This window comes from Macaca nemestrina, unplaced genomic scaffold, assembly GCF_043159975.1.
Source record: "Macaca nemestrina isolate mMacNem1 unplaced genomic scaffold, mMacNem.hap1 Scaffold_61, whole genome shotgun sequence".
Lineage (NCBI taxonomy): Eukaryota > Metazoa > Chordata > Mammalia > Primates > Cercopithecidae > Macaca > Macaca nemestrina.
The window spans coordinates 131,843-276,021 of record NW_027257776.1 but is presented as its reverse complement, the minus strand read 5'-3'; the positions used below and the strand labels follow the sequence as shown (position 1 = coordinate 276,021).

The following is a 144,179-nucleotide window of genomic DNA, read 5'->3' as shown; positions in this document are numbered from 1 at the left end:
TCGCAAAGACTGGGTTTTGCGAAACCAGTGTTTTATGTGTATATTAATTGCACTCACAATAAGCTTTGTCTTCTAAATATTTCATGTTTCAGATTAGCCCTGGAATCATGCCCTGGAGTAGTTTTGCTATTCCGCTTTTATTTTTGGCTAAGGTAAAGTTGAGAACATTGTGATATTAGATGTAGTGAGTCCTTTTAGTTTCTTCTATGTCTGTTTTCCTTTAAGCCAGAACCAGCAGACTGATACCAGTTTGTGAGCACCTGGCATCTCCCAGGCCTTTCCTGGGTCTTCCCTCCGCTGTCTTGTGGACAGGGCAGTCATTGGTGGAAGATGAACTTGAGAATCTGTGTGTGGAATTAAGTAAATGTCATAGCTCTCTTCTGTGACAAACTGAATGACATTAAGCCCAGTAAATTGTAACAGCAGACTTTGCACATACAAAGCATTGAACACCAGGAAGGTAACCAGGCTGCGATGCTTCTGGTCCTGCACAAGACCTCCGGTATCACAGCGCATTTAACATACTGGCAGCATTGAGTGTTTGAAAATGTTGTGTATGTACCATGTCCGTGATTTTCGAGGGCCTGGATAAACACCTCTGGTTATCGCAATCTTTATCAATGGGAGCTTAAGGTTAGTACTGGGGCAGACTGTGTTTTAAAGAATTAAGGTGTCTCGAGTATGTTTCAGTTTTCCCATGAAGAAGAAACATGTCAGCTGTTCTTTCCTAGACTGTGGCTATCACAGTGCCCCACCACGGTCGGTCACATGTTTACTTCCCCTCCATTTAACCGGGCTGGGCTTGGGCCAGAGTACTTCGGTTGTCAAATGTCATATGAGGCTGAGGAACTGTCTTCTGCTTCATCATTAGCTTATGGAAACACTGTTTTCCAAAGCATACTCTCCTTTATCATTTGTGTTTATATAAAATAATGGAATGGTTATTTTAACTGTGCAGTTTCCTATGTTTGGTTATTTAATTGCAGAAAGATAATGGTTTTATTTTGCTAAAATCTGTGCTAGGAATTGTGCAAAATCTTTGTGAAATGCCCAGTTTACTAGCTTAAGTTATAGATCTTTGTATAGAAAAGAAAAAGCCTATTGCTACAAGGAGCATTGTCTTTATCGATGCAAAAAGCTTGAAACTTATTGGCCGTGTAGTAGGTAAAAATGCATCAGAATGTGACGAAAATTGAGAAAAGCATTGAAGTTTTAAAATCTGCTCTGCAGTTTTCTTCAACTCCCTTGCAAGATACTTAATTTGAATAAAAGACAGAATAAAGTGTTCCCACTGAGGAAAGTGGCAGGAGGACTGTTTAGAATGTGTTCTGAATCTGAGCAGTCCTGCCACACTCGTCTGTGATGTGGTGGTGTCCATGGTGTCACTTTTACAGAACTTTAAGAATGCCTCTGTGAATAAAATACATTTTATTCTTAGTATTTCTGTTTTGAGTTTTGAGGTGTGTAAAACATGTTAATGGTTTCTTTCCCTTAAAGAATTTGCTTGTTCTTTTTTTTTTTTTTTTTTAAATGCCTACAAGACTCTGAAGCACATTAATCGCTTAAAAAGGAAAGAAAAAAAAAAGGGCCAGGCGTGATGGCTCACGCCTGTAATCCCAGGGCTTTGGGAGGCCGAGGCGGGTGGATTGCTTGAGCCTCGGAACTCGAGACCCAGGGAACCAGCCTGGGCAACCTGGTGAAATCCCATCTCTACGGAAAACACACAAATTAGCTGGGCATGATGGCTGCACACCTGTAGTCCCGGCTACTCCAGAGGCTGAAGAGAATCGCTTGAGCCTGGGAGGCGGACCTTGCAGTCAGTGGAGATCACGCCCCTGCTGTCAAGCCTTGACAGAGTTGGGACCCTGTCTGAAAAACAGCAACGTTCATAACGTATGGGTGAACTGCCCAGCTGCTCTGTCTAGAGTAGAATAAATCTAATTATGTTTTTGCCTTTTATTAGCATTGAAATTTTCTTAATTATCCCTTTGTTTTCATTACATTGTAGCAATATATTGCCGCTTAGAGTCTGGAACAAGTAGGCTTCTCTGGATCAGGTTCTTACTGGATGGCTAAAACTTAGAATGATTTTTCCCTTCCTTGGATGTGACTTATAGAACTTTGCCTTTTGAGGTGATGTGCTGCATTTGATAGCGGACACAGGAATGCCCGAAGAATTCACTTACAGGGCTAAAATATACGTGCTTTGTAGTGTTTCCCTCCTAGAATGAAAACGGTACCTCTCATTTGTGGGTCGATGATGCTATTTGCTGAAAACTTTTAAAATTTTATTTATTTTATTTTATTTTTTTCAGACGGAGTCTTGCTCTGTCGCCGAGGCTGGAGTGCAGTGGTGTGATCTTAGCTCTCTGCAAACTCCGCCTCCTGGCTTCACGCCATTCTCCTGCCTCAGCCTCCCGAGTACGTGGGACTACAGGTGCCCGCCAGCACGCCTGGCTAATCTTTTGTATTTTTGGTAGAGACGGGGGTTTCATCGTGTTAGCCAGGATGGTCTCGATCGCCTGACCTTGTGATCTGCCTGCCTCCTTCTTCCAAAGTTCTGGGATTACAAGCATAAACCGCCGCCCCCGGCCAAATACATGTTTGTTTACTGCCTCAGTCCTACGTTGGGTAGCCCTGTTCTTCGTCGAATATTCAGGGAGCGGGGGCATCTTGAGTCTTGAAAGGTGTGCTCTGCGAGATGGGAATCTTCCGGCTGCTTATTTAGGGAATCCTGCCGGCTGTCATTTACTGGAGAGCGCAGTTTCCTGGCTGCCCTGGTCTTTGAGGGGAGGGAGACTGAGGGGTCATTTTCCCACCTGGACCAATGTGTTTATTAAACCTGGTTTGTGTATCATTTGGATCTTTTTATGAAGGAAAAGCTACATCTGTGACTTTCAGATGAGTGGAAGTCATGTTAAAAAAAATATATATATATATATAAATATATATATATATATAAATATATATATATATATATATATATTGGCTACTATGGAGAAGTTTTGTTCTTGTGACCTGTGAATACAGTCACAGGAGAGCAGAATGCTCACGGTGTGGGTGCTTACAGTGTACATGCAGAGTCACATTCTTCACTAGTATTACGTTAAAAAGTGACAAATAAGAGAAAAATATTTTGCTCATTACAACGTCGGTAAGAAGCTGGCAGCACTCTTGTTTTTGGAGGGGTGTGAAGGGAATATTGAGAAAGTGTCATCAACATTAGACTCGCCCACTCTGCAAATCCTGTGCCAGCTGGAGTGAGGATCCCGTGATGGAAAGATGCACCCCTGTTCCCGGAAGGAGTTGAATCTTTGTAGCGCTCAGGACGCATGGTTCATCTCTATATAAAGGCAGAGTGTGAAACGCCGTGGAGGCTGAGAGAAGCGATGTGGTTAGCAAGTATGAGTGAGACGTTTGGGGCTTGTTAGCACCTGGCGTGTGTGCAGCAAGCTTTGCTATCTGCACATGTGTGATCCTTAGAACACTGGCGTCTGGAGCCATGGGGGCTGTCGAGGGCCCCAGCTCCCGGCGGGCTGAGGAGTTCCCTGTTACCACCAGGATAACCGTGATTTTTGAAGGCTGTCACTCAATCCCAAGTCCTGGAAGGGGGCTCCTTTCAGAGAGGAAAACACCCCTAGAGCCTCAGGCAGAATTCAGTGATTTTTCTTATAATGTTGCTTAGATTTCGCAAACATGAAACCAAGAACATATTTCAGAATGCTTATGGTTCTTTTGTAACCATGGAAACAAAGTAAGTTGCAGTCGATGGACAGTTTGCGGAAGCTGAACTGCCTACATCGTGAGCACGGCGCTCTCCCTACCGCCCTGGGCCTTGCTCCGGTTTTCTGGGGAGGCTTTGCAGGGCCTCTTGGCTGGGATACCTCTCTCATGTCCAATGTTGCTACCCCTGGTCACAGCCATACTGCTGGGCACCTGCGACGTGAGGTCACTGAGTGGACACGGAGCCGCGGGGCAGCAGTTGGTCAGGAGGTGGCATCCACATGGTCCGAAACAGGTTTCTGTTCATTAAGAATGATCATTGCAATAAAAACAGAGTGAAAGAAAACTCTACTGACCTGAGAATGCGTCCGCTGAGTTGCATAGGGAAGTGCAGTGAGGAAGGTGAGGGCTGAAAGGAAATGAGGGAGGGAGAGGAAAGGAGAGAAGGGAAGCGAAAGGGGGAGGGCGGATGGGAGTGAAGAGGGAGATGGAGGAGGAAGAAGAGAGAGGGCGGTGGGCAGGAGCCTGGGAAATGTGTCCCAGAGCCGGTTCCTGACCGTCGTGGGTGCGTCAGAGCTGATCTTCCAGGAGAGGTGGCCTGGGAGGGCTGACCCTTAGGAAGTGAGGGCCAGGGGGAGCTGATTTTTTGGCCCTCAGCGGGGCTGTTGTTGACCTGAGATACAGTCGATAGTTTTCCTGAAGAGATCGTCTGCACAGCCACCGTTTGCTGCCAGGTTGGAGACAGAAGTGCTCCTCCCCATGGATTCTTTCTAGTTTGTGGATTTTTCCCAGTTTACCTGAGCAGCCTGTCAGTGGAAATGTCGGGGATTACTAACATGTCTCCATTCTACAGAGCAGTCGACCAGCTTCCAATCCTGTAGTTGTTGGGGGCACCATTCCGGTCCTGTCAGTGCCGGCCCAGCGTGGAAGCCGCAGCCCGAGGCGCTGGGAAACCTGCGGGGCTCTCACTGCCAGGGTTCTGATGGGAATCGAGCGCTGGAAGAAAGATGTCCTTAGGGCAGAGCCTGGCGAGGAGGGGGTGCTGCTGTTGCAGCAGTACATGGAATTTCAAATGACAAATGAAACAAGCTTTTAATTATGACCAGAGCCCTATGCTCTGCGTTTCTTCAAATGGAAATGTTGTGCTGAAATGAAATTGCTGTTAATCGGTTGCCTCATGCAAGACGCAAGACGGAGGGCTGGGAGCAAAGTAGAACGTGGACTTATCTACAAAGCTTCCTCCTCTCAGACTATCATCAGCTGGATGGTGCTACACAGGAATATGTGAGAATTCGTGTGAGAAAGGTGATGGGTGCAGACCTGTGTGACCGGCAGGTGTGGGGGAGGTTTGAGAGAAGCTTTTGGCTGAAGTGATGTCAGATGCAGGAGCTGAAGTGTGATGTCTGTCTGGATGGAAGAGCACACACGCCTCTGGGCTGCGGGAAACAGATAAAGGAGGAGGTGGACAGACGTGAGTCGTGTCTTAGGAATGGTAGCAATTCAGGCAGACCCAGGATCAGGCTCCCACGGGGGAGGAGTGGATATCAGGACCCAGGGAGCGTGGGGCGGGGGTCATGCCCAGGCCTCTGCGGGTCTTGCTCTTGTGTCAGCAGGGCCCTGTGCTTGCCCTCCTTAAAACTTTCCTGATCCATAAAACGGGCACGACAAAATCCACCTTGTGACACTGAAGCTTAAATGAGATGATGTACATGGTGTCTTCCTTCCCTTCCTGACACATCCTAGACTCACAGCTATGGTAGCAGCGACAGACTGGATGGAATGCTGGAGCCCCCTTGCGCCTGGTGAAGCCACATGGATTTGTGCAGTGCTGGCGACTGTCTCTGAAAGCCTTTGGTCATGGCAGTGGCAGCCTGGAGTGGCTCCTGGCATACTTGAGTCTGTGGAGTGCAAGGTTGACTGGAGCTCCGGGGCCATTGATACTGTCCAGGGGTGAGCTGATGAGGCCCTAAAACATGGGGGGAAGGCCGAGAGGACTTGGCTGCCAGAAGCATTGTAGATTTCTGGCTTCGAGAACTTGCTGACTTATGGACATAGGAAGGTAAACCCAGATGGCTCCAAAATTGTAAGTCCAGAAGAAAGGTGGGAGGGTACAATTGCTGACTAGGTCATGGTTGCCCTGTCCCTTTGTTTCTGGCCATCGTTTCTCCTCCCTCCCCCTGCCTTTGTGGGCTGGAGGGCCTGAGCCTGCACAGCGGTCTATTTCATGATGACAATGGCCGATTATTACCCTGCAGTAAGAAGTCTCTCCATTTTATTTGGCAGCAGTAGTTAAATAAATTTAAGGAGTGATGGTGTAGTAGTATTTGTTTTGTTTGTGCTTTTTTTTTTTTTTTTTTTTTTTTTTTTAGTGTCATTTAACTGAATGTTATTTCCAATTTCACTGATCACTTTGAGAGGCCAAAACATGCTTTGATTTGTTATTTTGTGTTTGAGCTAGTTTATTGCCTCACAGGAATGCCAAGTATTCTGTTGTCACACATCATTAAGTATCTCAAATTGTGTTACTATAATACTTAGCTGAATTACCTCCCTTATTTTGGCTTTTAAAAATCTAAAATCTGTGTGAAACACAGGATGGTGCATCTCCATTGAGGGTTGTTGAGAAGTGTGACTTTTGCTGGCATGCTTGAGAATCAGTGACATTATTTTATAGAAACACTTTGTAACTGACAGCAAAGCTAGAAGCTCCTGTAAAGGGCAGAGTAGGCAACGTGTGATGCTTTGAGGGCCATAGAAGTCTCTGCATATATTTCTTTTGTGAAAACTTCAAAGTGTAAAAATCACTTCTGGTTCCCTGGCCAAGGCTCGGTCGGGGATCGTGGTTTGCAGACCCTTGACAGCAGCTTAGCTGAAAGCTGGTCTCCCATGCGGTGAGCAGGAGCCTACCTCATTGCTTCAGCCAGAAAGATGCTGCCCTCATGCTGAAATTTACTTCAAACAAACTTGAAAGCTCTGGCACCGCTGCTCATTTCCATACTGTTGCAGGCTATCTAAAATACGGAGGATGCCGTGGCGTTTTGATTTTGTTACTCCTCTTGAAGGGCTCTGAGATGGCTCATCGCGAGTTAGACATTTGCAGAAATGATCAAGCAGAGCTGCAGTCATCTTGCAGATCAAGTGACGTTTTTTCTGAAAGCTTGTTACAGGCTTAAATTTCTGATCCCGTTCCATCCACTGATCTTGTATGATTGGTTTTGTTTTGCACCCATTTGGGTCTGTGAAGCGTCTCCCCACCGTGGTAGAACTTTAGCTCTGATTTCATGCATGATTCGATATCCTTACTCCTCTTCTGTGAGGAGAAAGCGCTGTAGCTCCTGCGTGGTTTCCGGCCCCTCCCTGCACGCGGATGGATTGGGAGGTATTTGTGGTGTGTGAACTTGCTACCCCCAAAGGCTCCTTGTTGACTCCCCTGGACCAGACTCTTCCCTACTCCCATGGACTGCACTCCTCCCTCCTGGTTCATTCCCCGGACCACATTCCTCCCTCCTCCTCCCTGGCTCACTCCCCTGGACCACACACGTCCCTCCTGGTTCACTCCTTGGACCACACTCCTCCCTCCTGGTTCACTCCCTGGATCACACTCCTCCCTCCTGGTTCACTCCCTGGGTCGAACTCCTGCCTCCTGTTTCACTCGCTGGGCCGAACTCCACCCTCCTCCCTCCTGGTTCACTCTCCTGTGTCCCCACGCCTCTCTCCTGGTTCACTGCCCTGGGCCCCCACGCCTCCCTGTTGGTTCACTGTCCTGGGCCCCCATGCCTCCCTTCTTCTTCACTCCCCTGAGCCCCCACTCCTCCCTACTCCCCTGGGCCACTTTCCTCCCTCCTGGTTCACTCCCCTGGGTCCCCACTCCTCCCTCTTGGGGTCGTGTTAGTTTCTGCTGTGCTTGTGCCAGCACGATAAGGCTGAGTGGCAGCTCCAGGGCTATGGCTGCGCGCGCAGCTGTGGTGTTAGTGCAGAGAACTGTGGGGATGCAGCTGCCCTTGCTGTGATGCTTCGAGTGTCACAGTCGGTATGGGAAACTGGGTGGGATGTGGATGTCCCAGGAAGGGACAGGAGCCTCCCCTCAGCCTCTGTCAAACAGTTCTCAGCCAGGCATGGTGGCTCATGCCTGTAATCCCAGCCCTTTGGGAGGCCGGGGTGGGTGGATCACCTGAGGTCAGGAGTTGGAGACCAGCTTGACCAATGTGGTAATTTTTGACACGTTAAGGATTAAGGAAAATGACTCTCACTCGTTTGCCTTGCTTTTTAATTGATGATTGGTGTAGCCCAGTAGTCTGAACTTGTTAAGCAACCATTCTTACTGAAAGACTAATGTTTAAAAGTCTCTTCCTCTGGACACGTCTTTGGCTGCTGTAATCAAATGCAATGTAATCAAATGCAATGTAATCAGCACTGGTTAATGGCTTTCCTTGTTTGGCTAACAAATGCTCCTCAGAAACTTTGGTTTCTTGTTATTTTCATTTATAATTATGTTTTAAGCCTTCTAATTTTTCTAGCTTTCCTGCGAGTTGGGAATAACTGTGATGGGTGCTTAGTTTGGGATGTTGACGTATACTCTATGCCCAGCTACTATGCCATTGTGTGAACACTGATTTCTCACTTTCTCATGAAGACTGATTTCACCTAGTTTGGTAAATTCTATTAATTTTAAGGAAGGGAGTGGAATGCAACTGCTGTTAGGAGGCTTTTTTAAGGATCGGGGAAATGTTGCCATGATTATTACCGTTACAGAAGGAACATAAAAATACGTGCTGCCTTCAGTCATGATGAATATGTAAGTCCGCGTCTGGGACTGCAGAAAACGGCAGCCCCAAATCTTAAAATCGTGTGGATGTACCAAGCCCATCTGCAGGGCACTGTGGAGCAGCCTGCATTAGCCGAAGTTGGCCCACAAGCCCTGAGGGATGGTGTCTGAGTTATGATAAGGCTCTGACTTGGGATTTAACAGATCTCCTAATACTGTGATATTCTAAACAAAGACACGATAATGCCCAGGGAGCCCAGTGGGCACCTGTAGGCAGTGCAGGTGAGAAAAGGTTCCAAAGAAGCTTCCTGCAGCTCAGCTAGGAGGATTCTGTAAGGCAGTAGACACATCAATGTTCACATAGGAGTGTTGAGCTATATTCATTCCTTTTAAGCAGCCAGGCTTGTGTGTGTTTTTAGGGGCACTCACATAGCGCCCCTTCCACCCTCACTGCCGGTTGTGCCTGTTTGATGTTGCGGATTTCTGTGTTAAGTGTGTCCACTCTCCAAATGTATCTCTGTCTCTAGAATATTTTAGAGTAGATCATTTATTGTTTAAACGCTTGCTTTTAGTGAGGAAGAAATCTTTAAAACGGGCCATACAGACCCTGCTATAAATGTTGAACAATGGAATGTGTAATGTTTAACACGTCGTGTTTAAAGTAGAAGACAGTTTAATTTAGAAATCCTGTTGGAATGCCAACTTAAATTACCACCATCCGTATGCATATGGAAAAGAATGAGAGAGAATGTGTACAGAATTGGAATTTTGTCTATTTTGTCGAGATTCTGTAATGTATCAGGTACAAGCCTCACTTCATGATTTAAATGCATGAAGCTGAAATTACAAAACTTGACAAAAACATGCCTTTGAATAGTGAGCCTTTATCCTCCTTGAAATAGTGATTTATTCACTAAAATGTCCACCTGCAACTTTGTCAAACACATTTGTTGCATTAGTTCTCAAGTGAGCTCAGTTTTCCAGACAGGGAGATTATTATTGCTTAGTGTTTGTCCTGATGATGTTGGTGAACAGGGAAAATCCTATGATGTGGATCCTCTGTGTGTGTTACACAGCAGACGCGGCCTGCCCAACCCTCTGCCTGTAACTGGGAAGCTTGACTGTCGGGATCATTGTAGAGAACCTTGAGGAAAGCAAAACAAAAAGCCTCTGGAGTAGCCAAAGATGTAGCTGATTTCATGCAGTAAAACTTACACATTTTTCTTTAAAATGCATCCTTCGGAACCTCAGTTTGCTGATTATTTTAGAATTACTGTAGTCTGCTGACAGCAGTCGTGGGAACAGGTGCATGGCCCGGCTGGTGCAGGGGGTCTCAGAGCGGAGTCACACTGCTGACACCGAAGGAGGGGCTGGAGCCATCACGCTCGTGACTCGTGCAGATGGCCTTGGCTGACCTCCAGAAGAGAAAACGTCAGTATCCAAGGAGGAAAAAGTCTATTAATTTCATGAGTGTTTGCCTTCGCAGTGGCTACAACCCTGAGTTTGTGGCACCTGCTGTCTCTGGAATGAGGAGTCTTCCCTTCCTGGCAGACAAGCTCTAGATGGGCACAGGAGCTGTGGTTGCTGGATTGAAGAGGTTTCCTTCTTGGGGAGGTGGCCTTCGAGCCTGACATGAAGGAAGCTGTGACTGGCGGGAAAGGGCCTTGGAGACAGTGTATTTACCAGGAGGGTCAGTGACTGAGAACCATCCTGTTCCGAGTGTTGCCATTCTGGTTCTAGAGTAAACTTGGGGAGAAACAACAGCCAAAAGCCTCGAGGAATATTCTGTGATGTTGATCACGTTTGGTAGATTTGTTGCTGAGACTCTGAAATGAGAAGCCCGGGAGGTGCAGGTCTATCAGGCCGTGGGACGTGGGAGAGCTGCTGCTTCAGGGGTTGGAGTCCCCGTGCCAGAGGCTCAGTCCTGCAGAGACTTTTGCACAGTGGGCAACTGCTGCCTCTGGTTGATTGTGAGTCCCCCAGATGAATACCCATGAAAGGTACCATGTCAGTAAAGAGTCAAACTCTGTGAAGCATTTGGAGATTTATTCTGAGCCAAATGAGTTACCATGGCCCTTGATATTACCCTCAGGAGATCCTACGAACGTATTCCCGAGGTGGTCAGAGCCCAGCCTGGTTTTATAGCTTTTAGGGAGACATGAGACAATCGATCAAATAAATGTAAGATGTACATGGGTTTGGTCTGGAAAGGTGGGACAACTGGAAGCAGGGGTGTCCAGGTCATAGGTAGATTTGAAAATTTCCTGATTGACAGTTGGTTAAGAGAGTTGTCAGATAAGGGGTTGTGGAGACCAAGGCTGTGTCATGTGGAGGAAATCCTCCAGGTAGCTTCGGAGAGAATAGATTGTAAATGTTTCCCATCAGACTAAACGTCTAAGTTCTGTCTAATTCCAGAAGGGAGGTAGGGTGATGAGGCAAGTCCGACCCCCCAGCGATCATGGCCTGGACTAGTTTTTCAGATTAGCTTTGGAATGCCCTTGTCAAAAGCCGGTGCTGTTCAGATGGCCAAAGTGGCTTCGAATTCTAATGTTTTTACAACCAGAAGGTGATTGTGTTTTTTTCTGTGGATGACAGCCAGTGTGGTAATTAATATTTTGTTAGCAGATTAAGTTGGAAGTCAATGTGTTTTCATGTATGTTAATTATTAAATCATCAACAAACAGAGAAGGGCTTACTTTGAAACCAGCCTGAGACTCAAGAGACTCATCAAAGAAAACGATGGACTTGGGAGAACTGATTCACGTGTTTACTGCGCCAAGTTTCAGGCATTATGAGAAGTCTGTGCTGATACATTGTGACTTGAGAACTTAAATCTTGATGGACTCTTAAGAGTGAGGCTTTTTTCTTTTTCTTTTTCTTTTAAACGGTCAGCGTTTCTGTCTCCTGTGTTTTGTCTTCCAGCTGTGGAGCACTTTAGGTTTGTGTTCACGTGGCGTTGTTCCCTGAACCACCAGGTTTGTGGCTCCGCGGTCCTGCCCGCCTTGATCGCGTCTTCCCCGCCCCGTGGGTTTTATCCTGAGGACGGTTCTCCGCTGTGTGGAGTGGAGGATCAGTGGACAATGGCTTTACCGACTCATTTTCTATGTAGCTCCCAGTTTCTCAAAATCATAATTGTCTTGGATTCCCTGTGAACTGGGAGTCAGGCCTTGGGCACAGTGCTGGGTGGCCTTGGGTGCAGTACTGGGGAAGGAGGGAGAGATGAGAATAGGAAGGATGGGTTTGTCAGGGGAAGGACCCCTTTGCCGCATTCCTGTGTCTGTTTTAGGTTAAAGATGAATGGCCGGGTGGTGGATGTCTCCCCTGCTGTGGCTGGACCTCGCTGTGCTGAACCCTGAGCAGGGGCCCCAGCAGCTGCCTCCTGCCAGGCCGGGGCCACAGGGCTGGGCTGCTGCCTCTAGGGTGGGTTGCGAGGGCTCGTGCCAAGTTGCAAGGGTCTGCACCGCTCCTGTGTGACCTGAGGGGCATGGGGGAAGCTGGTCTGTGCTCCTTACCTGGGAGAAGTTGAGCTCACCTGGGCCAGAGCCTCTGGGGAGGTATTAAGGCAGAGGCCTGGAATTCCTGCTTTCCCCAGACAGCAAGAAAGCTCAGTGTTGCACCTGCTCTGAGATGCCCTCAGCAGCCATATATAGTTGACTTGAACATGAGGGAAGGTGCCAATTAACCCGGCTCTGTGGAGAGCTTTGAGGAGTCCAGGCCCTGGGCCCCGGGCTTTTTAATATGTTCCTTCCTGAACAAAAAAGAACAAAAGGTCCCTGTGGCTGATGCTGACTGCATGGGGTAGGACATGCCGAGCTTGCGTGGGGCTTGCCCCTGAGTTTTCCTGGTGCTCCTCCCAGCTCCCACGGACACCAGCCTCTCCAGGCCGAGGCTTGTCCTGTTTAGACCCTTGTTGGTGGGGTCTGTGGTCCTGGATCGAGGGCCCAAGCACTTCTTTCATGATTATAAATGATTCACCAGAGACGCACGGCTGCCCCCAAACATCTCACGAGCATGAGATACAGCCAGTGTCGCCGCCGCAAGCTCATAATTCTAGTGGAAAGAGGAAATTTTACTTTTAATGTGCTCGTGTGACTCAGATGCAAATATTTAATTCCCGTTCAACTTTCAAGACCTTGAGAACCTCTGAGATTCCTTGAAAGCTGTTCCTTTGCCCCACGACTAACTCTCCTGTGGAAGGAGGCTGGGGTGGTCCGCGGCGTCTGGGGTCCTGCTGCGTTCTCCAGGATTCCTTAGGTTTCATCATTAGTCCCAGCTCTTCAGCAGGTGGAGCTGATTGACTCTGACATTTCCATTATATTGTTCTTGTGTTGCCTCAGTTAACTTAGAATAATCAGTATTTACCAGAAATAATTGATGGCGAGATGGGAATTATTGGTGATTCCCTGACATAGGCAGCCTGTATAGATAAGCGTGTTACACGGTGTCTGATTTCTGAGATGTTGGTCCAAACCTTCTCAGCAACACACTTTGAAGGGTAGATTCCTGTGCAGGAGAAGCTGCTTTTCCCCGAGACGCGGTGGCGGCCCCTGCACTGGCATGGCAGGGTGGGCGTGTGACTGGGCAGGGCTGGACCTGCTCCTGTCCGCCCCTGTGCGGGGCGCGTACCTCCGCACCACATGTGTGTCGAGGGTGCCTGCCTTTGTTCCCCCAGCTCGAACTCATAGAATTGTATACCTTCCTGACACATTCCTGCATAGAGATGATTAGATCTGGGGGCTGAATCTCAATCTCACATGCATGTAGGTAAATTATTCACGTAAATGACTTGGGTCCTCCACGTTCAGGGTCAGGAGGCGCGGGGTGGGTTTGGAGACAACTGCCTGGCCTCAGGAAGTTTCTCTCAGAGCCTGTTTCTTTCTCTAGCAAAGTAAATGATGCCTTCCTCACGGGGCTTGACACACGCTCAGTACTCAGATGCTGTCTGGTCTTTATTATAGTTAGTATTTGGGGAACAGCATGGCTGGTAAGAAAATGCGTTATCTTTACAATTTATAGAATGTCACACAAGGCAAGCGTGAAACCGGGACTCTACCCTAATCTGAAGGTGCTGGTGCTTAGTCTTCTGAAGCATTTTGTTGTAATTCTGGCGTGTGTCAGCCAAGTCATATGATGGCACCGCATGCGTGATGCCAGCTCAGTTACCTTGGAACGGGGAGCCTGAGGCTGCCAGGGAGCAACCCTCCTACCTCCAGCCTTCGGCGGTTTCTCTCTCTCCTTCCCTCTGTCCCTCCCTATCCCCCACTCCTCCTTTCCACTCCTGCTCCCCTCCCTACCCCCCTCACTTACTCTACAACAGAGGTCCAGACTTTGACAAATCCCAGCTGGGCCTATTTATCACTGGGCTGGGAAACCAGAGGGAAAGGGGCCCAGTTACTACAAAAATAGAGAATTGAAATAGAATGTGAACTACTTTTGCGTATTTTTTATTTTAATCTGAATATGAAAGGCAAGTGTCAGCATAAAAAGGGTGCTAACTGCGCCACACAGCTCCAAGTCTGCCTTGTCGGGGCTCCGTGGGTTCCCACGCCCTGGCCTTCTCTATGAGTGTCTGGACACGCCGTGGCTGCGAAAGGAGCATTCAGTTATGGTCCTTTGAATGTTGCAGAGTCATGTTTAATAAAAAAATCTTCACGTTTACCCACAGCCAAGTCTTGATTTAATAACAGGTACTGCAGGTCTCTGGGTGGGCCTGAGCCTCTGTTTTAGAAGCAGCCGCACCATCCGAGGGGCAGGTCCGTGTGGGCTGGCAGGCGGCCTGGTCCTTGGAGCACAGGGTGGACCTGACCCAGTCCTGGCAGTGGGGGGCCTTGCAGTTCTAGAATGTAGTGATGCAACCTGTGGCATAAATAAAAAGCCTCATGTGCCCCCATGAGAAGCTGGGGCTTCCCCTCAGTACTGTGGTGTGCTGTGTTTGTGATCGTGCAGATGTAAAAGGGTGAGGGAGATGTCTAAAAACTAGGCTCCCAAAGACAGCCCTTCATGTCGGGTGCTTTCATGTGTGTATGTACACCTGTTTGACGAGTGTACACCTTCACGCGTGCACCTGTTTCACGCATGCACACCTGTTTGTGCATGTGCCTGTTTCACACTTGTGCCTGTTTCGCGTGTGTGTGTGCCTGGGCATTCCCCTTGTATTGCGTCATACGTTGTATTTTACAGATTGTTTTTTTTCAGTTTGTATCGTGAGCTTGTAACGACGTCGTGAAGAAAAGAGGGGATCCTGGCAGCCTTTGGCTCTGAGAAACGTGATGTCACGGGAACAGATGAGACAGCCCGGGTGAGGCCGGCAGAGGCCATCGTGGCCTGGGAGTCCGTGCACATCCACTGTCTGTCGCTGTGTGACAAGTGACCACAAAACTAGGGGCTTAAGGCAAAGTACACGTACGACTGTACACCTTCTTCAGGTTGCAAATTCAGGGCAGCCTTGCTGAGCGGCTCTGGCCCAGTCCCCCGGGTCACCGTGAAGATGCTGTCCAGGGCTGCAGCCATCTGTAGGCTCAGCTGGGCTGGAGGTTCTGCTCCAGGATGCTGTGCTGACGTGTCTGCGGGCAGAGGCCTGGTCCTCCACACCTGGTCCCTCCCTGGGGCTGCCAAGTGCATTCCTGCCCAGGGCCGCTCCTTTCCCCAGAGACGTAGCAGTGCTGGTCTTATGCCCAGCGTCAAGGTGGCCGGGTCAGGAGCAAAGACTTGTTTCCCCTACTCGGCGGCTACTCCTGCAGGGCTGGGAGACAGTGGAGGTCGCGCAGGAAGGTGTTCGCTGAAGACCGTGCTCTGTGACTTGACGGGTGTTCCTCCCAGGAGGGTGAAATGGAGACTGGACGCTGGGAGCGGCATCCTGCGTGACCCCACGTGTAGTGGGCTCACAGCAGAGCTAAGTCCTTCCTTTACAGATACTTTTCAGAGTTTGCCCGTCTTTAGATTCTCTGATTAACATGTCTGAGGAGGGTCCCAGGAGTCTGCCACCTGCCAGGCCAAGGAGGTTCCCTACATGTAGCTGGTACCCTGACACCCTGAGAAATGTGACTCGAGAGGATCATCTGAGTTTCCTAAATGAGTCACCTGCCTTCTCTTCCCTTTGCTTTTATGCCTCCCCCAGGGTGGGTCAGTCCTGTCAGCCGCAGCGATACCTGCATGCTGGGGTTCCAAGGAGATTGGGGGTGTGTCGGGTCCCCCAGGGAGATTCGGTGACTGAGGATGCTGTCATAGCAGCCAACATGTCCCTATCGTTTTCACTTTTAATGAAGTTCAGTTACTAGGTTTTCTGAGGCACAATGATGTCCTTGTGAAAAATTGGTGATCAGGGAAGCAAGCAAGTGTGGGAAAATGATCCTGCCCTTAAATCTAAAAAATGATGAAACAGCAAAGAGCCCTGAAGAGCCCATGAACCTCCTCATGGGGCAGTGAGGAGACACCTCAGTAATGGCTTAAAAAAAAATGAGATCATACTGAAGAAAAAGTACACTAAATTTTGGGTCTCCTATGGGTAAAGAGATTGTGGTTTACATTTTGGAGGCATGCATTTATATACTTATTTATTTTTCTTTGCTGGATTTAGAATTAGTTGAAATAATTGTGTTTTTTAAATTTAAAAAAATGGGGTATACGAAGTCTAATCTCTTTGTGACATTTCTGTACTGTGAGACTCCACATACAAAAGTGAAGCCCAGACTGTCTGTCTCTAATGAGCCAGAGAGAGGTGGTCATCTCCTGCAGGCCGGTCTGGTCTCCAGGCATCTGGCCATCCTCCCAGTCTTGGGCACACCTGCATCACTGGTGCTTCCTGCCAGACTGTGACTCTGCCCAGGTTTCAGGAGCACCCGGAACTGTTTTCCTAGGGCCTCCTGCTTTTTCCTGGCTCCTGGAAGCACAGGCTTTTGATGAAGGACTCTCCCCACTGCTAGGTAAATTGGTGATTGCCCCACAGTCTGTGTTTCTTGCATGGGGCGCAGAGCGTCTGGGCGTGGTGTCGTGGCCCTGGAGCCAGCTCTAGGACTGCCCGGCGGCCTTGCCTCCGCCCCTCATCTGGGAACAGGGCGGTGGGGAGGAGAAGGAAAGCAGGGTCTTGCCCCTTCTGCGTCTCGAGAACACGGGAACACATCGTCCCATTGCCTCGCACCATTCACAGCCCAGGCTTGTGTGAAGTATTATTTTATAACCTCCCCTGACAATGATGTATTTTATATAAGCAGCACATAAAGTGGTAATTTAATACCCTATCGAGGAGGATTAAACAATAAGGAGCAGATATCGCTGTAGAAAAGTTACTTTATCCGGGAAACATTTATCTACTGCAGGTGGATGTGAACCATGGCTTCCTCCTCGGTGGCTCCTGACGAGCCTATGAGATTCTGTCCTGTTCGCCACTGTTAGTTATAAGCTACACCTTTCCTTCTATGATGTTAGTTACAAGCTCTACCTTTCCTTCTATGATGTTAGTTATAAGCTCTACCTTTCCTTCTATGATGTTTATTTCTTGCCTGTTCACCACTGTTACAGTTAAAAGCTATACTTTTCCTTCTGCGATGTGTATTTCTTCCCTATTCACCACTGTTAGTTACAAGCTATACCTTTTCTTCTGTGCTGTATATTTCTTGAAGGCATGGACTAAATCCTAATTCCACAGTATTTGATGAACACGCTCAAGAGATACTTGTTTGAATGAATGGATTAATGGAAAATAGAAGTGGTGACTTCACTTTTAATTCATTATGTCAAACTTTGTTTACATGGAAAATTTTATGGTCCTTTGGATAAACAGGGCCTCTGTGCAGGGTTGTTAGAGATTGTGAGAGTGCCTCAAATGGCTCTGTGGCTCTAGGCCCACAAAGGTCTTTCAGGGACTTGGTGGCGGCACCTGTGTTGAAAACTGAGTTCTGCAAATCCATTCGAGTGACCTGCCAGCACACACAATCCTACTTCCCAATTGATTTCTGCACAGAGGCTTCTCCTGAATGCCCCAGGTGAACGTGGGTTTAGCCAGCACTGCTGGGCTTCCACAGCAAGCCAGGGTGCTGCAGGGATGAGAGAGAAGAGGGGCAGGACCAGGATCTTCTTGGGACCCAGTCCCCGTGTGGGGACGCTGCCTGGCCTGGCTCTTCTGTGGGAGGTCAGGGAAATGATGGCATGGAGGGACTGTTGGCACGAGCTGCTTGCTCAAACATAGATCCCAGTTCTGTGTGAGAGGCAAAATAGAAATTTATGTGGATATCATCAGTAACATAGCAAATATGGGCTTCTTCCCTAGGGTGGCTGTGACCCTCTTGCTCATCTGCTGAGCAAAGGCCAGGCCCGGCCTTCTGGGCCTCCACAGTGAGCTTTTCCCAAGCTCTGTCCACTCCGTGGAGATGGCCAGAGCCAGGGCAGACAATGGGGTGTTTGCCACTTTTTGTTTTTCTTTTTCGAGACGGAGTCTTGCTCTGTTGCCCAGGCTGGAGTACAGTGGTGTGATCTCGGCTCAGTGCAAGCTCCGCCTCCCAGGTCACGCCATTCTCCTGCCTCACCCTCTCGAGTAGCTGGGACCACAGGTGTCTGCCACCACACCAGGCTAGGTTTTTGCGTTTTTAGTAGAGACGAGGCTTCACCGTTTTAGCCAGGATGGTCTCGATCTCCTGACCTTGTGATCCACCCGCCTCGGCCTGCCAAAGTGCTGGGATTACAGGCATGAGCCACCACACCCGGCCAGGTATTTGTCGGTTTTTGAAAGCTACATTTAAAGAATGAAATAGACTGAACAGAATTACTTCCTTTTGAATGTTTAATACTTAATCTACCAGAACACTTAAATACAGTTAATGTATTCAAATAATAAGAAAGAACTTTCCCTCCATTTCCAAAGCAAAAGTATAAACAATCTTTTACTTGGCAGGGATTTCACTATGTTTCTTAAAAGCCGGCAAGCACTTTTCCTGAAATAGACCCGTCTCTTCCTCTGCATAGATCCTATGAACATTTTAGCTACATTTCTGCTATATCTTGATGTGTGATAGATTATAGAAAATTCCTTGCTACTGGAACTTCACGATGCTTTCCTTTTAAACATCAAATAGAAAGTATGGATAGTAAATCTCAGATTAGTTGCCATTCTTGGTCTTGGTAGAGCTGCCACCAACAGCCTCTGTCAATTACAACAGAGTGTGTCTCCCCAGCAACTAGGTTTAGATTGCAGACCAAGCCAGGATCACCCAGGATTCAATGCAACGTCTTCCAAAGCTGTAGCCACTGCTCCTGGAAAAGATTTGAGAAGCCCTCCCTTTGATGCCTGTGCATGGCTGTTCTCAGATCACAGCAGCTGCAGCAGCATCTCGGAGGATGCCGGCAGGGGTGTCCTGGGTACTGACTCCACGGCAGGGGCCTGCAGTATCTGAATGAAATGGCCGTGACACTGTGCACCCTAGAGGAATCCACAGCCACGTTTCAAAGGTGCAGTGGCCCGAGGTGAACCCCAGAGCACTGAGGAGCCTGGAGTTGACCTGTCACAACTCCATTGAGAGAACTGACTGAATTCCGAACCTGTGCGGGCAAAAGATGGCTATTTGCGCTTGGCTCCTTCCCAGGACAGGGCAAGGGAGGTTGTCTGTACAGCTAGTGGGAGCTTGACTCTGTTCACACTCGGGGCTGAGTCACGCTCCTTTCTGTGAGCCCAGGGAAGATAGACATGCCTAGCTTTCCTGGAAGAGGGCCCTGATGAGTCGAAGCTGAGCTTCAAGATGTTCGGTGTTGTGGTGTGCGTGGCGGGTTCCGAGTCGGTGTGTGCTGAGTGGGGACCCGGCTGCTGCTGTCGCTATTGGGCTCAGCAGACGCTGCGGGGGAAGTGGCTCCTGTGGTACTTGGTTTTCTCCTCACAGAGGTGGGTTTCCCTGCGGTGAAGGTGTTGGTGCTGTGACAGGCAGCCTGGCAGGAGGAAAGGTGCTCGTGGGGTTGTGCCCCGAGGTCCCCTTCCACTTGAGGAGTAGGAAGTGGGTTTGGGACCCTGCTTCCCGCTGCGCTCCCTTGCTAGGTTCTTGGCCTCGGGGACCGGGAGAAGCTGAGTAGAGGCCTGAAACCTGGACCCCTTCCACAGCCTCCGCGGCACTTGTGGTGGTATGCGGGACATGGCCCTTGGAACTCCAAGCCCTACCCTGGCATGCCCGCCCACTGGGGCGTCTCGGGCACCTGCTGTGTGCTAGGCTCCGTGGTGGGGTGGGCGGTAGCAAGGGCTGTGGGGTAGAGTGGACACGGTACGCGGATGATGAGAAGCGTCAGGGAGGCAGTGAGAGCACAGCTGAGACCTGCAAGGAGGGGACTGGCTGTGGGTGTTGGGGCTCAGGGAGCTGCCTCTACCCAGAGCCACAGTGGCCAGTGAGGGCAGAGCAGGGGACCGAGGCCCAGGGAAGCCGTGTGTATGGTTCGCATCAGGTGTGCGGGTCTGCCGGGCTGTGCGGCCCTTCTCAGTCCTGGCTGGGCCTGGGGTCCCAGAGGGAATGGAGGGTCTTTGCATCTCCCTCCTCTTGCTTCCCTGCTGCTTCCTGGTCAAGGGATGCTTCTTTATTGCAACTCTGGCAGTTATTGTGCATACTAAGAGGAGTTTCACAAAATCATAGGGGGAGAGGCGGACTAGGGATTCATTTTTTTTCTCCCCCTGATTTTATACGGAGGCTTCTACTATCCCTTAGTGTGGAGGCAGAGTGCAGATGCTCTACAGTTCTCTGTCCAGGAAGAGAAGAGCTGCTGGGAAGCCACAGAGCTGATCATTGCAATAGCTCTGACATTTTAAAGTGGGAAAATGCTGATGTCTATAATAATCAGAGTAAAACTTCAGTAGCTTCAACATAAAGATTCTGAGATGATCTTAGAGCCATTTCGTCCCTAGATCCTTCTACAGTGTGGAGTGTGACATCTCTACCAGCCGCTGGTCAGTGGCCGCCTGGGGGTAACTGAATGCTTGAAGTGTAAATGAGAACTTCTAATTTTATTTAATTTTAGTCAAATTTAAATAGCTATATGGGCCGGGCACCGTGGCTCATGCGTGTGTTCCCAGCAGTTTGGGAGGTCGAGGCGGGTGGATCATGTGAATTCAGGTGTTCAAGACCAGCCTGACCAACAAGGTGAAATCCCATCTGTACTTAAAAATATAAAAAATGAGTTGGGCGTGGTGACAGGCGCCTGTAATCCCAGCTACTCGGGAGGCCGAGGCAGAAGAATCACTTGAACTCGAGAGGCAGAGGTTGCAGCAAGCCGAGATCGAGCCACTGCACTCCAGCCTGGGTGACAGAGGGAGACTCTGTCTTAAGAAAAAAAAAAGATTTTAAAAAACCCTACATGCCCCTAGTTGCCTCTGTAGGAGACGGCATGGTTCCAGAAGGTAGACTTTGTGTTGAGGACTCTGCAGCGTCAGGCTGGAGACAGTCTCCCTTCCTAGCAGCGTGGGCCGCTGGGTCCTCTACCAGAAGGGATGGTGGCGTCTCTGGGAGGTATTTGTGGACTCAGATCTGTGTGGATTAGTGACTTGTGTTACTCACAGATACTTAATTTTATGGGTAAATGAATACCTGGACTGGCTGCAACTTCAGGGCGAGATTCGGGAGTAGGGAGTGAAAAGTGACGACGGAACCCTGGGCTTGTCCTGCCATCCCCAGGAACCGGTCGGGGTGCCTTCTCGTCTGAAGTCCCAGCACGTGGTCAGGGTACCCCTCCCCTCTGAACCCCCCCGGAAGTGATCGGGGCACCAATCCCCTCTGAAGCCCCAGCACCTGGTCGGGGCACCCCTCCCTTCTGAATCCCCCAGCACATGGTCGGGGAGCCCCTCCCTTCTGAATCCCCCAGTACCTGGTCGGGGCGCCCCTCCCTTCTAAAGCCCCCAGATCTTCCTGGACTGCGGTGCTGCTTCTCCAAATTCTGCCCTTGGCTGTTTTCTAGGAATCACCTGTACCCGAACAGGCTGCGTGTGTCACTTCTTGTCGGATCTGGGTCGACGGTGAAGCTCATTTATCTTGTCTTCCTCCTCACGTGCCATATCTCACCTGTTGTCTGTCTGAGTTTGTGTGAGTGCGTGTTGTGCGTTCTCAGGCTGTGCTTGGTGCTTAGGTGACAAGAACGTCTTAGAGCAAGGGACTGCCTGCTCCAAAGGACGCTGTGAATGAATGGAGACACGGTTTACTTGTGGGGTTTAAATTTCCTTGGTGTTGGAGACAATTAGGGGGAAACAAGGTCTAAAAAAGCCCCTGGGGATGAGGAAGGCAATAATGAAAGAAATTACTCTATACACACTTAGCAGTTGGTTTAATTTGTAGGTGAATTTTGCATTTTGAGAACTACTAAAGCTATTGTTTGTAGGGATTCCTTGATGAGCTTCTTGTTTTCTGTCAAGTAGAAAGTAAAGTGGATCGGTTTTGCCTTTAATTCTGACTGACTAGAATCTACTTCCTTTTTCCCCCCCATTCACGTTAGGGTGGGGATTGGACTAGAAGAGCTGTAGGATCTCTTTATTTCTGATCTTAAATGAATTTTTTCTTTAATTAGTTTTTTTGTTTGTTTTGTTTTGTTTTGTTTTGTTTTCGGTGAGCTATTACTTTTTCCTTCAATGCACTGTTCTTTGGTTTGGAAAACGGGCTCTATTTGTACCGTGCTTTAAATGTACACAATGGTTCTAAATTGCTACTTTTCGTTAAAGTTAGATACAACATCTTAATTGAAATGTCATCCATAATTGAGGCACAGTCTGAGGCCTGGAGACCCCTCTTGTCACTTCCTTCCAGCCGTGTCTCCTTCTCTGGCCACGTTGCCCCTGGCCACATCTCCTCCCCCCACCACGCCGTGTCATCCCCCCACCACGTCACCTCTGGTCACATCAACTCCCTCCCGGCCACATCACCTCTGGCCTCACTGCCTGCCTCCCTCTCTCCCTGGTAGCCTCTGTGACTCCTGCTGTCTACCCTCCCGTGGGTCTGTTCAAGGCTCCTTCCCCGTTTTCCACTCCTGAGTGGGTCTCAGGGCCTGGATGTTTCACAGGATGCAAGTTTCTTCCCTTCCAGCCGCGGGTCTCTGAGCGACAAGTCCAGAGAGGGCACTAAGCTCTCCTTACCCACCTCGAGGTCCCGAGCCCTGACCGCCGACCACCAGGGCTTTTCTGCAGGGTGTGGGGCAGACTCATGCGTGAATTGGACAAAAAAGGTGCTTCTAGGAATCCTTGTTTTAAGTGCACTGGAGCAGAGATGGGGAGAGGGGACCACCGGGTTTGCTCAGAATTGGGCCCTGCTCACAGCCAATGAGGCAACATAAGCACCTCCTAAATGAAGCATTCCACACACTGATTTTACACATGACGGTTGTGATGGCTGGAAAAGGCTTCACACAACGAGTGAGTTTGAGCTGCATTTGAAGGAAGAACAGGTCCCTGTAGGTGGAAATGAAAGATAAGGGTGACCCAAGCCATCAGCAGCAGCGGGGGTGGGGTGGTACAGACTCCCCATGGATGGTGGGCATGGCTGAAATGCAGGAGAGGGCAGGGGTGCGAAGGAACAGCAGGGCGGCAGTAAAATTCCCCTGCAGAGAGGGGACGTGACTGAGATATTACCACATGTATACAACTGAGAGATGATCTGAGGAGGATTTCTGGGAGCCTATGGGAAGAGCACGTGGTCATCATCAGTTCCCGGGATCTCTTTTTATGAAGTGAAAACAGTCATGCCTCTGCCTATCTTGTGAGCTGTTAAGATCAAATCAGATAATCTTCAGCAAGCCTTGTAAATGCTAAAGGTTATGACAGACTGTTCCAGCCCGCTTGTCTCCACCCTCCTTTCCTATTCGGTAACGTGAACCCTGCTGGGTACCTCACTATCTGCCTGGCTTCCTCCTCCATAACGTGAGCCTTGAGTACTTGCTGGGTACCTCGCTGTGCACCTTCCTTCCTCAGTAACGTGAGCCCTGAGTATTTGCTGGATACCTCGCTGCCTGCCATACAGCTGGCTGTAGAATTGTCAAACGCACTTGACTGGCACATAAACAGAAGTGCTCGCGAGGCCTTGGAAGGGCTTTCTGACATGTGGGTGCCTTCTGTTCCCTGTTAGGCTGGAGCTGCAGGAGCCCTCCTAGACCAGACAGAGGACCAAGGCTGGGGCCTCGGGGTGGGGGCTGGGGGATCTCCCTGGGTGTATTGTGTGGGTGAGAGCAAACTTCAGTCCCGCTGTGGCATTGGGATTCAGGGTTCCTTCTGGAATGTTCTGAGTGAGAAACAGGAAGTGTGCACAGGTGCGTCTTCTGCGGATTTTATGGTTATCTCTTGGGAGAGCACTGGTGCCTCTGAACTATGAACCTGCAGAACCACTTCTTCCACTAACGGCCGCCTTTATATAAAGAATGACTTACAAAAGATGCCACTTCAGATGGAGGTATTTGCAGGTGTGGCCTGAAAAATGAACAAAATGACTTTCATCTCAAGGAAAGTACCTTACATTATTCCCAATGATAGACATTTGAGCTTTCCAGCGAATATTAAAATATAAAAATCTTGTGTCTACCACTTTCTCATGTGATTAATGATATTGATGCGGTTTGGTTTGGTTTGGTTTGGTTTGGTTTTTTACATATAACGAAATGTGGAAGCTGCTCATAACTCTGAATTAGTGTTATCTAACCAATGTGTGATTACAAAATCGTGTGCTGGTAAAAGCCATTCAAGTGCAAGACGGACCAGTTGACTTAGAAGGAATTGGGGCAGAAAGGTCCAACGAGCAGAGCACAGACTGTGTTGCAGACAGCCTGTACGGAAGTGCCACTTGTTACATTTGGCAGCAGAGAATAACTAAAGTGATCTGAAAACACAGTGAAAATACCGCTTCCTAATTGTATATCAGTATGGGGTTGGACTTTCTTCATAAACTTCAGTCACGGTTCTACAGCCCACTGAACGCAGATGCAGGCATGAGAACCCTGCTGTCTGAGGTGCAGAGATGTTAGGTGTTTTCACAGCACCACAAACTCTTGCCACGCTGCTGCTTATTTTGGAAAATGGTTTCTTCTTTAAGACTGTGTTAAGATGTAATGACTTTATCCTTGTAAAATAAACTAAATTGTTACTTTTTTTTTTTTTTTTTTGAGACGGAGTCTTGCTCTGCCACGCAGGCCGGAGTGCGGTGGTGTGACCTCAGCTCACTTCAACCTCTGCCTCCTGAGTTCAAACGATTCTCCTGCCTCAGCCTCCCTAGTAGCTGGTACTACAGGTGTTCGGCACCATGCCAGGCTAATTTTTGTATTTTTAGTAGAGACGGGGTTTCACCATGTTGGCCAGGCCGGTCTCGAACTCCTGACCTCAAGTGATCCACCTGCCTCTGCCTCCCAAAGTGCTGGGATTACAGGCATGAGCAGCCACCACTCCCGGCTTGATGAGAAAGCTTTTTTGTGCTCTTTAATAAAGTGCAAAGGGTTCCTGAGACCCAAAAGTTTGAAAACCACTGGCTTAAACTGACAAAATTGTCCACGATTCTTCAGTGTATCTTCTAATCTGTTGATGGAGAAAGGACGGTAAGGGATGCTTTACTTTTTGCCTTTCACAACTCAGTGGTGCCGGGACAACTTGGGTATCCACATGGAAAAGGATGGACTGGACCCTTCCTCACCGTACAAGCAAAGCTCAACATGAATCCAACGTAAGGAGCTGACTGAGACCCATTCTGTCAGTCTGCTGGGTACCATAACGGACACCACAGACCGTGCGACTTAGACAATAGCATCTTATTTCCTTTTTCCTGGAGACTGGAAGCCTGGGATCAAGGTGGGGGCAAGGTTGGATTCTCTGGGGCCTCACCCCATGCTGTGTAGATGGCGTCTTCTCTGCGTCTTCACAGGTTTCTCTTATGTGCATGGAGCACTAAGGACTGTGTCTAAATTATCTTAAAAGAACACCAGTCATACTGGATCAGGCCCTACTCTTAAGATCTTATGGGACCTAAATTACCAAGCTAAGGCCCTGTATCTAAATACAGTGACATTTTAAGTTTCTGGGGTTGTGACTTTAACATGGAATCTTGGGGGGCGGGGAATGGGACAGTTCAGCCCATGACACCTTCAGGGGAGAATCCTCGAGAAACTGTTAGGTTGGATTAGGCAATGTTTCCTTGGCTGAGGCGTCTAAAGCTATAACAAGCAACTGAAGGGAAAAAGACGGTATCAAAATTAAAAATGTTCATTTCAGAGGATACTATTAAAGTAAAAAGACAACCCACAGAACAGGATACATTATCACGATAAGGACCTGATATCAAGAATATATTTTAAAGCTCTTAATAAAAATCCAATTTAAAAATGGAAAAAGGATTTGAATAGACATTCTCCAGAGAAAGACATATAAATGCCTTAAAAAGCACGTGAGATGTTTAGCAGAATTCGTCATCTTAGAAATGGAAATCAAAACCACTGAGATACCACTTCACAACCACTGGATGGGTAAAATCCCAGTATTGGACAGTGACTTGGTGGTGAATTTGGGAAAACTGAAATCTTGATATATTGCTAGTGGGAAGGGAAGTAAAATGGTACCGTTGATTTGGAAAAGTCTGGCAGTTCCTCAGAAAAGTTATGCATGAAATCACCATACGACCCAGGAATTTCACTCCTAGGCATATGCCCAAGAAAATTGAAAACATTTTTACAAACAAAAAAAAAAATCTTATGCAAGAATCTTCAGAGCAGCATTATTTGTAGTAGTAGAAACAGTCCAGGTGTCTGTCAACAGGTCACTCACTGTGAGATTCCACTCACCTTGGACGTGAAAGATGTCAGCACCGAAGGTCACGCCAAAGGTCATGCACTGTACGATTCTTCTCACAACAGATGTCCAGAATGGGCAAATCCAGAGAAACGGAAGTCGGCTGGCGATTGCCAGGTGCTGGCGGAAGGAAGGAGCAGGTGCTGACTCTTAATGGGTTCAAGGTTTCTTTGGCCCATGGTGAAAAAGTCCCAGAATTACATACTAGTGGTTGATGTGCAGCTTTGAGAATGTGCTAAAAAGACTGAATTGTATCCTTTAATATTGGGGCTTTTATGGTTTGTAAATTCCTTTCAATTTAAAAAGGAACTCAAGAACTTCTTTGGTGTTGATATTTAGATGGTGAAAGAGACAGTATCCAAAACAAGTTACTATGTAACTCACGTCGACAGAGTTAAACTTCATATTCTGAGGATCTTAAAGGAAGTGTGTGAGCCTAGGAGACACAACGATCCTACACTAGATGTTACACCCCATCTTACTGATTTCTATCTCTCATAACCATATTCAGGGAAAACCGACATGTAAACGTGAGCTACATGCTATGCAGAGGCACACTCCTCTTACCCGGATGATCTTTAGTGGCACAGTAAGAGATGAGGTCATAGCAACGTTAGTTTAGTTAAATTTCTATGGCAACAGAAATTTGGCACATCTGATGAGTTAGATCTCTCTGCACAGCTCCTAATGGGGTTGCCCATTTCTGTCTGGTGTCTGTGTATATTCTTGCTGTGGAAATAAGTGATAGCACCTGCACAAACACTTGCCCGGAAACGTGCACGAAGCTGGTGAAGGCAGAGGACAGGCAACAGGGAAGCATGGCTCAGCCCTGGCAAAGAAGACCGTTATTCCGAACACAGAAGATTCAGGAACACAGTCGTTGGGAAGACTGGTGATGTCCGTGGATCTCACTGCTGTTGTGTTGTATCTGTGCAGCGAGTTACCGGAGCTGTCAGAACCGCACGTGTTGGTATTGGTATCATCACTCAATGCTTCTGACTTTTCCTGGTGCTGAGGATGACTGCATGTGGCGGAAGCAAAGTACTGACCTAGCACAGATCATCAGATCCCAGTTCTTTTTTATGAAGGGGGGCAGGATTAGAACCATCCCCCCACACTCCCCAATCCTATAAGAACTGGGATCTGATGATCTGTGCTGTTGAGAGAGGCAGGGTTAGAACGCCCCACTCCCCAATCCCATTGTTGAAAATAATAGTTGGCTTGGGAGGGTTTTTTCTCCTAAGGTTGAAGCTGTGCATTTCTGGAGCCTGGGCTGTCAGCCATGGTGACTGGGGAATGCTGGGGCTGCGGTCGTCCGGCCGCTGGTGGGTCCTGCCTCTTTGACACCGTTCATTTCTGAAGCTTGCTTTCCCCGGTGTTGGAAGTAGCAGCACTGGAAGAATGGCCGCCTTCCTACAGTGAAGCTCTGGCAGAAGAGGAGAAGACACGGAGCGTCTGTTCAAGGACGTGACGTTCTGGGCACCGCACCATGCGTTCTGCTTCTCAGCGGTGCCTCTTGGTTGATGTTACCATCACCTGGCATTTCCCAGGAGGTAACTCGCAGATGTCACACTGATGGAAAGCCGCAGCAGCGCGGTTCGAGTCCAGGGCCAGCTGGAGCACATCAGCAAGGTCAGGCTGGATACATGTGCTTGCTGACAGGAAAATGACAGGAAATATGTCATTTCAGGGAAATGACAGGAAATGTGCTTGCTGACAGGAAAATGACAGGAAGACGACAGGAAAGAGGCCCATGAGGAGAGGAACCAGTGGATTCAAGGCGGGGAACTGAAGGAGCGAGTCATCACAGGGTGGGAGGCTCAGGAGCCAGCAGGCAAGTGGGATGTGGCCTCAGGGTGCTGCTGGGTTGGTGAGGGGCCTTCTGTGACTTTTCTAAGAGTGCAGTCAATTGTAGGGGTGGGTGCCGGCTCCCGGCTCCCGCACATAAGAGCCAAGCGTCTTGCAGGAGACCAACGTGTGCACTGGGAGTTCCTAGTTGCGTGTCCCAGCATGCGGCCCAGAGGCCCCTGACAAAGCTCAGTGCACCAGGGACACAGTGGACTTTTGGTTCCTGACCCAACGAGGAAGTGAGGGAGTGAGTGAGGGCCGAGACACAGATGCAAGGATGCACAGGATGGGGTGCAGTCAGGTGGAGAGTCATGCTGTGGGGTCCGGGAGAGATGGGTTCGAGAATAAATGGGACCGGGTTGCAGTCAAGTGGAGAGTCATGCTGCTGGGGTCTGGGAAATGTGTTGTGTTTGCTTCTATGTGAACAGCGGGACCTGAGCATGTCTGTGCTTTGACGTTTAATCTGTACACTATCCTTGGCAGGGTGTGTATCTCTGTGGCAGAGGACACCCCGGCCACAGTGGATGTCAGTGGCGGTGGCTGGACTCACGGTCCGTGAATGTTGCATGATCGAACGCGTTTGGTACATTCTCAGCTCCTGCCCAGGTGCCTCCCGAGTATCCGGTGCTGTGGCTCCCCACACCCTTCCCATCTGTGTGTAGCATGACCACCATCTTCCTACCATGTGTTTGTGCTACCACGGCTGCCATGTCTAACGGGCGCTTTGCTTTCCAGCTACTTTCCTATAACCAAACCCTTGAACGACTTTGCCTGCGTTTCAGAGATGATTAGGGTATTAGTCTTTCAAGATTGCTCTGAGGATTTCCAAAAGCAAATGCAACTTACAGGGTGCAAGATATTGGAAATGACAGTAATTATAGATGAGTTTTCTCAGTGTGTTGATTGCGGTAAAATTACATAGCACTCTATTTTTAAGTGTATGGTTTGGAGGCATTAAGTGTGTTCACACTGTGGTGCCACGATCACCGCCATCCATCTCCAGAACTTCCTGGTCTCCCCACGCTTGAAACTCGGTCTACCCAACACCAGCTCTCCTCCCGCCCCAGCTCTGGGAAGCACTACAGGTTGCTTACAAAATAGGCTTTTTCAGTAAGAGAAGGGGAAGGAAAAGAGCTCTAAAGACTGTCTTGAGATTTGAGGAAGTGTTTTAGGTTTTGTTGTCTGGTTCCCGGTGTAAAGGAACTATTGAAGACGTGGGAAGGCGAAGGTCTGTGATCTCAGGAAGTGCTGGGCTGGGCAGCTTTCCCGCTGTGACGGGGGCACTTGCCCTCAAACCCGCCTGAGATAATCGCGTGAGGATGGTGCTGCATTGTGACAGCTCTGAACTTGGTCTCCTTGAACGTTGCCAAGTACATAAGCTTTGGCGGTTACCGTCTAATGTCTGCGGGAGACCTAGAATTTGAACATTGTTGACTTTAGAACACTCTCATTTTTATAACACTCTACCTGTTCTCAACAATAGGAAATATGCTGTGTCCTTTTTTTTTAACGCCTTAATATTCTGTGTTGCGGTGGCAGTAGTTGCAGCGGACGCTACTTCTGGTTCATGGTCATCGCCAAACACAAGCTTCTGGAAACCGTGTGAAAAATGAAGGGGAAAGTGCTTTTCTGCAAAGGGCTTTTTTGAACATCCTGTTTTTTTCTGGAATATCTGTTGTGGTGTAAAACGTTTTCATATTTAGGGGTTTGTAACGTGTTTTATACTGGTTAGCTTTGAAACCCCATGTTTTTGCATGTCATGGGGCTGCTTTATCCTATTCTGTGATATAGCTGGTTTGCAAAACTATTGGTTATTTCACTTTAAAAACCAAAGCAGCTTACAGATTGAGTGTGATTCCTGTAAGAATTTAATTGTAAAATTGATTTGTGTTCAATAAGCTTACTGGAATGGCTAGATCCGTGGACAAAAAGATAAGAACATGTCAAGTCTCTGGGCCAGGAAGGACTTCCAAATAATACAAGTGATACACGGTAATTTCTTAACAAACAATTAGATTTAGTATATAACTGGTTTAAAACCTCTATATTTTCTATTATAGCCATTCCACAGTGCCCATGGGGGTGGGCTGCAGGACTGCCTATGGAATCCAAGGTCTGTGGGCACTCAGGTCCCTGCAATAAAATGGCATCGTGTTTGCATATGACATATGCACATCCTCCTGCAGACAGTCATGTCAGGGTTGCTCGTAACAGCTATACCATGCACATGCCATGCGAGTAGTTGTTTAATGAATAATAAAGTCTGAATGCTTAGTACAAACACATTAAAAAAAAATCTTGATCTATGGTTGGTTGAATCCACAGGCCTGGAACCCCGGGAGAGAGTACAAACTCTAGAAGCAAAACGAACAAAGCACTTGAGGTCAGCAGTGACGGGTGTGGAATCACACTGAATCTCATGTGTTTTGCTGTCTGTGTCACTGTGTCCCGTGTAAACGGGAATCATTTGTAGCTTAAGGTAAAATAGGTAACAGGAAACACTACAGAATGGGCACGAAGGCGCGCCACTCATTACCCCGTGTTACAGCCAAGCATCTGCCTCCTGGGGAAGGATCTGTTCTGTGGGGAGACTAGATGTTGATGATTTCCGGATGTGTGAAGGGAAACTCCCTCCGAGAAGCGTGGCTTTGGCCGGAGCACATCAGATGAGAGTTAGCGCGGCATGGAGTTTCCACAGTGCCCCTCAGGCCTGCTGCTTCTCTCCTCTCCCCACCCCTGGCCCTGACGCTTACCAAGGGAGGAAAGTTCAGCTCCAGCTGAGCCCCGCACAGGGCTGTGGGTCTCTAGGGCAGGTGCCACCTTCGTCTGAACAGGCTGTGTCAGAGGAGGGTCTGGCTGTACTTGAGCTGTGAGAGATGCTCTGAGAGATCCAGCATCCTGAAAACCCAGGTGCTGAAGGTTCCTCCTCTTCCACCATCCTGCGGGGAAGGGGGTCTTATCCTGCTTCCCCTCAACCCGAGCTGACTTCTTGTCTGTTCTGTACACCTAGGTTTTCAGAGCAGTTATTGTTAATCATCTAGCAGACAAACAACCATAAGGTGGTAGCCTGGGAGGGTAGACGGCGCTGGAAGGTAGTTTTCTGAATAACAGCGTTCAGTTTCCTGTTTTGCCGTCATTTGACCCAAGGCCCCAAGATAATTGAAATACCGTCAGCCAAACACCGATTTTTTACCTGAGGTTTTTTTTTTTTTTTCTTTTTAAGTTATGGGTGCAAACTTATAACCAGGGACCTGACAAAAGAGAAGGATTTATTTGCAAAGTGAATGTCGGGGATGGTTGGCATTTGCCAACTCTGACTAGCAGGGACCCAGGCTGCTTCCGTTCTGCCGCCCGACTCCTGACCCTCCAGCTCCTGACCCTGTTCCCACCAGCAGGAAGAGGAGCGGGAAGGTGCCTTTTCCCCTTTAAGGGGATGAGGTGAGAGTTGCACCTGCCAGTTTGCTAGTCCCTGGGGTGATTCTCCAGCATGGGTGGGAGTTGGGTTTGGAGGCCTGAGCCCCGTGAAGCTGGGGTTGCTGTTCCCTGAGCAGCAGGAAACTGGACTCTGGGAAGTGGGGTCAGAGGGTAGCATCCGCAGGAGGGGCCTCTCGTCCCGTTTGACATCTTCACTGCAAAAGGGGGTGTGGGCTTCATGGTCCATTGACAAATAGAACGTTATTTTTGTGTTGTTTTTTAAGCACATCGAATCCTAATTCCTTTGGCCTTTACTAAAGTGGCATTTTGTAATTCCACATGATTTCATTGATATACTCGCAGGAAAGAATGCTTCCTGTAAACCAGAAGGATCTCTGAGACGGTTCTCGGCCCATAGAGAGTTCATTTTCCCAAGGTGAAAGACACAGCCTCAGGCGGGGTTGAGGACACACTGCAACAGCCTCAGGAAGTCCTGGACATGTGTCCAAGGTGTTTGGGACACAACTTGGTCTTACACATTTTAGGGAGACGTGAGACATCAATATATATGAGATGTACGTTGGTTCGGTCCAGGAAGGGAGGCACGGCTCCAAGCAGGGATGGGTTTCCAGGTCACAGGTAGATCAGACAAATGTGTTTCTGGTGTACCTTTCCAGAGGAAGCAGCCAGATCCGCATTTATCTCCGTGTGCAGATGGGGACTTTGAATTCTCTCCTCTGTCCATGAGGAATTTCCTTGTGGATCGGTTGTGAGGGAGGTACGTGGCTTTTTTTCCTCCTCCCCCCAGTAGCTGTCTCTGTTCGGAAGAGCATGGGAGGCAGGTTTGCTCTAAGCTCTTCCTCACTTTGACGTCCCTTTATCGTAGTGATTTTGGGGTCCTGAGATGTAGTTTCAACTTCATGTTTCTGAACACACTGGCACTGGAAACAGTATTGTAGGAGGCATCTAACTTACTTAGAAGAAGAATCTATTTGGAAGGACTTGAGCACATTCCTCCTTGAGAGAACCAAGCCTTTGTTTAGTTTGCTTTGCCCCGAGGCTGTTACGCTGCCCCAGGCTGTGCGGCCTTAGAAAGCTGTGCCCCTGTGAGCTACTGCCTGTGGAATCTGGTGACTTTGAAGTTAATCCAGCAGCTACATGTTTTGGAAAGCAGATTGCCTCTTAAAGTGTTGGTGATTATGATTCTAGCACTAGAATTTCAGTGTGTATTTTCCACCTTCTTACTTTGTCTCCTCATACACTGAGATACTGCTGCATTTGCCCTTAGGCTTCACGGAGGGAGGGTCAGTTCTCACCCTTTCTTAGATATTGATCTTGAACGGACAGAATCGAGATTCAGAAAAACTCTCGAGCTGTGAGAGTGTGCTGATATCTATGTAAGTGGGGTTCATGTGTCAAACTCAGGTTTAAGAAAAACCAATTCTAGGCTGGGCATAGTGACTCACACCTGTCATCCCAGCACCTTGGGAGACTGAGGTGGGCAGTTCACTTTTGAGCCCAGGAATTCGAGACCAGCCTGGGGAACATAGCAAGACCCTGACTCTACAAAAAATTAAATAGGAGTGGTGATGTATACCTGTGGGCCCAGCTACTCGGAAGCTGAGGCTGGAGGTTCACCCAAGCCTGGCAGGTTGAGGCTGCAGTGAACCATGATAGCACCACTGTACTTATGGTGCACTGTGCCTGAGTGACAGAAGAACAACCACCCCCCCACACACAAAGTATCAATTCATGCAGTGGCCAGTTCTGCTGGGACCACCTGTTAAGGCTACTCTGGGCCTCACGGTGTGAGAAGGGTCTGTCCAGCGGTGAGAAGGAGTGGCTTGAAGGCCTAAAAGCCAGTTGCTGTGGTTCAGCATGACTGCGGGTGTGGAGTTGGGGGAACGGCTCTCCATGGCATGAGTGGGTAAACGGATGGGCTTCCAGAACGAGCCCCTGTGACTTTGCCTGGTTTGCATCCGTCCAATACAAATCCACAGGCTCTTACTCTAGCAGCTTCTGCCGGGGCTGATGGACTGGCCTGGGGACAGAGGGTGCCCTCAGAGCCTCAGGGTGCTGTCTGGTTTAGGAAGAGCACTTAGTCACCTAGATCTAGGATTTATGACACTACAAGGGGACTTGTCACACTCGGAGCAGCAGCCATCTGCATTCTAGACTTGGTTCTAGGTGAAGTATTTTGGAGCCTGTTGGTACCCTGTGTTCTGTTTATGTGTAAAACAAGTTAGAGTTATAACTAGTTAAAACCTATTTTTAAAATTTTGCCACAGAATATGGCAATTGTGGTGGAGCCTGGCCAGAGACCCCCACACTTGGACGCTGCCGTGTGCTGGGGCTGCAGGCGTTGACTGCATCTGCTGTCCCTCCCGGCGTGTCTGTGTTCTTGACACGGGCGCCCATCGAGGCTCGGCCTGTGAGAATCGTGCCACCGTTTGTCTCCATGTTCCTCTGAGGTTCCGCAGACTTCACGGTCCCATGGCAGAGCGTACGGTATCTGCTTGCGTACGCTCTGATTTCCCCAAACCCCAGGACAGGCCAAGAGTTAGTTACACACAACTGCAGAGGGCCCCGTGGTGTGGATTTGCGGTGACACAGCCTTTCCCCAGCTCGGCCTTCGTCTCCAGAGTTGGCTTTAGGGCGATAGAAGCTTCCTTCAGACTGGGGGGCCCTGAAGCTTTGGTGCTAGGAATTCGGTGAGCAGCACGGATGATACCCCATTTCTCTGCATTTGTAGCAATAGTTGTTAACATGACCACGAGATGTACAGAGGAAGGAAAAAGGAGGTTTTATTTTCAGAGTAACACTCTGTGCTTTGGGAAATGTGGTCTTGGGGGAGCTGTAAGCACACGCCCCTCAGGAGGAGAGGAGGCCGCGGCGTTACACGTTCCGGGGTTTGTTGGCTGTGTGTGTTCATCGGGCTCAAGGAATGTCTGAACGTTTACAGGGAAAGTGGGGTTTGTTCATCCGGTTCGTGCAATGTCTGAACACTTACAGGGAAAGTCTAGCACACATGCAGTGAGTTAACCTGTAACATCCATGTTCGCCTTGGGGCGAGCGTAACATTTGAAATGAAGTGGACTGGGCGTGTCATATACAAAGGTGAGCTGTTGGGTGCAGATGTTTATGCGCAGCCTCAGTCACAGCCAGGACTGGCTCAAGGTCTGCAGCTTGTGGCGGGAAAGGACACTCACGAGGTCATTCTGTCCAGTTGGGGCTGCCGGCAGGGTCCGGGGGGGGGGGTTGTCTGGTCAGCCAGCGTCTGGAGTCCACCCAGGTCCCGTGGACAGCGTTCCTCTAAACCAGGCTTCTGATTGTGGAGGAGACTTCATGCTGGTTAACACACTTTACAGGAGTACTGCCGTGGGGCTTTGGGGTTGACCTTCCCTATGATGCCAGTTACATTTCTCTCCAGATCTCATCATAGCCACAGAGATTGTACCTCCTCTGACAGCTGGGGGTGCCATGTTGATATAGTAATTTATTGTATTAAACTTTTTATTACTATTTTAATAACCTTTTTTTTTTCTTTTTAAAGAGATAGGGTATTGCTGTGTTACTCAAGCCAGTCTTGAACTCCTGGCCTCAAGCAATCCTCCCACCTCGGCCTCCCAAAGTGCTGGGCTTATAGACGTGAGCCAGTGCGCCCAGCCTACAGCCATGTTTTTAAAACTCAGCTGTTTAAAAATCCTACTCCTTTCACCCCCTCAAGCAGGCTGGTTGGCCTTGTGCAAACTGGGGTGTCACGATCTTAGCCTCCCCCTTTTATTTTTCTCTTTGGCCTCAAGTTCTGATGAGAACAGCAGTTACAAAATGGGCATTAGGTGATTCTTCCGTTACTAAAGCCAGAATTCTCACCAGTTGGAGATGTTTGTCCCCAGGATCCCAGAAAGCTGTTTTGAATCAAGCCCGTAGTAAATAAGTAAGGAACTAAACTCTTGGTCCTCTACTTAGTACCAGGGGAATGGGTTAGTTGCTGATGCCCTTTGATCTGTGCTCACGTGCTGCATCTCATCACGGGAAGCAGAGTTGCCCTGTGGAATAAAGCCCGGCTCATGGTGGCAGGTCGAGACGCTCGGGGCTGTCAGTCCCTTATACAGCGGCAGACTTGGAGACTCAGCATCGCGTGCAGAGCCCGGGCAACCGGAGTGCATCCACTTTAGAGACCACACGGACGGTCGGTAAGGTGGACGTCCGGGCATATGGCCTTGATAGGCCCACTGCGAGATGAATTAGGAATTCGTTAGCAAAGAAATCAAACTCGCCTATGGGTCCCAGCTGCTTGGAAGGCTGAGGCGGGAGGATTGCTTGAGCCAGAAAGTCAAGGCCGCGATGAGCCATGATTGTAATACTGTACTCCGGCCTGGGTGACATAGCGAGACTCCAAGTCAAAAAAAAAAAAAAAACACAAAAAAACCCCTCAAACCTTACTCTTCATAGCAGGAGGGAGAATTTGTCAAAGTAACTGCAACAAAATCTTAGATGATATAATTTCAGTGGCTAAGTGAGCTGTCCATCCCACGTGGCTGGCTCACAACGCAACAGAGCCAGGTGCTGCTGCAACTGCCCCCCTCCCCACCCGATTGCTTGTGGACATTTTCTGTTTCCCCATATCTCCCTTTTGGATACATAGCTCGCTACTTTATAGCTAAGCATCAGTAAAACAGGTTGTCTATTTTGAAAAGTAACTATTATGTCTTTTAAGGACAGAAAATGAAGCAGGTGACAATAGCATGGCGATCTGGTGAATAGATTTAGAGGAATATTTAATACTTGGCACCACTCTGAACCCTTCTTCTCTCATGCTAAGTTACAGCTACCGCCTTCTAGGACAAAACACTTTCAGCTCTGTGAGTAGGAATTAAACATGTTCTAAATCAGAAGTTTTAGTTAAGCAGTATTTTACGTGAATGCCCAGATCCTAAGTGTTTACTGTACTGGGGTGTGGTGTTGAAGAAGGAACGAGGGCTTGGGGCTGTGTTTATGGTGCAGCGTCCGGGTTCCCATATGTGAGATGAGGGCCATGAGACACGGCCTGGAAGGTTCAGACTGTGGGATTGAATGGATCTACCCACTCCTGGAAAGCCTCAAGTCTAACTTGACTTGGGCTGGTTTTAGGGAGATGCTGGCAGCGCTGCCCTCACAGGTTACCGGGAGGGGCTCTGGCACCGTCCCCGTCAGGTGTCTCATGATCAGTCCAGCTTGCTCTTCTCAGAAGCTGCTGGTCGTGTTCTCGTTCCTGTTGTTTGTTGCGTGTTATTTAGGGTTCTGTTCATGTGGGGACCTAGGAATTTTTCACAGTGAGAGGAGAGCCGCTGAGCCGCCTTCCTGCCTGGACGCCAGCCCCACGGAGGACCGTAACTGCTTGAGGTTGGCTTCTGCCCCCGGCCTCACCTGTGGAGGCATTGATGCAGTGGTACTTTCTAAGCTCCTGGGGCACACAGTGCTGTTGTGTGGATCCACAGGCTACTGTGGCGTCCAAGCACGTGCTCCCGGAGGAGAGGACTCTGCGGGCACTGATAGTGGGAGCTGGCTGAGAGTCCAGCAAGTGAGACTCCCTGTGACGTGCACAGCTGCCATCTGCACAGCCCCTCCTGACGCCAAGATGGTCGTGCGATAAATGTACAAAGCGCGTCTCCAGCAAAAAGCCGCCAAGTGTCCACATCCAGGATATCCACCAAGGTGGCCTTTTGGTGTTAATCCGATGAATGTGAGCGGCAGGTGGTCTGCATTGAGTGTGACTGTGCCACTGCAGTTTTCTTCTCATGTCTTGATGAGCATGAACGGTTCCTGACGAGGGTAGGTAAGGATGCTGTGACCTGAGACTCTGCAGTACTGTAGCTTGAGGAACCAAGGAGTTCTTCTCTCTTGCAAAGCCGTCAGGGAGGATGTTCCAGGCTGGTGACTGCTCCATGAGGTATTCAGAGATCCAGGTTTCTTCCCGACCCCTGCTCTGCATTCCCAGGGACATGGCTGTCCTTGCTGTGGTTGGGACTGGGTGATTGCCATGCTGGCAGGGGAGGCTTAAGGTGAGAGTGGCCGTGATTTACCTAAGTTACATAATGGCAGGGAGCCTGGGAGTAAAGTGTAGCCGTAGCCTTGAGGATGGATGATGGGTGTTGGTGAACGACTGGCTGCACTCACCGCACCTGGCCCAGGAATGGGGAAGGATGGCTGAGTATGCCATTCAATGGTACCTGGTTCTTTCAGATTTGACTTCCTTACGGATTTTCTGCTGTAAAGAGGAGAGAGCCTGTGGTTCTAGGCCAAGCATCTCACTCATCTCATAACATCTTGTATCCCTCAGCCAACATTTATGTCAAGTTTTAGAAGTCCTATCAAACTGGCAAGCATTTCTCAGTTTGGTTTAACCATTGGATTTTATATCTGTGTCTGCATCTCTATTTTACATCTATGTGGTTATTTGACACTCTGTAGTACCTTTGTAATAGGTTCTCTTTGGTGGAAGTTACTTTCAACAAACCCTTGCTGCTACTTGAATTTTCAAGGTTGCAAGTAGAAAGGAGAGAATAAAAACCACATCTTCTCTAATTTTAAAATTTGTTGTTTCTCAAATCACACCAGAAGTACAGATATTACAAATTACAAAAGCAACCAGAATCAAGGTTAAGAGATTTCTGGGCGATTCTGGCTAATCAGCAGTATTTGCTGAGGTGTGTGCAGCAGACCAACATGCCAAAAAGCCCGGGACGGGGGAGAGATGGGAGGCCAGGCTGTGACTTCGGAGGTGCTGTTGCCTCAGGGAGAGGAGCCTAGATGTAGAGAGGATAAATGGACACAGGTGTGACCACCGCCATCCTTGCCGTGGCACGGAGGTCTTTGTACAGGGACCTTTGTGAGCTGAGTTAAAAATTGAAACAGAGAGTGCAATGCATTCTTAGTTTTTAAAATAAAATGCTAATAGAGAACATTTTGTTTGTAAGAATGTAAAATGTTACATCTTTGTTAAAGAATAATAATTTGCTTCTGAGATCTTTGTGACTGAGATTTGAAATCTTAAGTATGGTTTTTTCTTCCATGTTTTATACATATGCACGTATACACATACATGTAAGGTATATAAAAGGAAAATAAGCATATCTGTATTCACATTTATATACACTTCCATAATGTGTATACTTCTAGTCACACATAAGTCTAAGAGACTATGACTTGACTTGATAACCATGAGAGGGTAATTAAATAATTTATCTGCTCTTAGCCTTGCTTTTGTATGTGAGCAGGGACCCTGCGAAACGCGCCTCCCGCGTTCCAGGCCTCACACAGCCCGTGCCAGGTTTTGGAAGCAGGAGTTTGTCTGCAGCCACTTCGGGAAACATGTGGTTGCCAGGATTGCCTAGAGCTCCAGGCTGTCTCCAGTCCCAGCCTCCCTGGGGTAGAAGCTGCCCTACCAGGGGCCTGGACATGGACGTTAGGGCCTGGAGCCAGGGAGCGCTCCTGAAGCGGGGGGCTCCCCTCACGGTTGGGCATGAGAACCGAGGATAGGAGGCGGAACCAGCCTCGGGCCAGTGCACGGCCTCCCTGAAGTGCTTGCGGGAAGCCCCAGCTGTACTTTGCTGACCCCATAGACAGCACCACACTCTGTGAGATCCCCCTGGCCCACCCCTCAGGTTCCTAAAATGATGAAGGTTTCCTGAGCTCTGAATTTTTAGGTCTAGGCTAAAAAGTCCTGGGACAGGCTCACAGGGTTCTTTATGTAGAAATGATGAGTGTGCTGGTGACTCAGAGCAGGCACTGTACCCTCACTCCAGGGTCCTTTGTGCCAGGTGGAAACGAGCGTGTGGGTCACCCAGAGTCCCTGCATCCTCACTCCAGGCACTGCTCTTTGGTTTCTTAATTAAAAGCCTAAAAGCCTTGATAATGAAAATGCATTCTCCCCAGAGAGTCGAGTTTCCGGTTATGGAGGCTCACCTGTAAATGCCGTGCCAGGTCAAATATGCTGAGATCTGGGCCAGGTCCTGCTTCCTGCTCACGGCCAAAGCAGGTACTTCATTTGGGAGGTGACCCAGGGGGATATCTGAGAGGCCTGCCGGTCCCCGAGGGATGAATCCGCTGGCCTTCACATTCTGCTCCGGCCTCCATCAGCTCCTTCCTACCTGCAAACTGCCAGCTTTGACGTTGCCATCATTGGAGATATGTTAGGGACTTGGTATGGGTTGACACCCATAGGACCAGCAGATCGTGAAAAGGTGGGAACCAGGGCTGGGAGGGTGGTGACCACGGCCAAACTGAGAACCGTGGTGGGCTGGGAGGTCCATCTTCTGTCTGAAGTGTTTTTTAAAATAAAAAACATTGTCTCAGGAGCATGAGAGGGGAGGCCACAGACGGGGAGAACGCATCTGTAAAAGACTCATCTGATAAAGGCTGTTATCCAAACCGTGCAAGGAACTCTCAAAACTCAACAAGAAAATGAACAACCTGATTAAAAATGGACCAAAGACCTGGACAGATACCCCAACAAAGAAGATACACAGATGGCAAATCTACACGTGGAAAGATGGCCCGCGTCTTATGTCATAGGGCGAGGCGTCACTGTGCACCCATCGGCCTGGCCAAAACCTGAACTCCGACACCACCACGTGCTGGTGGGTGTGTGGGCATCAGGACCCTCACTCATCGCTGGGGGAAGTGGGGCAGCTCCTGTGGGAGGCAGCATGGCGGTTTTCCGTGGAACTAAGCTCTCCGACCACAGAAGCAATCACAGTCCTGGCCGTTTACTCGGAGGAGCTGAAAGCTTACTTCCATGCGGAAATGTGCACACAGACATTGACAGCAGCTTTATAATTGCCAAAACTAGAAAGCAACCAAGATGCCCTTCAGTAGGTGAATGGATAAACTGTGGTATGTCAGATACTGGGATATTATTCAGCACTAAAAAGAACTGGACCCCTAAGCCATGAAAATACACAGAAGGATCATAAACGCATGTTGCTAAGTGAGACTCCAATCTGGAAAGGCTGCCTGCTGTCTGAGTCCAACCACAGCACAGTCTGGAAAAGGCAAAGCTGTGGAAACAGTCAAACAATCAGCGGCTGTCAGGGGTTGGGGAGGGGAGAGATGAATGGGAGGAGCATAGGGGGTGTGTAGGGTGGGGCAGCAACTCCAGGTGGGGCTTTCATGGGGGATCCATGCCGTTCCACGTCTGTGAAACCCACAGAGTGAGCAGCAGCAGGCCGAGTCCTCGTGTGAGCTGTGGACTGTGGGTGGTGGTGCCGTGTTGATGCGGGTCTGTCGGTCGTAGAGACATGCTGGTCTGGTGAGGGCAGGAGAATGATGGAGGCTGTGCCTGTGCTGGGAAAGGATATGTGAGGACTCTCTGTACTTTCCTCTTGATTTTGCTATGAACCGAAAACTGCTTTTAAAAACGTCATTGAAAAGGCAAACAAAAAAGTGCTGGCCAGACAACATCAGTGTGAGGGTGTGGCCTGTGTTCTACGTTCAGAATTTCCCTTTTAGAATACACGTATCTAAATTTTTCAAAGTTAAACCTTTGCATTAAGTAACTCACTACCAAGTTACAGTATCAGCTTGAGCACTGCCAGGATGGCCAGGATCCTGTATCCTGACAGGCTTCTCCCCTTACAGGTGCAGTTGACGTCCATGGCCACATCCCAGTAAGCGGCAGGACTGGAATCAGGAGTCAGGCTTTGCGGGACAGAGAGGAAGTGTGAGATCTTGTAAGCACGTGGCTGAGGGCGGGCAGGGAGGAGCCCGTGGCGCAGGGAGCCGGCAGGGATGACTTTTTGACCAGTTTTCCTTATCGCTGAGGCCTTCTTAGACTTGGGGAGTTGGGAGTCCCCACTCTCGGGTGCCTCAGAAACCAAAGGCTGCTTGTAATGCTCAAGTTCCAGATGCCTCAGGGAGAGGTACCTGGGTTGTTGGGTACAGTTCCGTTATTTGCTGCTCGGTGGGATTTGCCCGCAACATTTCTGATTGTTTTTAAGAGCTGATGTTTGAGCTGCTTAAAATCACATATGGATGTCGATTTATCTATAAAAGTTAAGAATGGAATTTGAGTGCAAAGAGTTGTGAAAATGCTCAAGGTGATGTACTAATGTATACATTACATTTGTGGAAATATTTGAAAGTTCAGGATTTACATTAAACACTTCTCTTGATTTTTGTAATATCTACCTGTCATTTTCCCATTTGATTAATAGATGTCAGAGGGCTTAAATTTTGAGTGCCTGAATTCACTGAAATTAAAACTTCTTACATCAAATGTAATTAAACTGAATGTAGCAACAGTGCATGCTTTTATAAGTACTGATCAAAAAATATATAAAAACACATATCCATGAACATGCAGATGGGGGCAACATATTAAACCATGGAAGTAGAATTAGTATTGTTTTCTGAGAAGACAAATTTTTAAAAAGTCAAGGGGTTTTATAACTTTCTAGTTTCCAACTTATTTGCCCTAAAGTGGAAGATTGACAGCAGCAGAAGAGGAGATCCTGGGCCAGTGCAGGCTCTGGGAGCAGCGGGGTGAGTGCTGGAAGGAGCTGGCTGGAGGCAGAGCCAGGGAGGTGCTCAGGCAGGCCAGGACGGCCTCAGGGCACGCGGCTCAGTGAGTGAGAAAAGGTTCACATTTCTTGGAGAGCCCTTGACTCTGCCCACGGAAAACCCAAACTCCTTCCAACGGGGATGTGCATCTCATGTAAAAGTTGTTACTCCCAGAAAGAAAACCAGTGGATGTAGAAATATTACGTATGCAGAAATTACTTCAAATTTGTTTCTAACCTTATCCTTTTCTTCCCCCATCTTAATGTGTGGTGACTTTCTGCAGGTGACGCACACATCTTAGGAGAGGGCTGTATTTCAGTTGCTGTTGGCTCTGATGTGACTTTGTGGTGTCCGATGTTCTTGTTCTGAGGTTCTGCCCAGAACGTGGCTCCTCCCTGCTGAGCGTTGCTTGTTGAAGGCCCGTGTGGAAACTTTCCCTGTAAGCTCGTTGACCGCAGCAGTCTTGGTTAAGAAACCTTTGGACCTCCTGAGACTTCGCACAGCCTTCTAACCTTTCTAGTGTGTCCTTTTCATTTTACTGTTCCCCGTTAACCCAGATGTTTTCTAGAATGTAAGTAATCTGCTGAATGCACGGTGGGGGGTGCCCTCCGTTGGCTCTGGGGAGAAGCATCGCTGTTTCTCCGGGTGGAGCTTCCCGCCCACCATGGTGTGCTCCAAGACGCAGCAGGGTTCTTTGGCAGAAATAATCGTCGAAGGCCTGCGTCTCCGTGGCAGGGTGGCTGTGGGTATGGGACCTCGCGGCCATACCGGCCCCTCCCTATCAATGGCACCACGGAGAGGAGCAGGGGGAGGCCTGGGATCTGTCTCCAGAGTCACAGCTGTGCTTCCGAGACTGCGTCGTCCGTTTGTAACTAGACATGCAGAGAAAGTGTTGGAGATCAGCAGGAGACGGTGTCTGTCCCTAATGAGCTCAGGCGTGCCCTTGAGAGGGTCAGGTTTCTGTGCGGCTGATCTGGACTCAGCCTGGCTGTGGCAGTGCAGGTGACTGCTGGGCTTTGGCAAGGCTGCACCCACTATCCGTCTGAAATGGCCCCCTTCCCTGGCTCGCGGTGTCAACTGGGCCCCCAGGCCTGATTTCCCGCCAGGACGGAGGCCCTGTGTATGTGTCGGGGATGGGGGAGGTGGGGGTCCTACTTTATTGCCGTATCCAATGCCACGCGGGGTCAGCACTCAGGAAACATGTGCTGTGTGGGTCAGCGATTGAGTTCAGAAACCTGGAAAATTCAGCAGTGTAGGCTTTGGGCATGACCCGTCCAGCCTTGGGGCTCTTTCTTTCTCTGAATTTCCTTCCATGGCATCCTCCTCATCCCAGGGGCCCCTGTTCCCATATGGCTGTTGGCAACTTCACAGGTTCCTCTGCCTCCCCTCCCGGGCCCTGGTGTGGCTGGGGCAGCTAGTAGCTGTGCAGACCCCACAGCCAGTAGATCATTGGTGCCAACGCCTTGGGCCTGGTTTACTTGAGTCAAGGACGGCAGTACATGGCTGAGCCCACCCCGAATGCCTGGATCGGAAGGCCTTGGGTTGCAGAGGGGTGGGGGTTGGATATTGAAGGACAACCTGCAAAGCAGAAGGGGAAATGGCTGTGCTGATGGGCAGCTAGAGGAGTCTGTGCAGAGCCTGGGACCCAGTGCAGACACAGAGCTGACATGGGCAACGCAGTGACACGGCCACCGTGGAAGTGGGCAAAGTTACAGGCTTCAGACCGATATGGAGGGGCTGGTCTAAAAGGATCCTCATTTTCCTTTAATCCTAACAATTGCTGGCTTACAGGGTGGGGGAGTGAGATCTGTGGTGGCCGCGAGGAGAGACAGGGATTTTAATTAAACCCCTCTTTCTGGGAGAGGGGAGTAGCCGTTTCTGTAGGGCGGTGAGCATCGTCATCTCAGGCAGCTCAGGCTGCTGTAACGAAACACCATTGACTGAGCGGCTTATGAACAACAGGAATTTGTTTCTCACAGTTCTAGCGGCTGGAAGGCAGGATCAGGGTGCCGCACGGGTGAATTCTGGTGTGGGCTCTTTCCTGGTTGGCACACACCTTCTCTCTGGCCCTGACACAATGGGAGGGTGAGGGATTTGCTGGGCCCCTTTCTGAGGCACAAATCCCATTCAAGGGTCTCCAGCCTCGGGAACTCATTACCTCCCAAAGACCACCTGACAGCATCACATTGAGGCTGAGGATTTCAACCTGTGTTTTGAGGGGCAGGCAGGCAGTTTGTAACCGTCACCCTCTTTGTGTATTTCTGACTCAACATTGAGTCTGCCTTTGGCTCTCCAGTGGACAGAGCCTGTGTGGACACTGAGCAAGGTCAGAGCTGCAAGCATGTACACATCGGGGGCAAGGGAGCTGCCAGGGGTGTGAGAACGGGGTTTCAGCATCAATCGGAGCTGCTTTCCTGGCAAATGTACTCATAAGCTATCCTGGCAACATTTGCTTTTCACGAAGAGTCGATGAGGCAGTGGGGGCAGCAGGCGGTGTTGCCAGAAGCTTGGAACTGATGAGCAGCAGAGAAGGGGCAGAGGCCACGACCTTGGGGTAGTCAGCAGTGCCAGGTGTCTGCCCTCCAGGCCTCACGTCTGTGACTGTGTAGAGACCGAGCCGACCGGGGCTTGCCGGCCAGTGTGGCTCTCATACAGGTGATTATCGCGTTGTGCTTTCTATGTAATGTTCCCTCAACCCCACGCCCACCCCACCAATTTCTGTGCCTAGCAGAAATCATGCTGCGTTTCCTTGATGAAGCCTTGAGTTTCCTGTGGAGATGTAGGAATAGCATGATTTGGCTCACGTCAAAATACTTTGCAGTGAAGCTGCACGGAAGAGGTTTCTAGGCTTCCATTTGACGTTTTCAACAATGCCTGAGTGTTACAGGACCGTCTTGCTTGTTAATAAAGCACCAGATGAAAAAGGCTACTGGTTAATAAAGGAGACTTTTTACATTAGCACAGAGAGGGTGGCTTGAGATAAATTCAGCGTAACGTAGGTGTGTTGGTAAGCCATCAAAAGGACCATCTCTCTGCTGGTGACACATGTTTTCCGGTATTGGTTTTGTTCTGTAAAAGGATGACTGGCATTCGGCAGAGTCATTCCAGAATTCACCTGGAAGGCGTCCACATGGTGCCTTGTTTTCTCCTGACATTCTGGGCACCACGAGGGATTATTCCTGTCTTCAGCACTAGCAGGAGACTTTTCCTGAACACCTGCTCCTCTTTGGCGTTGTGGGTGTGAAGGGGTCAGAGTGAGCCTGTCTTCATGGAGTTTTCAGACACCATGGGGATAGTGTGGCACGAGTGTCGGGCTCGGGTGGGAGGGAGACTTTCCCCAGAAAACAGCTGCCGTTTCCAGGACGGCCCTCGACCCCTCCTCCCTCTGTTCCTCTGCGTCATGTCTGAATTAAGGCTGTTCTATCGTAGCGGGGGTGTCATGTTAACTGGAAGTGTGCTTTTTTACTGGGCAGTAAGTAAATTAATGGTACATTTGCCAAGGACAGCGAGGTTTGATTTGATGAATCCAGTGGGGGAAAGGAGAAGGGGCTTGGCTGTGTGGGGATGTATGTGATGGGAGCAGAATGGAGTAGCCATGCAGGCTGTTGGGATGGAGGGGCCACGCCCACATTTCCATGGGATCCGTCGCTGTTTGTGCCACTAGACCTGAACCTCTGTCTCTACTTCTAACACCCGTATAGTGAGGAAGCCCCTGATGGGCCTGAGTTGTTACTTCCCATGGCCATTGCTGGGAAATGCCCCAGACGCCTCTCCAGGCTGGTGACGGCCCTGGGGCTGGACACTGGCTTTGTCCTGAGTTGTTTCTTCTTGTGGCCATCGCTGGGAAGTGCCCCGGACACCTCTCCTGGCTGGTGACGGCCCCAGGCCTGGACACTGGGTTCGTCCTGAGCTCTGCGAGGGGCTTTGGCTCCACGTGCAGCAGGCATCTGTGCATCCCTTTGGATGTGAGATGTTGGCGCTCGGCTTGGAGGCCAGCGCAATCTGGGTGTGGTCAGGATCCAGTTCATCCTTTGGAGAGAGAGCACCTGCCCAGGGACCCCTCTGAGGTACATAGTCATGCAGTGCCCTCACAGGATGCCCGGTCCCCCGAGAACTTCCCGCCATTCCCCTGGACCCTCAGGTATGGGAGTCAAGTGTGGTGTGTGTGTCACAGGCGGGGGTACTGAGGACACCACGTGCCTGCTCGTGCGAAGACCTGAAGTGCTGCTTGAGCTCGTTCCCAAGGGGCCGTTGGCATCTGGGGGCCTGTGGGTGTCTTTCCACTGGCAGGAAATAATGGGTGGCCCATGTTACCTTTTGTGTCTTTTTTTTTCTTTGCCGAAAAGCCCTAATGCCAACGTCGCTGTCCTGCTATTGGAACCGCCCACCTCAGGCTCACTGGCCCTCCTGTTTCTGGGCTGCTGCAGTGTTGTGTTGGGGTAACTGTATTAACTTCGTTTGAATTTTCTTCCTGTTCTTTTGGAATAAGTGTTGATAGTTTGTGCTGCTTGTTCACCCCAGAGGCGAGGATGTCCTTTAGGCCTGGAGGAGCACAGCCCCTAGAGGGAGGTGCCGGGCCTCTACCTCTCATGTCATCAGCAGCCCTCTCCACACGTCTCCTCTTCACTCCTCGTGCCCACGGCTGGGGTCACGGGCCGCTCGCTCTGCTGTTTGAGATCCTCGGAAAAGATGTTTGCCCTGAAGAGAGATTGGGGGTGTGTGGCTGATTTTAAATAGGAGGAAATGATTGTAACAGAATGAGCAATGCCTAGCACTTAGTCTCAGGCTTGAGAAATTGTGTTTTAGAAGCAAGGTATCCCCAACTCCGGTTTCCTTCAAATTAAATCTTTTAAAGAGTCCACAAATATAAATAGTTAAAGCCTAAAACTATGCAACAGAGGGCCTAGAGCCCAAGCCACTGCCACCTCTGACTCCAAGACACCTCAAAAACTTGGCCCTCCTCCTCAGAGAACCCCCCTTCTGCTCCTCCTTCCACACTGCTCCCTCCACAGTGCTCCCTCCACAGTGCTCCCTCCACAGTGCTCCCTCCACAGTGCTCCCTCCACACTCCTCCCTCCACACTCCTCTTCCGCCCCTCCCCTTCTTCCTTCCCTTTCCCTTCTTCCTTCCTTCCTCTCCCCTTCTTCCTTCCTTCCTCCCCTTCTTCCTTCCTTCCTCCCCTTCTTCCTTCCTTCCTCCCTTTCCTCCTCCCTCCTCTACCTCCTCCCTCCTCTTCCTCCTCTTCCCCCTCTTCCCCCTCTTCCCCCTCCCTGTCCTTGGGCAACCTCCATGGAACTCTGGTTCAAAGTCACTGGTCTGTGGGGCCGCCCATTTGATAGACGACCACGCTGGGGATCAGACACAAGTGACTGACTCAGACCAGCTCGCATGTCGTCTCCTGCCTCCCGTAACACCGGGTTGTCCCTAATGGAAGAGAATCAATGATGCTGCTTCACTGATCTCCAGGGAAAACAGGTTGATAACAGGTTATAAACATGGGAATGTTTTGGAAAAAGCGTCGTCCACTTGTCAGCTCCATCTCTCCTGCCCGGAAGATGTAGGGGAAACCTGCCTTCAGCCCACCCTCATCCCATAACAGGACAGAGGACAAAGGGGCAGAGACCCAGGTCCTGTCAGTGCCCTCAGGAAGCCCCCCATTTCCTCCTCATGGTGGAAGTGGAAACCATCCCACTGGACTAGATTTTCCCGGGAAGCCCCTTCACCCCGAAAGCAAGGAATCTGGTTTGAGCACACACCATTCTCGGTGCCATGACTTTCTGCTGCTGAACCCTGCATACGTGGCCCATTGATCTTGCTAGTCCAGTGTTACTGGGTCCTGGGAGTTTCTGTGGGCTGATGGCAGGTGTTTACCATTGTGTTCAGAGGGGAGAACAGAACTTTATTTGTCGAAATCAGATGATAACCATTGCCATGTGATTCCTTGGGTTGGTTTGGGTGGGGGGGTGCTCAATGCTTTTCCTGAGGGCTAAGTTCTAGTTTGAGACCGTCTCTCTTTGTCGCCCAAGCTGGAGTGCAGTGGTGCGATCTTGGCTCACTGCAACCTCTGCCTCCTGGTTTCAAGCAGTTCTCCCTGCCTCAGCCTCCCAAGTAGCTGGGATTATAGGTGTGTGCCACCACGCTTGGCTAATTACAAAAATATTTAATATAGGCTGGGTTTTGCCATATTGGTCAGGCTGGTCTCGAACTCCTTGCCTCAAATGATCGGCCCACCTTGCCCTCCTAAAATACTGGGATTACAGGCTTCAGCCACTGTGCCCGGCCTGATCCTGACATCTTTTAAAGCTGCCTTCATGTACCAAAAGCCAGTCTATGTTTGAAAATCAGTCTTGAAGAGCCTAGGAGGAGAGGGATAAGCTTCAACTAGGTGAATAACTATGCATATGTTAAAAATATGGGCCAAAATCCTACCCCAAATGTTAACTCTTCTGCTTTGCGTATTATATCCATTTATAGTTATTTCAGCACTAAGATTTTTAAAGACTCTTTTGATAATTATGGAGAAATTACTATTAAAACTCAGCTGCATTTGTAACACTTCAAAGAACTAATTGGATGACATCATTTTTCCCAGAGGCATTTTGGATTGTTATATAATTAATGTTTATCTCTTTGCCAGAAATCTTTTTTTTTCTTTTCCAGAACAGATACCTGAAAAGAAAATTTCCTTTGCATTAAGTGTTATTTCACTGTGTGACAATCAATTTTTGAACGTGAGAACAAGATCATCATGTATTTTTGGGATAAATCTTGCTTAATAGTGATAATGCTAAGTGTTAAAATTATGCAACAATTTGTTTCTTTGAAAATTACTATTTGCCTGCTCACCAGGTGGGAGCTGATGAGAACGTGGATGTAAAAATTAAATTGTATTTAGCTTGTATAAAAGAAGTTTTAAAAAAAAAAAAGCTTTTTGTTTTGTTTTGTGCTACTACTGAAGTTGCTTCGTTGTGGAAATGAGGTTATTGCAGGCACCTAGAATTTTATCTCCTTGTACAATGGGAAGAAATTCTCCAACAAGCACAGGAATCTGACTTTCTGATATTGAGACTCCTAGGCATCAAGCCCCGTGGAAAGGTTGGTGATTTACGTGAGCGTTGGCGTTGATGTGGGCACCCTCCAAGCCGGACGCAGGGAGCAGGGAAGGGCAGAACAGGCCCCTCAGGAGCCATGAGAAAATCAAGTGTTGGCAGCAGTGGTGAGGGTTGATGTCAGGGGCCAGGAGGAGGTGGTGAAGGGAGTATGTGCCTCAAGGCAGCCCTGGAACCCGTGGTCCCTGCAGTGAGGTCTGATCTGCAGGGGATGTGGACGGCCATGTGGCGAGGCCCACGGACAGCCTGGACTTGGCTGCCTCAGAACTCTGGTGGACGTTGCAAACGGCCCCACAGGGTTGCAGTGCACATTCCTCGGACAGAGAGAAGACGCTTGTAACTGTTCTCGGCACGAAGCCAGCGCCCTGTGAACAGTGGCCACTGCTGTCGTGACTGAGTGCCGTGCAACTGGAGGCATTTGCTCTGCTCAGTTCACTTAATTGGGCCAGGAATGGGGTTGCCCTGCCTTCAACAAGCTTGACGCATTGAACGAGGACTCAGTAAAGTACTCTGTAAATATGCTCTCCTGGCTAGAGTGAGCAAAGCCCAGGGAGAGAGTGGTTCCTCAGTATTAGACAGGTGTTTGGCGGGGCCAGCTGTGTGGCTGCCAGAGCGAATGTGACCAGGAAGCCTCTGTTCCCCCGGAGGTGGCCAGCGTAACTGTTACACGTGCCGTAGGTAGAAAGTGGGCACTGCTGGGAAACTTGCTCATGTTGCTGTTTCCTGATTGGAAATTCAAGGTTTCTGAGCATCCTACATCGAATTTGTACATTGCTGAGACTGTACACCTTTCGACACTTGTTTTTTCCTGCTTTTCGGATCTATACAACCTGATATTTGGCCGTGGCTTCCAGAACAGGCTGGATGCAGAGTGAAGTCCTCTCCTCACTGTCAATCTTTGCAGATGTCTTTCTTGAGAGTCTCAATTAGGTTTTTACTTAACTAGACTTTTTAAATTGCCATGCACATAACTCTACCAGTTACAATCGTGAGCTAACATGGGATTTTGGTTTTACTTTGATGAATGTTTAACATTTGCATGCTGGATGTAGGGGTGGAGGTCATTTATCTGCTTTTCATTTCCTTCTTGGTTATACTTAGTGACGGTGTGGAAAGCCTGGTACAGGGTGAATTGCAGGCTGCAGTGTGGTGCGGTGGACGAGAGGCGTGGGCTGCAGTGTGCACAGTGGATGAGAGTGAAGCTATTTCCATCCTGGAGGGAAACACACAGGAAACAATTTAAAAAACTGATCATCTAGCTTGAATGAGGTCCAACAAATTCAGTTTGCAAAGTTTAACTTCCAAGTTAACTTAGTAACTTTTCCCCTAAGTCATTAATTTAGTAGCTTATGTTTATTGCCTAAAGCATAATAGTCATAAATTCTAAAATGAAGGACTAAACACGTAATAATTTAGGCATACAGCACCTGAAGGGAAAACTGCCAGTATGCTAAAATATTGGATACAGATGCTCAAAAAATATAATGTAGCATTCTTACAATGCATGTGCTTTTAGCATGTAACTTGGTGAGTAGTTTTGAGCTATATTTGTAGGAATGTGTATCTTGAATACTTTAGGACACCACTGGAGATGTGTGCTTGAGAGGTATAAATACTGAATGTTCTTCTCCCTTCCTTTAAATGAAAAACATTAGCTCCCTTGATTTTTATTTTTATTTTTTGAAGTGGACTCTCACTCTTGTTGCCCAGGCTGGAGTGCAGTGACGCAGTCTCGGCCCACTGCAACTTCCGCCTCCAGGGTTGAAGTGATTCTCCTGCCTCAGCCTCCCCAGTAGTTGGGATTACAGGTACCCACCACCATGCCCCGCTAATTTTTGTATTTTTATTAGAGATGGGGTTTTGCCATAGTGTCCAGGCTGGTCTCGAACTCCTGACCTCAGGTGATCTGCCCACCTCGACCTCCCAAATTGCTGGGATTACAGGCGTGAGCCACTGCGCCTGGCCAGCTCCCTTCTATAATGATTTATACAGTTGTTTTTGCTTTTCGTTTTTTCGAGACGGTGTCTCACTCTGTCGCCCAAGCTGGAGTGCAGTGATGCAAATCTGGGCTGACTGCAGCCTTCACCTCCTGGGCTCAGGTGATCGTCCCACCTCAGCTTCCTGAGTTGCTGTGACTAGACACACGTCACCATGCCCAGCTTTATTATTATTATTATTGGTATTTTTAGTAGAGACAGGGTTTTGCCATGTTTTCCAGGCTGGTCTCGAGCTCCTGGGCTCAAGCAATCTCCTGGCCTCAACCTCCGAAACTGCTGGGATTACAGGCGTGAGCACCACATTTGGCCCATTTTTTTTTTTCTTCCAGGATTAGGAGTCGACTTTCAGAAAATCCTTCAACCTTGCAAGCTTAATTTTCCATAAAAGTATTCCTCTAGGATAAAAACAAGACACAAAGAAGTACGTGTGGACTGCAGTTAAAAATTTTCAACACAACTTAGCTTAGGAAGGTTGACATTTACAAAGAGCAGGAGGCCCGTTCAGTGCCTTCTAGGCACTGGGAATGGCGGTCTGTGGGCGACCCTAACATGTGCGGCGTCCTGAGACGTGATCGTGGTGTTCACGCTTTTACCGAGGGCTTCCCGGGAGTACCAGAGGCTGTTCTTCTGCAGTCGGCCAGCCAGGCAGCAGCTGCTGGAGAAGGAACAAATAGCAAAAGACAGATGTACACGGTGTTATTGTGGCAGAGAGGTTAAAACCAGGGTCACTTTGTTCTTACAGTTTTAAAAAGCTAATAATGAAGTCCTTAAATATGTTCAGGATTTCAAAGTAGTTGTGGGTGTGTCTGTGTCTCTAGCTCCCGTTCGGGTGCTTCCTGAGAAGAGAGCTCAGAGACGCCACCTTTCCTTGATGAGGTGACAGGGCCTGGAGAGGTGTGAACCCCGTGGTGGGGGGATGACTGACCTGGGGTGAGTCTGGGTCAGTGTGGGGATCCAACCCCACTCCACATTCCTGTAGGGAATCCATAGTTCTAAGTCTTTATGATAGGGGTAAAAATAACCTGGAAGAGGTGTTATTTTTTAAGAAGTAAGTGCCATGCTCTTTTTTCCTCATACTTTTCCGTGTTTAAGCAGCATTGAAGGATAAGGCACTAGTAGCATGTTGTTTTGAAAACAATGTTGTTGGTTATTTTACGTTGAATATGGTACTAAGGTTGCCTGGTAACAGAAGTTTTCCTTAAACAACATAGAACTCTGTTGAATCTGTTGCCCCATTGGCTGAGCCGTCTGAAATCAGTGCAGTAGCAGCTGAAGAGGCCTCTTCCCCTTGGAGGAAGCCGCTGGATTGGCAGGAGGCACCGCGCTTGACTGAGGGAGTGAGGCGCCTTTGCAGGGACCCCACGTGGCCCCTGCAGCTCTCTCCTGCCCCCTGCTGGTTGGCCAAGCAGCCTTGCGACAGTGTGCTCAGTGTGAATGTTCACTGGGGCAGGCCAAGGCTTTTGTTCCAGAAACACTGACTTCAGAAATGGCCGGCTGTGTGTGTTGAGCATGGCAAGAAAGACTTACGTGTGTCTTAAACCTCTTGAACAAAGCAAGTTGATGTTTCAAATGCATCTCGAAGGCTAATGACTTTGCTATGGTCAATATTCAGGAGAAAAGAGGGTTTGATGAAACAGAAAGACAGGAGTGGCAAGGGACGTGCTTGTGCCCCGTATGACTAAGCGATGTCCAGCCTGCAGATACTGGGTCAATTTAGATATCCCTGATCTCTGCAGAGGTTTGATCGGGTAGCCCAAGAGCAGATAAACACAAACGCTGACTGGAAACCCTGGCACACGGAGACACTGGAAACAGCAAGCTGCTATTAACATCATAGTAAGAGACAGTCGCCTGCTCTCAGGGGTGTCAGTTTCTTTTGCTTCTAGACGTTCATCTGCGTTACAATACAGTTTTGCTCAGTTTATCCCCATTACTCCACTGTCTTCGCTGTTAAAGTCTCAGCCAGCACTTAGCTCTGACACTGCAGGAGTTTCACTGTGCGGCTGACCAGGCCTACCTGGCTTGGCTGTAAAGCAGGTGAGATTTTCCGGAAGGCAGTAACGAGAACCCGAGGCAGGAAAGAGCATTGCTGGTCTACATAGGGCAGTGCACCTGCAGCAGAGCATGTACGTGCACGTTCAGGCTAAACAGGTGTAGGAGAGAAGAAAATCACCTACAATTAGTCATTTAAAATGCCACACACCCAACCCTTGAGACCCTAGCACATAGAGCAGTAGTGGTCTTGGAGATGGCAGGTGTGCTGAAGTCTGATTTTCTCACTTAGCTTTTCCAGCAGCGTTTTCCTCATCTCTAAGCTGGGGCTAACAACTGCCACGCGTAGATTTGTGCATGGAACCGTGCGTGTAAAGTGGGGTAGCCCCCAGGACCTAGGAAGGACTCCTGGTCAGTGTCGGTGGTCATGCGTGCTGTACGGGTCCCCCAGGAAGATGATTGCTACAGATAACTCCCTCCGTTCAATGTCACTGAATGTAAAAGGTGGGACATTGGCTTCTGATGTGTCTGGTTTGCTGTAGGCCATGCTGCACCCCGTGGTTCCTGAGCCCTGAGCTGAAGTACATCCTGCTGCATCGCCTGTGTCACTTTTGCTGTGTCACTTAGAGCTCCTGCCCTGGGAAACTTCCTCGCGCCTGACGAGCACCACAGTTTGCAGCAAGACCTGTCCAAAGCGTGGACTGCGAGAGCCCCGCTGTGGTCCTCTCCTCTCCATGTTGGGAGCGACTTTGTGGGGTTTGTCGGCCCTTCTCTCAGGTGTCCTGTGTCTCATGGATCAGCCGACGAGCCCCGTCTGGAGGAGCACTCTGCAAAACGCTGCCGGCCACCCAGATCTCCTAGCGCAGAGTGAGGCCACATCTGCAGACTTGACCGCACAGAGTCCCGAGGCATTCGGCAAGAAGGGGAGTGGGATGTGTGTGAGATCCCACTGCGGAAGCCGGCTCTGCTCCGTACTCTGCGTGCGGGGTGCCTGATGTTCAGACCTGCTGTGTCTATCGGGGGCCATGGCGGGGTGGTGGGAGTGGGGGCAGGGAGCAGCGTGGATGGATCCAGGAAAGGACTTAGTTGAATCCCAGCTGCCCACATACCTGTTGCTGGTCTTGGACAAGGTCCCTAGTTTCTCTGGGCTTTCGGTTTGATTGTAAGACTAGGACGCCGCCCCAGTCTGAAGATGTCGGTGTGTGCGGGAATGCCTGGCGCAGTCACCATGGGTTTTCCTTCAGCCTCCTCCGTGCCCCTCCCTGGGTCAATCAGTATCCATGCGTGCCACAAGTAAATTACAGTCCCTCCGATAACCAGTTGACCCGAGTTTTATGGTCGAGCATGGTGAGTGTCCTTGCCAGGAAATGCCACTAGATGTCTTGGGCCTGCTCCTCTACCTCCACAGCAATCCCCGGAACAGGCTGGTTCAGGACGTGGGAGGTGGGAGTCAGTGTTGTACCTAGGACAGGCTGAAGTCCAAGGCTCATTTGCTCTGTGAGGGGTGATCAGGATGACACATCAAGTGGAGCCCCATGGCTGACCCTGGAGGTGGACGGTCGGGTCGGATTGGCTGCCCTCCAGCACGTGTTTCGAGTGATGCCTTCCCTGGGTTACGCAGCCCTGATCTGTAGGGCACAACTTCCCAGCTCCAGCCAATCTGGTCTTGCCGTCTCCTTCCAAGAAGGTAGGTGCGGCGCAGTTGCCTTTAAGCGGCTCCTTCTGGACACCGCAGGGCAGCAGCAAGCAAGCATGGGCGACTTTTTTCTTACGTTGACCACAATACGCGGGGCCAGCTTTGCACGATCCCATTCAGCATCACACGTGTGCATCGGCCACTCACCTGTCCATCTGCCACAGACAGGCTTGGACAGGACCATTGAGTGGCCTTTACGGCAAAGAGCCTAAAGGGCTCACAGGAAACCTGGACCCAGCGCAATGGTAACAGCGCAGCAATACCTGTCATTGATCAAGGGGTATTCTGGGCCCGACATGGTGTTAAGTGATCCAGTTCGGTTAGCACTCTTAGAATTAACCCCCTTTTGCCTATCAGGAAATCGAAGACGGAGGGCATTAACGCCAGGGAGCAGGGAGTAAGGGGACACACAGAGGGGCTGAGGGGCTGGGCATTCTGAGCCCACGGATCTGCCCACAGGCCCCGGCTGCACGGGCACCAGGGCTGCTGCTCTGGAGGGGATGAGGAGCTCTGGGGAAAAGATGGAGCCTGACGTGGGTAAGATTTGGATATTTTCAGAAGAGATTTTCAGCCTGGAATGAGGGTGTAAGTGACTGAATCGGAGTGATGAGCCAGATAGCCCGGCTGCGGGAGCTCCCCTGTGGGGTGAGGGAGGAAGGCCTTGGGGGCGTGTGACTGAGCAGAGGCGCTGGGTCGCCAGGAGCCGCCGCGGGTTTGGAAAGGGGGAGAAACGCAGCGCCCTGCACTGCAAGGGCACCGAGACGTGGTTGTGGTTCTTCCTGACCGTGACAGGCACAAATGGTGCTGATGGTGGAATGCACGGAGTTTGCCTTCAGAGAACTCCTGCTGTCTTTTAAAACCTGGGCCTCTCATTTAAACTTGGTGGCCTCAGGTGAATGGTCAGAAACAGTTTCTGATGAGGTTGCAGAGACTGTGCATGGCCTCTGATTGTGCACATCCTGTGATTGTGTATAGTCTCTGATTGTGGCCTCTGGCCTCTTTGTGGCCTCTGATTGTGTGGGTCTCTGTGTGTGGTCTCTGATTGTGTGTGGTCTCTGATTGTGTGTGGTCTCTGATTGTGCTCAGTCTCGGATTGTGCGCGGCCTCTGATTGTGTGCGGCCTCTGATTGTGGGTTGTGTGAGTTTCCCGGGATTAAGTAGATGAGCCTCGTGCTGGAGCAGGTGTGCCTTGTGTTGGGCATGTGGATAAAGAAGTTTAACCCATCCCCTCTTTGAGAATGGCAGGGCAGTAACAAAGGCGGTTGATTTATACATGGCCATCCTCGTGAGGTGAGGACCTGAAAGGTTTACTGCTTTCCCGGAAAGCTGCTCTGGGCGTCACCATCACTGATCATGGACAGCAGCTCAGAAGCCCCCTTAAGGTGCAGGGAGGGACCGGCGCTGGTCCTGTCTGTGCCCAGGCTGCTGGTCACCCTGACGGCCAGGCCATGGCTGCCTGTGCACGAAGCTGGGGTTAGAGTGAATTTGGGCAGTGTCGGCTTTGATTTAGGTCAAGACTGATCAGTCTTCCTAAAATACTAGCCATGAAAGCTTTCATAGATTGTAGTTCTTTGGGAGATTTATATGTGGTTTTTAAAGCACAGGGCCCATGGCCAGTGTTGAATTACATTTTGTTCAGTGTAACTGACAGGACACTGGACCTGAGTCTCAGGCCTGCCACAGGGTTCAGGGAGCTTCAGAGAGGGAGATGTTTGTGCTCAAGTTTTCGCAGATGGGATGGGACATGGGCATGGGGCTGGAATGCTCTCAACTTCAATCTTCAGTTATCGGTATCACCTGTGCACACGCATATCGTTTTCAAAGATGGACAAGCTTTTGGGAAATATCTGAAGACTTTTCCAGTTTTGAAAGAAGCCGAGATGACACTGGAAACGTCAGGTGTCTTGGCTGCTGATCAGGTCCATCACCACGCACATGGTCCCTAACCTGGCCCACCTCTGATCATGCACAGCGGGTGACGAGGTCCATAACCTCACACTTCTGTGCACAGCAGGTGACCAGGTCCCTAACCTCAAAAGCTTCTGATTGGGTGCAGCTGGTGACCAGGTCTGTAACTTCGCATGGCTCTGATTGTGCAGAGCTGGTGACCAGGTCACTAACCACCCACACCTCTATTCATACCCAGCGGGTGACCGGGTCCATCACCTCACACCTCTGATTGTGCATAGCAGGTGACCAGGTCTGGAACCTTGCACACCTCTGATCGTGCACAACGGGCGACTAGGTCCATGACCTCACGCCTCTCTGCACAGTGGGTGACCAGGTCCGTAACCTCACACCTCTGATCGTGCACAGCTGGTGGGCGCAGGACCCACTTCAGTGAGGGGCTGACTTCCCAGGTGTGAAGGGGGAATGTTGTGTGGCTCGCTAAGCCCCTCCATGCTTTGGGGGCTCCAGGCTGTGGCCGGCAAGTAGGAGGTTGTCCCAGGAGGCTGCTGTGTGTTGGGGATGGGAGGCAGCTGCAGGGTGGAAGTAGGATGATGTTGTAGGGGGCCACTGTGGGGGGGTGGGACGGGAGGCAGCTGCAAGTTGGAAGTAGGATGTTGTCCCAGGAGGCTGCTGTGTGGGGGGGAGGGAGGAGGCAACTGCAGGGTGGTGTGGTGGTCCCCGTGCCACTGATTTCAGGTTAAAATAGAATGCGGACCTCTTTTTACCATAGTTTTTAATTACTCCGCTAGTTTGTGTTGCTGTCTCTTGCTATGAAGTCCACAGTCTGATGTCTCTGTGGTCCCCATGTTTCCCTTCTGCTTGTGTTACCCGATCCTGTGGGTCAGCTGTGAGGAAACCACTCTCCACGCCTCATCTGGAGTGGTCTCGAGCTGGGTGTGCTGGTCTCCTTGTGGGCTAAAGTGTTCTTCTGTTACTGTTTTCTCTGTTTTTTGACCAAATTTAGCAGACTTGTGTATGATGCAAACACTTTAAAAAATGTCTTTTGCCTTTATGAAAAAAACACTTGCATTGCTTTAAAATGAACCTTTCCTGTGTCTCCATCCTTCCTCACAGATTGCTCTGTGTTAGAAACTCGGTGGTGTGTGCGCTTCATGGCCTCATTCCATCAAGCACTGTAACCTCTGATTGCAAAAGTGACTACACTCAAGGCAAAAAACTTCGCAAATGTTGGAAATAATGAACAAAAACAATATATTGTTCTCTTGTCACCCTGAAATGGCTACTCTTAATATTTTGATGTACTTCTTTGAATTCTTTTTAAGTAAAGTTGCTTCTAACACAAGCACTTTGATTATATTGATCAAATTATATTCAGGAAATAAGGAGAAAGTAAAAAGAATATCCAGTTTGGGGCAAAAAGGAAGACGACATAGAAAGAGGCTGTAAAACTCCCTGCAACTTGAAAAGCTGGGTTGTGGTGGATGTGGTTTTGTTTTTACTGTGAGAGACCACAGGATTCTTCTTGGCACTGAAGGGCAATAAGATAATACCCTGTGTGTGTTCTGGTGGCTGTATAAACCGAGCCGCATGTCCTCTTTCGAAGCAGAGAAAGCATGAGGTTTGAGGTAGTGGTTTGGTAACTTTTGGAAAGTCTGTTTGTAGGACTGCACTGCAGAGATTAGGTCAGTCTGAATTAGAATCGAATGATCTGCTCAGGCCTTGGGAGCTTTCTACACCGGCTGTACGCCTGTTCTGGATGTGGTGTAGAAGGAACAGGACTGGGAGGGTTTCTTGCTTCCCAGTCATAGAAATGCCTGCAATTATCACTGTTTGTTGTTTCTCGGGAAGCTATTTTGGGAAGGAAGTGTCCGTTCCAAGGCTGCTGGTTGGCCTTTCATCACCCTGGGGGTCTTGGTGTGGGTCACGGGAGCTGTGACTGCTCACGCGTGCAGCTCTGTCTCTCTCGCTGCCGCGCCGGTAGACAGCTGGTCACCAACACAGTGTGTGTCCCAGTGGCCTTTGAGAAGAATTCTCTACATCATTTTTATACAAGGTCCTTTTTCCTTTCAATGTCAACATCGTGCCTTCTAGCCAAGCGATATGTTCTTGCAGAAACAGGAAGTGTGGCCCAAGTGAGAAATGAGGGAATTGATCCATAACTGCTATCAGTTTTTATAGAGTTGAGCCATTGTAATTTATACACAAACATGTTAAATCTGTAGAAGTGAGTCACGGTGCCAGACCCTCACAAATGCCGAATGTCTACGTGGGACCTCTCTTCTATCGGGTCCACATCACAAGAAGAAAAGTCGCTCAAATGCAGGACGGAGTGGACGTGAATCTCCGAAAACTCCATGAATCAGAGTGACTGCTTTCCCAATTGCTGGTCTCCCCATTTGAGGTTGTGAGATTCCCGTTCTGAAGCTCCTTCAATTTCCCAGCATCCATTTCACTCCTTCATGGAGATAACAGACTCACACTGATATCTTGTTCTCAGATTTTCTAATTAGAAAAAGCACATATTTCACAAGAATTGTCCAGCTAACTCACTCCTTAGCCTGGGGTAAGCCACATACCTCTTTTCTCTTTAAAATACTCACCTTTCAGAACTCTTGGTAAATAAGAATAGGAAGGTACCATGACTTTGGCCACAAGCAGTATTATGTATAATGTGCAAGTGAGTGCCTTGAGAGCCATGGTTGCTAAAAACAAATTTTCTCAGAAGAGAAAAATGTAAGCAGTTCTTTACATGATCGTTAATTTTGTTTTGCCTAAATAACATCTTGTCGTTGTACAGGGATACAGGACGTTGCTGAGTATTGACCGGGGCGAGTGGGTCCTGCTGCCCCACTGTGTGATCCTGAATATCGACAGGGGTGAGTGGGTCCTGCTGCCCCACTGTGTGTGACAAGCCCTTTGTTTCTGGCCTGGAAATATCCTGGCTCTTTCAGTGCATTGGGGTGGTGCTGGCCCCCTTTGTTAGTTTGCATGTGAGGCAAAATCTCACGCCTTTCACTCTTGTTGACATACAGATGCCAAAACTTTGAACAAATTCTTACTAAATCAAACCCAGAAATATGTAAAAGGGATAAGAATACCATGAACACTTAGAGTTTGTTCTCATGATCTGTAGTTTTGCATTGCACATTTGGCTCATCATTCAAAAATCAATGTAATTCACCACATTAACAAAAAATAAAGCAGAAAACCCATTTTATCCTCCCGGTAGACACTGGAAAACATCTGTTGAAATTTAATAGTCCTTATACGAATTTCCTATCACATCAGGAACAGAAGGGAACTTTCTCCATTTGATAAAGGCCACTCCTGAAAAACAAGAGCTGACCCCCCTCCTCGGTGGTGGCAGCCGGGGAGCTCTGCCCACAGTCAGGGGTGTCGGGAGCATGGCCATTCTCCGTGCTTCAGGTTCGCATGGTGCACACTGGGGCCCTCGTCCGTGAAGTTAGTTAGGAGAACTAAAAGGCATAAAGACTTGGAAGCAGGGGGAGATGCTTGATGTACAGAAGACACAGGGCCTTATTTAGAACATTTTAGGAAATGTACAAACAACCAGAAATGGTGTGAATTTTGCAAGCATGCAAGATGGACTCTTCGCAACAGATGTATACAGATGCCCAGTGGCCCATGAGAGGTGCTCACCAGGGAGTCATTGGGTAAGTACAACTTAAACCCACGAGGTTCCCCTTCACAAGAGTGGAGAAGGGAGGACAGTAGCAGGTGCTGGTGAAGATATGACAGACTGGATCTCAGACTGATGGAGACTTAAAATGGCACAGCCACATCAGCAAATGTGGCAGTTTCTTTAAAATGTGTACACTTACCATATGGCCCAGCAGGTATGCTGTAGACGTTCACCAAGGAGAGCAGAAAATGTGTGTCCTTGTAAAAGAATGCACATTATCTCCAGAGTAAATTGTCATAGCCAAGAACTGGAAACAACATAAATCTCTCTCATCTGGAGAAACATGAGCAAATTCTGATATATTCATACATTGTCCTAGTTCCCAGCAGGAAAAACGTACAAAATGCTGAAACCAAAACAGACAACGGGGATGAGTTCCAGGAGCCTTGAACTGAGCAGAGAGTGAACACCACGCCGTGGAGTCCATGTGACAATGGAGAATCTATGCGAGTCTCGGGTGACGGAAGAGCGCCAAGAACACTCCTCGAGAATGAACAGTGGCTGTCTCTTGAGGGCTGGGATTGACTGGGAGGGGACTTGTGGGAACTTTGATGCAAAAGATTTGATTAGGGTAATAGATTTCCATTTATCGAAATGCGCCAAGTGTACTCAAGATCTGAACATTTCACTGTGTATACTTTGTACTCCCTACCTTCCAAAAAAACAATGAAAAAATAATTACAAATGAGCACTGAACTCGATAGATTTTTCACCGTGGTATTAGATAGCAATTCTGAAAGCATTTCTATATCTCCAGACTTAAGCAAATAAGCTTAATAAATCAGTGAATATATTGAGTGCTGCAGGTGCCAGGTTTCTTTCTTGATAAGAGGTAGAAATAAGAAAAGGCCAAAGCCTGGAATGGATCACGTGGGATTAGGTTGCAGCAGGAGGTACAAGTATCAGCTGGTGGCTCCCGACAGATGTAGACAGGGATAGAAATGCCTGTGGATGGGTGTGGGTGCACATGCGTGTACATGCGTGTGTGTGTTCTACTTGCCGGCAATGCCCAGCAGCACCCGGTGCCCACTCTTAGCTTCCAAACTCCGTTCTTCACTAGAAGGAGCCCTGGTCTAAGGGCTGGGGAATCCGGTGTCAAATCTGGGACCAGTTGAGCAACAGAACAAACCATTGTAACTATGAATCATAACCCACGAAGCCAGACTCCGTGAGTATATATGGACATATGTAAATGAATGCTGAAAGATAAAATTATTTTTCAGTGAATATGGAAGATCTAATGATTTAGAAGGAATGACAGGAAATCAGTGGATGCTAAAACTAGTAGTGGAGAATTCATGGAAAACAGAATATGCACATAGTGTCAGGGTGTCTCCTCCCAAATCTTAATTTCAACGCGAGAAGTAGCATCTTTGCTTTGGAGGCACTTAAGCACCACCTTCACTGAGTTGCCGATGTTAACATTGTCACGTAAGACACACTTCTGCGGTGTCCCTGCTAAAATGCATACTCCTGAGTCTAGTCCGGAAGATACCAAAATAAAGGACAAGCTGTGAAATAACTGACCTGTATTCTTTAACATTTCCAATTTCAGGAAACACAAAACCTGAGAAACTTGGATGCTGGACGGGTAAAAATCACATGACAAATCAATTCATCATCCTGGATTGGATCGTAGAAGAAGACAAAGTAAGAAAATTATGGAGACAGTTGACAGCATTTGAAAGTGAACTTTGTATATGACAGTTAAATTTCCGGATCTTGAGGAAAGTGAATGTGAGAGCATATCCTTGTGTTTAGGAAATACATTGAAACATTTAGGTATGGAAGGATATAGTATCTGATATTTATTTTCATTTGACTTAGAAAATTCATGGGGGAGGGGGGAAAGCAGTGATGTAAGATAGGAGCAGTTGGGCCTAAGTTGAGCCTGGTAAGTTATGTGGGAATTCGCTACGCTGGTCTTGCAGATTTTCTGTGTCTTTGAAATTACATCCAAAAAGTTTAAAACGGAGAATATGCAAAACAAAAAGCGATTTGTGGAAGTGAGTGGACTGTCACCTCATTGATCCCTTCAGTTTTCGGCCATGAGCCAAGTCAGTCACATAATGGTTTTTGACCTGGGAATTAGAAATAGTGGCCAGATGACCAGGCTCTTTATCTAGTTAGGGAGAGAAGTGTGCACAAAGGCTGACAAGACCAAGCAGTGTGATGAGCTGCTTGTGGGCGTGATGCTGAGGGTCTGGGTCCTGTCTCAGGTGGCAGCTTGGGGGTTTTAAGCCAGAAAGCCACGTCTGATTCTCTTTCAGTGGGATCATTCTCGCAGCTTCAGAGAAAACTGCCCCAACTCGTCTTCACTCACGCTGGCCATTTTTGGTGGTGGTGGTTTTATTCTGCTAACACCGTTCTCACTGACAGTTTAGGGCCTTTGAGCGGATTTTTGCCTGTGTCTCGAAGATTCTCGTCTTGACAGCCGGTATGTTTCATTCCTGTTGTTCTGATTCTGTGTTAAGAGGGTTCTTCCCTGGCTTCACAGTTTGGAGTTGCTGCTGCATCTGTCTCTGCTTTAATTCTCTAGCCCATCTATCACTTGTCTCATCCCTTAAGAAGTGGCCTGCGTGAGATGCCATGAGACTGTCTGCCTTATCACCACTGCGACCCCAACCCGTAAGGACTTACAGAGAAGGCATTCAGTGAATGTGTGGAATTAATGTAATGGGTTAATAGCCACAAAATGTCTTAATGGTTGTTTTAGTCCATTTCCATGCTGCTGATAAAGACATACCCGAAACTGGGAAGAAAAAGTTTTAGTTGGCGTTGCGGTTCCGCATGGCTGGGGAGGCCTCAGAATCATGGTGGGAGGCGAAAGGCACTTCTTACATGTCAGCAGCAAGAGAAAACGAGGTAGAAGCAAAAGCGGAAACCCCGATAAGCCATCAGATCTCATGAGACTTATTCACTATCACGAGAATAGCACAGGAAAGACGGGACCCAGTGATTCAGTTATCTCTCCCTAAGTCCCTCCCACGACACATGGGGATTCTGGGATGTAGAATTCAAGTTGAGATTTGGGTGGGGACACAGCCAAACCATATCCATAGCCAACACAGTCCTGGCCCATGGCCGGTGTTGAGCTGAGCTGCGACCGTGGCTGTGTGAGTTGGGGTGCGAGGCGTGCACACGCCTCTCAACGGTACAGTGAAAGGATTTGGAGGCTCAAACGTGTGACCTACAAAGAATCTCCAAAGATCAAGGTGCATTCACCCTAAAAAGAAAAATCTCAGTGCAGTTTACACCCAGTGTTTGCTTGCGGATATGGATTCTACAGTAATAAAATGAATAATTAAAAGTCTGTGAATAAATTTTAATGTCTTTATGGAACTGTAAACACTGATTTTCTTTCCTCACCCACCCATCTGTTGGTGAGTTTCAGAAGGTGGATGAACCGTGCTGCGGGGACAGAGAGGAGGGTGCAGCTTGGCCTCTGGGACCTAAGCTGAGAACTGAGTGACTGAGCTCTCTCCATTTCAGACGTCCACACGGAAGCTGTCCAGGCGGCTCTGGCCAGACACAAAGAGCAGAAGATGGCGGTGCCTATGCCTTCCAAACGCAGGTCCCTGGTCGTGTAGACCTCCATGGACGCCTACACCCCTCCAGGTAAGGGACACGCTCCCCGACGCTGCCTCCTGAACATGCTTGGCGCCTCAGAATTGACCGCTAGCCCAGAAGTTGGGTTTTTGCCTTCAAAATCATGGTGCAGAAATGCAGATTTTGTGAACCAGAAGTCCGAAAACAGTGCATGAAAAGTAACACTATGTATCTGTATAAATACACATTTTTAACTTTTCATCAAGATTGATACATATGATACATACCAGTAAAATCTCACACAGTTTTATTCATTTAATTCCTTGTAGGGAAAAGGGAAGAGTTTGTAACCCCATGGGTGGAATTGGACTTTTCTTCTGATTAGGCTGGTGCATGCATATTCTCAAATCTTCAGATAAGTGTGCTACATTGTTGGATTGTTTTAGAACAAGCGAATTGGACAGTTTAGGCAGCTACCCGAATCAGGTCATAAACTTTGCCTGCAAGGTGCCAGCTAGTATTTTAGTTCCTGCAGGCCATAAGGTCTCTCACAACCACTCAACTCTGCCCTCAGCCATGGGTGACAGCAAGTGCGTATGACTGTGTACCAATAAAACTTTATTTACAAGAACAACGGACCAGATTTGGTGCAGGGACCTGCCAACCCCTGATCTAAATTACTGAAGGTAATAGCCAATTTATATTTCTGCTATATAATACTGCTTTTCTTTAATCTTGAATTTTACGTAACTACCCCAATTCTCTATTTTCTCTGCCCAAATAATTATAAACTACATTTCATGATCTTCACACCCAAGTAAAGCAGAAAGTTTAGTTATCCAGATACTTGTTAGAGACACGGATTGAACCTATGCTATTTGGTGTTTAGTTTCTGTGATTGTGATTCCAACATTATTCATGCCGTTGTTGCAAGCTTGTCTTCTCAAAGGACCTGAATCACCTTACATCCCACGTTGAAGCTACATATCACTTTAAATGACCCAGTATTTTTGCTCCAATACCAAAGAAACTTAAGGTACAATACGAATAGTTGAAAATGTACAACATTTTCGGGAGTATTTTTACTTCTGAAATTTAGCTTAGTCTTGGCAAGCAGTGAGACAGAAGGACGTGCTTCAGATCAGAGCTGAGGTCAAGCGTACGTCCACATTACTACAGGCAGCTCCTGAGTTTCACCTTTACATACCTTTACAAATGAAGGTACTGGAATTTAAAGGACAGAACTTAGAGTGCATCATTTTGGGTTTTCGTTGCTTTTTGTTTTGAGACAAGGTCTTGCTCTGTCACCAAGGTTGGAATTCAGCATCATGATGGCAGCTCTTGGCTCACTGCAGCTGTGACCACCTGGGCTCACGCGGTCCTCCCACTTCAACCTCAAGCAGCTGGGACCACAGGTGCTCGCCACCACACCCAGCTAATTTTTAAGTGTTTGTAGAGACAGGGTGTTCCTATGTTGTTTCTGTTTCTCATTGACACATAACGTGTTCTTCATCTAAAGAACGCAGTGCCAGCCAGGCAAGGGAGTGAATGCCGTGCTAGCAAGTTGTTGACAAGGGAGCCCTTTCTGCCAATGTGCTCCCTTGGGCTCCTCCCTTTCCTTATTTTAATATTAAGCCACAGCACATAATGAAGGACTGGGCACGATAGCTCATGCCTATAACTGCAGTAATTTGGGAACCCAGGGCAGGTGTATGGCTTGAGCCCAAGGGTTCAAGGTCAGCCTGGACAACATGGCAAAATGTACAGAAATGCCTTTTGTACATCTTGTCTTCACCAAAAGTACAAAAAATTAGCTGAGCCTGGTGGTGTGCACCTGTAGTCCCAGCTACTTGGGAGGCTGAGGTGGGAGAATCACTTGAGCCCGGGAGGCAGAGGTTGCTGTCAGCTGAGATGGCACCACTGCACTCCAGCCGGGGCAACAGAGCAAGACCCCCATCTCAATTAGAAAAAAATAACGATAATAAATGCAGACTCTTTAAAAATGATTAGGCCAGGCATGGTGGCTCATGCCTCTAACCTCAGCAGTTTGGGAAGCCAAGGCAGGCAGATTGCTTGAGTTCCCAGCATTTGAGACTAGCCTGGGCAACATTCCAAAGCCCATCCCTGCAAAACATACAGAAATCAGCCAGGAATGGTGGTGTGTGCCTGTGGTCCCAGCTGCTCGGGAGGCTGGAGTGGGAGGATCAGGGTGCAGTGAGCCATGATCGTGCCACTGCACTCCAGCCTGGGCAACAGAGCAAGACCCTATCTCAAAAATAACATGCTTACTCCTGTTTGTTTAGTTAATGGTTATAATTTGCCAAAACTTATGGCAAAATAATTGTATGTGTTCTTTGTGTAACTAACAACATGGACGTAAAATATTTCAAGGGTTGAAATATTTTAAACCAAATTTTTGGCACTAACCAGTATGTAAGGCAACGGGCATTTTTCTTGACCACTTTGTATAAGAGAAAAGACTTTGAAATGGAAGAAACAGTGCGGTTACGGTTATTTGCTTATTTCTCGTATTGAATCCAACCGCTGACAAATGTTACTGGGTCATGTGTGATGAATAACCTCCTTGTACAGATGTCTGCAAAATATAAAATAATATTATTTGAAATGTTATTTTTGTGAAATATTTGGATTTGACCAACAGTTTTATATCAGCCATAAAGCATCCCTTGTAAATTTTCATCAGGAGTCCTCTTGATATATCATATGGGGCAGTTTTGTAAAATCGTAAATGTCAATATCATAAAAATTTTTTACTCCCAGCCTATTTGTGCTTAGCGATAGTTTGCATGTTTATTACCGTACTTACTTGATCCAAATCTTAGCTGCATTTTCTTACCTATTTTTCTTGGTTGTTGGTAACAGTGGTTAGATCTTACTCAGTTTCATTGCCCTTCAGAGAATGTTCTTGAAGTTTATCTTCTATGAAATGACTGGCTGCTGACCTGGATCCTAGTTTCTGGAGAAACTCTCATTAGGATTGTCGCAACGCTAGTATTCTATGGGTGAAACTTTCCTTTAGTTTCCGAATGTAAAGATAAAAGAATAATTTGCCAAAACTACTTCTAGCCATGATGAGAGAACAGGGACCCAAATCACCCATCTGCCCTAAACAACTGTAAAACTGCACAAAACGAATGAGGTGGCTGTTTTTAGTCTGTGACCACAGCTGTACCAGCCAGAACCTGAGGGCGAGGGCAGGAGAATGAATGAGATGCACCCACAGTACACTTGCCCTCTGGAGAACACCTGCAGACCGTGGTGCCGAGAGTTCAGGTGTGGGCGGAGTATGGCCATCCTACCACATCCAGAAGGCGGAGCTCGGAGAGAGCTCAGGTGTGGCGGAGCATGGCCACCCTACCACGTCCAGGAGGGGGAGATCAGAGAGAGCTCAGGTGTGGCGGAGCATGGCCATCCTACCATGTCCGGGAGGGGGAGATCAGAGAGAGCTCAGGTGTGGCGGAGCATGGCCGTCCTACCATGTCCGGGAGGGGGAGATCAGAGAGAGCTCAGGTGTGGGCGGAGCATGGCCATCTTACCACGTCCAGGAGGGGGAGACCCAAGTGGGTGCAGGATGGGAGCTCTCCACAGATTCACACCAACAGCGAATCCAACCAAGCCTGCCCATGTCACGATGACCCAGCCGTGCCTGTGCTAACTGCTAAAACAAGAGCTGGAAAGCTTCAGAGGGAGGTTAGGGATCCTGAGTGTGCTCAACAAGTTACCCACAATGTGTAATATTCAGCAAATAATCACCGCATACACAGAGAAACGGGGGGTAGAATCTGTGGTCAAGAAAAAGGCAGTAAAAAGTGCACACACATGCAGGATGGTCTCTGTCACTCACCACATGCGGCGGCTGAGCACATGACGTGTGCCTGGTCTGAACTGGATTTGCTGCGTGAAAGACATGCCAGTTAATATAAAAAATAGAAAATATTGTATTTGTTTTTTTTTTTTTAATTTGAGACGGAGTCTAGCTCTGTTGCCCAGGCTAGAGTGCAGTGGCGTGATCTCGGCTCACTGCAATCTCCGCTTCCCGGGTTCATGCCATTCTCCTGCCTCAGCCTCCCAAGTTGCTGCCCGCTGCCACGCCTGGCTAATTTTTTGTATTTTTAGTAGGCACGGGGTTTCACCGTGTTAGCCAGGATGGTCTCGATCTCCCGATCTCGTGATCCACCCGCCTCGGCCTCCCAAAGTGCTGGGATTACAGACTTGAGCCACCGCATCCGGCCTATTTGTATTTCTTATTGCAAGTATAGTATGAGCATTTTGAGTTAAAAATATACCAGTAAAATTAATTATACCTGTTTATATATTTATATGAGGCTACAAGGAAGGTTATGAGGCTACAAGGAAGGTTTCAAGTTCTATAACAGGACTCTCATAATTCTGTTGGAAAGTGCCAGTCTACATGTCTGATACAGCAGAAAACTGAGTTTTTAAATCTACAATTATAAATATTTAGGGAATCAGAGTACAACGTGTCAGAGAATGAAAATATTTTAATTCTTGAGCCAGAGGAAGGGAAGACACTTTTCACTATAATGGAGTTGGGGAATTTCAGGTTCTGTACACGATAATCTTGAGAATTGTCACTCCCTCCTCACAGGTAAAAAGCTGAGCAAACTGAAAAATCAGCAGCTCTTCTTAAACCTGCAAGAGACGTGAGGTCACCGGCAAGCCACTGTCCCCAGATTGGCTGGACAGGTAAAGCAGATGAATCACCATACACTGGAGCACAATGCTCCAAGGAACCCACGCTGGGATTGGAAACCCTGAACTGGAATTGACAAATTGCTGCAGTGAGCTGTGGCCACGTCTGAGAGTTAAAACCTCCAGGAGGCCTGTGCATATGGGTCTCATGCTTTTGTGAGTTGTATCATCAGAAGCTCAATCAGGTTCTCGAAGTAAACATCAGAGAAAAATCCCCTCATACTTACTACAGGGGAAAGAGAATAGGAATCATTTTTCAATATGCAAGTGCACTCTTCACTAGGTCCACCTTCCTGAGAAGCTAGTTAAGTGGAGACTAACCTGGTGGGATTTTATCAGAGCCTTCTGACCTGGGAGAAAGGGAAATACCCAACTCCAACCTCCAGAGCTGAAAAGCAAAAAAGAACGGAGTATCCAAGCACTATGGGACTTCCACAGAGGCATAAAATATGCATAACGGTAATACAAGGGGGAAGAAAGAGGAACAGAAGAAATATTTGTAACAGTAATAGCTGAATTTCCTCAGATTAATGCCAGACACCAAACCATAGATCCAGGAAGCTCAAGAAACACCAAGAAGGATAAATGTAAAAACGATGACGACAAAAACAAAACAAAAATAAACTCTATTTGGGCATAAAATATTGAAACTATGGTGAATCAAAGATTAAAAAGCAAAGAAACCAGAGTAATCTCCTTCCCTATGGAGGATCAAAGATAAGAATTATTTTCAACTTCCCCTCAAAAACCATGAAAGCAAGAAGTGGAGTGAAGTATTTAAACTATTGAGAGGAAAAAAATTCCGTTAACCTAGAAGTCTATACTCTGTGAAATTATCTTTCAAAAGTGAAGAAAAAGAAAAGACCTTCTCCTACAAAAATTGAAAAATTTGTTGCCGGTAGACCTGCCTTGCAAAAAATGTTCAAAGTTCTCTAGAGAAAATAGTAGAGGTCAGTAACTCAGCTGTGCACAAAGAAAGGAAGAGCACAGTCTGTTTACAGGGCTCACAGCTGTCATCCTAACACTCTGGGAGGCAAAGATGGGAGTAGAGCTGGAGGCCGCTTAGTTGAGACCAGCCTGGGCAACGTTGTGAGACTCTGTCTCATTAAAAAAAAAGCCAAACGTGGTGGCCAACACCTATAGTGCCAGCTACTTTGAGAGGCTGAGACGGGTCACTTCTTGAGCCCAGGATCCCGTTCAAGGCTGCGGTGAGCTATAATGATGCTGCTCCACTCCAGCCTGGGCAACAGAGAAAGACCTTGTCTGTTTAAAAAAATAAATAGAAAAACAAAAAGCATTAAAGAAGAAATAGTGAAGGTAGAAGAAAATCTTTCATTTTTCTTAACAGATCTAACTTAACAGTTCATTCATAATAGCGACGGTAAATATACTGTATTATATGCTTATGTATATGTCATATACACACACTTAAATATAAGTGAAATGAATGAGAGCAGTGATACCCAAGGGATGGGAGAGAGCAATTAGGAATTAGGGTTATTTTGTTATTATAGTGTGCTTGCATTATCAAGAAACCAGTGTAGTGTCATTTGAAAGTGGACTTGGGTTACTTGTAAATTTATATTGCAAATTCCAAGGCAGCCACTTAAAAAAAAAAAAAAAAGTAACTGATATGCTAAGAAAGGAAAGAAAATAAATCATAGAATATGCTCAATAAAGACCACAAGGAAAAAAAAGTGAAAGACAAAAACAAAGAACAAGGGCAACAAATAGAAAATAGTAACAAATATGGTAGATGTTAATTCAACTGTATATTATTACTTTCAATGTCAGTCCAAATGCACCGAACTATATATTATCTATAAGAAATCCACTTTAGATATAAAGACATACATATAGATCAACAGTAAAGGGATGGCAAAAGATATAAATGTTAACACTAATTTTTTGGTGTGCAATGGCCTGATATCTCACTGCAACCTCTGCCTTCCAGGTTCAAGTGATTCTCCCTCAGCCTCCCGAGTAGCTGGGATTACAGGCATTTGTCGTCATGCCTGGGTAATTTATTTATTTTTTCTATTTTTGTACAGATGGGATTTCACCGTGTTGGCCAGGCTGGTCTTGAACTCCTGACCTCAGGTGATCATTCTGCCTTGCCCTTCTAAAATGCTGGGATTACAGGCATGAGCCACCGTGCCCGGCCAACACTCATTTTGAAAAATGGAAGTGGTGATATTAATTTTAGACAGAGTCGACTTTACATCAAGGAAAGTTACCAGAGATGACTATTACGTAATAAAGAGGTCAATACTCCAAGAAGATGTAACAATCCTTAAATGTACTTTTGCTAACAAAGTATCAGAATTCCAAAGTAAAAACTGATAAACTTCAAGGAGAAATAATTAACCCACTATTATAGTTGGAGACGTTAACACCCCTTTATCAGAAATGGACCAATTCAGTAGCCAGAAAAGCAGTAAGGACAAAATTGAAATCGGCATCCTCAGTCAACTGTATGTAACTGAAGTTTATAGACTATTTCCTCCAACAGCAGCAGAATACACAACATTCACCAAGACATACCATGTTGTGGTCCATTAAACACACCTTAACACATTTAAAAGAATAGGAATCAAACAAGTATGTTCTCAACCACAGTAAAGTAGAAATCAATAATGGACGACTGGAAAATATATTAGGATATTAAACAGTACACTTATACATAATACATTGTTCAAGGAAGAAACCTGAAGATTTCTTTGAATTTTTGAAGTAAATGAAAATGAAAACTTGTTAAAATTTGTGAGCTGCAGTGACAGTAATGTTTATAGGGAAATTTATAGATTTAAATGCATACGTTAAAAATAAGATCTAAAATCAATCAGCTTCCACCTTCGAAAACTAGAAAAAGAACATCCAATTAAATTCTAAGCAGGAGACAAATAATGAAAGAGCAGAAATCAATACATTGAAAACAGAATATCAGTAGAGAAAAATCAATGAAACCAAAAGCTGGTTCTTTGAGAGAAAATCTGTAAGCCTCTAACAAGAAAAAGAAATACAGCAGATAAATTACCAATATCAGAAATGAAATAAGGGACATAACTACAGATCCCATGGACATTAAAAGGATAATAAAAATTATGAATAACTCTATGGCCACAAATTTGATAACGTGGATGAAATGAACCAATTTCTTTAAAGACAGAATTTGCCAAAATTTGAACAGGAAGAAACGATCTGTATGGGCCTGTATCTGTTAAATTGAATCAGTGGTTAATAACCTTTCAAAACAGGAAGTGCCAGGCCCAGATGGGTTCACTGGTGAATTCTACCAAATATCTAAGAAGAAATTATACCAATTATCTACAATCTCTTTCAGAACATAGAAGCTGAGGAATACTTCTTAACTCATTCTATAGAGCCAGCATCATTTTAATATCAAATACCATTTTAATAACAAAATATTACAAGAAAACTACAGAACATCTCTCATGAACATAGATGCAGTAATCTTCAATAAAATATTAGCAAATCTAGCAAAAATTGTGCACTAAAACCACATGGAATTTCACGTATCCAAAGCCGGTTTAACATTGAAAAGCCAATTAACGTAATTCATCACATTAATGGGTCAAAGACTAACAGATGCCTCATCTAAGAAGATATAGAGATGGCAAATCGACGTATGAGATGATGCTTCACATCACGTGTCATAGAGAAATGCAGATGAAAGCAACAGTAAGATATCACTACACCAGAATCCAGAACACTATCAACACCAAAGCCTGTGAAGATGTGGAGCTGTGGGAATTCTCTCTCATTCATGGCGGGTCTTAATAAAAATAGAACAGCCTTTAGGAAGACAGATTGGTGGTTTCTTACAAAACTATACTCTTACCATATGATAAAGCAATTACACTCCTTGGCATTTGCTCAAAGCAGTTGAAAACTTATGTCTACACACAAAAGCCTGCAAGTAGATATTTAGAGCAGCCTTATTCATAGATGTCAAAACTTGGAAGCAACCAAAATGCCCCTCAGTAGGTGAATGTATAAGTGAGCTGTGGTACATCCAGACAATGGGATATTATTTGAGGCTGAAAATAAATGAGCTATCCATAAAAAGACACGGAGGAAACTTAAAGGGCATATTGCTAAGTGAAAGAAGCAATCTGAAAAGGTTGTTGTATGATTCCAGCTTTACAACATCCTGGAAAAGGCAAGACTATGGAGACTGTAAGAAGATCAGTTGTTGCCAGGGGGAGGCAGGGATGAATAGGCAGAGCAGGAGAGTTTTTAGTATCATGTGATCTCTGTATGATACTGTAATAGTGGATACATGTTATGCATTTGTCCAGAGCCATATATTGTACAACACCAAGAATGAACCCTGATGTGAATGATGGAGTTGGAGTGGTAATGATGTTTCACTGTAGAAGTATCAGTTGTGACAAATGTACCAGTCTGGTAGGCAATGTCCATGATAGGAGACGCTGTGCATATATAGGGTATACATGAGACATCACTATGAAGCTGGAAAATATGACACTGAGATGAAATGGCGCTGATGGGCTTAACAGGTTGGAGAAGGAAGATGAAGTCTGTGGGCTCGAAGGGAGATGAAAAGGAATTAACCAAAGTGAAGCCCAGAGAAACAAAATGAAAGGAAAGCCAACAGAACCTCAAGCTCCTGTGATACGTCAATATACTTGTAATACAAGAAGGAAAAGAGAGAGAAGAGCAAGAACCTTTGAAAACAGGAGTCAAAATTTTCTCAGATTGATGTCAAACACCTGTGTCCGGCCCCGAGAAGTTCAGTGAACTCCAAGCAGAACAAGTATAGCAAGAAGCACATCCGAGTTCATGATAGCCAAAGTACTGAAATCCCAAGATTAAGAGGAGATCCTGAAAGGACTCAGAAGGAAAAGACACGTTACATACCAGAGAAGCATTTCAAAAACGCGTGACTTCTGTGAAGATACAGTGGAGACCAGAAGACCATGGAAAGACATTTTTTTAAAGCACTAAAAGCAGGAGAAAGGCCTGTCAACTCATATCCAGGGAAAATCTCCTTTATAAACAGGGGTGAAACAACACATTCCCAAATATGAAAGCTGAGAGAATGTGTTATCAGCAGAACTACACTATAAACGTGCTAAAGAATGTACTTGGCTGATTGCAAAGGATATCAGATGAAAGGTTAGCTCTACGGAAAAGAACCCTAGAAATCATAACAGTGCACTCTAAATTTTCTAGAATATAAAATCATAGAATATTTTACTCTGATTTTATGGTTTTTGGTTTTTTTATGATCTTATAATTTTATGATATAAAATCATACAATGTACACACTTCTCTATGCCTCCTTTACCTGTTTTGAAGTCCTTGCTGTACCATGCACCAGTAGTTTATTTCTTATTATTTATTTATATTCTATTTGATAGATATGACACATTCTGTTTATTCATTTACCAGTTGGTTATTCATTGTTTCCATATTCAGCTGCCATTGACATTAATGTACATATCTTTGTGTATGCATATAATTTCTTTTATCTTAAGTGGATGCCAAGTAGCATGATTGAGTCTTATTGTAAGTTTAGGTTTAGCTTTTTAAAAACTGCCAAATTATTTACAAAATAACTGCACCATTTCACATTTCCACCAGCAGCATATGCTCATCCCAGTTTCTCCACATCATCACCACCAATAGTTACTGTTATTTTTATTTTTGTCATTCTAATTGATGTGGAATGGTATATCATTGTGTATTTACTTTGCAACAATGAATGATGCTAAGCATTTTTAATGTGCTTATTAGCTTTTAATGTGCTAATTCCTATTCATAGCCATTTGTATATATTGGTAAAATGTTCAGATTTTTTGCTCATGTTGTAAATGGGTTGGTTGTCATCTTATGGGTTACAGGTGCCTTATGCAATCTGAATATAAGAGTTTTACAGATGTAACGTTTCTCAGTGAAAGAACAAACTACTATGTAGCAGACAGAACAAAGCCTTTCCCCCAAGATACCCAGGTCCTATTCCCCAGAACTTATGAACCTGTTGTCTGAAGTGGTTAAAAGGCATTTTGCAGCTGATTAATTTAAGATCTTGAGATGGGACCATTATCCTGGTTTAAGTAGGTAGACCCACTGTAATCAAGAAGGTCCTTAAAAGAGAAAAGAACTGGAGACTGGATTGATGCACTTTAAAGATGAAGAGGGGCCATGAGTCAGGGACACAGGTGGCCTCTAAAAGTTGGGAAAGGTAAAGAAATGGATTCTCCTTTGAAGCCTCCAGAAGGAACGTAGTTCTGCTGACACTTAGATTTTACACTTCTGACTTCTTCATCAATAGGATAATAGATTTGTCTTGTTGTAAGCCACTAAGATCAAGGTAATTTGTTACATTAGTTATAGGGAGATAATCATCTTTTAAAACTTACTAGTTTTCTATTTTAATGAAGTCCATTTCACTAATTTTCATGGGTTGTGTCTTTGGGAGTTTTAGAAGTGTCATGGTCTTACTGTTCTTTCATTTAGGTCTGTGATCCATTTGGAGTTAATTTTTGTGTGTGCAGTAAAGATCTAAGTCGGATTTTTGTTTTCGTTTGGTTTGGGGGATTCTTTCCCCCACGGTTTTTCTTTTTGGTGTGTGGGTACCCAGTTGCCACTGCAACATTTGTTGAAAAAACAAACTACCTTTCTTTTACTGAATTGTCTTGAGACCTTTGTCAAAAATAAATTAATCATAAATATAAGGCTTTATTTCTGAGTTTAATTCTGTTCCTTTGATGTATACATCTATTTTTGTGCGAATACCACTGCCTTAATAACTATGACTTTATGTAAAGTTTTGAAATCAGATAGTGAAGTCTTCCAACATTGTTTCCCTTTTTCAAATTTATTTTGGCTATTGTAGGTCCTTTGTATTTCCAGATAAAATTGAGAATAAGCTTTCCATTTCACACACAGCCTTCTGGGATTTTATTAGGCAGTGCCTTGAATTAATGGAACAGTTTTGGAAGAATTGTCTTGATAATGCTGCGTTTTCGAATTCACGATCATGAATCTGCCTCCATTTATTTAGTTTCCATTTATTTGGATCTTTAATGTCTCTCCGTAATGTTTTATAGTTGTCATTGTACACATTTTGCACCTTTTTGTTAGAAGTTCAGCTGAATGTCTTCTGCTTTTGATGCTATTGTGAATGGAACGATTTTCTTAATTTTATTTTCAGGTTTTTTATTGCTAGTATATGTATATCTTTATCTTGTGTCCTATGATCCCATCAAACTTTGTTTTAGTAATTTTTGGTGTACTTCTTGCTATTTTCTACATGCCAAAGTCAGGTCATCTATGAATAAAGACACTTTTATTCCTTTCTAATCTGGATGTCTTTATTACTAAACTTGTTAATTTATTTCACCAGCTAGAACCTGCCAGATAATGTTGAATAAAAGTGGCAAGAGGGGACATCTTTGTCTTGTTCTCCATCTTAGGGAAAACGCATTCTATTGTTTACCATTAAATACAATGTTAGCTGTGGCTTTTCAGGAATGTACTTTAACAGGTTGAGGAAATTGCCTTCTATTCATGGTTTGTTGAGTTTCGTTCTCTTGAATTTGTCAGTACTTTTCTATGTCTCCTAAGGTTAACACGCGGTTCTACTCCGTAATTCTTTACCGCGTATGACATTAATTCAGTTTTGAATGTTAAATCAACCTGACTTCCTGTCCCCATGGTGTGTAATTCTAGTCACCACTGGTCATGCTGTATCATCCATTTCATATGCTGCTTGCTTGGTTTGCTGCTATTCTGTCGAGTGTCTATATCACATTATTCTGCAGGTTTCTTGGAAAAGGTAGGTGGGAGTGAGGAATGAAAGATTGGAAAGGGTTTTGAGAAGACGTTCTGGGGAGATGGTTGTGCTCCAAATGGACACCTGGTTGTGTACCTTTCTCAAAAGTCTCAAGGCTGTGTCAGTTTTACTTTTACTTTTATATAAATTGTGTAAGTTTTCTTAAAAGGCAGGGTCGGCCAGGCGCAGTGGCTCATGCCTGTAATCCCAGCACTTTGGGAGGCCAAGGCAGGCAGATCATGAGGTCACGAGGTCAGGAGATCGAGACCAGCCTGGCCAATATGGTGAAACCCCGTTTCTGCTAAAAATACAAGAATGAGCCAGGCATGGTGGCACTTGCCTATAATCTCAGCTACTTGGGAGGCTGAGGCAAGAGAATCACTTGAGCCGGGGAGTGACAGGTTACTGTGAGCAGAGATGACACCACTGCACCCCACCCTGGGCAACAGAGCAAGACTCTGTCTCAAAAGAAAAAAAAGCAAGATGATAGAGAATTTTCAGGCTCCTAATATTATTGCTTGTCTAACAAGTAAACTTTTTAAAAAATTCCCAAACAGCGTAAGTCATGTGACAGTGGTAATAAGTGTGAATATTGTTTGCCCTTACTGTCTTTTAAGAAGCAAACCAGTGTCTTAAGATTATTTGCTGTGACTCCTTCTCTCACCCAATGATCTGGAGCTGCTCACCTGAGCCAGCGCCTCCCATCACTCACTTGTAGGTAGGATTCTGAGTGTCATTCTTACGTTGAAGTTTAACAAATACAGCAGCAATTTATTCCCAAAAACCTTGGTGCTGCATGAAAAGTTATTAAATGAAAAATGTTCTCGCGAATTATAGTGAAAAAAGGGATGTATTTTCTCATAATCCAAGATATCCAATTTGTACAGATAGAAAAATCAATAATGACAATGTATAAGAAACGAATAGTGTAAAGGTGAATAGATTTGAGTGCAAAATGTAACATGAGGGTTTGTTGTGTGCCCCAGAGGAAAGCGGGGAGGTGGAGGGGCCGCTCTATGTGAGGCACATTCTGCTTTCCCTCCTGTTACCATCATCAGCGTCTTGATCCTTAGAGAGCTGCATGGGTATCGAACACACCGATGTAGAAATAAATCAGCTGCATGGGTATCTAACACACTGACATAGAAAGAAATCAGTTGTATGGGTAACTAACACACAGACGCAGAAATCACCTGCATGGGTATCTAACACACCGATGTAGAAACAAATCAGCTCTATGGGTAACTAACACACAGATGCAAAAATCACCTGCAAGGGTATCTAACACACACACCAACGTAGAAATAAATCAGAGCCCAGAAGAGCATCTCAGGACTAACCGGGGCTAAACATAGTCACACTGAGACTCCTGAGAGCTGCACAGGCCCTCCGCCTCCCCTTGCCCTCTCACTTTCTGACTGACACAAGAAAACACTTGGTTTCTTCCCAAACTGCTGTGTAGAGGAAATGTGTCAGTGCATCTTTGAGATGACAGTATCAAACATCTTATAGCATGTTTGTATAAGGTGCTTTGGAAGCAAAATTCATTATGCTAAAATAAATGGTTCATTATCTGAAAAGTGGTTTAAATTCTCAAGAGTGTCTACGGCAAAAAGTCATTAAACAACTGTTCAGACTTGCGTGAAGTAAATCTGTGTTGGAGGGACTGAGATTGTAGTGCCTGTTTTTGCTACAGCATATAGCAAATTGCCTTTCTTCTTACACAGATACCTCTTATGGCTCAGAAGATGAAGGCTCAGTGCAGGTGGACTCCCAGGGCGCCCCGACCTCCAGCCAGGGCAGCATCAAAGTGGAGCACTGGATCAGTCAGGCCATCCACGGCTCCACCACGTCCACCACCTCCTCGTCCTCCACGCAGAGCGGGGGCAGCAGAGCTGCCCACAGGCTAGCGGATGTCATGGCCCAGACCCCCATGGGTGAGCACGCTTCACAGTGTCTTTCTGTGCCTGTTGTCTAAACCCCTTTGTGTGTGCACGTTTTCCTCTGTTTGTATCTTGGCTGTGGAATCCCTTAGTGGAAAGAGCGCAGAGCCCCTCTGGCCCCTGGGGTGCTTTGGTTGGATTGTTTCTGGAAGCTGCTGTACTGCTTTTCTCATGCCCAGGTTCCTCCCACAGCTGGAATTCCAGGGGCCTTGTTACTGGGGAATCCCGCAGCCATATCCGAATTCCAGGGGCCTTCTGTTTTATAAGTCCTTTCGTGTTCCTGGGGAATCCTGCAGCCATATCCGCTTCTATCTTTTCTTCTCACTTATGCTCCTGCGTGAAACCTTAACAGTCCCAGTCAACAGGACAGGGTTTTAAAGTGTGCTCCTCCTGACCACGGGAGTCATTTAAGGAAACGAGGGCTTTAAGCACGGCCGCTTTACGCTGCTGTCTGCCACAGGTGTTCAGATTTCTTGGGCGTGGCGCACTGTCTTGTGTAGGTTCTATGACAAGGGAGATCCTCTGTATTAGAAAAAGAGCAAAGTTAGGATCACTGCCCTACAACGTTTGAAGATGCCGTGGAAAAGGAGTGAAGTGAGAATTACTAGAGCTAGAGTCGACACGTGGGGGAGCCACGATGAGCCTCGCGTCGCTCTGCCTTTGAATGGTTCAGGAGAAAATGTTTTCCATCAAGTATGGGACTTGGGTTGAATAGGTTTTGGTGTGTGTCTCTATTAAAGCAGTAACCGGAGATGACTGTGTACCACTTCGCCGATGACGGAGCACGAGCCGCAGGCTCAGACCCTCCCGGCACCAGCTACCACAGGAAAGCCTGATCTCTGCAAAACCCTCAGTGGGAAGCAGGTGGACGTCATGTGTGATCAGATAGCCGACAGACACCCCAGAACCCCAGAATGTTCACTTCTAGATCACTGACTCCTTCACACCCAGAGGTGTTTGGGATTGACTTGGGTCCCAGCCCCTTCGGTGCTCACTGACACTGAAAGCGTCAACTGTTTTCTGTCTGGAACAGGAGTTTGCTGTCAGGAGAGCTGGGTCTGTCTCACTTTTCCCAATAACTGCTGCTGGGATCTTGAAGTCCCTTCTCCTGCTTTAGGCTTGAGTGAGGGAAAAAAAATTGAAAACAATAATTTTTCTCTCTCAACTGTTGTGAGTATAAAGGAGAAAACAGAAATACTCTTTAAAAGTTTGCAAAGTAGTACTCAAATGCAAAGCAGTGTTAAACTTCAGTTTGACACAGTTTCAGGAACATGTACACTCGTTTATGTGAATTAATAACCCTACCTGAAATCACAGCAGGCTAAACATTGAACAGAAATGTGTGACTGCTACGTATTTTTCCATAATAAAATTCCATGTGTATATTGGATTGCAGGATAGTGGCCAAGGCTCTGCCAGACGTGAACGGGGAGGCCAGACACCGCCTCTGCCACTTGGTGGAAGCATTTGTATCCTCGGATTTTATTCAATTTTAAGAAAATGCACAGAATCTTACCAAGGAAAACACATATTTTTGAATAAATGGATCACTGCACTTGGGCCTCCCTTTGTGGGTTTACCCTTTCAATACTGGAGGAAGTTTTAGTACAAAGAATTAATTTATCCAAACTATGAGGGGCTCCTAACTCATGTACGTCAGGGCTCAGTGTGACCCAAATGTAACTCTCGGCTGATCGCGTTCCGGTAATTTCTAATTGGGCACAAAGATAATCCTCCTAGACTATCTGGAAATTTTCTATAAGTTTGAGAGTTTTTTGGAAAAGCTGTGACAAAATAATGAAACTTGAAGAGCAGAAATATTTTGTGTGGCAAAAGAAGAGAAGTAAAAAGTCAGATGTGCATTTGACCTTCTGAGATAATCAGAAGCCTGTGAATGAGAACTTAGCATCTGTGATCATGTGTGCGTGAGTGTTCTAAGGAGTCCAGGCACAACATAGTCACACTGGCCAACCCCCCCGCCCCGATCCTACATGGTCATAGCCATTACTGTTCCCATTTGATGAAGAAACTGAGGCACGGAGAGCTTTAGGGACATCCCCAAATCCCCAGAAGTTTTCAGAGCTGGGTTTCCATTTCCAGGCCCTGGGCTCCAAAGCGCGAGTAAAGCCCTGGGCTGTGTGGACGGTGGCCGACAGGAAACGGGACCCTTCCATGAACACACACACGCTTCCTGGCGCCCTGCCATTGCCGGTCTAACGTTATTCTAGTTAAAATGCCGCTGACGTGGCTCCTGTTAGGAAATTGAGGTTTCACCGAACTCTACTCCATTTTCGGCAACATGAGTTATGCTGGGGTCCCCCTTTGTGCCAGATGTTTGTGGCAGACGTGGCTGAGATCGGCTTTGGCTTCTCACGGCACCCCCAGGGTGAGCGTCTGCGCTCCCGTCTCTTCCTGAGCTATGGCTTGCTCAACCTGCAGAGCAAACGCCACAACCACCAGAAACACTCACGATGTGCTTCTTTACAGATAATCATTCTGCACCTCCTGACGTAACCACGTACACCTCAGAGCACTCCATACAGATGGAGCGACCACAGGGTTCCACGGGGTCCCGGACAGCGCCCAAGTACTGCAACGCCGAGCTCATGGAGACCGGGGATGGTATGTCCCAAAGCAGAGATGCGTTTTTTTCTGGGAAACGGTTTGTGCTGATGTCCCGTTCTGTGCCCGTGACTGGGTGTGTTTCTTCCTGGGGTGCAATCTGCTGCCATTTTATCTGCTGAATAACGAACAGTGGTTCAGCAACTGAGAAATTCTTGTTCAGGTGTTAAGACCGTGAACAGTCACTTAGAAGGGCAAGATGAAGTTAAATGTACAACAGAATTACTGTTAGATGGGCCGATATGTTGCTTTAGACTTCGGAGGAAAGAGGGTCTTTTTATCCATGTTGGACAGAGATGTCAGCGACTTGGTAACAGGCTGCGGCCCAGGGCTGCTTCTTCCTTCCTGTGGCCTGGTCTTGGTATGTTCTGATTACAGCGGCGGTTTGTATCACCTAGCCGCTGTTCTATTTAAGTCTTAGTCCTTCCCCGGGGTCATAAAAGTCAGTGTAGAACCTAGCAGTGAATGAAATACAATGCCCCCGTGTGAAGCCTCATCGAGCAGCCTTGGAATGGCGTAATCTTGTAGTGCACGGGACTCGCAGGCGGACAAGGCGGCCTATCCGAGCCCCAACAGGTAGACACGGAGGACTATCGGAGCCGCAACAGGCACAGTGGACAGGCACAGTGGCCAGGGAGGACAGCGCGGTTTTGTGGATCCACAGGACACTGTGGCGTCCAAGCACGTGCTCCCGGAGGAGAGGACCCTGTGGGAGCTGATGCTGGGAGCTGGCTGAGATTCCAGCGAATAAGACTCCCTGTGACATGCACAGCTGCCATCTGCGCTGCAGCTCCTGATGCCAAGATGGTCGTGCGATAAATGCACAAAGCGCATCTCCAGCAAAAAGCCGCCGAGTGTCCACATCCAGGATATCCACCACGGTGGCTTTTTGGTGTTAATACGATGAATGTGAGCAGCAGGTGGTCTGCGTCGAGTGTGACTGTGCCACTGCAGTTTTGTTCTCATGTCTTGATGAGCATTGAACGGTTCCTGACGAGGGTAGATAAGGATGCTGTGACCTGAGACTCTGCAGTATTGTAGCTTGAGGAACCAAGGAGTTTTTCTGTCTTGCAAAGCCGTCAGGGAGGATGTTCCAGGCTGGTGACTGCTCCATGAGGTATTCAGAGATCCAGGTTCCTTTCAGACCGCTGCTCTGTGTTCCCACGGACACGGCTGTCCTTGCTGTGGTTGGGACTGGGTGATTGCCACGCTGGCAGGGGTAGGCTTAAGGTGAGAGTGGCTAGGATTTACCTAATCTACATAATGACAGGGAGCCTGGGAGTAAAGTGTAGCCATGGCCTGGAGGATGGATGATGGATGTTGGTGAACGACTGTCTGCACTCACCTCAGCTGGCCGAGGGATGGGAAGGACGACTGATGATGCCGTTCAATGGTACCTGGTTCTTTCAGATTTGACTTCCTTATGGATTTTCTGCTGTAAAGAGGAGAGAGCCTGTGGTTCTAGGCCAAGCATCTCACTCATCTCATAACATCTTGTATCCCTTAGCCAACATTTTTGTCAAGTTTCAGAAGTCCTATCAAACTGGCAAGCATTTCTCAGTTTGGTTTAACCATTGGATTTTATATCTGTGTCTGCATCTCTATTTTACATCTATGTGGTTATTTGACACTCTGTAGTACATTTGTAATAGGTTCTATTTGGTGGAAGTTACTCTCAACAAACCCTTGCTGCTACTTGAATTTTCAAGGTTGCAAGTAGAAAGGAGAGAATAAAAACCACATCTTCTCTAATTTTAAAATTTGTTGTTCCTCAAATCACACCAGAAGTACAAATATTACAAATTATAAAAGCAGTCAGAATCAAGGTTAAGAGATTTCTGGGTGATTCTGGCTAATCAGCAGTATTTGCTGAGGTGTGTGCAGCAGAGCAACATGCCAAGAAGCCCGGGACGGGGAAGAGTTGGGAGGCCAGGCTGTGACTTCAGAGGTGCTGTTGCCTCAGGAAGAGGAGCTAGATGCAGAGAGGATAAATGACCACAGGTGTGACCACCGCCGTCCTTGCCGCGGTACGGGGGCCTTTGTATGGGGCCCTTTGTGAGCTGAGTTATGAACCAGATGAAGGCTGTGCAGGCGTGTGAGAATCCAGGCCAGACTCGACGGGTGGAGGCTTGGCAGAGGTGAGGGGCCAGACAGCCTCGCTAAATGTGCAGTGGCTCACTGCAGACAGTGCCCATCAGTCGCCGGACAGACCGGCTTGAACTTCAGCCCCCATGGCAGCTGCCTTTACCTGTCTGCCTCCACCTTCTGAGGCCTATAGGCGTCGCAAATGTGTGGTTTTTAAACAGATTTGGATGAGTTGTTTTCTGCACAACACACTTTGACAGACGGAGGCTGGTTCTCCACAGTGGCCCCAGGGACTTGGCAGGGACTGGTGGGACAGAGCCTCAGAGCACAGCACCAGCTCCCTGGGAGAAGACGGTGCCCGTGGGACGGAAGAAAGAAGAGGCACACAGTGCTGAGGCGTGAACTCTAGTTTGCTCTTAGACATGACACACATGCCTTCTGGAAGTTTGCATGAAGCACTGCTAAAGCCACCAGTGCGGATAGGTCCTTAGATCAGGAGACCCAGAACACAGTTGTATTTGAAATCCTTCACATGCTGCAGTCTCTTCAAAGAGGACTACAAGTCATCTCTAATAACGTTGTAAAATTAATTTTTTATTAAATGCCATGGCTTTTTTTTTTTTTTTTTTTGTGGGGTAGGGCCGGTGTGTGACAGTAAAACAACAGACGCAGTGACACAGCTGGTGGGTGTTGGCTCTGGGCCCCAGTTGGGCAGTTGTATGAAAAGAAACCGAAAAGTCTCTACAGTGGTATGAACCGAAACACCTGGATTATGTGTTTTCATGTATTTGACATAAATGCGCACATTTGTACGCTAAACGCACATTTTTCTATATGTAATAAAATTCACACCTTTAAATAGTTAACATATATTTTATTTTAGGACCTCCCCCACGATGTGAGGACTAATAGCCACCCCCTCTCCCCCCCGAATATTAAGAGCCACATCGCAGGGCGGTGAGGCACCCCTCGCGAGGTGGGGACTAATCGCCACCCCCTCTCCCCCTCTGGCTATTAGGAGTCACCTCGCAGGGGGGTGAGGCACCCCCACAAGGTGGGGACTAATAGCCACCCCTTCTCCTCCCGCTGGCTATTAGGGGCCATGGTGGACTCACAGCCTGTTTATGATATTGTGAGTAATATCATCTCCCTCTCTGGAAATTATGAACTCTTTCACAGATGGGTGTATACCCTCAGTGTGTACACCGTCAGAGGGTGTACACCCGTCTGTATTGGGAGTAATATCCTCTTCCTCCCTGAATGTTAAGAAGAATATCCCAGGACTGTTTGTACTCCCTGCATTATTGGGTGTCATATCTTCCTCTCCCACGTGGAAATTAGAAACAATATCACTGGGGGCATGTACACCTTCTGTAATATTTAAAGTAATATCATCCCCTTCCCTCCAGGATCATGGGAACAATATCCCTGGGGAGTGTACACTTTCTGCCATATATGTCATAATATCATCCCTCCCGCCTTGAAACATTATGAAGGACCATCTCACACGGGGTGTACAACCCTTGGTGCGATATTGGGAATGCAATTATTCTCTTTTCCCCCGGCATATTTGGAAAAATATCAGAGTGAGTGTACCCCTCCTGCCATATGAGGATTACTATCCTCTTCTTCCTTTCTGGATATTAGAAAGAATATCACACGTGGGTTTGCACTTTCTTCGATATCTGGAGTCATGTCATCCTCTCTTGTTTTGAATGGCAAGAACAGTGCCTTGGGGGGGATGTACACACCCTGTCATATTGGGAGTAATATTGCACTCTCCCCTCCTTGATAATTAGGAACAACATCCCATGCTCTCTGTCCCTGGATATTAAGAACAACATCACAGGTAGGTGTACACCCCCTGCGGTATTAGGAGTAATATGATTAATTATTAAACATCCATGATCGATATTAACAATTATCAATGATACTATTAATAGGATACTGTTATGGATAATTATTTTAAATATATGATTATGCATGCTTAAAATAATTGCTAATATTGTTATTTTATTACCAGCATCACTTAATATTGATTTAAGTAACAATTGCTGATATCATTATTTTATTAGTAGTGATATTACTACTGATTATTAATGCTAATCGTTAACATTTTTAACTATTTTACTATCTTTATTGTGATTATTAATGTCGATGATTACTCTTAATTTTTCTTATATTTATTAATATTAATAATTAATAGACTTGTTCCTGATATCCAGCGGGGAGGGGATGATATCACTCCCAATATCGAAGAAAGTGTACACCCCACTATGATGTTATTCCTAACAGCCAGGGGGTAGAGGATGACATTATTGAAACTATGGCAGTGGGTGTACCTCCCTTCGGTCGTCTTGTTCCTTATATCCTGGGTGGGAGAGGATGATACAACTCCCAATATCGAAGGGGGCGTAGACCTCCCCCGTGATATTGTCCCTAACATCCAAAGGTGGAGAGGATGATATTTCTTCTGATTTTACAGGGGGTGTACACCACCCCTATGATATGGTTCCTAATATCCAGGGGGCGAGAGGATGATATTAGTCTCCATATTGCAGGAGGTGTACACTCCCTAGTGATATTGTTCCTAGTATCCAGGGAGGGAGAGGACGATATCACTCCCAGTATCGCAGGGGGTGTACACCTCCTTGTGATATGGTTCCCTATATCCTGGGAGGGAGACGATGATACTAGTGGCAAAATCGCAGAGGGTGTACACACCCACTGTGATATTGTTCCAAATATCCAGAGGGAGAGAAAATGATATGACTCCCAATATCACAGGGGGTGTACATCCTCCTGTGATATTGTTTCTTATATTCAGGGGGAGAGGATGATATTACTCCCAATATCGCAGAGGTTGTACACACCTCCTGCGATATTGTTCCTAATATCCCGAAGGGGAGAGCATATTACTCTCAATATGGCAGTGGGTGGTACACCTCCATTGTAATATTGTTCTTAATATCCATGATGGGAGAGGATATGACTCCCAATATCGCAAGAAATGTACGGCCGCCTGTGATAGAGTTCCTAACATCTAGGTGGGGAGAGGATGATATTACTGCCCATATCGCAAGAGTTGTAAAACCCCTTCGATATTTTGCATACAGTCCTGAGGGGAGAGGATATTATTCCCGATAGCGGAGAAGGTATACACCCCCCTGTGACACTATGCTTAATATCCGCATTGGGAGACGATGACGTTACACCCAATATCACAGGGGATGTACACCCACCCTGGGATATTGTTCCTTATATTGAGAGGGGGAGAAGATGCTATTGCTCCCAGTGACGCAGGGGCTGTGGCTGTACACCCCTCCTGTGATATTGTTCTTAATATCCTAGGGAAGAGAGGATGGTACTACACCCAATATCTCATGGGCTGTACGGTGTCCACTCAGAGATGTGTGGGGCTCTCTTACACAAGTAACTCCTTCTCTAACTTTAGCCACATGCTGGTCATCCAGGGGCCTCCTAAAATCCAGGAGTATAAAAACCAGTGGAATTTCTGAGAACCAAAGATGGCGCATGGCTCTGGTTGGGCTGCCACAGGCAGTTTTGTGAAAAGACAGAGATGTATTTCTCATAGTCCTGGAGTCTGGAGGTCCAAGGTCAAGGTGGGTTCAGGACTGGCTCCTCCTAAGGCATCTCTCCTTGACTGTCAGATGGCATCTTCTCTTGTGTCCTCGTGCGGTTGTCCCTCAATAGATGTCTGTGTCCTGATCTCTTCTTACAAGGGCATCAGTTCTAATGACTTCGTTACCTTAATCACCTCTTTAAAAGGCCTATCTCCACATACAGACACATTCTGAGGTCCTTGGTTAGGACTACAACCTGGGAATATTGGGGTATGCAATTAAACCTGAAGCAGATGGGGTCTTATAACCTGTGTCACCCAAGCTCATGCCAGAGCCCCATGAGGAAGCCCCAGGTCCCCCCTTTGATATGGTTTAGCTGTGTCCCCACCAAAATCCCGTCTTAAATTCTCATGTGTTGTGGGAGGATGGAAGTGATAATTTGACAGCAGAGAAGACAGTTGCTGCCAGGGAGGGGAGAGGGGACTCCAGACCTCCGAAGGTTGGAGGGTCCCAGGCCCTGGGCAGAGCAGGCAGCCCCACCCCTGTGACACCCCTGAGGATGGCTCAGGAGTCGGAAAAGGTGGAATCATATGTAGAGGCTGGTTGGGGAGATAGGAAGTTGTTGAATGAGTTTTTAAATGTTTCCATCAAAATTCTTACTGCACCCTTGGTGTTGGTGGGGACCAGTGGCTTCTCCATGTGCCTGGCTTCTTCCTGGCTCTGACTCTGGGAGCCTGGCCTGGCCTAGGGCTGCTGGTTGGATTCATTGCTGGCAGCAGGTAGAAGGTGGAGGAGGGAGAGGAGCTGTCCTCAGTCCTCTCTTACTCATGCCTGTCCACGTTAGCAGCCCCTCCCCAGGCATCCCTTGCCCATAATCTGGGGAGTGCTATTCTCACTTCCCTTGGGCCCTGCCCACCGATCTCCAAAGAATCCCGTCAGTGACTCCTTTTAATCACCTCTTTGCCTGTGACAAAGTCTTCTGGGACCTCCTGACTGATACAAGGGGAAGCCTGGCTATCTGTGCAACTTGTAAAAGTGAAGTGAGTCATTCACACTGGCATGTATCTACAAGTCACACAGCTTTGCAACTGGAGTGACTTTAAGCTCATCTAACCAAACCTTCCATGACAGATGAGGACACCCAGAATCATAGGATAGAAGTGACTTGCTCCCATCTGGGTCCGCCACGCTGAGACTCAAGCGCAGAGTCTAGCAAAGCACACTTCGTCCTCCCTTAGAAGGAAGATCCTACCCGCACGGCTTACCTCCAGCTACCCTAGGTCCCCCCACTCTCCCTTAGAGGGAAGTTCCTGCCAGCATGGCTCACCTCTACCTACTCTAGGTCTCCCCCACCCTCCCTTAGAAGGAAGGTCCTGCCAGTATGGCTCACCTCCACGTACCCTAGGTCTCCCCACCCTCCCTTAGAAGGAAGGTCCTGCCAGCATGGCTCACCTCCACCTACTCTGGGTTTCTCCCAACCTCCCTTAGAAGGAAGGTCTTAGAAGGCAGCACGGTTCACCCTCTCCTAACCTAGGTCTCCCCCACCCTCAGAGGGGAGTCTTTGGGTCAGTCACAAGACTACTCCGGACATCTGTAAGAACAAATGGTTTCCAGCACAGTCCTTTCCTGGGGTCTGCATTTTCCCTCTGGGATGCTTGGAAGTTGAAGGGGTCAGGCAATTCAAGTTCTCCCTGGTATCTCAGGGGCCACTGACACACAGGAAAATGTGCTGCTCTGCTCGCTGTTTGACTTTGATGGATGCAAATTTGTTCTAAATGAGCCTGACATTCATTAGCATGTAAACATATGTTACTGGTGGCGGCTCGCAGGGCCACATGCTGATGGATTTTATGGGCTGCCCCCGCCGGACATCACCAGGCTGCCTGGGTCTGTGCTGCTTCTGGCTGGGTCTGTGCTGCTTCTGGCTAAGGCTCCAGATGTTTTGGTGCACTGTGAAGTAGACATTTTCGCTACAGGGTTATGTTTTTTTCCAAAAAAGAAACACAGACAAATCTGTGAAAAGAACTTGAGTTTATGCGCCGATCTACTGGAAGGAGACTCTTAGAATGTCAGCTGCTCCGTGTCTGCTTTGACTCCCGGGCAGTTCTCTCTGTCCTGTGGCTCAGATTCTATGGGGCTGAATTATACATTTGATTCCAGTTCTGCTCAATATTTCCCCACAAGTAGTGCTGTGGATGCGACTGATGCCTTTAGAGATATCTGCAGCAGGAACAGTGCAGAGAATACAACACGCCATGCTAAAATATTTTGAGCTGAAAGCAATTAAGAAGCGCTCTGGCCTTCCCTCTAGTTTCTGAAAAGCACACAACATAATCATATTATACAAAGACAAAAGTGCCCTTTCTCCCCTCTCTGCCAGAAAGGACGCAGGTCAATCTCTGTAGACAACTTCAGACCCTTATTCAGGAAACAGCACCAGAGGAATTTACACAAAAATCTATCATTTATTGGCCTTCCCACAATTTGTTGCCCCCAATGACCCAAAGTCCTTTTACTTTGTCTTGGCACTTCTAGAAACATTTATTATCCTTGTTGAAGATGTTATATAAAAGAAAGGTCTGAGCTGTCTCTTTGAGATTCCCTCATTCCCTGTGTATCTCTCATGTATATATGAAATATACATGCTAATAAACCTCCGCTTGCTTTTTTGGGGGTTCATCTGTCTTTTGTTATAGGAACCCCAACCAATGAAGCTAAGATGGGTGGAAGAAAAGATTACATTTTTCTCCCCTGTAGTAGCATTATTCTAGCAATAGCATTATTATTATTTTTTTTTTGGTAGATTTCTGTTGAATACACACACACACACACACACACACACACACACACACACACAGAGCAATGTAAAAAGAAAGAAGTGTGGGGAGTTCTGATGAAATTTTAGGTCCCAGAGATACCTAAATATGTTGAGAAGTTGTCTTTAAACATTGATTTTTTTCCCACATTTATTCTCATATTTTTGATATTTTTTTCTTCTGAGATACCATTTCTAGATTGTTTTCTCTACATTTCCTTGCAAGTCCGAGAGAGTATGCTGGTTAGTAGTGTGTCCAATGCACTACCTCTGTCCTTGTCAGTAAAGAAATGTAGAAATTGAGAGGGATGTGAGAGTCACGCTACACAGAGATGGAAACACAGATAGGAGGTAAGTAAAAACACGTGAAAACCCAGCATTTCTGGAACTCTCACCTACTCCTGTGCCGATATTCATCCTTCAGCTCTGCCTCCGTTCTTCCTTTCTTTTCTCATGCTATGGGGTCTGCTTTGGAGACGTTATCTACTTTCATTCTTCCAAAGTCAAGCTTCTAGCTTTGGTTGGAACTGCAGACCCATTTACTCATTCAGCAAATACTTTCTAAGCACATGGATAGTCACTGAGAATACCGTGGTTCACCAACATGACCGTGGCCCCTGCTCTCACGAACCTGCAGCCTGATGGGGAGAATGGGCACTAATAAGACAATCACTCTAATGGGTTTCTGATGAAGAATTCAGGAAAGCACACCAAAGAAAGGGAAGCGGGGTTCTCTAAATTTATGCTGTAAAAGAATCTGGCGTATCTTGGGATGAGAGGTAGAAAACCGATGCATTCTGGAAGGTATGATCCCCTTGCAGTCTGGAGAGAAGTAGAGGTTGATTGTTGAGGGCGGTGGAGTGTAGGGACACCACGGTCTAAACAGAGATGGGGGTGCTGCAGAATGCCTCTTGCAGCAGGAAACAGGCACGTGCAAGGAAGTAAGCACGGGAGAAAGTGGCACAAGACAAGAATGAAGGCAGGCAGGCAGGGGCTGGGAGATGATGGTAGATGCTTTATTCTCTTAATAACAGCAACAGGATGCTGTTGAAAGCACTTGAGGGAGGTGGGGAAGTGGGTATGACATGTTTTGTGTTTGTAAAATTATCACATTGTCTTACCAAACTATACTCCCTATTTTTTAAATTTTACTTTAAGTTCTTGGATACATGTGCAGGTCTATTACATAGGTATACATGTGCCATGGTGGTGTGCTGCCCCTGTCAACCCATCATCTAGGTTTTAAGCCCTGCATGCATGAGGTATTTGTCCTAATGCTCTCCCTCCTCTTGCCTCCAACCCCCAACAGGCCCCCGTGTGTGTCGTTCCCCTCCCCGTGTCCATGTGATCTCATTGTTCAACTCCCACTTATGAGTGAGAGCATGTGGTGTTTGGTTTTCTGTTCCTCTTTTAGTTTAGTTTGCTGAGAATGATGGCTTCCAGCTTCATCCATGTCCCTGCAAAGGACAGGAACCCATTCTTTTTTATGGTTGCATAGTATTCCGTGGTATATACGTGCCACATTTTGTGTATCCAGTGTATCATTGATGGGCACGAGATATCCTCTTAACATGTGATCCAGCTATTGCACTGTTCAGTATTTATCCAAAGGAGTTGAAAACTTGTGTTCACAGAAAAACCTGCACACGGACATTTATAGAAGCTTTAATCATAATTGCTAATTTTATTGCAGCTTTATTCATAATTGCTCAAACTTGGAGGCAACGAAGAAACCAAAATGTTCTTCACTAGGTGAGTGGATAAATAACCTGTGATATATCCAAACAATGGCATATTCTTCAGCACTGAAAGGAAGTGAGCTGTCAAGCCATGAAAAGACACTTAGGAACTTTAAACATGCACGGCTACACAAAAGAGACCCATCAGAAAAGACTAAAGGACATTCAGAAAAAGGCCAGACTATGGAGTGAAACTATCCGTGGTTCCCAGGTGTTGGGAAGAGGGAGAGATGATGAGGTGGAACATGGAAATTTTTAGGATTTTAGTGCAACTGCTCTGTACGATGCTATCATGGTGGATACATGTCATGACACCTTTGTTCAAACCCATAGAACCAGCACCAAGACGGAGCCCTCATGTAAACTGTGGACTCTGGGTGACAATATGTCAACGTCGGTTCTTCAATTGTTACAAACGCTCCCTCTGGGCAGGAGAGTTTTTAGTGGGGGAGGCTGTGCACGTGGGGGAAGGGAAGGCATATAGAAGGACTCTCTGCACCTTTCCCTCAATTTTTCTGTGAAGGTGAAACTGCCTAAAAGATAGTGTATTTTTTAAAAATAAAGGAAAAAAAGGAAACAAAAAGTCCTCACGAAAATCAAATGAGAAAATGATCACACTGGGTGCTTCAGGTCAAAATGGAAGAACAGGGGCTGTATTTACCATCCCACCTGATGACTTTTTCCTCACTGCTTTTCAGCATTTTTTTGGAGTCTAGTCAGTGCAATAAGGCAAGTTAAAATATATAAAATGCACCCTTATTAGAAAAGATTTAAAACTATCTGGATCTGCAGGTGACGTGATCACCTGTGTGGAAAATCTCCTGAAATCACAAAAAGCCACTAAAACTAATAATAATAAATTACTTACTAATAAGTGAGTTTGGAAAGCTTGCAAGATACAAGCTAAACACATAAGCAATATCTCTTTATACACTGGCAAAGAAATAATTGGAAATGGAAATTTACAAAGCAATATTATAGCACATCAAAACATGAAATACCTCAGACTAAATCTGACAAAAGATGTGTAAGATCTATACACTGAAAAGCAGGCAGTGATGTTGAAATAAATTAAAGAACTAAATAAATGAAGTGATATATTGTGTCCATGGATCAGCAGGCTCAATATTGTTAAGATGTCAGTTCTGCGCTTGTGGATCAGAGGTTTAATGCAATTCCAATCAAAATCACAGCATGATTTTTATTTTTATTTTTATTTTTCAGTAGAAATGAACTAGCGGATTCCAAAATGTGTCTGGAAATTTAAAGAACCCAACAGAGCTAAGACAACTTGGAATAAAACGGTGGAGGACTTACCTGAACTACCAAGATAGTGTGGTATTGGTATAATAAGAGAAAACTGGGTTAATGAAACCTCCTAGAGGGTCTAGTAATAATCTCACAAACATGTTACATATACGTAGTAGATTTTTGAATAAAGGTTCAAAGACATCAAATTAGAGAAAGGACGATAATGATAGAAGGATTAAATACCGTAGGCCAAAAAGAGAAAAAAGAGCTCCTGTTAAATATCTTCACATTGTTGTCACTCATGCAATTCAATTCACATTTTGTGTGTCTAAAAGTTGAGCAGACTTCTTCATTCTCTTTCCCCAATTCACTCCACAGAGATGCTGATGTCTTTCAGTGGAACTTGGAAGTTTGCTCTTCTTCTTAAAATGACTCTCTTAGATACTGTTTATGCAAGAAGTTGTGGGACTGTAACTTACAAATACTGTTCTAAACCTTGGAATCACACGTTCCCCTTTTTCTCTACTTATCGTTTCTAGTAAGTTTCCCATTTCCTCTTTCTCCTTCATATTTACACTGCATTCCTTTTAGTTCAGGCTTTTGTTACCCCACTTGATCTCTTGATGTGGTCACCTGAATGCCCTTCGTGTCCCAGCCTCCTGGAATCCTTCCTTCATGACCCTGCAGAACTGCCCTCCAGACCCGCAGGTGTGACCCGGAATCAAGGATCTCAAAGCCGAGTGGGATCTGAGAGGCTATCTAGACCAATCCTCCATTACAGATGTAAACCTTTTGATGACTTCACTTCAGAGCCCAAAATATTTGCACTGCAGGCAGAATCACCTAAATCACTTAATGTGATGTTCAGTCTTCCCGTGGTATCTTCCTCTCTGCATCTCCCTACTTTCGGTCAGCCATTTCTCACTCATGACACCGAACCCTTCATTCACATCACATTATTGTTCTTCTCCACACACACACACACACACACACTTGTTTTCTGCCTGGGTTTTTTGTTATATTATTCCCTCTGCTGGAACTACCATTTTCCAAGATCTGACTACAGAATTTTAACGTATTCCTCAGAATGACTCACATATCACATATTCGACCAAATGGCTGCAGATTCTGTCACCTCCTCTCTTGTCCTATGGCAACATGGAGAATCTTCTTCTCTTAGCCAATAGGATTTATCATGGTCCTTCTTTATCTTAACAATAGTTTAGCAGGACTGAGAACTGGGAAGTAGATTTTTCTCCCAGGGGTGAGCACTGTCTTAGTTTAGCAGATCTCCCTGGGTCTCCACTCTGGTTGTAGAAAAGCAGCCCATAGGGCATGGTGGGGAGGAGAAGAAGGGGAATTAAGCTGTGGTGCATGAAGATGGACAGTTGTGACCCGTACTCCGGGGTTGGGAGTTGAGGCCACTAGGAAGGAGAAGCTGTAAGGATGAAGACGAGGCATAAAAAGTGATGCAGGCCGGGTACGGTGACTCATGCCTGTAATCCCAACACTTTGGGAAGCCAACGTGGATGGATCACGAGGTCAAGAGTTCAAGACCAGTCTGACCAATATTGTGAAACCCTGTCTCTACCAAAAATACAAAAATTAGCTCGGTGTGGTGGCACATACCTGTAGTCCAGCTACGCGGGAGGCTGAGGCAGGAGAATCACTTGAACCCAGGAGATGGAGGTTGCAGTGAGCCAAGATCATGACACTGCACTCCAGCCTGAGTGACAGAGCGAGACTCCATCTCAGAGAAAAGAAGTGATGCATAGTAACAAGACTGCCCGAGGAGAAAAGGAAATCAGCAACCTTCTCCAGGGTGGGATAGCTGAAGACCCTTTAAGAACAAAGGTGTCTACTTTCCTTCTTAGGATGCTCTATCGTGATTTAATGAACCCCTCACAATCTACTGTATTCAGTATTTGGCATGAGTCAATTTAGGGGAATTCTAGAAAACATAGCTGGCTGTTATCAGGTTAATGTAGATTGGGAGGAAGGGAAAAACCCCAGGAGCCACGTAGGAAGGACAATACGTGAAAACAGAAGAAACTTGGAGTCAGTTCACCCTTCAAACAAAATCCAGTTTCCAGAAGACATTGTGAGGGCTGCTGGGTCTTCCTCACCTGCAGATGGGGGATTCCAGATACTTATACTTGAATCTCACAGGATGGGGTGATCACCACCTGCTCTCAAATGGGATGAGTTACAATATCTTCTATCGGGAGGCAGTAAATAAGAGGTTAGGTACACGTCTGTAGTCATCACAATTCTGTCAAGATTGCTATTTTTACTTCCATGTCATAGATGGAGAGCATGATGCTTGTGGAAATGATTTGCTCAGGGTCTCACCATCAAAAGTGGCAGAGGAAAGATTCCAACATGTTTTAAAAGCTGCAAACTGAGCCGACTCCCATCCATGCTGTCATACCGACTGAGATTTCAATCCTCCTGAAGGCAGGAAACTTATTCCATTTGCTTTTATACTCTCCATAACACTAATGAGCAAGTTTTGCTCAAAGTAACACGGAATATTTTGCTGACTCAAGGGGTAAGAGAAGAGACTTAAATGACACCATCACAAGTCAACATTCAAGGAACAGAGACATTTAGCATTAGCTGTCTCAGTCAAATCAACAAACATGCACATTTATCCTTTACATGGGAGTAAGACAGCAAACACAATTGAAAAAATGAGCCAAGTGTAAAAAAAATGTGTCACAAAGGGATGGATTTAGACAGGAGAGCAGTGAAGTAGGTTATAAAATGGTCAGCATAATCCATTTTAATGAATTATTAGCTGAAACATGCAAAGCATTTAGGATTTCTGGGAGAAGTGTACAAACACACCAAATGTTTGTCCGACATTTTCTTCACTGCTTCTGTCTTTCCACAGGGCTAGAGATGATGTTGACCAACGGCCTTGGGAGGAGAGGTTGCAGCTGAGCCCACACCCTCTCAAACTCCTTCAGACTGTTTCTGTTTTTGTAGACTACTTTACCATTAACAACAAATCCTAAGATTTAATCAGTACAGCAGTCATTGGCCAGAGTTCAAATTTCTGATTTGAAGGAATCTGCACTCTGCCTGCCAGGATCGACTATTAATGGCTTCGTCCAGAGAGGAGCTATGTCTTTGCTCACTACAGAACAGTATTGAGGCTTCGAAAGGGGTATTTTGCTGGTCACCTCCTGGTCATCCTTCTGCTCACCAAGAGCAGATACTGTTCTCAGCCCCTTACATTTACAAGGTCGTTTAATTCTCACATAGCCCTTTCAGATAGATGCGACTATTACCCCCCTTTTACAGAGGAGGAAACCGAGAGGCAGAGGACATAGGTGAATTGTCCCAGATCACAGAGCTGGCTATGGAGCTGGGACTTGCACCCGGCCAGCCTGGCTCCAGAGTTCACTGCCCTCCTCCTGTACAGCACGTGTGACCTGCAGTAATCACCGCCCAAACAGGCAGGCACTGCGGATAGCCAAGCACACCTCTTCCGACTTCAGCACGGAGGAAGGTTCGTTTTCATTCTGGTGTTCAGCTCAGTTAGGACTGTTTTTATCACAAGGACGCACAACCCAGAAAGCTCAGTCACGTGCCGTTGCCTTCTACGGTCATGGTTTTCTACTTTTTGGCCCCATTTTCCTGAGGACTTGGCCTGCTGGGACGTGAATGATGCGTTACTACTGTAGAGACAGAGGTTCAGGTCTAGTGGCACAAACAGCGACAGACCCCATGAAAATGCGGGCGCGGCCCCTCCATCCCAACAGCCTGGATGGCTGCTCCATTCTGCTCCCATCACACACGTCCCCACCCAGCCACGCCCCTTCTCCTTTTCCCTACTGGATTCATCAAATCAAACCTCATTGTCCTTGGCAAATGTACAATTAATTTACTTACTGCCCAGAACAAAAGCGCACTTCCAGTTAACATGACACCCCTGCTGTAATAGAACAGCCTTAATTCAGACATGATGCAGGAGGGCCGTCCTGGAATCGGCAGCTGTTTTCTGGGGAAAGCCTCTGTCCCACCTGAGTCCCACCTGAGCCCGACACTTGTGCCACACTATCCCCATGGTGTCTGAAAGCTCCATGAAGACAGGGTCACTCTGACCCCTTCACACCCACAACGCCAAAGAGGAGCAGGTGTTCAGGAAAAGTCTCCTGCTAGTGCTGAAGACAGGAATACTTCCTCGTGGTGCCCAGAATGTCAGGAGAAAACAAAGCACCATGTGGACACCTTCCAGGTGAATTTTGGAACGACTGTACCGCATGCCAGTCATCCTTTTACAGAACAAAACCAATACCGGAAAACATGTGTCGCCCGCAGAGAGATGGTCCGTTTGACGGCTTACAAACACACCTACGTTACACTGAATTTGCCTCAAGCCACCGTCTCTGTGCTAATGTAAAAAGTCTCCATAATTAACTACTAGCCTTTTTCATCTGGTGCTTTTTAACAAGCAAGACAGTCCTGTAACACTCAGGCATTGTTGAAAACGTCAAATGGAAGCCTAGAAACCTCTTCCGTGCAGCTTCACTGCAAAGTATTTTGACGTGAGCCAAATCGTGCTATTCCTACATCTCCACAGGAAACTCAAGGCTTCATCAAGGAAATGCAGCATGATTTCTGCTAGGCACAGAAATTGTTGGGGGGGGGGGCATGAGGTTGAGGGAACATTACATAGAAACCAACCCCGATAATCACCTGCATGAGAGCCACACTGGCCGGCAAGCCCCGGTCGGCTCAGTCTCCGCACAATCACAGGCGTGAGTCCTGGAGGGCAGACACCTGGCACTGCTGACCACCCCAAGGTCGTGGCCTCTGCCCCTTCTCTGCTGCCCATCAGTTCCAAGCTTCTGGCAACACCGCCTGCTGCCCCCACTGCCTCATCGACTCTTCGTGAAAAGCAAATGTCGCCAGGATAGCTTATGAGTACATTTGCCAGGAAAGCAGCTCCGATTGACGCTGAAACCCCCTTCTCACACCCCTGGCAGCTCCCTTGCCCCCGATGTGCACATGCTTGCAGCTCTGACCTTGCTCAGTGTCCACACAGGCTCTGTCCCCTGGAGAGCCAAAGGCAGACTCAATGTTGAGTCAGAAATACACAAAGAGGGTGACGATTACGAACTGCCTGCCCCCCAAAACACAGGTTGAAATCCTCACCCTCAATGTGATGCTGTCAGGAGGTCTTTGGGAGGTGATGAGTTCCTCAGGCTGGAGACCCTTAAATGGGATTTGTGCCTCACAAAGGGGTCCAGCAAATCCCTCACCCTCCCATTGTATCAGGGCCAGAGAGAAGGTATGTGCCAACCAGGAAGGAGCCCACACCAGAACCCACCCAATAGCACCCTGATCCTGCCTTCCAGCCTCTAGAACTGTGAGAAACAAATTCCTGTTGTTCATAAGCCACTCAGTCAATGGTGTTTCGTTACAGCAGCCTGAGCTGCCTGAGATGACGATGCTCACCGTCCTAAAGAAAAGGCTACTCCCCTCTCCCAGAAAGAGGGGTTTAATTAAAATCCCTGTCTCTCCTCGCGGCCACCACAGATCTCACTTCCCCACCCCAAAAGCCAGCAGTTGCTAGGATTAAAGGAAAATGAGGATTGTTTTAGACCAGCCCCTCCATATCGGTCTGAAGCCTGTAACTTTGCCCACTTCCACGGTGGCCGTGTCACTGCATTGCCCATGTCAGCTCTGTGTCTGCACCGGGTCCCAGGCTCTGCACAGACTCCTCTAGCTGGCCATCCAGCACAGCCATTTCCCCTTCTGCATTGCAGGCTGTCCTTTGATATCGAACTCCCACCTTTCTGCAACCCAAGGCCTTCCGATCCAGACATTCGGGGTAAGCTCAGCCATGTACTGGAGTCGTTGACTCAGGTAACCCAGGCCCAAGACGTTGGCACCAACCGTCTACTGGCTGTGGGATCTGCATAGCTACTAGCTGCCCCAGCCACACCAGGGCCCGGGAGGGGAGGCAGAGGAACCTGTGAAGCTGCCAACAGCCATATGGGAACAGGGGCCCCTGGAAGGAGGAGGATGCTATGGCAGGAAATTCAGAGACAGAAACAAAGAGCCGCAGGGCTGGACAGGTCATGGCCAAAGCCTACACTGCTGAATTTTCCAGGTTTCTGAACTCAATCGCTGACCCACACAGCACATGTTTCCTGAGTGCTGACCCCACGTGGCATTGGATACGGCAATAAAGCAGGACTCCCACCTCCCCCTTCCCCAACACATACACAGGGCCTCCGTCCTGGCGGGAAATCAGGCCTGGGCGCCCAGCTGGCACAGCGAGCCTGGGAAGGGGGCCGTTTCAGACGGACAGTGGGTGCAGCCTTGCCAAAGCCCAGCAGTCACCTGCACTGCCACAGCCAGGCTGAGTCCAGATCAGCCGCACAGAAACCTGACCCGCTCAAGGGCACGGCTAAGCTCATCAGGGACAGACACCGTCTCCTGCTCATCTCCAACACTTTCTCTGCATGTCTAGTTACACACGGACAACGCAGTCTCAGAAGCACATCAGGCCTCCCCCTGCTCCTCTCTGTGGTACCACTGATGGGGAGGGGCCGGTATGGCCGCGAGGTCGCATACCCACAGCCATACCACGCAGGCCTTCGACGATTATTTCTGCCAAAGAACCCTGCTGCGGCTTGGAGCACACCATGGTGGGCGGGAAGCTCCACCCGGAGAAACAGCCATGCTTCTCCCCAGAGCCAACGGAGGGCACCCCCGACCCTGCATTCAGCAGATTACTTACATTCTGGAAAACATCTGGGTTAATGGGGAACAGTAAAATGAAAAGGTCACACTAGAAAGGTTAGAAGGCTGTGTGAAGTCTCAGGAGGTCCAAAGGTTTCTGAACCAAGACTGCTGCGGTCAACGAGCTTACAGGAAAAGTTTCCACACGGGCCTTCAACAAGCAACACTCAGCAGGGAGGAGCCACGTTCTGCGCAGAACCTCAGAACCAGAACATCGGACACCACAAAGTCACATCAGAGCCAACAGCAACTGAAATACAGCGCTCTCCTAAGATGTGTGCGTCACCTGCAGAAAGTCACCACACATTAAGATGGGGGAAGAAAAGGATAAGGTTAGAAACAAATTTGAAGTAATTTCTGCATACGTAAAATTTCTACTTCCACTGGTTTTCTTTCTGGGAGTAACAACTTTTACATGAGATGCACATCCCCGTTGGAAGGAGTTTGGGTTTTCTGTGGGCAGAGTCAAGGGCTCTCCAAGAAATGTGAACTTTTTCTCACTCACTGAGCCGCGTGCCCTGAGGCCGTCCTGGCCTGCCTGAGCACCTCCCTGCTCTGCCTCCAGCCAGCTCCTTCCAGCACTCACCCCGCTGCTCCCAGAGCCTGCACTGGCCCAGGATCTCCTCTTCTGCTGCTGTCAATCTTCCACTTTAGGGCAAATAAGTTGGAAACTAGAAAGTTATAAAACCCCTTGACTTTTTAAAAATTTGTCTTCTCAGAAAACAATACTAATTCTACTTCCATGGTTTAATATGTTGCCCCCATCTGCATGTTCATGGATATGTGTTTTTATATATTTTTTTTAAATCAGTACTTCTAAAAGTATGCACTGTTGCTACATTCAGTTCAATTACATTTGATGTAAGAAGTTTTAATTTCAGTGAATTCAGGCACTCAAAATTTAAGCCCTCTGACATCTATTAATCAAATGGGAAAATGACAGGTAGATATTACAAAAATCAAGAGAAGTGTTTAATGTAAATCCTGCACTTTCAAATACTTCCACAAATGTAATGTATACATTAGTACATCACCTTGAGCATTTTCACAACTCTTTGCACTCAAATTCCATTCTTAACTTTTATAGATAAATCGACATCCATATGTGATTTTAAGCAGCTCAAACATCAGCTCTTAAAAACAACCAGAAATGCTGCGGGCAAATCCCACCAAGCAGCAAATAACGGAACTGCACCCAACAACCCAGGTACCTCCCCTGAGGCATCTGGAACTTGAGCATTACAAGCAGCCTTTGGTTTCTGAGGCACCCGAGAGTGGGGACTCCCAACTCCCCAAGTCTAAGAAGGCCTCAGCGATAAGGAAAACTGGTCAAAAAGTCATCCCTGCCGGCTCCCTGCCACGGGCTCCTCCCTGCCCGCCCTCAGCCACGTGCTTACAGATCTCACTTCCTCTCTGTCCCGCAAAGTCTGACTCCTGATTCCAGCCCTGCCGCTTACTGAGATGTGGCCATGGACGTCAACTGCACCTGTAAGGGGAGAAGCCTGTCAGGATACAGGATCCTGGCCATCCTGGCAGTGCTCGAGCTGATACTGTAACTTGGTAGTGAGTTACTTAATGCAAAGGTTTAACTTTGAAAAATTTAGATATGTGTATTCTAAAAGGGAAATTCTGAACGTAGAACACAGGCCACACCCTCACACTGATGTTGTCTGGCCAGCACTCTTTTGTTTGCCTTTTCAATAGACGTTTTTAAAAGCAGTTTTCCGTTCATAGCAAAATCAAGAGGAAAGTACAGAGAGTCCTCACATATCCTTTCCCAGCACAGGCACAGCCTCCATCATTCTCCTGCCCTCACCAGACCAGCATGTCTGTACGACCGACAGACCCGCATCAACACGGCACCACCACCCACAGTTCACAGCTCACACGAGGACTCGGCCTGCTGCTGCTCACTCTGTGGGTTTCACAGACGTGGAACGGCATGGATCCCCCATGAAAGCCCCACCTGGAGTTGCTGCCCCACCCTACACACCCCCTATGCTCCTCCCATTCATCTCTCCCCTCCCCAACCCCTGACAGCCGCTGATTGTTTGACTGTCTCCACAGCTTTGCCTTTTCCAGACTGTGCTGTAGTTGGACTCAGACAGCAGGCAGCCTTTCCAGATTGGAGTCTCACTTAGCAACATGCGTTTAAGATCCTTCTGTGTCTTTTCATGGCTTAGGGGTCCAGTTCTTTTTAGTGCTGAATAATATCCCAGTATCTGACATACCACAGTTTATCCATTCACCTACTGAAGGGCATCTTGGTTGCTTTCTAGTTTTGGCAATTATAAAGCTGCTGTCAACGTCTGTGTGCACATTTCCGCATGGAAGTAAACTTTCAGCTCCTCCGAGTAAACGTCCAGGACTGTGATTGCTCCTGTGGTCGGAGAGCTTAGTTCCACGGAAAACCGCCACGCTGCCTCCCACAGGAGCTGCCCCACTTCCCCCAGCGATGAGTGAGGGTCCTGATGCCCACACACCCACCAGCACGTGGTGGTGTCGGAGTTCAGGTTTTGGCCAGGCCGATGGGTGCACAGTGACGCCTCGCCCTATGACATAAGACGCGGGTCATGTTTCCACGTGTAGATTTGCCATCTGTGTATCTTCTTTGTTGGGATATCTGTCCAGGTCTTTCGTCCATTTTTAATCAGGTTGTTCATTTTCTTGTTGAGTTTTGAGAGTTCCTTGCACGGTTTGGATAACAGCCTTTATCAGATAAGTCTTTTACAGATGCGTTCTCCCCGTCTGTGGCCTCCCCTCTCATGTCCCTGAGACACTGTTTTTTATTTTAAAAAACACCTCAGACAGAAAATGGACCTTCCAGCCCACCACGGTTCTCAGTTTGGCCGTGGTCACCACCCTCCCAGCCCTGGTTCCCACCTTTTCACGATCTGCTGGTCCTATGGGCATCAACCCATACCAAGTCCCTAACATATCTCCAATGATGGCAACGTCAAAGCCGGCAGTTTGCAGGTAGGAAGGAGCCGATGGAGGCCGGAGCAGAATGTGAAGGCCAGCGGATTCATCCCTCGGGGACCGGCAGGCCTCTCAGATATCCCCCGGGTCACCTCCCAAATGAAGTACCTGCTTTGGCCGTGGGCAGGAAGCAGGACCTGGCCCAGATCTCAGCATATTTGACCTGGCACGGCATTTACTGGTGAGCCTCCATAACCGGAAACTCTACTCTCTGGGGAGAATACATTTTCATTATCAAGGCTTTTAGGCTTTTAATTAAGAAACCAAAGAGCAGTGCCTGGAGTGAGGATGCAGGGACTCTGGGTGACCCACACGCTCGTTTCCACCTGGCACAAAGGACCCTGGAGTGAGGGTACAGTGCCTGCTCTGAGTCACCAGCACACTCATCATTTCTACATAAAGAACCCTGTGAGCCTGTCCCAGGACTTTTTAGCCTAGACCTAAAAATTCAGAGCTCAGGAAACCTTCATCATTTTAGGAACCTGAGGGGTGGGCCAGGGGGATCTCACAGATTGTGGTGCTGTCTATGGGGTCATCAAAGTGCAGCTGGGGCTTCCCGCAAGCACTTCAGGGAGGCCGTGCACTGGCCCGAGGCTGATTCCGCCTCCTATCCTCGGTTGTCATGCCCAGCCGTGAGGGGAGCCCCCCACTTCAGGAGCGCTCCCTGGCTCCAGGCCCTAACGTCCATGTCCAGGCCCCTGGTAGGGCAGCTTCTACCCCAGGGAGGCTGGGACTGGAGACAGCCTGGAGCTCTAGGCAATCCTGGCAACCACATGCTTCCCGAAGTGGCTGCAGACAAACTCCTACTTCCAAAACCTGGCACGGGCTGTGTGAGGCCTGGAACGTGGGAGGCGCGATTACCCTCTCATGGTTATCAAGTCACGTCATAGTCTCTTAGACCTATGTGTGACTAGAAGTATACACATTATGGAAGTGTATATAAATGTGAATACAGACACGCTTATTTTCCTTTTATATACCTTACATATATGTGTACACGTGCATATGTATAAAACATGGAAGAAAAAAACCATACTTAAGATTTCAAATCTCAGTCGCAAAGATCTCAGAAGCAAATTATTATTCTTAAATTCTAAACAAAGATGTAACATTTTACATTCTTACAAAACGTTCTCTATTAGCATTTTATTTTAAAAACTAAGAATGCATTGCACTCTCTCAATTTTGATTTTTAACTCAGCTCACAAAGGCCCCTGTACAAAGGCCTCTGTACCGCAGCAAGGATGGCGGTGGTCACACCTGTGGCCATTTATCCTCTCTACATCTAGCTCCTCTCCCTGAGGCAACACACCTCCGAAGTCACAGCCTGGCCTCCCAACTCTCCCCCGTCGCGGGCTTCTTGGCATGTTGCTCTGCTGCACACACCTCAGCAAATACTGCTGATTAGCCAGAATCGCCCAGAAATCTCTTAACCTTGATTCTGGCTGCTTTTGTAATTTGTAATATCTTTACTTCTGGTGTGATTTGAGAAACAACAAATTTTAAAATTAGAGAAGATGTGGTTTTTATTCTCTCCTTTCTACTTGCAACCTTGAAAATTCAAGTAGCAGCAAGGGTTTGTTGAGAGTAACTTCCACCAAAGAGAACCTATTACAAAGGTACTACAGAGTGTCAAATAACCACATAGATGTAAAATAGAGATGCAGACACAGATATAAAATCCAATGGTTAAACCAAATTGAGAAATGCTTGCCAGTTTGATAGGACTTCTAAAACTTGACATAAATGTTGGCTGAGGGATACAAGATGTTATGAGATGAGTGAGATGCTTGGCCTAGAACCACAGGCTCTCTCCTCTTTACAGCAGAAAATCCGTAAGGAAGTCAAATCTGAAAGAACCAGGTACCGTTGAACGGCATACTCAGCCATCCTTCCCCATTCCTGGGCCAGCTGCGGTGAGTGCAGCCAGTCGTTCACCAACAACCATCATCCATCCTCCAGGCCATGGCTACACTTTACTCCCAGGCTCCCTGTCATTATGTAGATTAGGTAAATCAGGGCCACTCTCACCTTAAGCCTCCCCCGCCAGCATGGCAATCACCCATTCCCAACCACGGCAAGGACAGCCGTGTCCCTGGGAACGCAGAGCAGGGGTCGGGAAGAAACCTGGATCCCTAAATACCTCATGGAGCAGTCACCAGCCTGGAACATCCTCCCTGACAGCTTTGCAAGACAGAAAAACTCCTTGGTTCCTCAAGCTACAATACTGCAGAGTCTCAGGTCACAGCATCCTTACCTACCCTCGTCAGGAACCGTTCATGCTCATCAAGACATGAGAACAAAACTGCAGTGGCACAGTCACACTCGACGCAGACCACCTGCTGCTCACATTCATCGTATTAACACCAAAAAGCCACCGTGGTGGATATCCTGGATATGGACAATCGGCGGCTTTTTGCTGGAGATGTGCTTTGTGCATTTATCGCACGACCATCTTGGTGTCAGGAGGGGCTGTGCAAATGGCAGCTGTGCACGTCACAGGGAGTCTCAACTCGCTCGACTCTCAGCCAGCTCCCACTATCAGTGCCCGCAGAGTCCTCTCCTCCGGGAGCACGTGCTTGGACGCCACAGTAGCCTGTGGATCCACACAACAGCACTGTGTGCCCCAGGAGCTTAGAAAGTACCACTGCATCAATGCCTCCACAGGTGAGGCCGGGGGCAGAAGCCAACCTCAAGCAGTTACGGTCCTCCGTGGGGCTGGCATCCAGGCAGGAAGGCGGCTCAGCGGCTCTCCTCTCACTGTGGAACTTCCTAGGTCCCCACATGAACAGAACCTAAATAACACGCAACGAACAACAGGAACGAGAACACGACCAACAGCTTCTGAGATGAGCAAGCTGGGCTGATCATGAGACACCTGACGGGGACGGTGCCAGAGCCCCTCCCAGTGACCTGTGAGGACGGCGCTGCCAGCATCTCCCTAAAACCAGCCCAAGTCAAGTTAGACTTGAGGCTTTCCAGGAGTGGGTAGATCCATTCAATCCTACAGTCTGAACCTTCCAGGCCGTGTCTCTTGGCCCTCATCTCACATATGGGAACCCGGACGCTGCACCATAAACGCAGCCCCAAGCCCTCGTTCCTTCTTCAACACCACACACCAGTACAGTGAACACTTAGGATCTGGGCATTCACATAAAATACTGCTTAACTAAAACTTCTGATTTAGAACATGTTTAATTCCTACTCACAGAGCTCAAAGTGTTCTGTCCTAGGAGGCGGTAGCTGTAACTAAGCATGAGAGAAGAAGGGATCAGAGTGGTGCCAAGTATTAAATATTCCTCTAAATCTATTCACCAGGTCGCCATGCTATTGTCACCTGCTTCATTTTCTGTCCTTAAAAGACAAAATAGTTACTTTTCAAAATAGACAACCTGTTTTACTGATGCTTAGCTATAAAGTAGCGAGCTACGTATCCAAAAGGGAGATATGGGAAAACAGAAAATGTCCACAAGCGATCGGGGTGGGGGGGCAGTTGCAGCAGCACCTGGCTCTGTTGCGCTGTGAGCCAGCCACGTGGGCTGGACAGCTCACTCAGCCACTGAAATTACATCATCTAAGATTTTGTTGCAGTTACTTTGATAAATTCTCCCTCTTGCTATGAAGAGTAAGGTTTGTTTTTTTTTGTTTTTGTTTTTGTTTTTTTTTTTGACTTGGAGTCTCGCTGTGTCACCCAGTCCAGAGTGCAGTATTACAATCATGGCTCATCGCGGCCTTGACCTTCTGCCTCAAGCAATCCTCCCGCCTCAACCTTCCAAGTAGTCGGGACCCAAAGACGAGTTTGATTTCTTTGCTAACGAATTCCTAATTCACCTCGCAGTGGGCCTGTCAAGGCCATATGCCCGGACATCCACCTTGCCGACCGTCCATGTGGTCTCTAAAGTGGATGCACTCCGGTTGCCTGGGCTCTGCACGCGATACTGAGTCTCCAAGTCTGCCGCTGTATAAGGGACTGACAGCCCCAAGCGTCTCGACGCGCCACCTTGAGCCGGGCTTTATTCCACAGGGCGACTCTGCTTCCTGTGATGAGATGCAGCACGTGAGCACAGATCAAAGGGTATCAGCAACTAACCCATTCCCCTGGTACTAAGCAGAGGACCAAGAGTTTAGTTCCTTACTTATTTCCTACGGGCTTGATTCAAAACAGCTTTCTGGAATCCTGGGGACAAACATCTCTACCTGGTGAGAATTCTGGCTTTAGTAACGGAAGAATCACCTAAAGCCCATTTTGTAACTGCTGTTCTCATCAGAATTTGAGGCCAAAGGTAAAAATAAAAGGGGGGCTAAGATCGTGACACCCCAGTTTGCACAAGGCCAACCAGCCTGCTTGAGGGGGTAAAAGGAATAGGATTTTTAAACTGCTGAGTTTTAAAAACGTGGCTGTAGGCTGGGCGCACTGGCTCACGTCTATAAGCCCAGCACTTTGGGAGGCCGAGGTGGGAGGATTGCTTGAGGCCAGGAGTTCAAGACTGGCTTGAGTAACACAGCAATACCCTATCTCTTTAAAAAGAAAAAAAATGGTTATTAAAATAGCAATAAAAAGGTTAATACAATAAATTACTATGTCAACATGGCACACCCTGCTGCCAGACGAGGTGCAATCTCTGTGGCTGTGAGGTCCGGAGAGAAATGTAACCGGCATCATAGGGAAGGTGGACCCCAAAGCCCCACAACATTACTCCTGCACAGTGTGTTAACCAGCATGAAGTCTCCTCCACAATCAGAAGCCTGGTTTAGAGGAACGCTGCCCACTGGACCTGGGTGGACTCCAGATGCCGGCCGACCAGACAGCCCCACCATGGGACCCTGCCGGCAGCCCCGACTGGACAGAATGGCCTCATGAGTGTCCTTTCCCGCCACAGGCTGCAGACCCCGAGCCAGTCCTGGCTGTGACTGAGGCTGCGCATAAACGTCTGCGCCCAACAGCTCACCTTTGTACATGACACGCCCAGTCCACCTCATTTCAAATGTTACACTTGCCCCAAGGCGAACACGGATGTTACAGGTTAACTCACTGCATGTGTGCTAGACTTTCCCTGTAAGTGTTCAGACATTGCACGAACCGGATGAACAAACCCCACTTTCCCTGTAAACGTTCAGACATTCCTTGAGCACGATGAACACACACAGCCAACAAACCCCGGAACGTGTAATGCCGCGGCCTCCTCTCCTCCTGTGGGGGCATGTGCTTACAGCTCCCCCAAGACCACATTTCCCAAAGCACAGAGTGTTACTCTGAAAATAAAACCTCCTTTTTCCTTCCTCTGTACATCTCGTGGTCGTGTTAACAACTAGTGCTACAAATGCAGAGAAACGGGGTATCATCCGTGCTGCTCACCGAATTCCTAGCACCAAAGCTTCAAGGCCCCCCAGTCTGAAGGAAGCTTCTATCACCCTAAAGCCAACTCTGGAGACGAAGGCCGAGCTGGGGAAAGGCTGTGTCTCTGCAAATCCACGCCACGGGGCCCTCTGCAGTTGTGTGTAAGGAACTCTTGGCCTGTCCTGGGGTTTGGGGAAATCAGGATGCAAGCAGATACCGTATGCTCTGCCACGGGACCGTGAAGTCTGCGGAACCTCAGAGGAACACGGAGACAAATGGCTGCACGACTCCCACAGGCCAAGCCTCGATGGGCGCCCGTGTCAAGAACACAGACACGCCGGGAGGGGCAGCTGATGCAGGCAACGCCTGCAACCCCAGCAAGCAACAGCGTCTCAGTGTGGGGGTCTCTGGCCAGGCTCCACCACAACTGCCATATTCTGTGGCAAAATTTTAAAAATAGGTTTTAACTAGTTATAACTCTAACTTGTTTTACACATAAACAGAACACAGGGTACCTACCAACAGGCTCCAAAATACTTTGCCTAGAACCAAGTCTAGAATGCAGATGGCTGTTGCTCTGAGTGTGAGGAGTCCCCTGTAGTGCCATAAATCCTAGATCTAGGTGACTAAGTGCTCTTCCTAAACCAGACGGCACCATGAGGCTCTGAGGGCACCCTCTGTCCCCAGGCCAGTCCATCAGCCCCAGCAGAAGCTTCTAGAGTAAGAGCCTGTGGATTTGTATTGGACGGATGTAAACCAGGCAAAGTCACAGGGGCTCGTCCTGGAAGCCCATCCATTTACCCACTCATGCCGTGGAGAGCCCTGCCCCCAACTCCACACCCGCAATCACGCTCAACCACAAGAACTGGCTTCTAGGCCCTCAAGCTACTCCCTCTCGACCCTGGACAGACGCTTCTCAAACCATGAGGCCCAGAGTAGTCTTAACAGGTGGTCCCAGCAGAACTGGCCACTGCATGAATTGATACTTTGTGTGTGGGGAGCCTTAGCTTCCCGAGTAGCTGGGACCACAGGTGCACATCACCTCTCCTATTTAATTTTTTGTAGAGTCAGGGTCTTGCTATGTTGCCCAGGCTGGTCTTGAATTCCTGGGCTCAAAAGTGAACTGCCCAACTCAGCCTCCCAAGGTGCTGGGATGACAGGTGTGAGCCACTATGCCCAGCCTAGAATTGGTTTTTCTTAAACCTGAGTTTGACACATGAACCCCACTTACATAGATATCAGCACACTCTCCCAGCTCGAGAGTTTTCCTGAATCTCGATTCTGTCCGTTCAAGATCAATATCTAAGAAAGGGTCAGAACTGACCCTCCCTCAGTGAAGCCTAAGGGCAAATGCAGCAGCATCTCAGTGTATGAGGAGACAAAGTAAGAAGGGTGGAAAACACACACTGAAATTCTAGTGCTAGAATCATAATCACCAACACTTTAAGAGGGAATCTGCTTTCCAAAATATGTAGCTGCTGGATTAACTTCAAAGTCACCAGATTCCACAGGCAGTAGCTCACAGGGGCACAGCTTTCTAAGGCCGCACAGCCCGGGACAGCGTAACAGCCTCAGGGCAAAGCAAACTAAACAAAGGCTTGGTTCTCTCAAGGACGAAGGTGCTCAAGTGTTTCCAAATATTCTTCTTCTTCTAAGTAAGTTAGATGCCTCCTACAACACTGTTTAGAGTGCCAGTGTATTCAGAAACATGAAGTTGAAACTACATCTCAGGACCCCAAAATCACTACGCTAAAGGGACGTCAAGGTGAGGAAGAGCTTAGACCAAACCTGCCTCCCATGCTCTTCCTAACAGAGACAGCTACTGGGGGTGGGGGGAAAAGCCACGTACCTCCCTCACAACCGATCCACAAGGAAATTCCTCATGGACAGAGGACAGAACTCAAAGTCACCATCTGCACACGGAGATAAATGCGGATCTGACTGCTTCCTCTGGAAAGATGCACCAGAAATGCATTTGTCTGATCTACCTGTGACCTGGAAATCCCTCCCCGCTTCGAGCCATCCATCCTTCCTAGACTGAACCAACGTACGTCTCACATGTATTGATTCCTCACGTCTCCCTAAAATGTGTAAGACCAAGTTGTGCCCCAAACACCTTGGACACATGTCCAGGACCTCCTGAGGCTGCCGCAGTGTGTCCTCAACCCCTCCCTAAGGCTGTGTCTATAACCTTGGGAAAATGAACTCTCTATGGATCGAGGACTGTCGCAGAGATCCTTCTGGTTTACAGGAAGCATTCTCTCCTGCGAGTATATCAATGAAATCATGTGGAATTACAAAATGCCACTTTAGTAAAAGCCAAAGGAATTAGGGTTCTATGTGCTTCAAAAAAAAAAAAAAAAAAAAAGTAACGTTCTATTTGTCAATGGACCATGAAGCCCACACCCCCTTTTGCAGTGAAGATGTCAAACGGGACGAGAGGCCCCTCCTGAGGATGCTACCCTCTGACCCCACTTCCCAGAGTCCAGTTTCCTGCTGCTCAGGGAACAGCAACCCCAGCTTCACGGGGCTCAGGCCTCCAAACCCAACTCCCACCCATGCTGGAGAATCACCCCAGGGACTAGCTAAGTGGCAGGTGCAACTCTCACCTCACCCCCTTAAAGGGGAAAAGGCACCTTCCCGCTCCTCTTCCTGCTGGTGGGAACAGGGGCAGGAGCTGGAGGGTCAGGAGTCGGGCGGCAGAACGGAAGCAGCCTGGGTCCCTGCTAGTCAGAGTTGGCAAATGCCAACCATCCCCGACATTCACTTTGCAAATAAATCCTTCTCTTTTGTCAGGTCCCTGGTTATAAGTTTGCACCCATAACTTAAAAAGAAAAAAAAAAAAACTCAGATAAAAAATCGGTGTTTGGCTGACAATATTTCAATTATCTTGGGGCCTTGGGTCAAATGATGGCAAAACAGGAAACTGAACGCTGTTATTCAGGAAACTACCTTCCAGCGCCGTCTACCCTCCCAGGCTGTCACCTTATGGTTGTTTGTCTGCTAGATGATTAACAAAACTCTTCTGAAAACCTAGGTGTACAGAACAGACAAGAAGTCAGCTCGGGTTGAGGGGAAGCAGGATAAGACCCCCTTCCCCGCAGGATGGTGGAAGAGGAGGAACCTTCAGCACCTGGGTTTTCAGGATGCTGGATCTCTGAGAGCATCTCTCACAGCTCAAGTACAGCCAGACCCTCCTCTGACACAGCCTGTTCAGGCGAAGGTGGGCACCTGCCCTAGAGACCCACAGCCCTGTGCGGGGCTCAGCTGGAGCTGAACTTGCCTCCCTTGGTAAGCGTCAGGGCCAGGGGTGGGGAGAGGAGAGAAGCAGCAGGCCTGAGGGCCACTGTGGAAACTCCATGCCACGCTAACTCTCGTCTGATGTGCTCCGGCCAAAGCCACGCTTCTCGGAGGGAGTTTCCCTTCACACATGCGGAAATCATCAACATCTAGTCTCCCCACAGAACAAATCCTTCCCTAGGAGGCAGACGCTTGGCTGTAACACGGGGTAATGAGGGGCGCGCCTTCGTGCCCACTCTGTAGTGTTTCCTGTTACCTATTTTACCTTAAGCTACAAATGATTCCCGTTTACACGGGACACAGTGACACAGACAGCAAAACACATGAGATTCAGTGTGATCCCACACCCGTCACTGCTGACCTCAAGTGCTTTGTTCGTTTTGCTTCTAGAGTTTGTATTCTCTCCCCGGGTTCCAGGCCTGTGGATTCAACCAACCATAGATCAACATATTTTTTAATGTGTTTGTACTAAGCATTCAGACTTTATTATTCATTAAACAACTACTCGCATGGTATGTCCATGGTATAGCTGTTACGAGCAACCCTGACATGACTGTCTGCAGGAGGATGTGCATATGTCATATGCAAACACGATGCCATTTTATTGCAGGGACCTCAACGCCCAAAGACCTTGGATTCCATAGGCAGTCCTGCAGCCCACCCCCATGGGCACTGTGGAATGGCTATAATAGAAAATATGGAGGTTTTAAACAGTTATGTACTAAATCTAATCTTTTGTTAAGAAATTAATGTGTATCACTTGTATTATTTGGAAGTCCTTCCTGGCCCAGAGACTTGACATGTTCTTATCTTTTTGTCCACGGATCTAGCCATTCCAGTAAGCTTGTTGAACACAAATCAATTTTACAATTAAATTCTTACAAGAATCACACTCAATCTGTAAGCTGCTTTGGTTTTTAAAGTGAAATAACCAATAGTTTTGCCAACCTGCTATATCATAGAATAACAGGATAAAGCAGCCCCATGGCATGCAAAAACATGGGGTTTCAAAGCTAACCAGTATAAAACATGTTACAAATCCCTAAATATGAAAACGTTTTACACCAAAACAGATATTCCAGAAAAAAACAGGATGTTCAAAAAAGCCCTTTGCAGAAAAGCACTTTCCCCTTCATTTTTCACACGGTTTCCTGAAGCTTGTGTTTGGTGATGACCATGAACCAGAAGTAACGTCCGCTGCAACTACTGTTACAGCAACACAGAATATTAAGGGAAAAAAAAAAAAAAAAAAAAAAAAAAGGCCGCGCGCGGTGGCTCAAGCCTGTAATCCCAGCACTTTGGGGGGCCACGACGGGCGGATCACGAGGTCAGGAGATCGAGACCATCCTGGCTAACACGGTGAAACCCCATCTCTACTGAAAAAAAAAAAAAAAAAAAAAAAAACCTAACCGGGCGAGGTGGCGGGCGCCTGTAGTCCCAGCTACTCGGGAGGCTGAGGCAGGAGAATGGCGTAAACCCAGGAGGCGGAGCTTGCAGTGAGCTGAGATCCGGCCACTGCACCCCAGCCTGGGCGACAGAGCGAGACTCCCTCTCAAAAAAAAAAAAAAAAAAAGGACACAGCATATTTCCTACTGATGAGAACAGGTAGAGTGTTATAAAATGAGTGTGTCCTAAAGTCAACAATGTTCAAATTCTAGGTCTCCCACAGACACTAGACGGTAACCGCCAAAGCTTATGTACCTGGCAACGTTCAAGGAGACCAAGTTCAGAGCTGTCACAATGCAGCACCATCCTCACGCGATTATCTCAGGCAGGTTTGAGGGCAAGTGCCCCCGTCACAGTGGGAAAGCTGCCCAGCCCAGCACTTCCTGAGATCACAGACCTTCGCCTTCCCACGTCTTCAATAGTTCCTTTACACCGGGAACCACACAACAAAACCTAAAACACTTCCTCAAATCTCAAGACAGTCTTTAGAGCTCTTTTCCTTGCCCCTTCTCTTACTGAAAAAGCTTATTTTGTAAGCAACCTGTAGTGCTTACCAGAGCTGGGGCGGGAGGAGAGCTAGTGTTTGGTAGACCGAGTTTCAAGCGTGGGGAGACCAGAAAGTTCTGGAGATGGATGGCGGTGATCGCAGCACGACAGTGTGAACACACTTAATGCCACAAAACCATACACTTAAAAATAGAGTGCTGTGTAACTTTACCACAATCAAAAAACTGAGAAAAGTCATCTATAATTACTGTCTCCAATATCTTCCATCCTGTAAGTTACATTTGCTTTCGGAAATCCTCAGAGCAATCATGAAAAACTAATACCCTGTCGTCTCTGAAACGCAAAGTCGTTCAAGGGCTTTGGTTATAGGAAAGTAGCTGGAAAGCAAAGCGTCCGTTAGGCACAGCAGCCGTGATAGGACAAACACACGGTAGGAAGGTGGTGGTCATGCTACACACAGATGGGAAGGGTGTGGGGAGCCACAACACCCGATGCTTGGGAGGCACCTGGGCAGGAGCTGAGAATGTACCAAACACGTTCGATCATGCAACATTCACGGACCCCGAGTCCAGCCACCACCGCTGACATCCACTGTGGCTGGGGTGTCCTCCCAGCCTGTGATGGCTCGCTCCTTCGGTTAACTGCCTTGAATCTACTGGTTCCTCTCCTCATGGGCCTCTTTCCTGTCGTCTTCCTGTCATTTTTCTGTCAGCAAACACATTTCCTGTCATTTTCCTGAACTGACATGACATTTCCTGTCATTTTCCTGAACTGACATGACATTTCCTGTCATTTTCCTGTCAGCAAGCACATGCGTCCAGCCTGACCTTGCTGATGTGCTCCAGCGGCCCTGGACTCGAGCCGCACTGTTCCATCAGTGTGGCATTCGCGAGTTACCTCCTGGGAAATGCCAGGTGATGGTAACATCAACCAGGAGGCACAGCTGAGAAGCAGAACGCATGGTGCGGTGCCCAGAACGTCACGTCCTTGAACAGACGCTCCGTATCTTCTCCTCTCCTGCCAGAGCTTCACTGTAGGAAGGCGGCCATTCTTCCAGTGCTGCTACTTCCAACACCGGGGAAAGCAAGCTTCAGAAATGAACGGTGTCAAAGAGGGAGGACCCACCAGCAGGGCTACCGGCAGCCAGACAACCGCAGCCCCAGCATTCCCCAGCCACCATGACTGACAGCCCAGGCTCCAGAAATGCACGGCTTCAACCTTAGGAGTAAAAACCCTCCCAATCCAACTATTATTTTCAACAATGGGATTGAGGAATGAGGAGTTCTAACCCTGCCTCTCTCGACAGCACAGATCATCAGATCCCAGTTCTTATAGGATTGGGGAGTGGGGTGGGGTGGGGTGGTTCCTAACCCTGCCCGCCTTCATAGAAAAGAACTTGGATATGATGACCTGTGCTAGATTAGCACTTTGCTTCTGCCATATGCAGTCATCCTCAGCACCAGGAAAAGTCAGAATCGTTGAGTGAGGACACCAATACCAACACACGCCGTTCTGCGGCTCTGGTAACTGGCTGCACAGATACAACCCGATAGTGGTGAGGTCTAAAGACATCACCAGTCTTCCCAAGGATTGTGTTCCTGAATATTTTGCGTTTGGAATAACGGTCTTCTTTGCCAGGGCTGAGCCATGCTTCCCTCTCGCCTGTCCTCTGCCTTCACCAGCTTCGTGTGCGCTTCTGGACAAGTGTTTGTGCAGGCGCTATCACTTATTTCCACAGCGAGAATATACACAGACACCACACAGAAATGGGCAACCCCGTTAGGAGCTGTGCAGGGAGATCTAACTCATCCCATGTGCCAAATTCCTGTTGCCATGGAAATTAAACTAACTAAACTAACGTTGCTATGATCTCATCTCTTACTGTACCACTAAAGATCATCCGGGTAAGAGGAATGTGCCTCTGCATAGCATTCAGCTCACATTTACATGTCGGTTTTTCCTGAATATGGTTATGTGAGATAGAAATCAGTAAGATGGGGTGTAACATACAGTATAGGATCGTTGTGTCTCCTAGCCTCAAACACTTCAAGATCCTCAGAAAATGAAGTTTAACGCTGGGGACGTGAGTTACATAGTAACTTGTTTTGGATACTATCATATCAACACCAAATAACTTCTTGAATTCCTTTTTAAATTGAAAAGCAATTTACAAAGCACAAAAGCCCCAATATTAAAGAATACAATTCAGTCTTTTTAGCATATTCTAAAAGCTGCACATCAACCACTAGTATGTAATTCCGGGACTTTTTCACCACAGGCCAAAGAAACCTTGAACCCATTAAGAGTCAGCACCTGGCTCCTTCCTTCTACCAGCCCCTGGCAATCACCAGCCAACTTCCTTTTCTCTGGATTTGCACATTCTGGACACCTGTTGTGAGGAGAATCGTACAGTGCATGACCTTTGGTGTGACCTTCGGTGCTGACATCTTTCACGTCTAAGGTGAGTGGAATCTCAGTGAGTGACTGGTTGACAGACACCTGGACTGTTTCTACTACTATGAATAATGCTGCTGTGAAGATTCAGGCATGACATACTTTTTGGAAAAATGTTTTCAGTTTTCTTGAGCATATGGCTAGGAGTGAAATTGCTGGGTCGTACGGTGATTTCATGCTTTTCTGAGGAACTGTCGGACTTTTCCAAATCAACTGCACCATTTTACTTCCCCTCCCACTAGCAATATATCAAGATTTCAGTTTTCCCCAATTCACCAACATGTCACTGTCCAATACTGGGGTTTTACCCACCCATCACGGTGGTTGTGAAGTGTTATTTCACGGTGGTTTTGATTTCCATTTCTAAGATGACGAATTCTGCTAAACATCTCATGTGCTTTTTAAGGCATTTATATGTCTTTCTTTGGAGAGTGTCTATTCAAATCCTTTGTCCATTTTTAAATTGGATTTTTATTAAGAGTTTTTGAATATATTCTTGATATCAGGTCCTTATCGTGATAATGTATCCTGTTCTGTGGGTTGTCATTTTACTTTAATAGTATCCTCTGAATTGAACATTTTTAATTTTGATACCGTCTTTTTCCCTTCAGTTGCTTGTTATAGCTTTAGACGTCTCAGCCAAGGAAACATTGCCTAATCCAACCTAACAGTTTCTCCAGGATTCTCCCCTAAAGGTGTTATGAGCTGAACTGTCCCCCTCCCCCAAGATTCCATGTTAAAGTCACAACCCCGGAAACCCAAAATGTCACTGTATTTACATACAGGGCCTTTAACTTGGCAATTTAGGTCCCATAAGATCTTAAAAGTAGGGCCTGATCCAGTATGACTGGTGTTCTTTTAAGAGAATTTAGACACAGTCCTCAGTGCTGCATACACGTAAGAGAAACCTGTGAGGACACAGAGAAGAAGCTGTCTACACAGCATGGGGTGAGGCCCCAGAGAATCCAACCCTGCCCGCACCTTGATCCCAGGCTTCCAGTCTCCAGAAAAAAGGAAATAAGATGCTATTGTCTAAGTCGCACGGTCTGTGGTGTCCGTTATGGTACCCAGCAGACTGACAGAATGGGTCTCAGTCAGCTCCTTACATTGGAACCATGTTGAGCTTTGCGTGTAGGGTGAGGAAGGGTCCAGTCCATCCTTTTCTATGTGGATACCCCAGTTGTCCCAGCACCATTGAGTTGTGAAAGGAAAAAAGTAAAGCAACCCTTGCTGTCCTCTCTCCATCAACAGATTAGAAGATACACTGAAGAATCATGGACAATTTTGTCGGTTTAAGCCAGTGGTTTTCAAACTTTTGGGTCTCAGGAACCCTTTGCACTTTATTAAAGAGCACAAAAAAGCTTTCTCATCAGGCCGGGAGTGGTGGCTGCTCATGCCTGTAATCCCAGCACTTTGGGAGGCAGAGACAGGTGGATCACTTGAGGTCAGGAGTTCGAGACCGGCCTGGCCAACATGGTGAAACACCGTCTCTACTAAAATACAAAAATTAGCCTGGCATGGTGCTGAACACCTGTAGTACCAGCTACTAGGGAGGCTGAGGCAGGAGAATCGCTTGAACTCAGGAGGCAGAGGTTGAAGTGAGCTGAGGTCACACCACCGCACTCCGGCCTGCGTGGCAGAGCAAGACTCCGTCTCAAAAAAAAAAAAAAAAAAAAAAAAAAAAGAACATAATTTAGTTTCTTTTACAAGGATAAAGTCATTACATCTTAACACAGTCTTAAAGAAGAAACCATTTTCCAAAATAAGCAGCAGCGTGGCAACAGTTTGTGCTACTGTGAAAACACCTAACATCTCTGCACCTCAGACAGCAGGATTCTCATGCCTGCATCTGCGTTCAGTGGGCTGCAGAGCCATGGCTGAAGTTTATGAAGAAAGTCCGACCCCATACTGATATACAATTAGGAAGCAGTATTTTCATTGTGTTTTCAGATCATTTTAGGTATTCTCTGCTGCCAAATGTAACAAGTGGCACTTCCGTACAGGCTGTCTGCAACACAGAGTCTGTGCTCTGGTCGACGGGCCTTTCTGCCCCAATTCCTTCTAAGTCGACTGGTCCGTCTTGCACTTGAATGGCTTTTACCAGCACACGATTTTGTAATCACACATTGGTTAGAAAATACTGGTTCAGAGTTATGAGCGGCTTCCACATTTCATTATATGTCCAAAAAACAAAACAAAACAAAACAAAACAAAAAAAACAAAAAAAAAAACCCCACATCAGTATCACCATTGGTCACATGAGAAAGTGGTGGACACAAGATTTTTATGTTTTAATATTCACTGGAAAGCTCAAATGTCTATCATTGGGAAAAATGTAAGGTACTTTCCTTGAGATGAAAGTCATTTTGTTCATTTTTCAGGCCACACCTGCAAATACCTCCATCTGAAGTGGCATCTTTTGTAAGTCATTCTTTATATAAAGGCGGCCGTTAGTGGAAGAAGTGGTTCTGCAGGTTCATAGTTCAGAGGCACCAGTGCTCTCCCAAGAGATAACCATAAAATCCACAGAAGACGCACCTGTGCACACTTCCTGTTTCTCACTCAGAACATTCCAGAAGGAACCCTGAATCCCAATGCCACAGCGGGACTGAAGTTTGCTCTCACCCACACAATAAACCCAGGGAGCTCCCCCAGCCCCCACCCCGAGGCCACAGCCTTGGTCCTCTATCTGGTCTAGGGGGGCTCCTGCAGCTCCAGCCTAACAGGGAACAGAAGGCACCCACATGTCAGAAAGCCCTCCCAAGGCCCAGCGAGCACTTCTGCTTATGTGCCAGCCAAGTGCGTTTGACAATTCTACAGCCAGCTGTACGGCAGGTAGCGAGGTACCCAGCAAATACTCAGGGCTCACGTTACTAAGGAAGGTGCACAGCGAGGTACCCAGCAAGTACTCAAGGCTCACGTTATGGAGGAGGAAACCAGGCAGATAGTGAGGTACCCAGCAGGGTTCACGTTACTCAGGAGGAAAGGAGGATAGAGACAAGGGGGCTGGAACAGTCTGTCATAAGCTTTAGCATTTACAAGGCTCGCTGAAGATTATCTGATTTGATCGTCACAACAGCTCACAAGATAGGCAGAGGCAAGACTATTTTCACTTCATAAAAAGAGATCCCGAGAACTGATGATGACCACGTGCTCTTCCCACAGGCTCCCAGAAATCCTCCTCAAATCATCTCTCAGTTGTATACATGTGATAATATCTCAGTCACGTCCCCTCTCTGCAGGGGGATTTAACTGCCGCCCTGCCGTTCCTTCGCACCCCTGCCCTCTCCTGCATTTCAGCCATGCCCACCATCCATGGGGAGTCTGCACCACCCCACCCCCGCTGCTGCTGATGGCTTGGGTCACGCTTACCTTTCATTTCCACCTACAGGGACCTGTTCTTCCTTCAAATGCAGCTCAAACTCACTCATTGTGTGAAGCCTTTCCAGCCATCTCAACCGTCATGTGTAAAATCAGTGTGTGGAATGCTTCATTTAGGAGGTGCTTATGTTGGCTGTGATCAGGACCAAATTCTGAGCAAACCAGGTGGTCCCCTCTCCCCATCTCTGCTCCAGTGCACTTAAAACAAGGATTCCTGGAAGCATCTTTTTAGTCCAATTCATGCATGAGTCTGCCCCACACACTGCAGAAAAGCCCTGGTGGTCGGTGGTCAGGGCTCAGGGCCCCCCAGGTAGGTAAGGAGAGCTTAGTGCCCTCTCTGGAGTTGTCGCTCAGAGACCCACGGCTGGAAGGGAAGAAAGTTGCATCCTGTGAAACATCTAGGCCCCGAGACCCACTCAGGAGTGGAAAACGGGGAAGGAGCCTTGAACAGACCCTCGGGAGGGCAGACAGTGGGAGCCACGGAGGCCACCAGGAAGGAGGGAGGCAGGCAGTGAGGCCACAGGTGATGTGGCCGGGAGGGAGGTGTTGTGACCAGAGGTGAGGTGGTGGGCGGATGACACGGCGTGGTTTGGGGAGGAGATGTGGCCAGGGGCAATGTGGCCAGGGAAGAAGACACAGCTGGAAGGAAGTGACAAGAGGGGTCTCCAGGCCCCAGACTGTGCCTGATTTATAGATGACATTTTACTTAAGATGTTATATCTAACTTTAAAGAAAAGTAGCAATTTCGACCATTGTGTACATTTAAAGCACGGTACAAATTGAGCACATTTCCCAAACCAAAGAACCGGGCATTGAAGAAAAAATTCATTTAAGATCAGAAATAAAGAGATCCTACAGCTCTTCCAGTCCAATCCCCACCCTAACGTGAATGGGGGGAAAAGGAAGTAGATTCTAGTCAGTCAGCATTAAAGGCAAAACCGATCCACTTTACTTTCTAGACAGAAAACAAGAAGCTCATCAAGGAATCCCTACAAACAGTAGCTTTAGTAGTTCCCGAAATGCAAAATTCACCTACAAAGTCAATCATCTGCTAAGTGTGTATAGAGTAATTTTTTTCATTATTGCCTTCCTCATCTGCAGGGGCTTTTTTAGACCTTGTTTCCCCTTAATTGCCTCCAACACCCAGGAAATTTAAACCCCACAAGTAAACTGTGTCTCGATTCATGCCCAGCGTCCTTTGGAGCAGACAGTCCGTTGCTCTAAGACGTTCTTGTCACCTAAGCACCGAGTACAGCCTGAGAACGCACAACACGCACTCACACAAACTCAGACAGTCAACAGGTGAGATACGGCACGTGAGGAGGAAGACAAGATAAATGAGCTTCACCGTCACCCCAGATCCGACAAGAAATGACACACGCAGCCTGCTCTGGTGCAGGTGACTCCTGGAAAACAGCCAAGGACAGCATTTGGAGAAGCAGCACCGCAGGCCAGGAGGGTCTGGGGGCTTAAGAAGGGAGGGGCGCCCCGACCAGGTACTGGGGGATTCAGAAGGGAGGGGCTCCCCGACCAGGTGGCTGGGGGATTCAGAAGGGAGGGGTGCCCCGACCAGGTGCTGGGGCTTCAGAGGGGATTGGTGCCCCGATCACTTCCTGGGGGCTTGAGGCAAGGGGTACCCTGACCACGTGCTGGGACTTCAGACGAGAAGGCACCCCGACCGGGTCCTGGGGGCAGCAGGACAAGCCCAGGGTTCCGTCGTCACTTTTCACTCCCTACTCCCGAATCTCGCCCTGAAGTTGCAGCCAGTCCAGGTATTTATTTACCCATAAAATTAAGTATCTGTGAGTAACACAAGTCACTAATCCACACAGATCTGAGTCTACAGATACCTCCCAGAGACGCCACCATCCCTTCTGGTAGAAGAACAGCCCAGGGGCCCACGCTGCTAGGAAGGGAGACTGTCTCCAGCCTGACGCTGCAGAGTCCTCAACACAAAGTCTACCTTCTGGAACCATGCCGTCTCCTACAGAGGCAACTAGGGGCATGTAGGGTTTTTTAAAATCTTTTTTTTTTCTTAAGACAGAGTCTCCCTCTGTCACCCAGGCTGGAGTGCAGTGGCTCGATCTCGGCTTGCTGCAACCTCTGCCTCTCGAGTTCAAGTGATTCTTCTGCCTCGGCCTCCCGAGTAGCTGGAATTACAGGCGCCTGTCACCGCGCCTGACTATTTTATTTATATTTTTAAGTACAGATGGGATTTCACCTTGTTGGCCAGGCTGGTCTTGAACACCTGACCTCACATGATCCACCCGCCTCGACCTCCCAAACTGCTGGGAATACACGCATGAGCCACGGTGTCCGGGCCATATAGCTATTTAAATTTGACTAAAATTAAATAAAATTAGAAGTTCTCATTTACACTTCAAGCATTCAGTTACCCCCAGGCGGCCACTGACCAGAGGCTGGTAGAGATGTCACACTCCACACTGCAGAAGGATCTAGGGACGAAATGGCTCTAAGATCATCTCAGAATCTTTATGTTGAAGCTACTGAAGTTTTACTCTGATTATTATAGACATCAGCATTCTCCCACTTAAAAATGTCAGTGCTATTGCAATGATCAGATCTGTGACTTCCCATCAGCTCTTCTCTTCCTGGACAGAGAACTGTAGAGCATCTGCACTCTGCCTCCACACTAAGGGGTAGTAGAAGGCTCCGTGTAAAATCAGGGGGAGAAAAAAAAATGAATCCCTAGTCCGCCTCTCCCCCTATGATTTTGTGAAACTCCTCTTAATATGCAGAATAACTGCCAGAGTTGCAATAAAGAAGCCGAGACGGGCGGATCATGAGGTCAGGAGATCGAGACCATCCTGGCTAACACGGTGAAACCCTGTCTCTACTAAAAAATACAAAAAAAAAACTAGCCGGGCGAAGTGGCGGGTGCCTGTAGTCCCAGCTACTTGGGAGGCTGAGGCAGGAGAATGGCGTGTACCCGGGAGGCGGAGCTTGCAGTGAGCTGAGATCCGGCCACTGCACTCCAGCCTGGGCGACAGAGCATGACTCCGTCTCAAAAAAAAAAAAAACAAAAAAAAAAAACAAAACAAAAAAAAAAAGAAGCATCCGTTGACCAGGAAGCAGCAGGGAAGCAAGAGAAGGGAGATGCAAAGACCCTCCGTTCCCTCTGGGACCCCAGGCCCAGCCAGGACTGAGAAGGGCCGCACAGCCCAGCAGACCTGCACACCTGATGCGAACCATACACACGGCTTCCCTGGGCCTCGGTCCCCTGCTCTGCCCTCACTGGCCACTGTGGCTCTGGGTAGAGGCAACTCCCTGAGCCCCAACACCCACAGCCAGTCCCCTCCTTGCAGGTCTCAGCTGTGCTCTCACTGCCTCCCTGACGCTTCTCATCATCCGCGTACCGTGTCCACTCTACCCCACAGCCCTTGCTACCGCCCACCCCACCACGGAGCCTAGCACACAGCAGGTGCCCAAGACGCCCCAGTGGGCGGGCATGCCAGGGTAGGGCTTGGAGTTCCAAGGGCCTCGTCCTGCATAACACCACAAACGCCACGGAGGCTGTGGAAGGGGTCCAGGTTTCAGGCCTGTACTCAGCTTCTCCTGGCCCCCGAGGCCAAGAACCTAGCAAGGGAGCGCAGCCGGAAGCAGGGTCCCAAACCCCCTTCATGCTCCTCAAGAGGAAGGGGGCTTCGGGGCACAACCCCACGAGCGTCTTCCTCCTGCCAGGCTGCCTGTCACAGCCCCGACACCTTCACAGCAGGGAAACCCACTCCTGTGAGGAGAAAACCACCAAGTACAACAGGAGCCACGTCCCCCGCAGCGTCTGCTGAGCCCAATAGCGACAGCAGCAGCCGGGCCCCCACTCAGCACACACCGACTCCGAACCCGCCACGCACACCACAAGGCCGACCATCTTGAAGCTCAGCTTCCGCTCGTCAGGGCCCTCTTCCAGGAGAGCTCGGCATGTCTATCTTCCCTGGGCTCACAGAAAGGAGTGGGACCCAACCCCGAGTGTGCACAAAGTTAAGCTCCCACTAGCTGTGCAGACAACCTCCCTAGCCCTGGACTGAGAAGGGGCCAAGCGCAAACAGCCATATTTTGCCCGCACAGGTACGGAATTCAGTCAGCTCTCTCAATGAAGTCGTGACAGGTCAACTCCAGGCTCCTCAGTGCTCTGGGGTTCACCTCGGGCCACTGCACCTTTGAAACGTGGCTGTGGACTCCTCTAGGGTGCTCACTTTCACGGCCCATTTCATTCAGACACTGCAGGCCCCTACCGTGGTGTCACTACCCAGGACACCCCTGCTGGCATCCTCTGAGATGCTGCTGCAGCTGCTGTGATCTGAGAACAGCCATGCACAGGCATCAAAGGGAGGAATTCTCAAGTCTCCTCCAGGGGCAGTGACTACAGCTTTGAAAGACGTTGCACTGAATCCTGGGTGAGCCTGGCTTGGTCCGCAATCTAATCCGGGTTGCTGGGGAGACACACTCTGTTGTAATTGACAGAGGCTGTGGGTTGCAGCTCTACCAAGACTGATAATTGCAACTAGTCTGAGATTTACTATCCATACTTTCTATTTGATGTTTCAAAGGAAAGCATCGTGAAGTTCCAGTAGCAAGGAATTTTCTACAATCTATCACATTAAGATACAGCAGAAATGTAGCTAAAATGTTCATAGGGTCTATGCAGAGGAAGAGATGGGTCTATTTCAGGAAAAGTGCTTGCTGGCTTTTTAGAAACATAGTGAAATCCCTGACAAGTAAAAGGTTGTTTATACTTTTTCTTTGGAACAGAGGGAAAGTTCTTTCTTATTATTTGAATACATTAACTATATTTAAGTGTTCTGGTAGACTGAGTATTAAATATTCAAAAGGAAGTAATTCTGTTCGGTCTATTTCATTCTTTAAATGTAGCTTTCAAAAACTGACAAATACCTGGCCGGGTGCAGTGGCTCACGCCTGTAATCCCAGCACTTTGGGAGGCCGAGGCTGGTGGATCACGAGGTCAGGAGATTGAGACCATCCTGGCTAACACGGTGAAGCCCTGACTCTACTAAAAACGCAAAAAATTAGCCTGGTGTGTTGGCGGACACCTGTGGCCCCAGCTACTCGAGAGACTGAGGCAGGAGAATGGCGTGAACCTGGGAGGTGGAGCTTGCACTGAGCCGAGATCACACCACTGCACTCCAGCCTGGGCGACAGAGCAAGACTCCATCTCAAAAAAGAAAAAATAAATAAAAAGTGGAAAACACCCCATATCTGCCCTGGCTCCGGCCATCTCCATGGAGTGGACAGAGCTTGAGAAAAGCTCACTGTGGAGGCGTAGAAGGCCAGGCCGGGCCGGGCCGGGCCGGGCCTTTGCTCAGCAGATGAGCAAGAGGGTCAGCCACCCTAGTGAAGAAGCCCATGTTTGCTATGTTACTGATGATACCCACATAAATTTCTATTTGCCTCCCACACAGACCTGGGATCTATGTTTGAGCAAGCGACTCATACCAACAGTCCCTCCATGCCATCATTTCCCTGACCTCCCCCAGAAAAGCCAGGCCAGGCAGCGTCCCCACACGGGCACTGGGGCCCAGGAAGATCCTGGTCCTGCCCCTCTTCTCTCTCGTCCCTGCAGCACCCTGGCTTGCTGTGGAAGCCCAGCAGTGCTGGCTGAACCCACGTTCACCTGGGGCATTCAGAAGAAGCCTCTGTGCAGAAATCAACTGGGAAGGAGGGCTGTGTGTGCTGGTGCTGGCAGGTCACTCCAATGGATTTGCAGAACTCAGTTTTCAACACAGGTGCGCCACCAAGTCCCTCAAGCCCTTTGTGAGCCTAGAGCCACAGAGCCATTTGCGGCATTCTCACAATCTCTAACAACCCTGCACAGAGGCCCTGTTTTTCCAAAGGACCATAAAATTTTCCGTGTAGACAAAGTTTGACATAATGAAATAAAGTGAAGTCACCACTTCTATTTTCTATTAATCCATTCATTCAAACAAGTATCTCTTGAGTATGTGCATCGAATACTGTGGAATTAGGATTTAGTCCATGCCTTCAAGAAATATACATCACAGAAGAAAAGGTATAGCTTGTAACTAACAGTGCTGAACAGGCAAGAAATAAACATCATAGAAGGAAAGGTAGAGCTTGTAAGTAACGTCATAGAAGGAAAGGTGTAGCTTATAACTAACAGTGGTGAACAGGACAGAATTTCACAGGCTCATCAGGAGCCACCGAGGAGGAAGCCATGATTCACATCCACCTGCAGTAGATAAATGTTTCCCGGATAAAGTAACTTTTCTACAGTGATATCTGCTCCTTATTGTTTAATCCTGCTCGATAGGGTATTAAATTACCACTTTATGTGCTGCTTATATAAAATACATCATTGTCAGGGGAGGTTATAAAATAATACTTCACACAAGCTTGGGCTGTGAATGGTGTGAGGCAATGGGACGATGTGTTCCCGTGTTCTCGAGACGCAGAAGGGTCAAGACCCTGCTTCCCTTCTCCTCCCCACCGCCCTGTTCCCAGGTGAGGGGTGGAGGCAATGCCGCCGGGCAGTCCTAGAGCTGGCTCCAGGGCCAGGACAGCACGCCCAGACTCTCTGTGCCCCATGTGACAAATACAGACTGTGGGGCAATCACCAATTTACCTGGCAGTGGGGAGAGTCCTTCGTCAAAAGCCTGTGCTTCCAGGAGCCAGGACAAAGCAGGAGCCCCTAGGAAAACAGTTCCGGGTGCTCCTGAAACCTGGGCAGAGTCACAGTCTGGCAGGAAGCACCAGTGATGCAGGTGTGCCCAAGACTGGGAGGATGGCCAGATGCCTGGAGACCAGACCGGCCTGTAGGAGATGACCACCTCTCTCTGGCTCATTAGAAACAGACAGTCTGGGCTTCACTTTTGTATGTGGAGTCTCACAGTACAGAAATATCACAAAGGGATTAGACTTCGTATACCCCAATTTTTTAAATTAAAAAAACACAATTATTTCAACTAATTCTAAATCCAACAAAGAAAAATAAATAAGTATATAAACGCATACATCCAAAATGTAAACCACAATCTCTTTACCCATAGGAGACCCAAAATTTAGTTTACCTTTTCTTCAGTATTATCACTTTTTTTTTTAAGCCATTACTGAGGTGTCTCCTCACCGCCCCATGAGGAGGTTCATGGGCTCTTCAGGGCTGTTTGCTGTTTCATCGTTTTTTAGATTTAAGGGCAGGATCATTTTCCCACACTTGCTTGCTTCCCTGATCACCAATTTTTCACAAGGACATCATTGTGCCTCAGAAAACCTAGTAACTGAACTTCATTAAAAGTGAAAACAATAAGGACATGTTGGCTGCTATGACAGCATCCTCAGTCACCGAATCTCCCTGGGGGACCCGACACACCCCCAATCTCCTTGGAACTCCAGCATGCAGGTATCGCTGTGGCGGACAGGACTGACCTACCCTGGGGGGGCATGAAAGCAAAGAGAAGAGAAAGCAGGTGACTCATTTAGGAAACTTCGGTGATTCTCTCGAGTCACGTTTCTCAAGGTGTCAGGGGAGAGCCACATGCAGGGAACCTCCTTGGCCTGGCAGGTGGCAGACTCCTGGGACCCTCCTCAGACACGTTAATCAGAGAATCTAAAGGCGGGTAGACTCTGAAAAGTATCTGTAAAGGAAGGACTTAGCTCTGCTGTGACCCCACTACACATGGGGTCACGCAGGATGCTGCTTCCGGCGTCCAGTCTCCATTTCACTCTCCTGGGAGGAACACCCGTCAAGTCACAGAGCACGGTCTTCAGCGAACACCTTCCTGCGCGACCTCCACTGTCTCCCAGCCCTGCAGGAGTAGCCGCCGAGTAGGGGAAACAAGTCTTTGCTCCTGACCTGGCCACCTTGACGCTGGGCATAAGACCAGCACTGCTACGTCTCTGGGGAAAGGAGCGGCCCTGGGCAGGAATGCACTTGGCAGCCCCGGGGAGTGGCCAGGTGTGGACGACCAGGCCTCTGCCCGCAGACACGTCAGCACGGCATCCTGGAGCAGAACTTCCAGCCCAGCTGAGCCTACAGATGGCTGCAGCCCTGGACAGCATCTTCACAGTGACCCGGGGGACTGGGCCAGAGCCGCTCAGCAGGGCTGCCCTGAATTTCCAACCTGAAAAAGCTGTACAGTCGTACGTGTATGTTGCCTTAAGCCCCTAGGTTTTGGGGTCACTTGTCACACAGCGACAGACAGTGGATGTGCACGGACTCCCAAGGCCACGATGGCCTCTGCCGGCCTCACCCGGGCTGTCTCATCTGTTCCCGTGACATCACGTTTCTCAGAGCCAAAGGCTGCCAGGGCCCCCTCTTTTCTTCGCGACGTCGTTACAAGCTCACGATACAAACTGAAAATACCCAATATGTAAAATACAACGTATGACGCAATACAGGGTGAACGCGCAGGCACATACACAGGCGAAACAGGCGCTTGCGCGAAACAGGTGTATGAACACAGGAACAGGTGTACATGCATGAAAGAGGTGAACGTGTGAAGGTGTACACGCGTCAAACACGTGTGCATATACACATGAAAGCACCAGACATGAAGGGCTGTCTTTGGGAGCCTGGTTTTTAGACATCTCCCTCACCCTTTTACATCTGCACGATCACAAACACAGCACACCACACTACTGAGGGGAAGCCCCAGCTTCTCATGGGGGCACATGAGGCTTTTTATTTATGCCACAGGTTGCATCACTACATCCTAGAACTGCAAGGCCCCCCACTGCCAGGACTGAGTCAGGTCCACCCTGTGCTCCAAGGACCAGGCCGCCTGCCAGCCCATACGGACCTGCCCCTCAGATGGTGCAGCTGCTTCTAAAACAGAGGCTCAGCCCCACCCAGAGACCTGCAGTACCTGTTATTAAATCAAGACTTGGCTGTGGGTAAACGTGAAGATTTTTATTAAACATGACTCTGGAACATTCAAAGGACCATAACTGAATGCTCCTTTCACAGCCACGGCGTGTCCAGACGCTCATGGAGAAGGCCAGGGCGTGGGAACCCATGGAGCCCCGACAAAGCAGACTCGGAGCTGAGTGGTGCAGTTAGCACCGATTTTGTTTGACACTTGCCTTTTATATTCAGATTAAAATAAAAAACAAGACGCAAAAGTAGCTCACATTCTATTTCAATTCTCTATTTTTGTAGTAACTGGGCCCCTTTCCCTCTGCTTTCCCAGCCAAGCGATAAATAGGCCCAGCTGGGATTTGTCAAAGTCTGGACCTCTGTTGTAGAGTAAGTGAGGAGGGTAGGGAGGGGAGCAGGAGTGGTGAGGAGGATTGGGGGATAGGGAGGGACAGAGGGAAGGAGAGAGAGAGAGAAACCCCCGAGGACTGGAGGCAGGAGGGATGCTCCCTGGCAGCCTTAGGTTCCCCATTCCAAGGTAACTGAGCTGGCATCACGCACGCGGTACCGTCATATGACTTGGCTGACACACGCCAGAATGACAACAAAATGCTTGAGGAGAAGACTAAGCACCAGCATCTTCAGATTAAGGTAGTGTCCCCGTTTCACGCTTGCCTTGTATGACATTGTATAAATTGTAAAGATAACACATTTTCTTACCAGCCACGCTGTTCCCCAAATACTAACTATAACAAAGATCAGACAGTATCTGAGTACTGAGCATGTGTTAAGCCCGGTGAGGAAGGCATCATTTACTTTGCTAGAGAAAGAAACAGGCTCTGAGAGAAACTTCCTGAGGCCAGGCAGCTGTCTCCAAACCCACCTCGTGCCTCCTGACCCTGAAGGTGGAGGACCCAAGTCATTCACGTCAATAATTTACCTACATGCATGTCCGATTGAGATTCAGCCCCCAGATCTAATCATCTCTATGCAGGAATGTGTCAGGAAGGTATACAATTCTATGAGTTCGACCTGGGGGAACAAAGGCAGGCACCCTCGACACAGATGTAGGGCGGAGGTGGGCGCCCAGCGCAGGAGCATGTCCAGCCCTGCCCAGTCACACAGCCACCCTGCCATGCCAGTGCAGGAGCCGCCACCGCGTCTCGGGGAAAAGCAGCTTCTCCTGCACAGGAATCTACCCCTGAAAGTGTGTTCCTGAGAAGGTGTGGACCAACATCTCAGAAATTAGACACCGTGTAACACGCTTATCTATACAGGCTGCCTATGTCAGGGAATCACCAATAATTCCCATCTCGCCATCAATTATTTCTGGTAAATACTGGTTATTCTAAGTTAACTGAGGCAACACAAGAACAACATAATGGAAATGTCAGAGTCAATCAGCTCCACCTGCTGAAGAGCTGGGACTAATGATGAAACCTAAGGAATCCTGGAGAACGCAGCAGGATCCCAGACCCCGCGGACCACCCCAGCCTCCTTCCACAGGAGAGTTAGTCGTGGGGCCAAGGAACGGCTTTCCAAGGAATCTCAGAGGATCTCAAGGTCTTGAAAGTTTAATGGGAATTGAATATTTGCATCTGAGTCACACGAGCACATTAAAAGTAAAATTTCCTCTTTCCACTAGAATTATGAGCTTGCGGCGGCGACACTGGCTGTATCTCATGCTCGTGAGATGTTTGGGCACAGCCGTGCATCTCTGGTGAATCATTTATAATAATAGGAAAGAAGTGCTTGGGCCCTCGATCCAGGACCACAGACCCCACCAACGAGGGTCTAAACAGGACAAGCCTCGGCCTGGAGAGGCTGGTGTCCGTGGGGGCTGGGAGGAGCACCAAGGAAACTCAGGGGCAAGCCCCACCCAAGCTCGGCATGTCCTACCCCACGCAGTCGACATCAGCCACAGGGATCTTTTGTTGTTTTTTGTTCAGGAAGGAACATATTAAAAAGCCCGGGGCCCAGGGCCTGGACTCCTCAAAGCTCTCCACAGAGCCGGGTTAATTGGCACCTTCCGTCATGTTAAAATCAACTATATATGGCTGCTGAGGGCATCTCAGAGCAGGTGCAACGCTGAGCTTTCTTGCTGTCTGGGGAAAGCAGGAATTCCAGGCCTCTGCCTTCCTACCTCCCCAGAGGCTCTAGCCCAGATGAGCTCAACTTCTCCCAGGTGAGGAGCACAGAAAAGCTTCCCACATGCCCCTCAGGTCACACACGAGCGGTGCAGACCCTTGCACCTTGGCACGAGCCCTCCCAGAGGCAGAAGCCCAGCCCTGTGGCCCCGGCCTGGCAGGAGGCAGCTGCTGGGGCCCCTGCTCAGGGTTCAGCACAGCGAGGTCCAGCCACAGCAGGTGAGACATCCACCATCCGGCCATTCATCTTTAACCTAAAACAGACACAGGAATTTGGCAAGGGGTTCCTTCCCCTGACAAACCCATCCTTCCTGTTCTCATCTCTCCCTCCTGCCCCAGTACTGCGCCCAAGGCCACCCAGGACTGCGCCCAAGGCCTGACTCCCAGTTTCACAGGGAATCCAAGACAATTAAGATTTTGAGAAACTGGGAGCTACACAGAAAATGAGTCGGTAAAGCCAGTGTCCACTGATCCTCCCCCCTCCCCACAGCGGAGAACAGTCCTCGGGATAAAACCCACGGGGCAGGGAAGACGCGATCAAGGTGGGCAGGACAGAGGAGCCACAAAGCAGGTGGTTCGGAGAACAAGGCCACGTGAACACAAAGCTAAAGTGCTCAGCGGCTGGAAGACAAAACACAGGAGACAGAAACACTGACCATTTAAAAAGAAAAGAAAAGAAAAGCCTCACTCTTAAGAGTCCATCAAGATTTAAGTTCTCAAGTCACAATGTATCAGCACAGACTTCTCATAATGCCTGAAACTTGGCACAGTAAACACGTGAATCAGTTCTCCCAAGTCCATCGTTTTCTTTGATGAGCCTCTTGAGTCTCAGGCTGGTTTCAAAGTAAGCCCTTCTCTGTTTGTTGATGACTTAATAATTAACATACTTGAAAACACATTGACTTCCAAATTAATCTGCTAATAAAATATTAATTACTACACTGGCTGTCATCCACAGAAAAAAACACAATCACTTTCTGGTTTTAAAAACATTAGAATTCGAAGCCCCTTTGCCCATCTGAACAGCCCCTGCTTTTGACAAGGGCATTCCAAAGCTAATCTGAAAAACTAGTCCAGGCCATGATCGCTGGGGGGTCGGACTTGCCTCATCACCCCACCTCCCTTCTGGAATTAGACAGAACTTAGACGCTTAGTCTGATGGGAAACATTTACAATCTATTCTCTCCAAAGCTACCTGGAGGATTTCCTCCACATGACAAAGCCTTGGTCTCCACAACCCCTTATCTGACAACTCTCTTAACCAACTGTCAATCAGGAAATTTTCGAATCTACCTATGACCTGGACACCCCTGCTTCCAGTTGTCCCACCTTTCCAGACCAAACCCATGTACATCTTACATTTATTTGATTGATTGTCTTATGCCTCCCTAAAAGCTATAAAACCAGGCTGGGCTCTGACCACCTTGGGAATACGTTCTTAGGATCTCCTGAGGGCAGTATCAAGGGCCATGGTAACTCATTTGGCTCAGAATAAATCTCCAAATGCTTCACAGAGTTTGACTCTTTGCTGACACGGTACCTTTCATGGGTATTCATCTGGGGGACTCACAATCAACCGGAGGCATCAGTTGCCCACTGTGCAGAAGTCTCTGCAGGACTGAGCCTCTGGCACGGGGACTCCAACCCCTGAAGCAGCAGCTGTCTCACGTCGCATGGCCTGATAGACCTGCACCTCCCGGGCTTCTCATTTCAGAGCCTCAGCAACAAATCTACCAAACGTGATCAACATCACAGAATATTCCTCGGGGCTTTTGGCTGTTGTTTCTCCCCAAGTTTACTCTAGAACCAGAATGGCAACACTCGGAACAGGATGGTTCTCAGTCACCGACCCTCCTGGTAAATACACTGTCTCCAAGGCCCTTTCCCGCCAGTCACAGCTTCCTTCATGTCAGGCTCGAAGGCCACCTCCCCAAGAAGGAAATCTCTTCAATCCAGCAATCACAGCTCCTGTTCCCATCTAGAGCTTGTCTGCCAGGAAGGGAAGACTCCTCATTCCAGAGACAGCAGGTGCCACAAACTCAGGGTATTAGCCATTGCGAAGGCAAACACTCATGAAATTAATAGACTTTTTCCTCCTTGGATACTGACGTTTTCTCTTCTGGAGGTCAGCCAAGGCCATCTGCACGAGTCACGAGCGTGATGGCTCCAGCCCCTCCTTCAGTGTCAGGAGTGTGGCTCCACTCTGAGACCCTCCTGCATCAGCCAGGCCATGCACCTGTTCCCACGACTGCTGTCAGCGGACTACAGCGATTCTAAGATAGTCAGCAAGCTGACGTTCCGAAGGAAGCATTTTAAAGAAAAATGTGTAAGTTTTATTGCATGAAATCAGCTACATCTTTTGCTACTCCAGAGGCTTGTTTTGCTTTCCTCAAGGTTCTCTACAATGATCCTGACAGTCAAGGTTCCCAGTTACAGGCAGAGGGTTGGGCAGGCCGCGTCTGATGTGTAACACACACAGAGGATCCACGTCAAAGGATTTTCCCTGTTCACCAACATCATCAGGACAAACTTTAAACAGTAATAATCTGCCTGTCTGGAAAACTGAGCTCACTTGAGGACTAATGCAACAAATGTATTTGACAAAGTTGCAGGTGGACGTTTTAGTGAATGAGTCACTATTTCAAGGAGGATAAAGGCTCACTATTCAAAGGCATGTTTTTGTCAAGTTTTCTAATTTCAGCTTCATGCATTTAAATCATGAAGTGAGACTTGTACCTGATACATTACAGAATCTCTACAAAATAGACAAAATTCCAATTCTGTACCTTCACTCTCATTCTTTTCCATATGTGTACAGATGGTCGTAATTTAAGTTGGCATTCCAACAGGATTTCTAAATTAAACTGTCTTCTACTTTAAACACTACGTGTTAAACATTACACGTGCCATTGTTCAACATTTATAGCAGGGTCGGTATGGCCCATTTTAAAGATTTCTTCCTCACTAAAAACAAGCGTTTAAACAATAAATGGTCTACTCTAAAATATTCTAGAGACAGAGATACATTTGGAGAGTGGACACACTTAACACAGAAGTCCGCAACATCAAACAGGCACAACCAGCAGTGAGGGTGGAAAGGGCGCCATGTGAGTGCCCCTAAAAACACACACAAGCCTGGCTGCTTAAAAGGAATGAATATAGCTCAACACTCCTATGTGAACATTGATGTGTCTACTGCCTTACAGAATCCTCCTAGCTGAGCTGCAGGAATCTTCTTTGGAACCTTTTCTCACCTACACTGCCTACAGGTGCCCACTGGGCTCCCTGGGCAGTATCATGTTTTTGTTTAGAATATCACACTATTTGGAGGCCTGTTTAATCCCAAGTCAGAGCCTTATCATAACTCAGACACCATCCCTCAGGGCTTGTGGGCTAACTTCGGCTAATGCAGGCTGCTCCACAGTGCCCTGCAGATGGGCTTGGTGCATCCACACGATTTTAGGATTTGGGGCTGCCGTTTTCTGCAGTCACAGATGCGGACTTACATATTCATCATGACTGAAGGCAGCACGCATTTTTATGTTCCTTCTGTAATGGTAATAATCATGGCAACATTTCCTCGATCCTTAGAAAAGCCTCCTAACAGCAGTTGCATTCCACCCCCTTCCTTAAAATTAATAGAATTTACCAAACTAGGTGAAATCAGTCTTCATGAGAAAGTGAGAAATCAGTGTTCACACAATGGCATAGTAGCTGGGCATAGAGTGTACGTCAACATCCCAAACTAAGCACCCATCACAGTTATTCCCAACTCGCAGGAAAGCTAGAAAATTTAGAAGGCTTAAAACATAATTATAAATGAAAATAACAAGAAATCAAAGTTTTTGAGGAGCAATTGTTAGCCAAGCAAGGAAAGCCATTAACCAGTGCTGATTACATTGCATTTGATTACAGCAGCCAAAGACGTGTCAAGAGGAAGAGACTTTTAAAGATTAGTCTTTCGGTAAGAATGGTTGCTTAACAAGTTCAGACTACTGGGGTACACCAATTATCAATTAAAAAGCAAGGCAAACTAGTGTGAGTCATTTTCCTTAATCCTTAATGCGTCAAAAATTACCACATTGGCCAAGCTGGTCTCCAACTCCTGACCTCAGGGGATCTGCCCGCCCCGGCCTCCCAAAGTGCTGGGATTACAGGCGTGAGCCACCACGCCTGGCTGAGAACTGTTTGACAGAGGCTGAGGGGAGGCTCCTGTCCCTTCCTGGGACATCCACATCCCACCCAGTTTCCCATATCGACTATGACACTCGAAGCATCACAGCAAGGGCAGCTGCATCCCCGCAGTTCTCTGCACTCATGCCACAGCTGCGTGAGCAGCCGCAGCCCTGGAGCTGCCACTCAGCCTTATCGTGCTGGCACAAGCACATCAGAAACTACCAAGCCCCCAAGAGGGAGGATTCGGGACCCAGGGGAGTGAACCAGGAGGGAGGAATGTGGCCCAGGAGAGTAGAGAGGAGTGGGGGCTCTGGGGAGTGAACTATGAGGGAGGCGTGCGGGCTCAGGGGAGTGAACCAGGAGGGAGGAGGGTGGAGTTCGGCCCAGGGAGTGAACCAGGAGGGAGGTGGGTGGAGCTCGGCCCAGGGAGTGAACCAGGAGGGAGAAGTGTGGTCCAGGGGAGTGAGTCAGGAGGGAGGAGGGAGGAAAGCGGTCCAGGGAATGAAGCAGAAGGCTCTGGGGGTAGCAAGTTCACACACCACAAATACCTCCCAATCCATCCGCGTGCAGGGAGGGGATGGAAACCACACAGGACCTGCAGCGCTTTCTGCTCGCAGATGAAGAGTGAGGATACCGACTCATGCACAAAATCAGAGCTAAATTTCTACCACGGTGGGGAGACGCTTCATAGACCCAAATGGGTACAAAAAGAAACCAATCATACAAGATCAGTGGATGGAATGGGATCAGAAATTTAAGCCTGTAACGAGTTTTCAGAAAAAACTTCACTTGATCTGCAAGATGACTGCAGCTCTGCTTGATCATTTCTGCAAATGTCTAACTCGCGATGAGCCATCTCAGAGCCGTTCAAGAGGAGTAACAAAATCAAAACGCCACGGCATCCTCCGTATTTTAGATAGCCTGCAACAGTATGGAAATGAGCAGCGGTGCCAGAGCTTTCAAGTTTGTTTGAAGTAAATTCCAGCATCAGGGCAGCATCTTCCTGGCTGAAGCCATGAGGTAGGCTCCTGCTCACCGCATGGGAGACCAGCTTTCAGCTAAGCTGCTGTTAAGGGTCTGCAAACCATGATCCCCGACCGAGCCTTGGCCAGGGATTTTTACACGTTGAAGTTTTCACAAAAGAAATATATGCAGAGACTTCTGTGGCCCTCAAAGCATAACACGTTGCCTACTCTGCCCTTTACAGGAGCTTCTAGCTTTGCTGTCAGTTACAAAGTGTTTCTATAAAATAATGTCACTGATTCTCAAGCATGCCAGCAAAAGTCACACTTCTCAACAATCCTCAATGGAGATGCACCATCCTGTGTTTCACACAGATTTTAGATTTTTAAAAGCCAAAATAAGGGAGGTAATTCAGCTAAGTATTATAGTAACACAATTTGAGATACTTAATGATGTGTGACAACAGAATACTTGGCATTCCTGTGAGGCAATAAACTAGCTCAAACACAAAATAACAAATCAAAGCATGTTTTGGCCTCTCAATCAGTGAAATTGGAAATAACATTCAGTTAAATGACACTAAAAAAAAAAAAAAAAAAAAAGCACAAACAAAACAAATACTACTACACCATCACTCCTTAAATTTATTTAACTACTGCTGCCAAATAAAATGGAGAGACTTCTTACTGCAGGGTAATAATCGGCCATTGTCATCATGAAATAGACCGCTGTGCAGGCTCAGGCCCTCCAGCCCACAAAGGCAGGGGGAGGGAGGAGAAACGATGGCCAGAAACAAAGGGACAGGGCAACCATGACCTAGTCAGCAATTGTATCCTCCCACCTTTCTTCTGGACTTACAATTTTGGAGCCATCTGGGTTTACCTTCCTATGTCCATAAGTCAGCCAGTTCTCGAAGCCAGAAATCTACAATGCTTCTGGCAGCCAAGTCCTCTCGGCCTTCCCCCCATGTTTTAGGGCCTCATCAGCTCACCCCTGGATAGTATCAATGGCCTCGGAGCTCCAGTCAACCTTGCACTCCACAGACTCAAGGATGCCAAGAGCCACTCCAGGCTGCCACCACCATGACCAAAGGCTTTCAGAGACAGTCGCCAGCACTGCACAAATCCATGTGGCTTCACCAGGCGCAAAGCGGCTCCAGCATTCCATCCAGTCTGTCGCTGCTACCATAGCTGTGAGTCTAGGATGTGTCAGGAAGGGAAGGAAGACACCACGTACATCATCTCATTTAAGCTTCAGTGTCACAAGGTGGATTTTGTCGTGCCCGTTTTATGGATCAGGAAAGTTTTAAGGAGGGCAAGCACAGGGCCCTGCTGACACAAGAGCAAGACCCGCAGAGGCCTGGGCATGACCCCCGTCCCACGCTCCCTGGGTCCTGATATCCACTCCTCCCCCGTGGGAGCCTGATCCTGGGTCTGCCTGAATTGCTACCATTCCTAAGACACGACTCACGTCTGTCCACCTCCTCCTTTATCTGTTTCCCGCAGCCCAGAGGCGTGTGTGCTCTTCCATCCAGACAGACATCACACTTCAGCACCTGCATCTGACATCACTTCAGCCAAAAGCTTCTCTCAAACCTCCCCCCACACCTGCCGGTCACACAGGTCTGCACCCATCACCTTTCTCACACGAATTCTCACATATTCCTGTGTAGCACCATCCAACTGATGATAGTCTGAGAGGAGGAAGCTTTGTAGATAAATCCACGTTCTACTTTGCTCCCAGCCCTCCGTCTTGCGTCTTGCATGAGGCAACCGATTAACAGCAACTTCATTTCAGCACAACATTTCCATTTGAAGAAACGCAGAGCATAGGGCTCTGGTCATAATTAAAAGCTTGTTTCATTTGTCACTTGAAATTCCATGTACTGCTGCAACAGCAGCACCCCCTCCTCGCCAGGCTCTGCCCTAAGGACATCTTTCCTGGCAGTGAGAGCCCCGCAGGTTTCCCAGCGCCTCGGGCTGCGGCTTCCACGCTGGGCCGGCACTGACAGGACCGGAATGGTGCCCCCAACAACTACAGGATTGGAAGCTGGTCGACTGCTCTGTAGGATGGAGACATGTTAGTAATCCCCGACATTTCCACTGACAAGCTGCTCAGGTAAACTGGGAAAAATCCACAAACTAGAAAGAATCCATGGGGAGGAGCACTTCTGTCTCCAACCTGGCAGCAAACGGTGGCTGTGCAGACGATCTCTTCAGGAAAACTATCGACTGTATCTCAGGTCAACAACAGCCCCGCTGAGGGCCAAAAAATCAGCTCCCCCTGGCCCTCACTTCCTAAGGGTCAGCCCTCCCAGGCCACCTCTCCTGGAAGATCAGCTCTGACGCACCCACGACGGTCAGGAACCGGCTCTGGGACACATTTCCCAGGCTCCTGCCCACCGCCCTCTCTCTTCTTCCTCCTCCATCTCCCTCTTCACTCCCATCCGCCCTCCCCCTTTCGCTTCCCTTCTCTCCTTTCCTCTCCCTCCCTCATGTCCTTTCAGCCCTCACCTTCCTCACTGCACTTCCCTATGCAACTCAGCGGACGCATTCTCAGGTCAGTAGAGTTTTCTTTCACTCTGTTTTTATTGCAATGATCATTCTTAATGAACAGAAACCTGTTTCGGACCATGTGGATGCCACCTCCTGACCAACTGCTGCCCCGCGGCTCCATGTCCACTCAGTGACCTCACGGCGCAGGTGCCCAACAGTATGGCTGTGACCAGGGGTAGCAACATGGGACATGAGAGAGGTATCCCAGCCAAGAGGCCCTGCAAAGCCTCCCCGGCAAACTGGAGCAAGGCCCAGGGCGGTAGGGAGAGCGCCGTGCTCACGATGTAGGCAGTTCAGCTTCCGCAAACTGTCCATCGACTGCAACTTATTTTGTTTCCATGGTTACAAAAGAACCATAAGCATTCTGAAATATGTTCTTGGTTTCATGTGTTGCGAAATCTAAGCAACATTATAAGAAAAATCACTGAATTCTGCCCGAGGCTCTAGGGGTGTTTTCCTCTCTGAAAGGAGCCCCCTTCAAGGACTTGGGATTGAGTGACAGCCTTCAAAAATCACGGTTATCCTGGTGGTAACAGGGAACTCCTCAGCCCGCCAGGAGCTGGGGCCCTCGACAGCCCCCATGGCTCCAGACGCCAGTGTTCTAAGGATCACACATGTGCAGATAGCAAAGCTTGCTGCACACACGCCAGGTGCTAACAAGCCCCAAACGTCTCACTCATACTTGCTAACCACATCGCTTCTCTCAGCCTCCACGGCGTTTCACACTCTGCCTTTATATAGAGATGAACCATGCGTCCTGAGCGCTACAAAGATTCAACTCCTTCCGGGAAGAGGGGTGCATCTTTCCATCACGGGGTCCTCACTCCAGCTGGCACAGGATTTGCAGAGTGGGCGAGTCTAATGTTGATGACACTTTCTCAATATTCCCTTCACACCCCTCCAAAAACAAGAGTGCTGCCAGCTTCTTACCGACGTTGTAATGAGCAAAATATTTCTCTTATTTGTCACTTTTTAACGTAATACTAGTGAAGAATGTGACTCTGCATGTACACTGTAAGCACCCACACCGTGAACATTCTGCTCTCCTGTGACTGTATTCACAGGTCACAAGGACAAAATTTCTCCATAGTAGCCAATATATATATATTTATATATATATATTTTTTTAACATGACTTCCACTCATCTGAAAGTCACAGATGTAGCTTTTCCTTCATAAAAAGATCCAAATGATACACAAACCAGGTTTAATAAACACATTGGTCCAGGTGGGAAAATGACCCCTCAGTCTCCCTCCCCTCAAAGACCAGGGCAGCCAGGAAACTGCGCTCTCCAGTAAATGACAGCCGGCAGGATTCCCTAAATAAGCAGCCGGAAGATTCCCATCTCGCAGAGCACACCTTTCAAGACTCAAGATGCCCCCGGCTCCCTGAATATCCGACGAAGAACAGGGCTACCCAACGGAGGACTGAGGCAGTAAACAAACATGTATTTGGCCGGGGGCGGCGGCTTATGCTTGTAATCCCAGAACTTTGGGAGAAGGAGGCAGGCAGATCACAAGGTCAGGCGATCGAGACCATCCTGGCTAACACGATGAAACCCCCGTCTTTACCAAAAATACAAAAAATTAGCCAGGCGTGCTGGCGGGCACCTGTAGTCCCACGTACTCGGGAGGCTGAGGCAGGAGAATGGCGTGAAGCCAGGAGGCGGAGTTTGCAGAGAGTAAGATCACACCACTGCACTCCAGCCTCGGCGACAGAGCAAGACTCCGTCTGAAAAAAATAAAATAAAATAAATAAAATTTTAAAAGTTTTCAGCAAATAGCATCATCGACCCACAAATGAGAGGTACCGTTTTCATTCTAGGAGGGAAACACTACAAAGCACGTATATTTTAGCCCTGTAAGTGAATTCTTCGGGCATTCCTGTGTCCGCTATCAAATGCAGCACATCACCTCAAAAGGCAAAGTTCTATAAGTCACATCCAAGGAAGGGAAAAATCATTCTAAGTTTTAGCCATCCAGTAAGAACCTGATCCAGAGAAGCCTACTTGTTCCAGACTCTAAGCGGCAATATATTGCTACAATGTAATGAAAACAAAGGGATAATTAAGAAAATTTCAATGCTAATAAAAGGCAAAAACATAATTAGATTTATTCTACTCTAGACAGAGCAGCCGGGCAGTTCACCCATACGTTATGAACGTTGCTGTTTTTCAGACAGGGTCCCAACTCTGTCAAGGCTTGACATCAGGGGCGTGATCTCCACTCACTGCAAGGTCCGCCTCCCAGGCTCAAGCGATTCTCTTCAGCCTCTGGAGTAGCCGGGACTACAGGTGTGCAGCCATCATGCCCAGCTAATTTGTGTGTTTTCCGTAGAGATGGGATTTCACCAGGTTGCCCAGGCTGGTTCCCTGGGTCTCGAGTTCCGAGCCTCAAGCAATCCGCCCGCCTCGGCCTCCCAAAGCGCTGGGATTACAGGCGTGAGCCATCACGCCTGGCCCTTTTTTTTTTCTTTCCTTTTTAAGCGATTAATGTGCTTCAGAGTCTTGTAGGCATTTAAAAAAAAAAAAAAAAAGAACAAGCAAATTCTGTAAGGGAAAGAAACCATTAACATGTTTTACACACCTCAAAACTCAAAACAGAAATACTAAGAATAAAATGTATTTTATTCACAGAGGCATTCTTAAAGTTCTGTAAAAGTGACACCATGGACACCACCACATCACAGACGAGTGTGGCAGGACTGCTTAGATTCAGAACACAGTCTAAACAGTCCTCCTGCCACTTTCCTCAGTGGGAACACTTTATTCTGTCTTTTATTCAAATTAAGTATCTTGCAAGGGAGTTGAAGAAAACTGCAGAGCAGATTTTAAAACTTCAATGCTTTTCTCAATTTTCGTCACATTCTGATGCATTTTTACCTACTACACGGCCAATAAGTTTCAAGCTTTTTGCATCGATAAAGACAATGCTCCTTGTAGCAATAGGCTTTTTCTTTTCTATACAAAGATCTATAACTTAAGCTAGTAAACTGGGCATTTCACAAAGATTTTGCACAATTCCTAGCACAGATTTTAGCAAAATAAAACCATTATCTTTCTGCAATTAAATAACCAAACATAGGAAACTGCACAGTTAAAATAACCATTCCATTATTTTATATAAACACAAATGATAAAGGAGAGTATGCTTTGGAAAACAGTGTTTCCATAAGCTAATGATGAAGCAGAAGACAGTTCCTCAGCCTCATATGACATTTGACAACCGAAGTACTCTGGCCCAAGCCCAGCCCGGTTAAATGGAGGGGAAGTAAACATGTGACCGACCGTGGTGGGGCACTGTGATAGCCACAGTCCAGGAAAGAACAGCTGACATGTTTCTTCTTCATGGGAAAACTGAAACATACTCGAGACACCTTAATTCTTTAAAACACAGTCTGCCCCAGTACTAACCTTAAGCTCCCATTGATAAAGATTGCGATAACCAGAGGTGTTTATCCAGGCCCTCGAAAATCACGGACATGGTACATACACAACATTTTCAAACGCTCAATGCTGCCAGTATGTTAAATGCGCTGTGATACCGGAGGTCTTGTGCAGGACCAGAAGCATCGCAGCCTGGTTACCTTCCTGGTGTTCAATGCTTTGTATGTGCAAAGTCTGCTGTTACAATTTACTGGGCTTAATGTCATTCAGTTTGTCACAGAAGAGAGCTATGACATTTACTTAATTCCACACACAGATTCTCAAGTTCATCTTCCACCAATGACTGCCCTGTCCACAAGACAGCGGAGGGAAGACCCAGGAAAGGCCTGGGAGATGCCAGGTGCTCACAAACTGGTATCAGTCTGCTGGTTCTGGCTTAAAGGAAAACAGACATAGAAGAAACTAAAAGGACTCACTACATCTAATATCACAATGTTCTCAACTTTACCTTAGCCAAAAATAAAAGCGGAATAGCAAAACTACTCCAGGGCATGATTCCAGGGCTAATCTGAAACATGAAATATTTAGAAGACAAAGCTTATTGTGAGTGCAATTAATATACACATAAAACGCTGGTTTCGCAAAACCTAGTCTTTGCGATTGCTTTTATAAAAAGTAAAATTCTCATGAGGATCACATACACTAACTGATTTTCAAATGAAGGGACTGGTAAACTTCAGGGCATATGATTTCTGCCACACACGAGGGGAGCAGTGAGAGAGAAGAGCTAGGATCAAGTGTGCTGAAGCTGTCCTAGGACTGAAATTCAGTTTCTGCCAAAACAAAAACACAGGAGGCTGTCAACTTCGATAGCAAGCTCTGCTTGAGAGCGTCAAGATGTTAAAATTGCAAAGGGGCTTCTCCCTGCTATAGGCACGCGTGATCCTTGCAAAAACATAGCTCAGCATCATCAAAAATCAGGAAAGAACACAAGCTTTCCAGACAGGAAATCCAAGAGCAGAAGGGAGCAGAGTCCAAGCTTGCTCGGCAGAACTGTTCCCGGACAACAGCACAGAGGACGTCACAGGGAGGGCAGGGCAAGCAACAGCAGCTTCCGTGATGCCGCAAGCAGGGCCTGAGCCAGGAGAGCAGTCTCCTCCAACCTGACAAGGAGGCGCGAGGAGCCACAGAGAAGTCAATTCAGGGTCTTTTTCAGAAAGGGGCAACAATGAGAAAATCTGGTCTTACCCAACCACCCCCCATCCACGGTAACAGCTAAACTCGCACGTGCGTCTGTCACCTTCCCCACCCCCTCTTGCAGATGTTCTTCCTGCACCCGGGTGCCTGTCTCCGTGCGGCTCCTGAGGCCACACCTGTTGCCATCCAGTAGTGACCACGAATTCACCTTTGTCCGGGCGAAGCAAACGCAGAGTTCACACACTCTTGTACAGGTTTGCTGGCCGAGAATCTAACCGAGCTGTCCAATTCCAGATGTGCTGGTACCAAGGAGAACGCTCGATGTCCGGCATTTATAAACGGTATCAGTGGGTTCTCCTGGGACTCCCAGGCAGCCGAACGAGGGAGGGAGCTGTTGCCCTGTTGCCCCGAGCCAAAGCAGCGCTGCGAGGCAAACACCACAGGCCACATCACACTCGAGCACCGACTCTTGACAGTTGCTCGTTTGTGTGTTCAGAGTTCAGGGTACAGGCGACAGACAGGCCTGATCTCAGCCTTGGGACAGCAGTGATTGCCCACAAGTCCCGTATCTAAGCCCCGACTTGCCCATCGGCCTTCCTTCAGGAACAATGCCCACCTCACAGTGCTGCCATGAACGCTAAGTCAGCACGTATATACACAACCAGATTCATTGCAATTGTGCTTTCTACCCCAAGTTAATACAACCAGGTGCTATCATCGAGACTGAATAACCAATATTAGAACAGAAGGTCAGGCCAGCGATGGTGGCTCAGACCTGTAATCCCAGCACTTTGGGAAGCTGAGGTGGGTGGATCACTTGAGGTCAGGAGTTGCAGACCAGCTTGGCCAACATGGCAAAACCCCATCTCTACTAAAAATAATTTATCCAGACATGGTGGCACACACCCTGTAACCCCAGCTACTAGGGAGGCTGAGGCATAAGAATCGCTTGAACCTGTGACGTAGAGGTTGCAGTGAATGGAGATTGTACTCCTGGGCTCCACCCTTCCAGCCTGGGTGACAGAGCAAGATTCTAATAAAACAATAAAAGGTCAAGATGAGAACTGATTGCCAAGGTCCACAGTCCATATACTTAAAACATAAAATTCATTAGCTAGTACTTGATCAAGTTGCTGCTTTCTTCATTACAATCTTGTATATCCTTCTAACACGGCTCAAAATGTTTACATTTGAACACACCTCGAGTATAACAAAAAATAAAGTGCCTGTATTTCACAAACGAGCAATTTCCAGTAAGGCTGCATCCTGCTCTAGTTAATCCTTTGACAATGTAAAACTGAGCCATCCTGACATAGCACTGACACATGGTGCAAGAAGAATGACCTCCAATTAAATCGCTAGATTTAGAGAACACGTGAATATAGTTTATCACTAATTCACTAGCCATTAGCAAGATTTTAAAGGAAGAAAAATTATCAGGACTGTAACTAGAAATAAAGGCAAAAATAAACATGAAGAAATTAGTCACGTTTAAATCAATACCCTTTCTGTGAGGCCGTAACAAAGTATACACAGCAGGGGCACAAACTGTCATGCTAAACTGTCACCAAGCTCTCTATGAAGGTAGTAAGAGCGTCCCAAGACGCAGAGCCTCGTCTTCCTATTTAAACCCTAAACAGCCAACACCACTCAGCATGCAGTGAGAGCTCTGAAAGCTCAGAGGAACGCATGATGGGATGAAGGGCCCTAGCCCTGCCATCACCCTGCTGCTTATTAAAAATATAAAACAAACCCCTGCCTTCAAGGTGCCCAGATCTAACTAGTACAAAGTTTTGCTTTTAACAAGTTAACTACGAATGATGAAGACTCTCAACAGCTGTGCGAAATGTAAGGCAACCTCATAAGAGGAACTTGGCTGAGACTAAACCCAGAGATGGTTTTTTAACCACAGAAGAGGAAAGAACTGAAGAACCTTACAGAAAGTTGACAGCAATTTCTATTTCTCTATAGTACAACCTGGAATTTACCTTTGAGACAGACTGCCCTTCTGTTCTGAAAAATCAGATTATTCTTGCAATCCTCCATCAGGGCTGAAATTCCCAAAAGCATGGAAAACCAAGTACTAATTTTAACCACCCCCCCCCAAAAAAAAACTACCTATGATCTTAGAT

The 144,179-nt window shown here is 47.7% G+C and overlaps 1 protein-coding gene and 1 long non-coding RNA gene across 2 annotated transcripts; one reads left to right on the top strand and one right to left on the bottom strand.

Annotated features, from left to right (window-relative positions):
• The first annotated feature begins 62,016 nt into the window (after positions 1-62,016).
• On the top strand, positions 62,017-118,832 carry LOC139361560 (disco-interacting protein 2 homolog C-like). Its single transcript, XM_071090144.1, has 7 exons — positions 62,017-62,111; positions 62,732-62,898; positions 63,001-64,079; positions 78,297-78,506; positions 81,000-81,134; positions 113,745-113,819; positions 118,786-118,832. The coding sequence occupies exons 3-7, from the start codon at positions 64,058-64,060 to the stop codon at positions 118,830-118,832; spliced, it is 489 nt and encodes a 162-aa protein (XP_070946245.1). The 5' UTR covers positions 62,017-62,111; positions 62,732-62,898; positions 63,001-64,057.
• LOC139361561 (uncharacterized) lies at positions 64,121-67,390 on the bottom strand. Its single transcript, XR_011619117.1, has 3 exons — positions 66,868-67,390; positions 66,438-66,606; positions 64,121-64,163 (listed from the first exon to the last, which is right to left on the bottom strand). It is a non-coding gene; the product is annotated as an uncharacterized lncRNA (long non-coding RNA).
• Positions 118,833-144,179: the final 25,347 nt, after the last annotated feature.

Coding starts and splice junctions, on each gene's coding strand:
- LOC139361560 (XM_071090144.1), top strand. CDS start 64,058: ATGGACGCCTACACCCCTCCAG. Junction 81,135..113,744: donor GCTCATGGAGACCGGGGATG/GTATGTCCCAAA, acceptor TTTTCCTGTCAG/CAAGCACATGCGTCCAGCCT. Junction 113,820..118,785: donor AGCCGCACTGTTCCATCAGT/GTGGCATTCGCG, acceptor TTCCACCTACAG/GGACCTGTTCTTCCTTCAAA.